The sequence below is a fragment of the Cupressus sempervirens genome, chromosome 9 (assembly GCF_028749045.1).
Source record: "Cupressus sempervirens isolate cs-2001-9-10 chromosome 9, ASM2874904v1, whole genome shotgun sequence".
NCBI lineage: Eukaryota > Viridiplantae > Streptophyta > Pinopsida > Cupressales > Cupressaceae > Cupressus > Cupressus sempervirens.
The window spans coordinates 806,073,735-806,217,913 of record NC_143126.1 but is presented as its reverse complement, the minus strand read 5'-3'; positions in this window follow the sequence as shown (position 1 = coordinate 806,217,913).

Below are 144,179 nucleotides of genomic sequence, written 5' to 3'. Positions count from 1 at the left end.
CCCAAGAGTAATAGCATTTAGAAGACTACCTCCAAAATAGAGCGTAATCTTCAAGGATCCAAATAGAACACCTAGATACTTGAGATTGAAAGCATTTAGAAGATTATCTCCAGAACAGAGCTTAACCTTCAAGGACCCAAATAGAACACCTAGATACCTAAGATTGATAAAAGATAACAAGGTCCAATCATGAGTCGTAGAATCATCCCCAGAACGAGGCTTGATCATCAGGAGTCAAGGTTTAGATTGTCCCAATACCTGTCCATCAAACTCTGAGAAGCACTGTTATAAGGCTGATCAATTGATGAAAAGATAAGATAGATAGCAAAGATGCCAGATAAAAGGAAACAAGATTCCCTGAGTGATGAGATGCCCCAAGTGATAAGGACATAAGATGGGAACCAGATGCCCCAAGCAATAGGTATTTAATGATGTTAATCATCCTACCCTCTTGAGAGTGAAATTGAAAGATGACACACCATAAATATGATTTGAAGCAGTATATCATGAGATATAGAAGAAATTTGAGATTCAACAAAATATAGAAGAGATTAGAATGATCGAAAGAAGATTCAGGGTTGATTTGAAATGATTGTGAAGTCACAAAGACCAAGTTTGACCAAAAGTTGATCAGATTCAGCCACGGTTGATTTGAGTTGACTATTTCAAAAATGATTTTTGAAAATATGGAGAATGTAGAGATGAAAGGATTCCAAGAATCACAAAGTATCAAAAAGATTTGGGCTGCACAAGCATTCGATCGCGTCAGTCTCCAAAATTTTAAAATGCATTTTTGAGGCTCTTAAGTGTGTCATATTTTGAATTTGATCTCAAAAATGGATTCAGAACGGTCAAATTAGCCAGGGGTGTGATTTTTGCGCAAATTTGAGCACTTTGAAAAATTTGGTCAACAACTATATAAGAGCTCAAGGGGTCATTTTCAATTCATTTGTGCTTTTTGTCTTCTATTGATTTGAGCTCTGAGAGAGACATGGTAGTTAGCATGAGACATCATCAATTTGATTTCTCTAGACATCACAATCGCCTAGTAGACTACGAACAACTGGTGAGTCATCGATTCCCTTCTTTCGTACTTTCACTTTCATGCTTTACGAGGTCATTTATTGCATTTTTAGCATGTGTTTAGGGTTGTTTAATCAGTATTCATGTGAGACCTATCTCTTTTCATGTGAAGATCTTCTTTCTTTGTGCGAAGAAACATGGTGCGCTATTTCTTCATGCGCGGCTAGAGAATCTTTGCGCGGGAGGCATTAGATCTCACACGAAGAATGAGATTCTTTGCGCGAGTTGATTCATTTTTCGTGCGTGAAGGTCTTTTCTCGCATGAGGACAAGATTTTTTGTGCGAGGCTGGAGATCTTCACAAGAGACTGGGAGAAATTTGTGTGAGATTTCCAGATCTTCGCACGAGATTTCAAGAAATTTTACGCGAAATCCTGTGACAGTTATGCTGAAAAGTTTCAATTTCATGCTCAAAAATTGCATTTTAGTTTGTTCTGATGCATCATTTCAACTTGATGCTGATTGTTTCTTTTGTTGTTTCTTGTTGTGCGTGAAAGAGGTCTTTGGTGATGTTTCATTCAGATCACACTATCTGCCATATGGAGAGTTATTGTGGAGTCTTGATGACACTGATCGGGCATACATTGCTCGATTGGGTTTGTCTTCTTTGTGCCGAATTCCAGCTGTGATGGTGAATCACGGCCTTCTCACTGCCTTGATAGAGTGTTTCTATTTGAAGATGAACACTTTCCATTTGCCGATGGGCGAGATGACCATCACTTCAGAGGACATATGGAGGATTTTGCAGATTCCTTTCCACGGCACCTAGGTTGTCTATGATACAGTGCCCCGAACAGGGATAGAGGCACTATCCATTGTATTTGGGAGGGAACTATCGAGAGGCAGGGCTATCAGCTTGGGATGAGCTGATGCACACTTATGGACCCACGCACAGGCTAGCATTGGTGTTGGCTATATTTTTGAGCTGCTTCCTATGTCCTGATAGAGGATAGCATGGTTTGGAGTGCGAGTGGGGAGTCATGCTCCGCAGGATGCTAGAGGCACCTGAGATTTTGGGGGGGGGGGGGGGGGGGTCAGTGCATGCTAGCTCACCTTTTCCATGAGATGCACAAGGTTGTCTTCCATGAGAAGAAGACCATGGCAGCTAGAGTTTATGTGTTGCAGATCTAGGCCTGGGAGCATCTTCCCATATGTAGGCTAATTTTTGAGGATGCTCGAGAGCCCATGGAGCCCTATATTTGTAGATATCAAGGGCATATTACCTAGGCCCACCTAGGTAAGACAAAGTAGTGGAGGATACGTCTTGATGACCTGGTGTCTATTTTATGGTGACCCTAGCAAGAGACAAAGGACTGGGATGATGCTCCGAGAGAGTTACCATGGATGTTTAGTTCTCGACCTCTGGGAGGCAGGACGACATCAATTATTGAGAGATTTATGATATCATGTGTGTGGCGGCAGTATGGTCAACCACAAGATATTTCTACTGAGTACTATGCCTATGACAGGTTACAGAAGGATGTCAAGTGGGGTTGGCCAACACAGATGGATCTAGGGCGATCCATGATAGACATTCTCAGCTTAGCTGTAGTTCAGTGGGACTACCTGCCAGAGGTAGCAAATGCTGAGATGATGCTTGCATATCAGCCATTTTTGATTAGCCATCCATTCTCACGTTTTACAGATTCAATGGGGATGGCAGGGCAGGCAGAGAGACAGACACCTCAAAAATAGTAGGCACAACCATAGCCGCTAGTTCAGACACAACAATAGTCATGAGTCCAGCACCGAGTTTAGCAGATGCAGATTCCCCCATGTCAAATGGGATTAGACCCAAATGTCGAGGGCAGTGGGACTGGACAGAGTCAATGTCATAGGTAGAGGATAGAGGAGGCCCCTTAGCAGGAGGCTCCACAATAGTAGGTGCCACCACAGCCGTAGGCACCTCCACAACAGCATGAACTAGAGATGGTAGATGAGGACATGCTAGATTAGCCAACAAGTGAGGTGCAGGACATGGTATGATGGTATTGAGAGTGAGTTTCTTAGGCCTCCCAATAGTTGGGAGAGTTACAAATTGCGGTGGCAGTCCAAGATGCACAGCTGGTGGAGTGACAGTGGGACACTGATCTTTGGAGAGAGCATGCTGAGACTACAGAGTGGAGATTAGAGATGGTGTAGGATGAGATCTGCTTCTAGTCAACTCGGGCGACATACTATTATGCGACATATACAAGTGCAGTACCTAATGAGACACTTCAGGTGCAACGATTTTCTCAGTATGCTCTAGAGTCTGGGGGTACACGACCTCCTATTAGGCTAGATATGCCACCACTGCCTCTGCCACCTACTACCCCTACTCCTCCTGGAGACGAGGGTTCAGGATAGAGTTAGATGCTCTATGCCTGATCTTTGATTTTGATCCCTAGCTATGTATCGATTGGTGTTCCAGCACCACATGCATCATTTTTGATCGATTGCGCTTGAGTAGCGCCCATTTTTTTATTGACCCATTCTTTTGATATATATATATATATATATATATATATATATATATATATATATATATATATATATATATATATATATATATATATATATATATATATATATACACACGAGATCTTGAGCTGAGTACTCCATTGTACATGTCATTTTCTGTTTTGTTTTACTTTGATGTACATGAGATGTAGGTTGTAATTAGATAGAATGCATATGTATGAACTGACATATCATGTAGTGTTGCATGTTTTTGCTTGACAGTCACAGGTATTCCATTAAGGAGCATGAATTGGCGAACCAAATGCTTGTACAGCTGTCAAAGAATCTGATGCATGTAGAGTATGAAGAGAATGACCATCGAATTGCATGCTTATGAAAATGAAGTATGTAATGCAAGACTATTAAATGCAACCCTAGGTCTGGTTACCAAGCCTCGATATTTAATCATCACTAGATATAAAATAAAGCTCATATGTTATACAATTCCCACTGACATTGCAATCATGGAAATATGAATAAAACATATGTTATTGGTTTGTCAGGATTAAATGTAAGCATTCGAGCCACAAGAAGCCAAAATGACCAGAATATTTGTCCCTTTTAATGTAGCAAGTTAACATAAGCATCAGAGCATAAACGCTAGGATGACCTGAATGTTGCTTGCATGGCAGGCACACCAAAAACATGGGAGATCCCTATTATGCTAAGTATTCAATATTTATTCTATCCACAACAACCCTTGCATTTGTAACCTAACAGAAGTGTGCTAGATATACTTGCAATGACTCGTACGTTCACTTAGCAGGACGAGTATCAGTATTTACTGTAGCATGAAGATTTTACTCCAACAAACAAGGAGAAGAACCTGTTGGTGTTTGAAAACATTACCCGTTTCCAATTATCCCCATGAGAATATGACACATCTAGGGGCAGCTAATTCCCATTATCAACATATCATTTTAGACACAGGGCCAACTATAAGGCATGACCCTTCTTCTTCTTCAGGCTCTGCAAAACCTAGGTGGGTGAACTTATAGATTCCTTATATGGTACCAGTTATCAAAGCATACACTGAATCTAATACAAAGTAGATAGAAACTCTTATTTCTCCTAATAACTTATGAAATAACATATATCTGCAGTAGCTAGATGCAAAGCAATGAAATTCATAAGTTGAGTGAGGGCATTCTGTTTATAGCTCTTCAACATGAAAGGGAAATTCATTTGATTAAAGATGTTGATTCAACAAAACCTCAAAAATGCAATAGTATAACTAGTGATCCTATAATTGATCATTGCCTAATCCATTCGGCAATTTCATGAATTCAAAACATACATCTGTGACATCAGGACGTATCTCATATACCTAGACATCAGATCTATCGAACCACCTTGTGATTCAGACATCAGTGTTCATTCAGGTCTCATTCTCACAAAATATCCTTCTCAAACAACCAATAACCTTGTTTAAACATATCGAGCATTTACTTGGCCCTTTGGTCCAACAAAAAAATACATCAAACATACAACCTGAAAGGGATGCAAATGGGTCTCAAATCTTTGTTCCAAAACCACATAAGACTTACAGATTGCTGAGACAGGAGACAAGAACTAGAAAAAAACTAATGAAATTGTTGTTCATATGTATTCATTTCCTTGAAACTATACATTCAGATGCATAAAATTGAAACATGAAACAACCTAATAACTCAGAACTATCTATATTATCTCTAAAATGCTGTTCGCATGAGAGTTCTGCTGAAGAAAAATGGTGTCACAGTCATGGAAACATATCAAAATACTGGAACCAATGGTCTCACAGTGCAAAAAATGGAATCCCTAATGGTATCACAGCAATGAACTTTTTCTTTCTAGAAACTAGAACCTCTACAAAGTATCAGAGAAAGAAATATATAGACAAGAAAGAAATCCTAGATCTGATCTTTACTTGAAAGTGTCCATTTGAAAATCAATCTTCTGGCAACTGAAAACTTCTTCCTTCCTTCTCTCATTCTGATCTGATCTTGTTTCATCATTTCTGTTATTGACTTGCACCATATCTCTGTTGAAATGATGAAACATTGCTGAGTCACCATAATATCTGATTTACCCATTGAAATGCTTGGCAAAACTGGGTTAAATTGAGTGAATGTGAGAAACGTGAACTCCAACTGCATTCTTACCAAGTTTTACTGATCCCCTAACTGGATTTTCAATTTTTTACCCATTCCATTGAGGAAGCCCCAAAATTCACGTTTCTAGCTATAGCTCAAACTAGGAAGCACCTGTGCAAAAATTGACTTCAAAAATGGAAAATTTAGATTCTGACGATTCCAACGGTATATGATAAGGCATATCTAGCCTCTGGGAAACGCCTGAAATCTTCATTTGAAAAACAGTCCCCTTCGCTAGAAACTCATGTCTACACATTTGATTTTGAATTTGATAAATTTAAAAAATCCTAAAACTTTAGAAAAAATATCTCTTGGATGACTGAACGTGCATGTTTTATAAAAATAATAATAAAATATTATTATTTTTTATTCTTTAATTTCACTGCCTTTTGAAATCGTGGTCAACTCTATGTTTGACCAGTGCCACGTGACGCTCCATGATTGGACACCTGATCTGCATCATCTGCCACGTGTCATCTCCTTGCTACTTCACCATGCTTAACCGGTGAGCAACTTCGGTTAGCGAGGTAACGTGAACTGTCAAATCTACCACGTGGTACAATCTGGTGCACTCTTGACAGTTGCTCAACACATCATAGTCCAATCACTCTGTCGCCGCCACTTGTCACCATTCGATTAGCTGTTGCCTCTAGGTGGGACCCACTTGGCATTCTAACTCTTGCTAGATTTTGGAAATTTTTTGGCGATCTCGCTATCTCACTAGCCAAAATTTTCAAGATTTTTCAACTAGTGAGGTAGCGACTGCAAGATTCTTGTGTTTTCCGACAACTTACCCTACTGACCTCATCCTCTTTGTGCACACATTCCGTCAAAATTTATGTGATTATGCACAGTTGACATCAATTTGCTCTCGGTCGGATTTGGGGGCCCATGGCATGCGGTTGCCTTGAAAAGGCAGTGTCTCTTAAGACACATTAACTTCGTAATGGGTTGTATTTAACAACTTAAAACAATTGCCACACAAGCAATATGGGATTAAGCCCGTTTCCCTGCGGCTGTTCCCTTAATCTCTTGACGTCTGCCTGAACATAGCTGCTTCTTCCAATAGCCTGCATGAGGAGCTTTTGATTTCTAATTGTGGTTTTGATTTTTTAAATGTGGAGCTTTCTTTAAAATGCATGTGGTCACTATTGTTTCATATTTCTTACCACATGGGCATTCCTTCCAACTGAGACGCCTCAGGTTCATAGCCAGCTGTAGATCTTTGTCTTCTTGTGATTGACTGTATTTTTAATGCGTGAATTCCTCCTCTAAGACGAATTTCCTTTTAATTGTTTTCCATTCTGGCTCAAAAAACGTGGGCTGCCTTCTTCTTAAAACAAATAAATCCGATCTTCTCCCTGCCAACATGCTTACTATTTTAATGCTTTCAAAGCGTGGGTTTCTTCTTGTTTGAGGCGTGGCTTAGACTATTGAGTGGCTGCGTTTTGGTTGCACAGGCTGCTTCCTCACTTGCGCTAGCTTCCACTAATGACGCCTCTCCTTCTGAATATGCAATGAGTGGCTCTTTTTAAAACTTTAGTGGGTTTCTTTGCTTGCATGGGCGTTTCTTGCCACTGAAACTACTTCCCTGCCTGCCGTGAGCTCTCCCCATTTTTAACAGAGCTGCTCCCTTAAAAGTGTGGACTTCCATGTTAACTCACGCAAGCTTTTACTTTCAACTGTCACCTCCTCTGCGTGGGCTTCTTGAACACCTTTGGCATCTCAGCCTTTGAAAGGCTTCCTTAGGATTGCGTGGACTTCCATTTCAAACATTGATTGTTTTAAACTTGTAGCTTCTCTTCCTGGCGTGGATTCCATTTACAATGTGCTAGTCTCTTAATTACTTATTCTCTTATTTTGTGGATGCGTCTCCTTTTTAAACTTGCAGGTTTCCTGTAGACATGGGATCTTCACATGCATGGGCGTGGATTTCCTTTTGACCTCCATGGCGTCTCCATCCACATTGCGTGGGTCCTTTTTACTTTTTCTTGCCTGGGTTTTTTGTTCATTCCCTCTGAAGTTGTTTAAATTCTGACTCACTGCTCAGAGGATTTTCATCAGGCTGTGAGTATCCACTTACTTGTACTTCACTGTCTTCTTCATCATACTCTTCGTTTGTAGAACTATCATTTATGCGGGAAAATAAGGTAAGGGCATTTCATAAACCATTCAAATGGGAAAAAATGTGAAGCAAACCCCTTTAAAGTATCTTTGGAATTAATTTTAAAAATGCCAATAAAATTTTTTTCACTAAAAGCTTGATTCTCAATGCTTCTCCTTATTTCCACATTAGTTTCATTTCCTAAGACTTTAATTTTCATCCAATTTTTATCAGTCCGATATAATCAGTCGGACCCCAAAGTGGGTCCGGCTAAAAAAAAATTTGTTTTCAAATGCCCGACTTCTCAAACTGGCCTACTGAACCTTTGACATTGACTCGATGCAAAATCGATCTATGCTCTGTCATTAAAGATTCATTTTATCATTCTCTTGCAACTTGTCGACTTTGTGTCAGGAGGTCATTTGACTGGCCTTAAAAACTGATCCAAACAGATAACTGGGCTCTAAAATCTAGCACACAGAATATTTGTTCCACAAACTTGCACCTTGTCAAATCTCATCCCATAACGAATTTGGGGTCAAAAGATATTCATTGTCAAAGTTGCCTGCTCAAAATCACCTGCAGATAAACAAGTCAGAAAACACTAAATTGGGTTTAGAAATGGCTCAAAAAATTGGGTAAATGAGCACATGGGAAGACGAAAAATGGGACATTCATTCTTTGTCATGAGGAAATTATGAATCTGTGATTTAGGCTCATGACGAATAACAGGGCGCAAATGGTGATCAGTCAAAGTGGGCTACTCAGAATTTTGCAACTAGACATGTTGACAGAAAGCAGTTTTTTTTTTGAGTTCAATGTTTCGGGATTGATGTCAAGTGTCAATGTCCAAAATACATTTGAAAGAAATCTCTTTAGTAGGGTGACAACAGTAGGCAGATGCAGTCAGAATGACTGGTGACTGAGGTCAAAGAGGAATCTTCATGATGAAGAACCTAAGAAGGACTGAGCAACAATAGACAGACATAGCCAAGACAATTGGTGACTGACGCAAAAGAGATCTTCCATAAAAGAATCTAGAGACATGAACTTAGCAACAGTAGGCAGACATAGTTGAAACAACTGGTGACTATTGCGGAAGAGATTCTATGAGAAGAATCTTGAAGAGAGTGTCCCTAGCAATAGTAGGCAGATGTAGTGAGGACCATTGGTGACTGTCACGAAGGAGATTCTATAAGGAGAATCTCAAAAATAGTGACACTAGTGACAGTAGGCAGATGTAGTGAGAACCACTAGTGACTGTCGCAAAGGAGAATTTATGAGGAGAATCTCAAAAATAGTGATACTAGCGATAGTAGGTAGACACAGTGAGAACCACTGGTGACTTTCATGAAGGAGATTCTATGAGGAGAATCTCAAAAATAGTGACACTAAAGGGGGAATGCCCCCAAGCTATGATAAGACTCAATCCATGGATACATGAGCAGAAAGTAGGCAAAGCAGGAAAGCAAAAGCATGAAAGTGACTATACAGAGTAGCTAGAAGATGTGTTGCAAGATGGAGCATTGGGAATAAGAGGCACCTATTTACCAAGTTTTTACCTTCTTGGAAAAATTCTCTTTTTTTGCTACCATGATGCCTATTTCTAGGTTTTCGCCAATGGCACTTTTTTTTGTTATTCAAATTTTTATTTTTTTATTTGGTGTTATGAAGGTGCCTATTTGCTAGGTTTTCACCAGGGTAACAGTTTTTTCAAGACTTTTTCTAATTTTTTAGATTTTTTTAGGACATATAGATATGTACAGAGAGCTTGCTGAGATTAAATCAACTGTAAAATCGCTTCAGGTGGAGAGTGTTGACAGGCTCTTTAAGCAGTTCTCCTTTGGTTGTGGAAAGCTAATAAGCGCCAGATCCATATACTGCAGTGATGATGTATGAAGCTAGCTAGTTTGGTTTGAACTTTCTCTTTTGCACTTACTGTTGTTGATTCTTAGGGTTCTCTCTCAGGACGAGGTCACCCAGCTAGAAGTCACGTGGCCTGATCCTCCGATTGTAGCTTTGTGCCATTCTTTGTTGATATGCTTATAGATGATCACATGCCACTTGTCATCATTCATCTAGTAACAGAAGCTCTTGAAGCCGAGCTATCATGTAGTCATCATCAATGATAAGGCCTTTCATAGAGATTCTCAAAGTAGGAATCTTGACCTCTATTGGAAGCACAACATCCGCCCCATACACCAACACAAAAGGAGTCGTGGCCATTGGAGTTCTAATGCTTGTCCTATATACCCACAGGGCTGGGTTGATCTGGAGATGCCAGTCTCTCCTTGACTTACTAACTGTGCGATGAAGAATTTTGAGGATCACCTTATTGGATGCTTCAGCTTGGCCATTACCCTGGGGGTAATAAATGGAAGACCAATGTTGTGTGATCTTGAATTTCTTGCACAGTTCCTTGAGGTCTTTATTATTGAACTGTCCTCCATTGTTAGTAATGATTGAGGACAGTACACCATATCTACAGATGATGTAGTTTGTGATGAAAAGAACTATAGTTTTGCCATCAGTAACTATGAGAGGGACTGCCTCTACCCATTTCATGAAATAATCTATAGCTGTGATGATGAACTTATGTCCATTAGAAGAGGTTGGGTGAATCTGCCCCACCAAGTCGAAGGCCCATTGTTGAAATGGCCATGTTGTAGTAGAGGGAATTAGCTCTCTGGCTGGAGCGTGAATGAGATTCCCATGTACCTGACACTGCTTGTAGGACCTAGCATACTTAATAGCTTCTTGCTCCATTTTAGGCCAGTAGTAACCAACACGAAGGAGTTTGCGAGCTAGTTTCAGGCCATTGGAATGAGATCCACAAATGCCTTCATGAACATCAATTAGTGCGCATTTGGACTTGTTGAGTTCTAAACACCTAAGGAGTGTTCCGTCAAGACCTCTCCTATATAGATCGTCTGCAATAATGACATAATGTGAAGCATTATGGATTAGGTAACATTTCTCATTTCGGGTCAGACCTTTCAGAATGGTTTGATTATGAAGGTAGGAATAGATGTGTTGGTAGCAAGATGATTCTTGTCTTATAATAGAATAGATCATCTTGGAATCAAATGTGTCATAGGCTGGGTAGTGTAATGCTTCCACCAAGAACTCATGTCGGAGATCATTTTTTGGCATTTGTAGCAGGGAGACCAGAGTGGCCATGGCATTAGCCACTTTATTATCTGTGCATGGAACTTGTTGGAAGGTGATGTGTGCAAAATACTTCGTCAAGTCATCAACCATGCATTTGTAAAGAATTAGTTTCTCATCCTTTATTTGATACACATCATTTACTTGGTTGATAACAAGCTGAGAGTCACCAAAGATATCCAACTGATCTACTCTCCATTCAGCTGCAATTTTCATACCATTGATCAAAGATTCATATTCAGCAATATTATTTGTACAAGGAAACATAATCTTGTATGCTTTGGGCAATGAGTATGTTAGTGGCATAATGAAGAGTAATCTAACACCTGATCCTTGTTGTGTGAAGGACCCATCAAAGAACATAACCCATGTATGGTGTGTGATTGTCAGAATTGACTCATCTGGGAAATCAATATTCATTGGTAGAAGACTTTGTATGGGTGTCTCGACCAATTGATCTACAATTGCCTGTCCCTTTATAGCTTTGTATTCAACATATTGGATGTCAAACTCACTTAGTATCATGACCCATTTAGCCAATCTTCTTGTAGGAGCTGCCTTACTGAGCGAGTACTTTAATGGATCTATTTTAGCCACAAGCCATGTAATGTGGGCAAGCATGTAGTGTCTCAAATTTTGAGAAGCAAAGACAACTGTCAAGCAAGCCTTCTCAATAATGCTGTAGTTTTTCTCATAAGAGACCAATGTTCGGCTCAAATAATAAATAGCTCTTTCTTTGTTGTCATTGTCTTCCTAAGCCAACAAGATTCCCAAAGATTTTTTAGTGGCTGAAATGTATAAAAGCAAAGGCTTCCCATGCATAGGAGGCATTAGGATTGGTGGATTGACAAGATAGTGTTTGTTCTGTGTTAAGCTTTGCTCACAATCCTGGCTCCAATTGAATTTTACACCCTTATGTAAGGTCTTTATGAAGGGTTGTGATCTATCCACCAATTGTGAAATAAACCTGCGAATAGATTGAAGCCTTCCCTATAGTCCTCTCATCTGAATGATGTTTTGAGGTGGTGGCATGTCCATTATTGCTTGTACTTTTTTTGGATCTACTTCAATTCCCTTTGCAAAAATAATATATCCCAACAATTTCCCCGATGTGACACCAAATGTGCATTTCTTAAGATTGAGCCGAAGACTGAATTTTTCCATATGATCTAGGATGGGACCCAAATCTTGTAGATGAGTATTTCATTTAGCACTTTTGACCAAGGTAACATCAACGTAGTCCTCCATGGTTCTATGCATCATGTCATGGAAAATTGTAGTAATAGCCTGTTTATATGTAGCACCAACATTCTTTAAACCAAATGGCATCACATTCCAACAAAAGGTTCCCCATGCACATGTGAAAGCCATTTTCTCCTAGTCTTCTGGCACAATTTTTATTTGATTGTATCCAGAAAAACAATCCATATGTGAGTACATCTCATAGTCAGCCGTCATGTCTACGATCATATCAATATTAGGGAGCGAAAAGTCATCTTTAGGACATGCCAAGTTAAGATCATGAAAGTCTGTACAAACTCTGATAGATTTATCATGCTTGGAAATAGAAACAATACTGGATATCCATTCAACATAATCAATTGCATGGATGAAACCAGCCTTTAAAAGTTTCTCCAATTCAGCTTTGACGAGCAATGCAATGTGAGGGTGCATTTTTTGAAGCTTCTATTTAACTGGTTTGATGCCTGGTGCTATGGACAAGTGATGCATGATAAGATTAGGATCCAATCCTAGCATGTCAGAATATGTCCAGGGAAAATTTATTTTCTTTTCCTTGAAAAAGGCAATGAATTGTTCCTTCTCTTTAGGTGACAATGACTGTGCCAGATGTATCACATGAGGATGTTGTTTTGTGCCCAGGTTAATTGGCTACGTCGATTCTATTAACATTAATAATCTCTCCTAAAAGTGACTGGGAAGGACATCAAATATCTCATCCATGAGTGCCTCAGAGAGGTTTTCACCCTTGGATGCATCTTTTGTTTTTACTTTTTTGGGATTCGACACTGCCACAATGTGGTTTTCACCATCAGACCTCTTGCATTTTTTCTTTTTAATTATGTGACTGAGATATTTGATGTCGGCCTCAGTCTTGTTAATACTCTACTCATTGGTGGAGGACGTTACAAGTTCGATAGCGTTTAGGTAATAGGAAAGAGCATAATCATTCTGGAACATGGGGACTTCGTTAGATGCATTGGGGTTCCAATTTATAAGCTTAGGATGTGTGAGTGAGAGAGGAGTGGCTGGTTCAATTGCATTCATATTATAGTTATTAAGTGTGTGGACCAGTAATTTGAGACCTACGGCAACCTCGTCCACAGTTGTGTTCAAAAGCCTCAAAATACTAATGTTAGGAATCGACGACTCTAGGACACTAGTTGGATCAGACCCCCATATCCTAACCCTAGACGTTTCACCCACTTCTATTCGATTTTCATAGACATGCACTTGGTCAATGTCTTTATTAGTAGTCACTTATGAAAGATTGTCAAACTCATATTCATGAGAGTCGGTGCTACATGGTGAGAGACTATAGAACTCCCCAACAGTGATAGGGACATACTCTCCTTCAACCTCTAGATTCTTACACAAATACTCAATACAGCATGACTGACTAGATTCTCCCTTTTCTGAATGATATTTGAGTTGCTCAGTATTGTCCTCAAAAGAATCACTAGTATCATCCATAGTGCTAACACGTGGCACAAAGTCATTTGGCTCAGCAAAGAATTTAGAAAGATCATAAGGAATAGGATGAGGGTAGGAATCCTCATCATCCAATTCTTCCTCTTAAGTATTTGACTCAGCTTGTGACTTATTTTCAGATGAACTTTCAAGTTTTGGGATGAATTGATTTGATCCCAAATGGAAAGGGACCTTCTTAAACCCTAGGCTAGTTGTATCACTATTGCTTTGAGCTTTTTCTTTGATAGGATCAGTTAGGCCATTGTTATTGCACCCAATAGGGCCAGTTCCCTTATAACCAAAATGCTTCATAAGCCTAAGACCAAGTCCATATTTCTTAGGAGTGATTTCTCGAGCTTGTTCTGTTAAGTCCACTGGAGCCTCTTCTTTGTAAAGTCGTGCAACAATGGCTCTATTTTCACTTTCATCTTCTAAGGGAACTGTAGCCTGAATGAAAGCACCATTATAATTGGTCTGAGGTGTTAGCATGAATGACTTCTTTACCTCTGAGGGTCTCCCAAAATGTCGAAGGGACTCTAGGAGAGATGTTAATGATAGCACTGGTTCAATGTGGTACTCTCCCATACTAGTTTCTTTCAATTTGAATGACTACTCAATTTGTTTTAGCTTATTGTCGTGACAATTGGTAGACTCACGGTTAGCAGGGACGAAAGTTTCAGCAGGTTTGAGCATATTGCAGGTGTAGCTAGTAGTGGCAGAAATAGTGAATTCAGAACCATGAAATGGGAATTTGATGCATTGGTGGTATGTGGAGGGCACGACACACATCTCATGTATCCATGGCCATCCCAACAGAATGTTGTAGGCCAAGGGAACATCAAGCACCTGGCAGGTGACATCCCTTTCGACAGGACCGATGCAAATTGGTAAAACCACAAGACCTAGTGACTTTTGTTCCACTTCATCATATGCTTTAATAGTGATCTTTCATTGAGGATCAAAAGATTCCTCAAAATAATCCAATTGTCTAAGCAGAGCAGCAGAGACAATATTTAGGCTAGCGTCATTGTCAATGAGTACCTGATGAACACGTGTTTGGTGGATCATAACCTCAATGTGTAGAGGTTGATTGTGTGGATGATTCAGTGAGTTATCATCCTCATCGGGGAAGGTCATAAGATAAGGTGACGTCAGGTGACCTACCATGGATTGAAATCACTCAAGATCAAGATCTTGAGGAACATTTGCCTCAGTGAGGGCTTTGTCCAAAATTTTCCTATGAGCAAGCGAGATTTTAAGCAGCTCAAAGATGGAAATCTGAGCATTAGTTCATTTCAACTAATCGAGAACACTATAACTGGTTGCAGTCAAGTTCATTGTGTGTTTTACACCTTTATCAGATGGACCAACAAGGGATTTGTCTTTGTGTTGTTCAAGATTTGAAGTAGGAGGTGCAGGGCCTTTGAGCACCAACTTCGCATGAGAGCGAGTAACAACATTAGCACAGTGTTGTGAAGATGCATTATCCATCTTATTGGAAGTAGGGCCTCTCAAGAAAAATGGTGTCTTGGGTTTGTCATTATCTTGCTTGCTCTTTATGGTAATAATGTCACAGTATTCAAAATCTACAGGTTCAACCATGTGAATGACATTGTCATCATTGGAATATGTATAGTTGACCTTATTGTAGGGTTCTGGTTTTGAAGTCTCTCCTTTTTCATAAGCTGGGAAAGACTCTTTGAATGCCTTGTGGTCTGAGTTTTTTTTATGTCCATCTACCATAAGATCACTAGCATCAATCATGTCCTGGACTTTATGAAGCAAGATTATATAGTTGCTAGTTTTGTGTCCCTTGTTTTGGTGATACTCAAAAAATGAGGTCTCATTCAACCATGGTGGATGTGGTTGTGGATCATAGGGACGAGGGTTATCCATTGGTGAGATAAGCTTTTGTTGTAGCAATGTTTTGTAAACCACATCCAAAGGTTCTCCCAAAGACATATACTCTCGCTTGGGTCGTGTTGTCCATGAGTTTTTCGGTTTGTTCCCAAATGTCTTATTGTTAGGGGGAGGCTTCTCAGCATTTTTGGCCGCTTTGAGGCAGTCTGTGAGATTAAATGCCATTTTAGCAAGTTTGGGTGTGACATTGTCAACAACCCCATCATGTACAATTTCTCTATTCTTGTTGACATGTTTGGTTTTATCCCTGTTGGAAGTGGAACCTTGTTTTGTGTCTCTTTGAAGAGTGAGCTCACCTTTCTTGACCATAAATTCTTTGATATGGATAGCCTGTGTAATCATTTCTTCAAAGGTACGTGGACCTTGTAGTTGGACTCTATACCTGAAATCAGGTAAGAGGTTATCAGTAAAAATGTCAAGCTTCTCCATTTCTGGGATTTTATGAGAATACTTAGTGTATAGTTGTCTCCACCGTTGGAGGAAAGTGAGAAAAGTCTCACCAACCTTCTATTTAAGGTTGCATAGATCTCGAATATTTACAAGATGTTGAATGTTATGAGAATATTGCTTAACAAATGAATTGGAAATTTTGTCAAACGTCTTGATACCAGGAGGTAAATGTGAGAACCACTCCAAAGCCTAACCACCTAGGCTTCTAGGGAATAAATGCATGAGGTATGTTTGATTGTGTATAAACTCCATAGATAGAGTACCAAATTCTCGCAAGTGATCTTGGGGATCAGTAGAACCAAAGTACTTGTCATATCTAGGTAGTTCTATGCCTCGTGGGAAAGGCGACATGTTTATAGTTTTGTCAAATGGAAATGAATAAAGAGCATCCAATGTGTATGTCTTTGTGGGTTTCTCTTTCTCTTGCATCATCTGAGCCAATAGGTCTTGCATAATTTTGAATTGTTTTGGAGTTTGGAAGTCTCAGTTTCTTCTTCAGTTTTCACAATGGTTTGTACATTGAAATGAGAAGGTAACTGTAGACACCTAAAATCCCTTACAAAATAAAGTATTTTTATTTTCTGAAAAAGTCCCTAATGACATCATCATTAATTAATTAATTAATTAATTTTTATGCCATTAAATTCCTTTATCTTAATTAAAAATATTTAATTAAGGAATCCCTTCCAAAAATGTTTAAATCTTATTTAAACATTATTTCCTTATTTATTAATTATTTAATTAATAAATTGACCAAAAAACCCAAAATAAATAAAAAATTTATTTTTTGTCCAAAACTTGGCCAATTTCCTTAAGACCACTAACCTCTTCCAAAATCTTCTAATCCTTCTTTAATTTTGATTAAAGGCTAATCCCATCGTTTCCTACCCCTAATCCCAACTCAAAATATTTAATTAAGATTAAATATTAATCCTCATGTTTATTAAAAAAGTTTTAATAAATATCTCCATAAATATCTCCTCGACCCAAACCCTTGAAATAAATAAAAAAATTATTTATTTCCTAAATATCTAATTTATCTTCATCCTAAGAAGTTCTAGACTCTTCTAAAAAGTCTTCATCCTCATCCTAGGAAGTTCTAGACTATTCTAGAAAGTCTTTATCCTCATCCAAAGTCTAGACTCTTCTAGAAGATGTCTTTAAACCTAATCCTAATCCCCTCCTAACCTTGTCACATTCCCTAAACATGGGTTAAGACTTACTAACCCAAGCTAAAGTTAACAAATATCTCCTCCTTCACCCATCCTCATTAAATGCCATCCACTTGCCTATCCCTAAGCTAATCCTAAACCATCCTAATCCATCCTCTAATTATTTTCACAATCCTAAGCAAGCTTAAAACCTTCCTAATCAAGCCCAAGTCAAAATTCCTCTCATCTCTCTCAAAATATCTCAACCATAAAATTTTATGAAGCACACTAGGCCATAAATGACTCTTCCAAGCCCTTTCATTGCTCTTACAAGCCATTATGAGGGTCTTTATGAAGATTTTATCCCTTGAGCTTCCTTTGTTGACTTATCCTTCCCCTTTCATCCATCCTCTCACCCTGTGACATGTGTCACTCTCTAATTGGCTGTAAGGAAGCACAATCCATGTGCTCTCCTCTCATGCAATTTGAACCCTCCATGAGCTTTTCCCAATCCTTGCATCTTAGCCTTCAATCCCTCAAGCATCTTGCCTATAAATTGGATCCTTCCCCTTTGCAAAACAACACAATCCATGAAGTAAAGTCATAATGCCATTTTAAGAAGCCATTTTACATCAAAACCATACACTCACACCCAAATTCCAACTTCATTTGAAGCCCTTTTTGAAGCATACGCTTGAGCATACCTCCTATCTATTTAGACAAAGCCACTCAACAAGAGAGCTTCTCATTGAGAGAGCCCATTAATGGCTCATATTCTCAATTGAGAGCTCATCTTAGTCTATCTTGAATTTTATGAATTTTGTTTAGTTTGTAGAAGCTTTATTTAAATTTGGTTTCTATTAGCATACTAACATTGCTCATATACAACTACCACGTCAAAAATGGCTATTACTACTCGAGGTTCCGTCAATGCAGTTTTCCCTATAGAGGGATTGTCTACTATGGTTAACCCTCTCTAAAGGTGACCGACTCACAATAGTGTACCACAAGGGGACTTAGCTTCTAGATTCAAGGTCTTGACACCTTTTCACTTTTAGCCCAATCAAAGCAGACAGATTAATTCGACACGCTAAACTAAGAGTATCTCTTAAAGATCTATGATATCAACTCCCAATGGTCTATCAACCTCTCTGAAGAAAGGATGCTTCAATCAACAAGTTGAAGATTCATCTATCTATGAGATGCTCAAAGTATCCTCCCCACCTACAAGGAATCCGTCTTAGAGAAGAGTTTCACTAGGAACCCACTCTCTCAAGTTTGTTTTTTTTATGAATGCATGATTAAAACAACAAATCCAATCTTGAATGCCATAGATCAAATAATCATCTTTTGGGGCATAAAAAGAATCTACATTGTAGAAACTTTCTAAATTATAAAAACCAAATAAAGATGCTTTAAGTGAGTTTGTAGTTGGACTCACCCTCTTTAATCACTCATCAATTTAACCATTGGTTGCAATCTTAGCGCTATCTATGGGGATGGGTCCACCTAAGAGGGTGTTAAGTGCTCCACAAAGATCAAACTTCACTTACTTGTGTTTTTATTAGTTTTTCTACCTTAGAAAATTCTTTGAATGCACATTAGGCTCGCTAACACTTCATTTGGGCATTAAAATTTGAACAAATCTTGACGTGGAGGGCCTTCGGGCACGCGCTTGAAATCAAATTTCACACATCTTTGTTTTGGGCTTAAAACAAAATCACACCAACTCTTGAATGCCTTAAAAGAAATTAATTGATACTTGACGTGGAGGGGCTCTGGGCGCACGGGTTTACTTTTTTGTTGACCCTAACTCTTCTTCTTGTATTCATTCTTCGATCGATTTTAATTTTTTCAAATGCTTCAGAGTTGGAATAAACATTGCATCCTAAACATGTGTGTTTTCAAAGTCTAGATCAGAAAACTTAAGCGTCAGTTGGAAAAAGAAAAAATGTGTTTTTTAGCCCAAGGTCATCCAAGTCTTCTCTCCCCTTGTCATCTTTTGAGGCCATCTTGGGTGCATAAGATTAGGATCCAAAACCTCGTTTTCCTTTTTAAGAGGCCTACTTGGGGATTTCATCACCCCTTAGACGACCTCAACTCTAGCATTTCGGTGGAGTTTAAAAATTGGGAGGTGAATCCAAAGACACCTCTCTTAAAATCAAAAATTTGTCACTCGAGCTAAGCCTCAAGGAACTTTATACCATTGAGAAGTGAAAGAGGAGAAGTGGGTTACCGCTCCTCTCAACTGTGTGACATCTTTTTGGTTTCATCTACGGACCTGGGCCTCTCATACCTTAGGTATATCGAGGACTCCCTAGCTAAACCAACTGTTAGCCTTGTAGACAACCATCTAGGGTGTTAATGTGTTTGAAGTGACTAATCGAAACATTTGTAAAACATACACACTCCTTGGTGCAAGTATCACATTCTAAGAATCAAAAAATTCTATCTAGTTGTTCCTATCTATTGCTTGATTTTTTATTTGTTGAATGAATGTTTTCCAAACTTGGTCAATCGTAGCTTAGGGCATACTTAGCATAGTCACTGCCTATTCTAGAAGTTGAACAAGTTGAAGCAAAACAACCAAGATCTCTCAAAGCCAAGCAAATTCAAGAATTTATGTCAGAACAACCCAAACCCAAACAGAAGTTTCACAAAGCCAAACTCAAGCCATCTCAAGCATACCAAGAACTTTCAGCCAAGAGAAAGGAAATAACACCAAGCTCTCAAATTGATAAACTCCACAAAGTAGAGGACAAAGATGCTAACAAATCCCTTCAAGATGCCTGGCTAGATCACACTATCCAACTTAACCAACATCTAGGAGTTAACCCTGCTTATGAATTACCAACTAGGCATGATTTCTATGATTAGACCCCCTTGTTTCTCCACATCTTCTTTCATAAGCTTCACTTTAGAGTCATCTTTGTAGGAAAGCCAACCATCTTTAGTCCTCCCCTTAAGCATTTTAGCTCATCCATCTCATTTAGAACCAAACAATCTAGTCAGTAATCCAAAAACTTCACATCCAAGCCTTCAAAATTGTTATCACCTTACCAAAAGTTTGCCATTCCTAACATCTTCCAAATCCACCAATCTCACCAAGTTTATCCCTTTGACAGAGCTTTGTCTAGGGTAATCTAGCTTTGTCACTTGTTATCCCTCATCACCTTGAGCTAAAGGTTGGGATCCACAAGTGGTCAATCTCGTGTTCTTCTTAAAGGATCATCAGTCTATCCTTAAGTTGACACAATCACCACCAAGCTTGCACATAGGAAAGTAAACCTTTCATGCTTTGGCAACATATCTTTGAAGTTAGAATTCCCAACCCAATCCTCCTTAGGTTTTGTCATATAGCTTTGCCTCAACCTAGGAAATCACTTGCATAGAAAAGCCTTCCCCTTTTGCATCCATCAACATTGTTGCATCTCATCCCTAGGAACATTTTACATTTTCATGCCACCCGTCACTTGCTTAGCCAAGAAGAAGAAGGAAACAATGGAGCCCTATCATTTGGATCAAATAGCTTCGCTCCCCTTGAGTACCCAACCATCCTTCAGCCCAAAGAAAGCTATACCATCACCTACTGACATTAAAGCTTTCATGAACCAACTAGGAAATGCAGTATTGGTGAATGCCATTATAGACAAGAACAAAGAAACAATCATGGCTAACTTTTGAAGGGACAACATCAGAGCCTTCGACTTTGGAAGACCTCCTACCTTATCAGATCCATCTCATCCCTTTTTTGAGCAACTCCCACCATCCATAGGCTCTTATGATTCAAATTATCCTCAATATGCACCAAAAGAAGAGCCTCAAGCCAATCCATATGATCCAACAGACCCAAACATACCATCCTCTACCCAAGTTGAAATCTCCATTCTGCAAGCTAATCCAGCCAACACCAGTCCACCATTGGTCCATACCACTCCATCCCAAACCCCCTTTTCCAAAAACACCTCACCATTCACTCCCTTCACTATTGCTTCTGCTGCTCTCCAACCCAGCCTTCCAAATCCACCCATCTCCCAAATTAGTGCTAGCATCTTTGGCCAACTGCAATAATATACAACTAGGATGCCACCCATGGGGCCAAGTAATCAACCTTTTATCACCCCCAGCCTGTTTACCTTAGCTCAGAACACAATTTTATCATTTCCACTAGGTCCTTGGAGCTCATTGCCATCAGCCACAAGTCCACAAGCTACTACTCTCATTCCACAAAGCTATCAACCCCAGAAGCTACTACCAATGTTCTACCAAGCTCTCAAGTGACCCAAGCTCCTGCCACCACTCTACCAAGCTTTCAAATCCAGCCACCAAGCTATCAAACCCCATCAGTTCCATTCCCAAGCTTTCAATTCCTACCACCTCCACCACCAACTAATCCATTACCTCCTATTACTAACTATTTTTCTATGCCACTTCTAGGAGGAAATCCACCACCACAAACCACCAATTACTTGGCCTCTTTTGCCATGCAGATACCTTCCCAAATGGGGGCATAGCCCACATATATTGGTCAAACTCCTCAAATCCAAAGTCAAGTTCCACAAGCTCCCTGATCCTTTCCCCAAGCTTCACACCCATCTTATACCTTACCTCCACAAAGTAATCCATTTATCCCACAACCAGCTTATGCTCCTCAATCCCAACCTCAAATCCAATATCAGCAGCAAGCCTCGCAACACATGCAACAATATGTGCCACCTCTACCTCAGCAACCCATCATCCACCATTCAGTTTCCCAAGCCATGTACAATCCTTACCAACCCATACCCCAAAGCCATCCATATTCCATTGCCCCATCTAGCACATACCTACCTCAGGGCACTCCTACATTGGGGGCACCCCAACCATCACCCATTAGTTCAGAATGGGAAGCCATGAAGATAGCTTTGAAGAACATCCAGGAGGAAAATGATCCAAAAACCTTCAAGTTTGAGAATGTGTGTCCTTACCCATTTGACAGAGCCATTACCATGACACCATTTCCCAAACACTTTGAGGTACCCAAGTTTGACAAATTTAGAGGAAAAGGAGACCCTGTCACACATATCAAAGAATTTTACATGCATTGCCAAGAAATGGCATACAATGATGTCTTCCTCTTGAGCCTTTTTCCCAAAATCTTGGCCGAACTAGCTCTTGAATGGTTTTATAGAATCCCATATGGCACAATTAGAAACTTTGCTGAATTGTGTGAGGCATTTGTAGCCCAATATGCCCATCTTGTTGAAACAGAGCTATCAATAGTTGATCTTGTCCACACTAAGCAAAAAGGTGGAGAAAGCCTTTTCGAATATCTACAAAGATGGAAAACCCTTACCACCCGCATATCTTGCACCTTGCCAGAGTGCCATTTGGTGAAAATGTTTATTGATAATGCTCATCCTAGCTTGGCTCACCACATGACCATGAACTGTTTGCAAACCTACAAAGATATCAAAGAGAAAGGAATGATCCTTGAGCAAGGACTCATTAAGGATGGTGTGGTCAAGATTTAAAAGCAAGCCAACCAAAATCAAACACATTAAAATGACAAGTCTAGGTATTGGAACAAAAATAAGCACGTTGCAACAGATGGCATTACTGACACCAGACATGTGAATATTGTTGGTCCTTCCCAAAATTAGTCCAACCCACCATATCAACCAAACAATCAGCAAGCTATCAACTACCAATAGTAGAATAACCAAAGCTATCAAAACCACAATCAAAGACCCAACTTCCAAGGATCTAGCAATCAAGATAATGCCATCAATATAGCTGTAGGGCAAAAGCCTAGATTCAAAACTGCACCTAGAAACTATACACCCCTTGGTGAGCCATTAGATGTCATTTTTGAAAAATTAGTCAAGAAAAACCTCATCAAATTTCCTCCTACCTAGCAAATTGACCCAAGCCAATCCAAAGTTGCATGGTACAAAGATAATGAGTACTGCAAATTTCATAGGGTAAAAGGTCACACTACCCTCAGATGCATGAAACTGAAAGATTATGTGCAGGACCTCATTGATCGGAAAGAAATCACCGTTGCTGCCCAAACCTCTCCCAATGCAGGCTTACAAATCAATCAAAATGCTTTTCCTCCTCACAACAACCAAAATTTTGGAAAAGAACCTATCCAAACCAACAACAACAACACAAACAACCACCAGCCAAACCAATAGCATGGGAAGAACAATGACCACACTTCATCCTATATAGACTATGGTAGCCTCATAGGTTGTATATCCGAGAAAGAGCCTTCTGTTAATGTTATCAATATCTAAGGACCAAACAATGAGTGTGCAGTCACCACTCGAAGAGCATGATTTAACATCGTAGGCCCACCCATTTCACTAGCACCATCAGCTCCATCAAAAAGCCAGTATAATATCTTGGAACACCTTGGGAACATGCCAACCCAAATCTCCATTTTAGACCTTCTCCGTACTAGTCCTGTGTACAAAAACATCCTTAACAATGCTCTCATAGAATCTTGTGTCCCTTCAGATATCAATGCTACTAATTTTTGTAATCTCGTTGGACACCTATCCTCCTCATGTGCTCTATCTTTCAACCCACTAACATACCCGTGGTCGAGCTAGATCACACCCTTTCTCTTTGCATAGCTGTTATGGTATCCAATTTTGCCGTAATAAGAGTAATGATAGATAATGGATCAACCTTGAATATTTGTACCCTAAAATTCATAAAAAAAGCTGGGTATACTAAGGCAGATATCATCAGTGAGGTTATCACCATCAAAGCTTATGAAAACTTGGAAAGAACCACAGAAGGAACTATTTTGCTGCCAATCAAGGTTGGGCCAGTCATCGAAGAAATTCTCTACCATGTTATTGATCTAAACCTAAAATTTAACATCCTTCTTGGTTGGCCATGGATTTATGCCATGAAATCCATTCCATCCACTTACCATTAGTGCGTCAAATTTTTGTATCAGGGCACTGAGGTAACCATCCATGCGAATCCAGAACCCTTTGCTTACTGCAATGCGGTTGAAGCTTCATATGCAAACCATTTCCCTAGAATTGATATCTACATAGCCATCGCCAGCTCATCCCACACTTGTAATGACCTAGAAACCATCCTCACCTCCATGCTATCTACCGTGAAGATCAATAACAAAGGCTGTAGAGATTATAGTCTGTCAGATGCATTTGCTGTCAGGGCACTCCCACTTGATCCACACGCCCATGGATGGCCAACATATCACAAAGCTAAGGAGATTCCACCTCCTTGATACAGACAGTTTGGCCCGACAAACTTTCTATCCTCGACAATCCCTCTTCATGAGGAGCTCACTCCAGATATCAACAATTGGTTACATAAGGATGCACCTTCAAGAAATACAACACACCTTGATCACTTCAGCCAGAAGTATACCCAAGAACATAAGCTCATCACTAAAAAATGGAACTATCAAGGTGGTGGTCTAGGACCAAAAGAAAGAGGCATGCAGTGCCCCATCGACGCACACAAGTGGGAATTAAAGTCAGGTCTTGCCTTTAGCATACCCAGAACACCAATGAGAATGGTCACGCTTTTTCAAACATTCACCGCGACCTTGTCAAAATTGAATACATTCCTGAGGAAGTTGAAAAGAGAGCCTACGATGATATCCCAGACCAAATCTCCCTGGGAGACTCTATTCTCCAAGAACTATCCATCCATTTTATTGACCTACCACTTGCCCATCCACAACTCATAGATTGGGACCAACCAAGTGTCATACACATTGATGAGTTCACATCAAAGGAAGTGCTTCTGAGATTCATGGGAGCCAAAACTCCTCACAAGAAAACAAAGCCAGATTCTACCTATATCTATAAGCTAGATCCCAAGGGGTATTTTGGAAAAAATCCCCAACCTAGTTCCGATACACCCAAAACTGGAACAAAGGTGAATCCGGGACTAGCTAAGGTAGTGAAGAGAGCCCCTCAGTAAGAAAATCTAGAGTCACAAGTAGAACATGAGGATTTAGCATTGCCTCCTCAAGATAATTAACCAGAGGTGTCTTCTATTCTAATTGAGGATACTAGAGAAGTCAACATGAGTTCTTCAGAGATCCCCAGACTTGTTCACATTGCTACATCCCTATCACAAGACCAAGCTGATCTCCTCTTTGAGGTCTTAAGAGAGAACATTGGATGATTTGCATGGTCATATCAGGACATGCCAGGGATGGATCCAAAGCTTGTAGTTCATCATCTTGTAGTTGATCCAAAGATCAAGCCCATCAGAAAAAAGCTTAGAAAAATGCACCCCAAGGTGGCTTTACTGGTCAAAGCTGAATTAGAAAGAATATTAGCTGTGAAGGTTTTCCGACCTATCGACTACTCAGAGTGGATCTCCAACATGGTCCCCATCATTAAACCTTCTGGTGACATCAAAATTTGCATTGATTTAGAGATCTTAACAAAGCTTGTCCAAAAGATGATTTTCCCTTGCCCAACATAGATATGATTGTAGATCTTATAGCCGGACATGAAATTTTGTCCCTCATGGATGGATTTTTTGGGTATAATCAAACCAAGATTGCAGAAGAGGATCAGCATAAGATGACATTCACTACCCCTTGGGGAACTTTTTGTTACAACATGATGCCTTTTGGCCTAAAGAATGTAGGGGCTACCTATCAAAGAGCTATGACAGCCATTTTCCATGATCTTATCCATAGCATTTTGGAGGATTATGTGGATGATATCTTGGTTAAATCTCACACCTTTATGGATCATCTTGCTAACCTGGAGAAAGTCTTTGATAGGTTAGCCAAATATCATCTCATGTTGAATCCCAAGAAGTGTGTCTTTGGGGTCACATCTGGCAAGCTTCTAGGCTTTATAGTTTCCAAACGAGGTATAGAGATCGACCCCAAGAAGGTCAAGGCTATCTTAGACATGCCTCCTCCCTAGACACTGCGATAGCTTCGCTCTCTTCAGGGAAAGCTCCAATATGTTTGGCACTTCATCTCCCAGCTTACAGACAAGTGTACACCATTTACACATTTACTGAAGAAGGATGAAAACTTCAAGTGGGATCCTTTACGTCAACGTGGCTTCGATCAGCTCAAGCAGTACCTCGCCAATTCCCCTATCTTGGTTCCACCAGTTCCTGTTCATCCCTTGATCTTGTACATATCAGCAATGCCTATTGCTCTAGGGGTACTTCTAGCATAGCTTGATGACTACGATACAGAAAGAGCCATCTACTACATCAGTAGAACCCTAGTTGGTTATGAACTCAATTACACTCCTACGGAAAAAGCTTGTTTGGTAGTTGTTTTCTCAACTCAAAAGCTTCGCCACTACATGCTAAGTCATACCATCCAACTAGTCTCCAAGATATACCCTCTCAAGTATATGCTCTCCAGAACAGCACTTACAGGCCATGTGGCCAAATGGGTTATGCTCCTTAGCGAATTTGACATCTAGCATGTGGACAGAAAGGCAATCAAAGGGCAAGCTATAGCAGATCACCTAGTTGATGCACCCCTAATAGATGCATATCCTTTGATCATAAAATTTCCAGATGAACATATCTGTCTAATTGAAGAACAACCCCAATGAAAAATTTATTTTGATGGCTGATATACATGTCATGGATCAGGGGCAAGAATATTGTTGGTCACACCTCAAGGAGATTACATTCCAAAAGCCTTCAAGCTACAATTCCCTAGCAACAAAAATATAGCTAAATGTGAGGCTCTCATAGCAGGATTAAAGATAGCTGTAAAATGGAATATCACTGACTTACAAATATTTGGCGATTCTCAGCTCATCATCAAGCAAGCCCTAAATGAATATCAAACCAAAGATGAAAAGCTATTACCCTACAAAGAGCTAGTTGATCAGCTAACCCAGCATTTTACAAAGCTTCAATTTACACAAGTGCATCGAATGCAGAACAAAGCAACAGATGCTATGGCTACTATCAGCTCACTCTTGGGAATTCCATAAGCGGTCACACAGTATGAGTTTTTAGTCGAGCAACTCCTCACACTTGCCTATGTGAATGATGACTCAAACCATGTTTGTATCTTGGTTGGTCCCCAATCTCCTTGGTACCATGAGATTCACACTTACCTTAAAGATGGTATCATCTCCCCTCACCTCACACGTACCCAATGCTAGAACCTTATCCAAAAATTATCCCACTATGTTATCATAGCCAATACCCTATATCGTCGGGGTTATCATGATACTCTCTCTTGATGTTTAGATGAAAATGAGGCCACGATGGCATTAAAAGAAGTACACTTTGGACTTTGCAGTGCCCACACGAGTGGTATTTTCCTAGCACGAAAAATCCTTAGAGAAGGCTACTATTGGCCTACCATCAAAGAAGACTCCTGTGACTTTTTTAGAAAGTGTCTCCCATGTCAGCAACACACAAATCTTGTGCACGCTCCAGCACAGGATCTACAGCCTATTGCACCACCTTGGCCTTTCACTTGTTGGGGCCTTGATCTAGCTAAAACTATCACACCTCTCTCATCTGATGGACATAAATAGATAATAATAGCTACAGACTATTTCACTAAGTGGGTGGAAGCAGTCCGCCTAGTCTTAGCTATAGGAGTTCAGGTCTCCAAGTTCATCTTGTACCACATTGTTTGCCGCTTTGGCATTCCATCCACCATCTTCACTGACCATGGAGGTAACTTTGAAAATCTCAACATGGAAGAATCATGCACTTCCCTCTGCATCCATAACTACTTTTTTAAACCATATTTCCCACAAGGTAACGGCTAGGTAGAGGCAACTAATAAAATCCTCCTCAAAATATTAAAGAAAGTTGTCAATGATTTTGGCTGTGATTGGCACCTACAGATTAATCCTACCCTATAGGCTTATCAAAATTCCTTTCACACATCCATAGGCACAACTCCATACTCCTTAGTCTATGGTGCTGAAGTAGTACTACCTATAGAGATTGAACTTCCCTCCTTGCACATATCTTTGCAAGGGCAAATATCAGATGAAGAATATAGAGTAGATAGACTCACCCAAGTAGATCTCTTAGACGAGAAGCGACAACAAGCCTATGATCATCTCACAGTCTATCAAACTCATCTTAAAAGGAATTTCAACAAGAAGGTACTTCCATGACACTTTCAGCCAGGCAACATGGTCCTCAAAGAAAATATGAAATTCCAAGAAAATCGAGAAAAGAAAGGCAAGTTTGAACCTACATGGCTTGATCCTTATATTGTCACTGCATCCTTTGGCTCTAGAGCATATCAGCTATCTACACCAAAAGGAGAACTCTTGAATGATCCTACTAACATCATTCATCTCAAGAAGCTCTATGCTTGAAGATCCTTAGTATACCTAGCCAAACAAAAAAAAAAAAAAAAAAGTAAAGAGAAATAAGTGTCCAATGGTGAAAACTTGGCAATTCAAGCGCTTTGGATAGGTACCTTGGTGAAAACCTGGTAATTTAGGTGCCTTGTGTACTAAGACTAATCCATTATCTATCACTATCCTATCCCTCATCCATCCGTCCACCATCTCGTAAAACACCTACTTGTTCCCTTGGTGTTCCAACCAAATATCCAAAATCTAATGGAGCTTGTAGATACCTCCTGTACGACTTGTAAATCTTGTACCTCAGCTTGTAAATCTTGTACCCCAGCTTGTAAATCTTGTATCATCCCTTGTATCATAGCTTGTATATCCAAATCTTGTCCAAAGCTTGTACCATATTCCAGCTTGTATTATATACCAAAGCTTGTATCCTAGTTGGTATCCTATCACATGCACACAAAGAACCCCATTTTCACTTAAGTTTTTTGCAAACCATCTACCTATTCACCTATCAACTATTGCAAACATCCCACCCTTCACAAACATTTCCATCTCACAAAACCCAAACATGAACAACCTTGTACATTTGTAACATATCTTGGTCTGTTAGCTTGTACATCCTCTTTAGCTTAGTACCATTGTATCTATCCAGCTTTTGTGTTAGTTCATCCTTGATCAACATCTTGCACACATCGCACAAATCTTGGTTAGCTATTCCAATGCATCTTTTAGCTAGATCTCCTGTCACCAAAGTGTTATCCTTCTTAGTTCAACTTGCTAGACACATAACTCATCCCGATCCATCAGCATCGGTGCTCTCTGATAGATCCTTGTAGGATATAGCTTTCCTCATGTCTGATCTTGGTCCGTTAGTACCTCGTCCTACCCATCTTGTTAGCAAATAGTTCTCTTTTGGATTTTCACTTTCTTTTGATTTGGAATCTTCCCTTTTGGGTCTTGAAGTATCTTTTCCAAGAATTTTTTTTGTTCCCTCCTCAAGGTTGCCACGATCTTCCATATCATGGTATGTTGCAAATGGGGCACTCTGAGTGTACGGTTTTGATTAAGTCTTTTGTTTGTTTCTTTTTTTTCTTGTGGGTTACCCAGTGTCGGTTCCATGCTGCTTCCTCCAGGACTCATGTGTGATGCTGGGGCAATCCTTGCATGTTTTTTTTGAGTCAGTTTGTCAGTCCTCTGGACGGTTAGTAAAAAGGCCTTGATGTTCTTGGTAACCTTGGCAATTAACCAACAGTCCTATAAAAAATCTAGTGCTCAACTACATGGTGGTACTTCTCTTTGAAGTATCCCCCACTTAATAAGCTTCAATGGATTTCCTTCATCTCCATTATCCCCCATACATATCCAACATCTGTCTTTCCTTACCCAGCTTGTGCATCAGTATCTCTCAGAATCAATCATCACTCTTAGCTTTAGGGATCCATAATCCTAGTCTTAGGGATCCACCAATCAAATCAATCCACCAAGCCTCATCTTTCGAGATCCACAATCCTAGTCCTAGGGATCTCTGAAACCCATCTTCTGCCAATCTGACTCTTTGAAATTCTATTGCATTAGCTTTATCATCCCATCATCCATCTCCCTATCTTGGATTCCTTTTTATAGTGCTCTGCTCCTTCATACTCTGCAATCCTTGAGATCTTAAGCTTGCTTCCTCTTGTGCCTCTGATTCTCCCTTTATCATTCTCCCGTAGTGAGAGTTTGAGCTAACTAAACCTCTTCTCTTAAGTGAATCTGAGTCTCCTTGCTCATCTCAAATTCTTGTAATTTTCAAGAAGCCACCGAGCCTCGCTTTCTCTCCCCGCTGCCTTCTTGAGGGGGCATCTCGCAGTCCATTCTCTCCTCTTCTGCTCTAGCCTTAGGCATCTTATTTTCTTATCTTTGATGCCATGCCACTTGCGGCATCACATCAAAGAGGGGCAAAATGTAGACACCTAAAATCCTTTAGAAAATAAAGTATTTTTATTTTCTGAAAAAGTCCCTAATGACATCATCATTTATCAATTAATTATTTAATTAATTAATTAATTAATTTTTATGCCATTAAATTCCTTTATCTTAATTAAAAATATTTAATTAAGGAATCGCTCCCAAAAATGTTTAAATCTTATTTAAACGTTATTTCCTTATTTATTAATTATTTAATTAATAAATTGACCAAAAAACCCAAAATAAATAATTTTTTTTTTGCCCAAAACTTGGCCAATTTCCTTAAGACCACTAACTTCTTCCAAAATCTTCTAATCCTTCTTTAATTTTGATTAAAGGCTAATCCCATCATTTCCTACCCCTAATCCCAACTCAAAATATTTAATTAAGATTAAATATTAATCCTCATGTTTATTAAAAAAGTTTTAATAAATATCTCTTCAACCCAAACCTTTGAAATAAATAAAAATTTATTTATTTCCTAAAAATCTACTTTATCCTCATCCTAAGAAGTTCTAGACTCTTCTAGAAAGTCTTCATCCTCATCTTAGGAAGTTCTAGACTATTCTAGAAAGTCTTTATCCTCATCCAAAGTCTAGACTCTTCTAGAAGATGTCTTTAAACCTAATCCTAATCCCCTCCTAACCATGTCACATTCCCTAAACATGGGTTAAGACTTACTAACCCAAGCCAAAGTTAAAAAATATCTCCTCCTTCACCCACCCTCATTAAATGCCATCCACTTGCTTATCCCTAAGCTAATCCTAAACCATCCTAATCCATCCTCTAATCATTTGCACAATCCTAAGCAAGCTTAAAACCTTCCTATCAAGCCCAAGTCAAAATTCCTCTCATCTCCCTCAAAATATCCCAACCATAAAACTTTATGAAGCCCACTAGGCCATAAATGACTCTTCCAAGCCCTTTCATTGCTCTTACAAGCCATTATGAGGGTCTTTATGAAGATTTTATCCCTTGAGCCTCCTTTGTTGACTCATCCTTCTCCTTTCCTCCATCCTCTCACCCTGTGACATGTGTCACTTTTTGATTGGCTGTAAGGAAGCACAATCCATGTGCTCTCCTCTCATGCAATTTGAGCCCTCCATGAGCTTTTCCCAATCCTTGCATCTTAGCGTTCAATCCCTCAAGCCACTTGCCTATAAATTGGATCCTTCCCCTTTGCAAAACAACACAATACATGAAGTAAAGTCATAATGCCATTTTACATCAAAACCATACACTCACACCCAAATTCCAACTCCATTTGAAGCCCTTTTTGAAGCATAAGCTTGAGCATACGTCTTATCTATTTAGACAAAGCCACTCAACAAGAGAGCTTCTCATTGAGAGAACCCATTAATGGCTCATATTTTCAATTGAGAGCTCATCTTAGTCTATTTTGAAGTTTATGAATTTTGTTTAGTTTGTAGAAGCTTTATTTAAATTTGGTTTCTATTAGCATACTGACATTGCTCATATACAACTACCACGTCAAAAATGGCTATTACCGCTCGAGGTTTCATCACCGCAGTTTGCCTTGTAGAAGAATTGTCTACTATGGTTAACTCTCTCTAAAGGTGACTGGCTCACAATAGTATACCACAAGGAGACTTAGCTTCCAGATTCAAGGTCTTACTTTTTCACTTTTAGCCCAATCAAAGCAGACAGATTAATCTGACACGCTAAACTAAGAGTATCTCTTAAAGATCTATGATATCAACTCTCAATGATCTATCAACCTCTCCGAAGAAAGGATGCCTCAATCAACAAGTTGAAGATTCATCTATCTGCGAGATACTCAAAGTATCCTCCCCACCTACAAGGAATTCGTCTTAGAGAGGATTTTCACTAGGAACCCACTCTCTCAAGATTCACGAATAGTGTTCATGAGGGTCTAATTACTATGTGTGTACAGATGTTAATTCCTGAAAGAAAATCTATCCAAAAGCAATAAAAGAGCACAAGGTGGTACACTTAATGCTTTAACTAATGAGAGGTGAGTCCAAAGATGTGAAACATTTAACCCCTCACACAAGCCAACATGAGTCCACAACTTAGAAACTAGTGAGTTCTAGAAAGCACAAAAGGGTTGCCTAGTGGAGCATTTAATGCTTCTTTCTTGTAGGCCCCTCCCCTTTAACGTGGTGCTAATCTTGCAACCACAGGGTGAAACGAGGGGCCGACGAATTAGCGAGTCCAATAACCCAAGATAGCTAATTAGATCTATCACTAGTAACTAAGCCTACTAGATGAAACTAATAGAGATTACAACCTAGTATCAAATTATGCATGTGTTGTAAAATGAGAACATGGAAGGAAACACACACAAGCTTGACACAAGAGATGTTCATTTTAGCTCCAAATGAAGGGTTATCAATCAAAGAGAACTACCTGGTAATCCTTGCAACGCACTTAGTAGATGTTTTACCTATTTTTAGCAACTTTATCATGCTTTTGTAGTTGTCTCGCAAAACTGTTGTTATGCTGTTCCAAAAAAATAAGAAAACACAAAAAAACTAGAAACAATGAGCAGTTAGCAGAAAAACTAGAATACACAAAAATCAATGCAAAAAATAGCTTTTGTCAGTAGAGTCTCACATGAAATTCCTATCAGTCCGCGTGAAGAAGTTTTATGACCTGCACAAAATTCTATTATGGCCCGTGCGAAGAAACAAGTGCCGCATGAAGTTTCGTGTGCTTAGGCACTTTCTCGCACGATCTGGAAAGAATCTTTACGCGACGATTCTGGATCCTTGCACGAAAATGAACAGTCTCGCGTGTAGATTCTTGAATCTGCACGGAACAGTATGGACAGAGAACAAAAAAATGATTAAAAAAATGCAGAAAGAGGCTGGAAAAAATTATTTTTCCTGCCCCACAGTGGGTGCCAGAAATGTATGCATGAATATACGACCTCTGCCAACACACACACTTCAACATGGTCTTTATTTGCGGATTCATCGCAAAATGAACATTGGATTATTCATCTAAAAATTAGCCGGCAAGGCAACCTGTTGCCTTCTATCTAAAGGGAATTGCTTGTTAGATATCCTCAGATTTGAGGTGTTTAAGAAACCAAACCCTCTAAGAATGAAGGATTTAAGAAATAAAATTAATCTATATGATTGTGCAGATTAATCTAGCATGAAAAATGCATTCTAATCTAAGAACAAGTAAAGGAAACTAGATTAATCATATGCATATTAAGCTAAATGAATTTAAACTAAGAATGCAAGATGTATGCAAAAATGTGAGCAAATGTGAGTATGAATTTCAACAGCAATTCAATGAAAATTCTAATTCATCCTCCCCAAAATGAAGAGATGAGGGTCTCTTAAATAGACTTTCCTGGAATCCATCAATGGTTGAGATTGATTTCAATCAACGGTCAGGATTGAAGATGAAGTTCGGTCATAAAGGAAGATTCCCAAATTAAAGGGAGTTAACTAATTTAATTTGAGTAGAATAAAGAGTTAACTGATTTAATTCCTTTTTGATCAATAGTGAACTGCAAATTTCCTTTTTTGAACTAAAGAGAGATTTTGGTGAGATATTGAATTTAATAAAATGAGATATGCTTTGATAATTACCTTTTCTATTTAATTAAATAATCCTTTAATTAATTAGAGACACTTTTCTTATTTAATTAAATAACATCATTTAATTAATTAGGAATGGCTTCCCATTTAATTAAATAACTTTGTTTAATTAATTAGAAGTACTCCATTTAATTAAATAATTTCATTTAATTAATTAAATTAGGCACATTTATTAAATTAAATAAATTTAATTCCATAGTACATTAGCCTTAGGATATAATTTAATTTAATTAAAGTATAAATACTTAGTAATTAAATTAAATATTAATCAATAGGTTTAATGTGACTAATATGAGTAAATACTATAGGAATTAAATAATAAGCATGATGAATGCAGATTAGGGTTTTCTGCATCTGACAATTAAGTCAAGTAGTGAGTAGCCGAATAAGAATTTACCTAATGGAATAGGACTTTAAGATTGATAAAAAATAGACCAGAATTGGTTGAGATGGAAATGAGCCAATTTTGGGGTATTACAAACCTCAAGGCATAGACCAACTCACCTACAAGTGGCAATGAAAATTTGGGAGAAAATTCAACTTCTTTACCCTAGGCCAGTAGAGTAGGTACTTGGCACGAAAGTCTTGTAAGGAAAACTTGCCTAGAACCCTTCTCCACTAGGAAGGGGAGTCAAACTTGTGACCTCAAGGAAGTAAACTTCAAGGCATAGACCCATTCACCTACAAGTGGCGACTAAGTTTTTTGGGAAAAGTCCAATCCTATACCCTAGGCCAATGAAGGAGGTACTTGGCATGAAAGTTCCATAAGGGAAACTAGCCCACAACCTTTCTCCACTAGGAAGGGGAGTCAAACCTGTGACCTCAAGGAAGTAAACCTCAAGGCATAGACCAAGTCACCTAGAAGTGGCATAAAAACTTTGGGAGAAAAGTCCAAGCCTATACCCCAGGCTAGCAAAGTAGGTACTTGGCATGAAAGTCTTGTAAGGAAAACTGGCCTACAACCCTTCTCCACTATGAAGTAGAGTCAAATCTATGACCTCAAGAAAGCAAACCTCAAGACATAGACCAACTCACCTACAAGTGGCAGCTAAACTTTGGCAAAAAAGTCTAGTCCTATACCCCAGGCCAGTATAGAAGATACTTGGCATGAAAGTCTCATAAGGAAAACTAGCCTACAACCCTTCTCCACTACGAAGGGGAGTCAAACCAATGACCTCAAGGAAGTAAAACTCAAGACATAGACAAACTCACCTACAAGTGGTGACATGCATTCTATATTTTTGTTATCATGTTTCAATGAGATATTTTAGACTCTTAATCTTATATGATATGATTCTCTTCTCTTATGTTTGTTAATTATAGAAAATTAATTGTAATTTCCCTCTGTCTTGAACCATATTTAGTTTTAGTTGGAAGTCACTTTAGGTTTGACCATGGTTTCTATTAATATAACATTAACTAAATATGGACTTACTTTATAATGAAATATTTACATAATTTCAAAAGTGTCATACAAACATTTTCTAATATCCTTATTACTCTATCAAGGAAGAGTTGGGAAGTTTTTATATTAAATAGATTGTTGATAGGATTGAATTTTAAAATTGACTATACACTTGAAATTTCTAATTATCAAGATTCTATTCATTTGGCCTAAATCAATACCCATTTAGAAAGGATTTTATACTTTCTTTTTGGTAGTACCTTATTCTCATAAAACTTATATTAGAATGGAGAATGGATTAAGTTAAGCTATAATAAGTTTTTTTAGGTCAACTCTGTTGGAAATTTGTTTAGAGCTCCCTTTGGGATTCATGACAAGGGCTTTACCACCTCCTATTTACTATAAGTTGAGTGGTTATATTGGGCATTGACAAACTAGTCTTTTGGTGCAACAAAAATCCCACTCTAAAAAGTGGTATCAAAGCTTGGTCAGAGGTTCAAATCCTCATATCCTTGGGCAACATTGAGGGGAGATTTTTTAAAATTTATTTAGTGCTCCTCACGAGATTTGTGACAAGGGCTTAACCACTTCATGTGTACTATAATTTGAGTGTTTGTATTGGGCATTGGCATATCAATCTTTTGGTGCAATGACAACCCCACTCTAACTCCAAACATTCTTTTTTAGGCTTTTACTCATTAGAATATATTATTTTTATTCAATTTGGTTCTTCTTTAGGCCATTGTTCTATCCAATTTGTTAATCTATTTCTATAATGTGACTACTTACATATTCTCTTAGAGCATCTTTTATTTTAGTTCTGCACACCTATAACCTTTCTTTTTAAAGTAAATTGACATCCCTCTCTCTCTCACACCTTTTTTCCTTTCACTCTTCTTATTGTCTTTAGCTTTCTTTAATTTCATGTTAAGTGGGTATTGTAGCTTTTATCATTTATGAAAAATAGTATAGATTTAAGGGTAACAATATTCCTTCAACATAAAATCAAAATTTTACTCATATTTGTCTCATTCTTCCTCTACTTTTGTTTTCTTCTTTGATTCCCTTGTGCTCTTGGATTTTTTTGAGTATGTTGTATCTTGGATAATCATTCTTATAAAGAAGATAGATTATCAAGATACAACATCCCCGATCCTAATTCCCTCCCCTTTGGTCTTCTTAGCTTGTTCACCACATTAGGTTTTTTCATGCCATTGTATTTCTTCAAGCTCTTTCCCCTTTCTTTCGTCTTGTTCTATTTGTTTTGTTGGACTCACTGTCTAATCTTCTCATGGTTCTCTTTAGTCTTGACTCCATCCTTATCCCTCTCACTATTATTCCTCTTTATCTTGTATTGTCCATTTTCCTTCTCTTCTCTATCTTCCTATCCTTTCCTTGTTCATGTTTCCTCTTGTTCTTTTTCTTCCTTAAGGACCCCCTATTAGTGTTATATAGTATTGTTTATTAAAACATGACTATAAAGAGATACCACTTCCATGTGAGATCCTTGCTTCTGGATTCTAATTTTTCTTTTTCTTTTTCTATGTTATGTTTATATTTTATCCTTTTTAGTTTATGAAGTATCTGGGCTCATGTGATCCTTCCTTTTCAATTTTTTTTTCTTTATAACTATTATATTGTAACCTACATAATCATGTATATTCAAATGACAAGATTACTAGGTTACAATATCATATGTATAAGTAATGATATTTTCAACTTTCAATGTATGTTTCTTTACAACCATTCTGGTTTTATGGCCATTTAATCTCAACATGATACTCTGATGTAAGGTACCTTCACTAATTATATTTTATATTGATTCAAAGGGAAGATTTTAGTTGTTAAATTATTAGTTTTTTAATTTTAAAATGTTATATATCAAATAAGTAATTACCACTACAATTCAACTATGAAGCAAATAGATGAAGGCTTAATGATTCTAGAATACTAAATAATGACTCTTTTATGTCTATAATTCAATTTTTAATTTTTATTGTACTAATGATGTAGGAACATCCAGTAGTGTAAGGGCATTCCTGTATCACCCAAAAAATGCTTAGTGTTAGTTTATGTTTAATGTAACTTTATTTTTGGATACCCATTTGGTTAAATAGAGATTCCAACTCTCATAGTTCCACTATTGGTTTACTAGGTTGGAGTTTTTTAGCACATTGGGATACGTGCTAATGTAGAAAATAGGTTATTTTGTAATTGAGCCATAATTAAGATGATTTAGAGGGTGTAAGTTGGAGGGATGATTACACTTATAATTTAAAGCACTCCAAAAAAAAATTAGGTCAAAAGGCTTTATGGTGTGAAAGTTATTATAGTTTTAAGTTGCTAGGAGACCCCCTAAGAGCACTTCAAAGTCAGATTTGAAGCACTAAATAGCCTCATACAGGACCAAGAAATGGGAGAGGAGAATAGCTCATCTATAAGGCTATAGAGAACTTGTTGAGCTTTCCAAAAATATAAACAGTTCATCAATCAGAGTCCTGGATCAAAAGTTATGCCTCCCAGAAGTTGGACTACCATTTTTGGATTCTTCTAATTTTACATGAACTTCTGATAGTTTTTCTAGAACCTTCTATTTTGGAGGTGGATGCCAAATGACATATTCGTACTGCGAGGAGGGTTTTTTTCTCCAAAATTAGACAACATTGTAAACCCCAGGGCATGTTATTGAGTCTATTTTCATTGTACTAAATGTAATAGCATATCACTTCTAATAATATTATTCCCCTTTTCCTGTTGTGTCCATTTTTTCTTGGGTTGTGCCCTCATCAAGTGGTATCAAAGTAGATTTTTTTGAGTGTGTAAATAAAGTGCTGACTATGAGGTAGTTTTTATCAAGATTGTGTGGTTGTGAGTTTTGTAATAGTGAGAAGATGCCTCCATAAAGAGAGTGTGGTGGAGGGGCTGAAATTGTTCTTCCTAAGGTTAGAGCCCTCCAAAGACAGGTTCAGTCATTGCAAGAAGAGATCCGTAGAGGGATGATTATTTTCATAGGCGATGAAAATGAGGAGGAAAATGAAGAAGGATATATTTTGTAGGAAGGGGAAGGAGATAGAGAAGTCCTAAACTTGGTGGAGGAGAAGCTTTTTAGGGCCATTTCCATGCTATGAAAAAGACCTAAAATTGATGTCGACATGTTTTTCGAGAAATTTAAACCCGAATGAGTTGATCGACTGGATCAATGAGCTAGAGGAATATTTTGAATATGAGGATATTGGAGACCCTAATAGGAAAGGTAAAATTTAAGAAAGATACCTCCAAGAAAGATATAAAATATTGGCAAATATTTCATTATTTTGAAAAATAAAATCATTCATATTGGAAAATCTCTCAATTTTTTATTCTAAATATGGTTAATATTGGCGAATATTTTTGAATCATAATTTTTTTGTATAAAATATTGACGAATCCCAATAATAATAGGAAGTTCAGTAATCACTCTGGAATATTACAAATCAAAATTGAACATTTTTTAACCTTGTGGAATATTATGAGGATCATTACATATACATTAAATCAATAGTGAAAACTAAATATTGGTGATATAATCCTAAAGTAAATAATAATTATGATAATTATTGGTCAGTTCAATTTAATTTCTCCAATAATATATTATATTTAGGTGACTCAAATCAAATCAGATAATGATTATTGTGATGAATATTTGAGTTTAGATTTTTTAATAAAATAAACTATTGAACGATTTTAAATATTCTAGAACTAATTTTTATAAAACTATAGCGATTTAGGCTATATTAAATCTTAAATTATTAGCCAAATTACTAGCCCAAAAATTCTAAAATTATCCAATTTGTGAATATTAGCCATTAAAAAATACTTTTCTAAAAGGGTTAAGTTTGAGAAGGCCAAAATGAAAGGCCATGCCAAAATCTAGTGGCAAGAGATTCAGTTGGAAAGAAATAGAATGTGAAAGGAGAAAATTATAGGATGGGATCGTATGGTGGACAAACTAAAGAATCAATTCATTCCTATTGATTATGAGCTTGATTTGTTCAAGAAGATGCAATGGTTAAAGAAAGCGAGAAAATCTATCCAAGAATACATAGAGGAGTTTTACCAAGTCCTTATTAGGGTTGGACATGTGGAAGCAAACAAGGAGAAGGTTGCTCATTACCTTAATGCGATAAGACCTAGGATTTAGGAGGAGTTAAGTCTAGTTAGAATGAATAACATTGAAGAGGCATACTAGTTTGCCTTGCAAGTTGAGGAGAAGCTAAAGAAAAAGTTTGATGGAAGTTAAACAGGGTGCAGTCAAGGAGGAAGGGGTAGTGGTAGGTCATTTGGAGGCCGAAATGAGAACTAGAAGAAAAATGAAGATGTGGGTACTAGCCAAAACTAGAGGAATAAGGGTTTCATTGCAACGAAGAATGTCATTGTGCCTTTGAATGCCCTCAATGCCAAGGAAGGACAAATAGGAGAGCTGATGGTCAAGCAAGGGTTGCTCATGTGGATGATGATGCATAATCATCACATTCAGAGGATATAAAAAGAGGAGAGGTTCTGGTTAATGAAAGGGTCTTGCTAAGCAGTGAGAGTGAACTTGGACAAAGGAGGAGCTTGTTTTATACTAGGTGCAAGTGTGAGGGTAAATTTTGTGATATAATTGTTAATGGTGAGAGCACTTACAACTTGGTATTAGAGGAGATGGTCTCAATTCTAAAGTTCAAGAAGGACAAACACCCCCATCCCTATTGGATTGCTTAGGTGTAGGTTGATCATAAGGTCCTAGTTAGTGAGAAATGTTTGGTAAAGTTCAAGATTGGAAGTTACCATGACGAGGCTCTCTGTGACATCATCCTAATGGATGTCTACCATTTATTGTTGGGAATGCCATGGAAGTTTGATAGACATGCTATACATGATGGTCATGTAAATACATACTCTCTAACAAAGGATGGAGTTTGCCACAAATTGAAGCCCTTGATAAAGGAAGGTGAAAATGTATGCAATAGTGCTAGGGTATGTCTTGTAGATGGAAGGAATTTTCTAGATGGCATGAAACATTAGCATATACGTTATGCTTTAATTCCTAGAAAGGATAAGGAATGTAGTTGTGAAGTTCCACTTGAATTTTTAGGTCTATTAAGTGAGTATGGAGATGTCATCTCTGATCATGTTCTAGAAGGGTTGTTGCCAATAAGGTAAATCAGTCATCAAATAGATTTAGTCCCTAGAGCTAGTTCACCTAACGAGGGTACTCACAGGATGAATGCTATTGAGTTTGGGGAGCTAAACATACAAGTTTAGGAGCTATTGAGGAAAGGTTTAGTTCGAGAGAGCCTAAGTCCATGTGCAGTACCTGCAGTGCTGGCACCAAAGAAGGATGGAGAGTGGAGAATGTGTACAAATTCTCAGGCTATAAATAAAATAACCATCACGTACTTTTTTCCTTTTCAAGGGATGGACGATCTTATGGACTGCTTGAGTGGAGCTTAATACTTCACTAAGATAGATCTCAAGAGTGGCTATCACCAGATATAGATATGAGAGGGAGATGAGTGGAAGACTAAATTCAAGACCAAGGAAGGTCTATATGAGTGGTTATTCATGCCCTTTGGAATGACCAATGCGCCAAGCACCTTCATGTAGCTTATGAATGAGGTACTAAATTTTTTTTTGGGATAATTTGTTATTGTCTATCTGGATGATATTTTGATTTTTAGTAAGTCTTTGGATGAACATTTTTTCCACATTCATAGTTTCCTTGAAAGGTTGAGGGAAGAATAATTGTTGATTAATTTGAAGAAGTGTAACTTTTTCAAAAAGGAGTTAGTCTAGTTGGGGTTTGTTGTATTATTTGAAGGTCACAAATAAACTCAGAGAAGGTGAAGGTCATTTTGGAATGACCTACTCCAATGTTTTCCACTAAGGTGAGGTCATTCCATGGTCTAGCTAGTTTTTACAGGAAGTTCATTAGGAATTTTAGTAGTATATATGCACCCCTAACTAAAAAAATGATGGGGGATAGAAAAGAGTTCAAGTGGACTACATGAGCTATAAGGAGTTTTAAATTGCTAAAGAAGAAGGTGAGATAGCAACCTATGTTGGTACTTCCTAATTTCAAAAAAGTGTTCCAAGTGGATTGTGATGCTAGTGGTAGTGCTATTGGGACTATGTTGAGCCAAGAAGGTAAGCCTGATGCCTATTTTAGTGAAAAAATGAATGATGCAAAGAAGAAGTATTCTATAAATCATTAGGAGTTCTATGTAATAGTTTAGGCCTTAAAAGAATGGAGGCATTATTTGTTGCCAAAAGAATTTGTCTTGTATACTAATCATCAAGAATTGTAGTACTTAAATAGCCAATGTAAATTGAATAAGTGACATTTGAAATGGGTAGAGTTTATGCAAAGCTATTTGTGCTGAAACATAGAAGCGAAAGGTCTAACAAGGTTGCAGATGCATTAAGTAGGAGATAGTTTTTGCTGACAGAAATGTGGATTGAAGTGGTTGGGTTTGATGAACTCAAGAATCTATACCCTAAGGATCCTGACTTTGCAAAGGCCTAGAAGACTTGTAAAGAATTGATTACTCTAGATAGGACTAGGTGGCTAGCTTAAATGATCCAAGATGGTATGCTATTTAAAAGAAGTCAATTGTGTATTCCAAGGAGTTCCATGAGGGAGAACATAATCAAGGAGAAACATAGTGGAGGGATGGCAGGACACTTTGGTCGAGATAAGACCATTTCCATTATCAGTGAACATTACTTTTGGCCTCAACTATTGTAGGATGTGAAGAAGTTTGTGTAGAATTGCGTAGTATGTCAAACAACCAAAGGATTTAGCCAAAATACTCAAATTTATCAGCCATTGCCTATTCCATTGAAGCCTTGGGAGGACATAAATATGGATTTTGTCCTTGGATTATTGAGGACACAAAAGGGTAATAACTTCGTATTTGTGGTGGTTTATAGGTTCTCTAAGATGGTACACTTCATTGCATGCCACAAGACTCATGATGCAGTGCATATTGCAGATTTATTTTTCAAAGAAGTCATGAGGCTACATGGTCTCCCAAAAAGTATTGTTTCTGATAGAGATACTAATTTTTTTGGGTATTTCTGCAAGACTTTGTGGAAGAAGTTGAAGACAGAATTGAAGTTCAATTATGCACATCATCTGCAGACTGATGGACAAACAAAAGTAGTGAATAGAAGTTTGGGCAATTTGCTAAGGTGTTTAGTAGGAGATAAGCCCAAAGAATGGGATTTGATTATACCACAAGCAAATTTTTCTTACAACAATTGTATGAATAGGAGTACTAGTAGATCTCCATTCTAAATTGTGTATGGGAGTAGTCTAAGGACTACACTAGAGTTGAGGAAGATGGAGCAAGGAGAGAGGACAAGTGCTGATGTAGAAGACTTTGTTGAACATGTCAAGAACCTACATGAGGAGGTATGTGCACATATTACCAAGATGGACCTGTAGTATAAGGGTAGAGTAGATGAAAAGAGGATACCTAAGGAGTTCCAAGTTGGGGATCTAGTTATGGTATACTTGAGGAAGGAATTATTTCTAGTGGGTATCTACTACAAGCTGCAGATGAAGAAATTTGGTCCCTACAAAATTTTGAAGAAACATGATTTAGGAAATGCATATGAGGTGGAGTTGCCAAATGGGATTCACATTTCTCTTGTTTTTAATATTGTATACTTAATAGAATATCATGATGATCGTGTAGAGTAGGAATTGATGCTGGAGCCATGCCTAATTCCTACTTCTGAGAAGGAAGAAATTTAGGATAGTTGTGTGGGCCAGAGTACTAGAAACAAGCAGTATGAAGAATACTTGATGAAGTGGAAATGATGACTAGTAGAAGATTCAACTTGGGTATCCACAATAGAGGTTGCCCATTTGGGTTTTCCCCTACTAGGTATAAAGTGACAAGGTCACCTTTCAATCTACCTTGGGTGTTTAATGCAGGAGCATCTAGTGGTGTAAGGGCAATCCTATATCACCCAAAAATATTCTTAGTTTTAGTTTCTATTTAATGTGTCTTTATTTTTGGATACCCATTTGGGTCAAATAAAGATTCTAACTCTCATAGTTCCACTATTGGTTTTCTAGGTCAGAGTTTTTGAGTACCTTGGGATATGTACCAATGTAAAAAATAAGTTATTTTTTAATCGAGCAATAATTATGATGAGTTAGAGGGTGTAAATTGGAGGGATGATTAAAATTGTAATTTAAAACACTCCAAAAAAAGTTAGGTCAAAAGGCTTTATAGTTTGAAAGTTATTACAGTTTTAAGTTTATAAGAGACCCCCTAAGAGCACTTCAAAGTCAAATTTGAGCTACTAAATGGCCTTATGTAGGCCCAATAAATGGGGGAGAAGAATAGCTTGTTCAAAGGGCTATAGAGCACTTGGAGTGCTTTTCAAAAATGTAAACAATTCATCAATCAGAGTCCTAGATCAAAAGTTATGCCTCCTGGGAGTTGGACTATCATTTCTAGATTCTTCTAATTTTACACTGACTTTTGATGTGTTTTCTAGAACCTTTTTTTTTGGTGGTGGATGCTAGATGACATATTCTAAAATTTATTCCTAACCCTAAACCTAATTTAGGTTACTTAAGGTCATTTCTAGCATTGTAAATGCAGTTTTGGTGGAGTTTGGGAGAAGGTACTGTGAGGAGGGTTTTTTCTCCAAATTTAGACAACATTGTAAGCCCTAGGGCATGTCATTGAGTCTATTTTCATTGTTCTAAATGTAATAGCATATCACTTTTGACAATAATATTCCCCTTTTCCTACTGTGTTCATTTTGTCTTGGGTTGTGCCCTCATCAACTAATAATATGATCTTAGCTAGTTGAGTAAGATTCAATTGTAGGAAAAGTCTTACTATTCTAAAGGCTTGGATACCAGTCAATGTAAATGTTGAACATAAAAGATACATTTTTTTTACTAAAGTAAAAGAAAGCATTTAGGACTCTTATAATATCAAGTAAATATCTTTAATGAAAAAAGGTTTTTATAAACAAATTGTAATCTCCCTATAAAATTCATGTATAATTGTATTATTTAGATAATATTTCAGCTTGTAAATTTGGTTAAATTTTTTAAAGCAACTAAAAACCCTGCTAAAATTCTTGCTAAATCATGGTGGACATTTATTGTAATTTTAGAAATAGGAATGGAAAAGTCTCAAACTATACTGAAGGTTTTCTTTCCCCATTCTTTTTTCTATAGTGCTCGCAATTGAACGAAGTGCAAAATGTAAAATGAAAATTTAAAAATTAATAAAATATTAAGATCTTGGCCATTAACTAAGCAAAAATAGTAATAATATATTTTTAATAATTTATTTTGCCTTCAATATATTATTTTAATTTTAATTTATTTTTACAATTTAATTATAATGTAGTTTTTTTATCATAAGATATTTATTTTAACTATGATATTGTAATAATCTAATTTATAAGTAATTCATCTTTTAGATCAAATATGTAATTATTTCATTTAGATATATATGACCCTACTTTTATATCTTGATTTTTTAATTGAAATATATTATTCTCAATATTATTGATGATTTTGTCATCAACAAAATATCTTATAGTATTCTCTACCTTTTCCTTATTAATTGATTGTTATCTTTAATTATATAGTATGCAAATAATCCATATTTAATGTTGTGGCAATGGAAAATAACTACTTAACCATGTGCATGAAGTCAAACTTATAAAATAACAAATAATAAATGTAGTATATCTATTTAATTTGCATTTGGAATGACCCAAAATGTCTTGCATATTACAACATACCTACATTAGAGAGAAATTAGAATTCATGTCATTAATTTTAAGCTAAAACATTTACAAACTGTGCTTAGTGAATATGTCAACAATTTTATCCTTTGTCATAGTTATATGAAAATGTTTTAGCACCTCAATATGCTTAATCCTGAAATGAAATGAAAATAAATATAATAGTAATTTTTCTCTTACAACATGGTAGGTTTGTAGTATTGCGATCTTACCAAGTATTCATCTTGTTTAAATGTCATGTAAATTTATTGTTAGAGTGTGTTGACTATTTAGTCTAAAGATTGATCTTTAAAATAGTGAATAACTTCAACCAATCACTACATTTTTTATAGCATAATTTTTTTTTTTTATAATTAACTATAGGTCATGACCCTTCGACTCTTTGTCTTTCTACAACTCCTACCATAAGGTAGCATGACCCTTTAACTTAGTCTGCACTAACCCAACTTTTTGTCAATTGTTAACACCTTGAAGCTCAAAGTAATAGTCTAATTCATTAATCTAATCTACCAATTCCTTCAGATGTAAAGAACTTGAAAAACATATATTAATTTCATGTCTCTTTACTCATTTGTGTCATAACCCTCAACAACCTTTCTTCTTCAATATGAATATCTATATATGTTATCTCTAGATATTTAGTAACTTCCTCAAAGTCATCTTCTATCTAAAAATTTCTCCTAGCTCCAACCAGAGAATTATGGATCTCAAAACTTATCACATTTATGAAATTCTCCATCACTTTGTCTAGTCTTCTAGGATTCATCTTTCTATGTGACATGTATACCAAGAATGCCAAATGTTCAACTCTATAGGTTTGATAATATGATCACAAGTGTTGATTTTCCAAGTCAAATTCAATAATCTACCAACATAGACAATATGCCTTTAATGGTTAATATGCATGGTAACCAAAAATTTATCAACTTCACCAACCAACCATTCCTTCTTTTACAACCTCAAAAATTGAACGTTAGGTCTGATCTTCTTCTACCCCACAACTAGGTTCACAACTATAATATTAAAATATCAACAGTCTAATCCATTCCATGTAACCTTGCACTAGCCTTTGGTTGATGCATATCATAATTTGTTCGGTCCACAACAACAAGAAATGCAATTCAAGCGACGAGATTCTAAGTACTTACATAATCCAAAACTATCAACCATAACCAACTATGATACCATTTAATGTATTCATGATTAGAGAACCCCCAAGGAGATGTCTTACCTTGCAAAAAGACTAAGAAAGAATAGAAATGCACAAAAAAATTAGGACACAATAAGGAAGATATCACTGTATTATCATCAAGTTGGCCTACAAATGTAGTTCATCACATCACCATTGTCAATACACAACTTTAACAAGTTCACAACTATCCATCTCTCAATTATCACACCTTCTTATAAAACCTAACCTTTCAATTACTTCTAGCCTAGCTTTGACAATATATCGCTTTTTCCACATTAGTGAATGCCACCTCTTTAATTTCCCAAGTTCCACCTTACACTTCTTAATCTAGAATCCATACCCTACTAACATTTGATGATGATGCTGATTTTGAGGTTAAGTTTTTTATTGATGTTAGAAAACTATACATGAAGCATAAGTTAGTCAAATAGATGAAGTGGAAAATACAATAGGTAAATAAGTAACATATTATCTACAAGAAATGAATTGTCAGAAAAAAGCTTAATAGCTTGAGATTAGATCTAGGAACATGGAAAGGTATATAAGAAAAATAGGTGAACATGTATAAGTAACGTTATTGAATAACTATATTGTTATTTTTACTAGAGATAAGTATGGATTCATGTTATGAATCCCTATGAAATACATGAAACCAATTAGAAAAGGGAATGAATTAGATGACAATAAGAATCAACCACATCCATTGATTTTAACCTAGCCCATCTCCACAAATTCCTGTTTAAGTAGGTAAAACCCTAAAGAGTTTATGTATGTGTAAGGAAAAAAATGCTAAGAGATTAGAGATAATTCATGGTGGCTATGTTGGCTATGATAGAGTTATGCAAAGAAGAACTAGTTTAGAAGAAGTTGAGACAAGCAGTAAGGGGTTTAGAAATGATAGATCTAATCAGAAGGATCACAAGACAATAAGCAGAGAGAAGATAAGACATCAAGCAAAAAGGTGCTAACCAAAGGATTAGGTTTTGAATCATTCTAATAGGTGATATAGAGTAAATTTATTAATAGAGTAGTCCTAATAGGCTATTGTAAATCTCTTAACCAAGTGCTTACTTAATTTTGAGTTTGAAATGATTTAGTTAAGGTGAGACCTAATAGTCTTATAAGCCTTTAACAGGGTAGACCCCTCGCATGGTAGATCATAGCTTATGATCAACACTTTGTAGCCATAATAGGCCACACTTTAGAAATATAGTAGTGAAAATTTGTGGGTGTCATCCCCACCCCACTTTTACCTTCTTCTTGGAGGGTTTTTGGGTAACCAAATTTATTGTGTTATGTGCTAATTTACTTTATGCTATGGATGTGATGTTTGTTAAGTTATTTCAATTTTATGTTAAGTTATGAGATGGATGATGGTGATATGTTTTAGAGGCAAAAGTTAAGTGCTGATTCATCCCCCCCTCTTAGAACTTACTTTCTCATTTTTATTTCCAACAATTGGCATCAAAGCTTTGTTCTCTTGAAAGAAAGCTTGACAACTTTGGAGGTAGGATCTTGAAGATGGAAGTCTACAAATTGGAAAAGACTATTGAAAACTAAAAGATTGAAATACAACTTTCCCTATATCAACTCAAGTAGGTAAGAGATGAACTGCAACATTCATTGAAGAGAAGGAAAGAGATAGCTATTCAAAAAGATGACACTCAATATCAAGAAGTAGACACTACTAGATTATTTGTAGGTGGAAACACATAAGAGTTTGATGTAGCAATTGCAGATCTAATGAAAAAGAATGGTACCCTAAATGAAGAAGTCAAGAAACTAAATATAGAACAAGAAACACAATCAATACTATTATGTGAGACAAGTGAACTAAAAAGAAAGCTGAAGAAGATAGAGCCATGATTGAAGAAAACAAAAGACTTTTGGGTAACAAACTTGAATAGAAGACACCAGATGTGAAAAAGCTTACAAACATGTAATTGGATATAATGAATCATCTGATGAGTGCAAATCAAGAATTGAATAGGAAAGACATTGCCATTACAACTTTGGAAACACCAAATATGCTACTATAGAGTGAGTTAAAAATTGAGAAAAAAAAAGGTCAACAAGCCTAGTAAAGCTATCAAGTACTTTGAGAAACTAACGAAATCACCAAGATCAAGCAATGACACTACTGGCTTATGCTATTCCACAACTGAAAAAGGAGAATCATCTAAAAATGGTGAATAAAGATATAATAAGGGAAAGAACATCAAACCAACCTATCATCACTATGGAAAATTGGGTCACACAATAAATATTTGTAGGAGCAATAATGGAAATTAGAACCCTAGGCAAAAATTCAAGGGACATTGTCACAACTGCAAGAAGTAAGGACATTAGGCACATTAATGTAGGACCAAGACCACCAACACTCAAGGATTTGAACTTTATTGCTACAACTGTCAAAAGTATGGACACAAGACATATGTGTCTAGATCCAAACCCAACTGGACATCAAACAAATAGACAAAGGTAAATCACTATAGAAATTTTTATGATTGGGATTATAACACAAGGTACAATTGTCACTATTGCCAAGAGTATGGTCACATTCCTGAAAATAGCATTATGAAACATTTCAGAGGTAACTACAAGAGATGGCTAAATGCGATTATATGTTTTAGTTATCTTAAGAATGATCATATCAGCAAATCACCTGTACCAAGTAATGAATTTAGTAGAGGTAAAAGAAATTTTGATGCTAAAAAGGTGAAGATACAGATGAACAAGACATGGCAAAAAAAGGAAGATTACAACACATCAAATGCATATGAGATCACTTCATCTAGTGGATCAGGTGATCACATCACCCCCAACTAGGCAATCAAAGGTATATGTGGAACTGATATTTGAAATGTAATATTATGTATCAGTTTCAAACATTTAAGATTTGAAAAGATTATATATGCATGAATCAAGATGCAAAGAAGTAGTTAGAAGTAAGATTTATTCTATAGATTAGTTGTTTTCTATATTTTTGTTAAGCATGGAAAGAATTATTGTTGTTGTTAAGCATGAAAGAAATTATAGTTATACTCAAGTGATGGAGATATGCTAGTATGAGTAGAGCTCGCTATGTTAGCCAAAAGTGCTAAAAATCCTGTGATAGCCAAGTTTACAACTATGTAAGCACTAAGAAATTAATTCCAAATTTGAAGGGTTATATAGGGGTAAAAGCACAAACATGTGTCACCCTTTTGTAAAGGAAAATGTTAACAAAAGTATATCTTTTCACCTTCAATGACATAAAATTGGTACTATTATTTTGAATTTGGAAATGAAGTAAACTAATGAAATGGGTAGAAATGGATGAAGTTTAGGATTATAATTTTTAATAATTATTTGGACTAAGAATTGATATATTTTTCTATTTTTTATAGATAATTTTTAAGTGCTGGAAAATGTTGAAAATTAAGGGTCTAGTTCCCACCACAAAACTATATTGAAATAAACTTATTTTCCTTTGATCTCAAACTATGTTATAGATAACATATATATATATATATATATATATATATATATATATATATATATATATATATATATATATATATATATATATATATATATATATATATATATATATATATATATATATATATATATATATATATATATATATATATATATATATAACAATAAAAAATAAAAATTGGCTTTAGACCTATATTTTCTCTTTTATAAGGATTGAAATCTCAACTCACCTAAAATTGATAGTTTTCATTTCCCACCACATTTTTCAAAATAAATCTATTCTAAGAAGGAGAAAAATTATACATTCCAGAAGAGGACTCTCTCCTCTAGAACATCATATAATTTTTAGATTTTTTTAAATGATCGATTTTTTTTTCTTTCTAAAAATTGACATCTTTTCGAGTGTTAAAATACATGGTTGAAGAAGTTTTTAATTACAATATACTATACCTAATTAAGACACTATAGACTCTATATGAAAATATTCTTGACTTTGAGCTCTATAAAATGGGTTTACATATTATTAAAAAAATATCATAAAAAATAGTAAGAGTTATTGAAATGCCACTTTTTTGAAATAATTTTATTTCTTTAGTAATTGGATACAAACTAGTATAAAACATGCATTTAATAGACATTTCCAATTGGAAAAGTGTGAGACCATATATAACATAGCTAGAATGAATTTATCTAGATCATATATTTAAAAAAAATAGTTTTTAGATAGAAATACTCAAATTTAGTCATTTTGATAAGTCATCTTGAAAGGTGACATAGCTTTGTACTTTTACCCATAGTCAATTTTTGACTCACTTACACTTACCAGAGTTTGAAGAGCATGAAGAGCACAAGGAAAATTGTAAAATGAGGTTCAAGTATTTGTGAAATAGATTCAACTACTACTTGACATCATTCATTAGATTTGAGAGGTATTTAGCTTGTGTTGAGTTACACTGTTTCATTTTTCAGAAACCCTAGTGAGTCAAATATGGCAGCTAGCTCTTCTACAATAGTTAGGAAAGAGGGAAAGGAAGTTTTCAATGTTCAATTAATTAGAAATGATTTACGACAACCATCCTTTTGTGCAATTTTTGATATTGCATACAAGGGAGATCTATCTAGTGTGTAATCTATGATACCACCAAAGGTTTTAATGGTTCAAGATGTGCATTGCTGTTATAATTTTAAGGTTGGAGAAGTTGGAGACATGGAGATTAGGGAAATCTACAATAAGTTATGTGAGAATGGAGTTTTGAAGGAGGAAAACACGATTTTTGAGTGAAAAGGGTTAACTCATGTCTTAGACTTTCCTTAAGTCTTTAAAACTGAATGGATAAAGATCTTTTTGAGCCAGATTCATGACAATCAAATTCGATTGAAGAGTGGACCAATCAAAATTTCAAAAAGGATTTTCATAGAGTATTAGGGTGCCATACCCTAGATAGACCAAATAGCATGCAGAGTGATGCAAAGGAGGTTACTGAGAAGAATATAGGTGTTGTATGGAACAAGTGAGGGATGTTAATTGACACAATTTTAGATCCCTTGGTAGCCTTTGTAGTCAGAGTTATAGCTCACAAATTCTTTCAGTCAAGTTGACTAAATAGTGTTTCCTATATAGTAGTTGATTTAGGTTATAAAATTGTAAAGAGAGACCATTATTATGACCTAGCTGAGTTGCAAATTCAAAAACTATCATAAAATATGGAAGCCATTAGGAAGGCCAAAAGTGTATCTTGTAAGTTTGGTTCTTTGATTGTTTGCATATTTCTATATGTATAAAATACATTCCCCATTTTTGGTAAAATAGTTTGGAAGAACAATAGGTTAGTTACACAATAGATAGAAAAGCTCATTGAGCAACTTGGAGACAATTTTGAGTCAGTAATGACTGGTCATTTTGAGGATTTCAAGAAATCCATGAAGCAAAGATTGAGGATTCCTATATCATTAGTGGAACAAAATTACAATAATGTGTGTTTCCTAGTTGATGCAGATTACACATATGTGCAAGCAAACATACCTAGGGCTAGATGGTTAAAACCCTTGCCATATGAAATTAACGTGGATGAAGCCTCAAAAGCTATCATAACTCTACTGTATGAGGAAATTGACAAGGATCCTACATCCTTTGGAAGCTATGATGAGGCTAAATCAAGAATAACAATAAATTTACAAACTACCTCAGTAATAAGAAAGAAGAACAAGATAATGAATAAGCTCAAAGAAAAGTTTAGTGAAGGTGGTGAAGAAGAAGAAGATAAAAAAGAAGAAGTAGAAGGCCAAGCACCACTGGGACTTACACAAGGCCTAGAAGAAGACAAAGATGATGATGTTGAAGGTGCCAAGAAAGAAGAAGCCAAGGATGAACCTATAGAAACTAAAAAGAAGAGGAAAGCCAAGAAACAAGTAATGGAGAAACCAAAGAAGACTATGAAGTAGCCACATCAAAAGCCAGTTGTACCTTTCACTAGGTCAAGAACTATTGCAGTCACTGCACAGGCTAAAGAAGCTACAAAGCTAAAAGGTAAAAGAGAAAGTGCAACTACAGAGCTGAGCTAGCTTGCAAAGAAGCCAAGGAAGAAGTATACACTTTAGGAAGATTTACATGAGGAGAAGAAAATTTTTGATGACTTGTGTCAATTCAAAGTGGTAAGAAACAATCCCTCTTCTAACATTGATAACTTGCGTGAGAATATTAAGAGCAATACAAATTTTTTAGGTTTCACACATGTTTATTTTGATAAGCTAGGGAGTGTTGATAAAAAAAAGGGAGAAGAGGCCATATATGATATGATGCCAACCTTTAAGACTACTTCACTAGATATTGTCAACTCATTACCAAAGATTTTATATGAAGACAAATAAGAGAGGCTACATTAGCCCAAGTTATGCCTTCTTTGAATAAGAAGATGATGGCTAAATCCATAGAAAAATATAAGGGGATATTTTCTCCCAATTATTGTGATCTAGGTGGATCTTGAAGACCTCAAAAATTTAACCCACTTAGAATCTCCCAAAATTAGCATCAATGCATAGAGCACAATGAAATGTTCCTAACACAATTTGAAGTGTGTCAAAAGGAGTCTGTTTGCTTGAGATATGCTTCGTCAAAGGTTTGGTCAAACAAGTTGACTAAAAAGGTGAAATTTAACCATCTCAAAAGTGGTCAAAAATGGGTCTTAAATTGAAGACTTCATCAAAAGCTTTCCAATGCATTTTGAATGGACAAAATTTGAGTCCATATACAAAAGTTATGGCCAAATAAAGTTTAACAATTAAAAAAGATAATCAAGTGGTTGTTGCTGACATCAACATGATGTCAACACCCTAGTCAACACCATCATTCAGTTTTGTCATTAATGAAGACCAATTAGTTAGTGGCATGTGTCACATTGTGGGCGAATAATATTATGGCATGTCACCTCATCCTCTAGTAGTAGATTTGGTGGTTTAAAAGTTTGTATAGGAGGTTCGAACATGCAACCTCCCAATGCATATTTGTCTATTTATCCTATCTTTATGTGACATATAAGACAAAAGAGCATCTTGGAGGTTTGAATCTCCAACTAACCCTTAACATATTAGCTAATTTTAAAGTGGAACTTCATATATCTACAATGAGATAATGAGGTGGGATTTTATTAAGTTCTAAGCCATTGTTTAAAAACAAACTAAAGGATAAGTTTGTTTTTACTCCTATTTTCATAAACAAAGGTGTATTTAGGGTTATTTTGTTATTTTAAAATAGAATATTGCTTATTTTTGGGGCTATATTATTATTATTTGGTTATTTGGTTTTGAACCAAATATGGAAAATAATTTGTATAAAAGGTGGATTGGTTTTCTATGTAGACAAGGACATTTGGGGATAATTTTATAGTTAAATTTTTCTGTGAAGAATTAGAGAGCTAAGTGGTCTCATCAATGAGATAAGAACTTAGTGAAATTCTCTTGAGAGGTTTTTTCATGACCTTACGTCATTATTTCAATGGCTTAAAGCCTATTGAATTCATGTACTCTTATTGAAAGAGGGAGATAGAGAGTTATAGTTTTATTGCTTAGAAGCATGTTGCTAGCAAGTTCCTATCATGGTAGTGTGGAAGTGAGTAGTAGATTGTAACTCCATGGAAGACCATGGTGATGTATGAGTTTTCCATCATAGTAATGGCATCGATCTTGCAAGTTTGTAGATTTGGAGATGTAGCTAGATTATGGTGAACTCCGAAATCAAATCCTTTGTCTCTTGTTCTTTCTAATGTATGTTTTGTTTACTTAGTTATTTTTTGCATTTCTAAGTATTATTTTCTTAGTTCAAAAGAAACATTAGTGATGATCTTCATTTTAAATCAATATCCTAGTGAATCATAAAATTGTAAGTGATTCATAACAAGGAGTTTACAGATCATATTGAGAATTTCATAACTTGAAGAAACAAGTAGAGGAGATGGTAACCTAGAGCACACTGATTTGGAAAGTCATTTATGGGTTATCCATAGAGGCTATGAAAGGAGAAGAAGAGGAGCATGAACTTGAAAAGGATGAGGAAGAGAAAGGTGAGAAAGGAAAAGAGAACCTAGTCAAGGAAGGTACTATGGAGGGAGTAGAAGGAATAATAGAGGAAGCCACAACTATAGAAGAGAAATAGGATGTATAAGTGTTAAGTGCTAGTCCCTCACATGGTGACCAAGAGAGTCAATAGGACTCAGTGAGCATCAAGGATGTTCCTAATACAATATCATAGAATGTAAATCTTTTGACTGAGGATGATATGAAGAAAATACTAAAAGACTCCACCAATGCAACAATTCTATGTAGTAATCCAATATTGGTGAGAATAGATGAGATACAAAAGGTAGAACTTGCATATATAGGGGAGAAGCAATGAGAAACATCAAATGTACCCATACAAACTACATAGTAAAGGAAAAGGATTAATAGGATCTACATACAAATCAAAGTGCAAACCATGAATAGAAAGATGTTCCAACAAAGACACCATCTGCAATGGCTACAGTTGTCATTCAAATGAAAGAGACAGAAGCACAACCTATAGGTATGTTAGTGGCAAGCCTAAATAGTTTAGGTTTACCAACTCTCATAATTGTTGACAAGGATGGAATACAAGTGAACAAGAGTAAGGAAGAAAGTCTTGTACCTATTCCACCATCCTAGGGTGAAGTTTAGAAAGAAGGTGAAAGACTGAAGAGGACAAGTTGACCACTGCATGTAAGGAGAAAATTGCCATATAAACATTAGTTACCTTGCCAATTTCTACATCTCCTCTCAGTAGTCAAGCCCTTAGAGGCTATGTACACATGAAACACCTCTCCAAATATCAAGGCCTAGTCCAAACACATCAAAAAGTGTTGTTGCTACATCATTTGAGGATGTAAGCTTAGATGAGGTGATTGAGCTACCAAAGTTTGTTTTGAATATAATCACTATTGAAGAAATGGAAATTCTTTAAGATGCCCTACAAAGGAAGAAAAGGTAAGAAATCTTAAGGAGGGAGCATAAGAAAAAGAAATTTTTTCATGAAATCAAAGACATATTCATTGATGCTTTTGGCCTCCCAAAAATAAATGAAGATACACCTATTAGAGAGCAACTTGTCACAATTGTGGACAAGATAAAGAATGAAGACCTAGAATCTAATGCTAAACTATTAGAATGATCTTAAAGGAAGTTTCATACCAAGGTCTTGGAAAATATATCTAGTGCTATTTCACTTAGACATGTTGATCTAGCAACTAAGATGTAAAACATAAAGAAGGTGTTAGAGAACATTTTCTCTCTATACACAAAGCTATGCAATGTTGAGATATTTACTAAGGAGACACAATAGGCTATTGACCAGATGGAAGGAGATTTGAAACTCTTAGGTACTACATTAAAATAATCTCCTAGTAATAGTCATTTAAATTTTCAACAGTTACTATCAACTCATCATAGGCTTGCCAAGTTACAAGCACAAGATGCACATATTATATCTACTCTGATCGGCATCCAATCCGTGTTGACACCTCACATGGAAGTATTGCACAAGTAGACTATGCATAAAATTTGATAAAGAAATATTCCCAACTTTCTACACATGAAGGCTTAGTTGACCTTGCTACCCAGCTAGAAATACAAGTTCAATCTATAGATGCAACAATAGATAACTAGGATGGAGCTTTGAAGATCACTTTGGAGCTTCATAAGCCATTTTTGGACAAACACACTATTAATGTACAACCCAAATGGCATAAGTGTCAAAAAAGAGGGATTATGAAATTTTGAAGAAAAATGTTTGTCAAGGAAAATATCTACTTAATAGGAGTAATAAAAGAAAAAAAATAAAATGAAGTATTTTCTCAAGGGGAGTAATAAGGTATGAAAGATAGACAATATAATTGATACAAATACAAATTTTGAAATTTTTTAATAGAAGCCAAACAAAAAATTTACATTTTCTAAATTATGCATAAAATAAGGATGTATATGCCATGAACAAGTTTTTTTTCCACTCATGTCAAAGGGGGAGATTGTTTATTTCATTTTGGTTTTGACAAGGCAGTGACAAAACACTTAATCATTGTTTAGCAAAGAATAGTGCAAGCTATGTGCATAGTGCATGTCGAGTGATAAGAGTGAGCTGAGAAATCAGTGTGAGCAAAACACTCAGTGTGAGTCGAGTGATCAAAGCATGTCAAGCACAAGTTTCTAGATAGTACATGCTAAGTAATAGGACTAATTAGTGCTGAGAATTAGTAGATGTCAAGAAAATAGTATGTGCCAAATCACTCTAGTACTAAGCAGTTTATACATACTAAGTGATTCAGATGCCAAGTCACAATAAGTGTCGAGTTCTATAGAAGCTGAGTTACAACATTTAGAGCATAGAGAAGGCTGAGCATTAGAGCCTTTGGATGTTGAGTGAACATATTCTAGCATAGTTGTTTGTTATGGCACAAACTCCTATACAAACCATTTTTTGCTAAAATAATCATGAATTTATGATTATAAGAGATAAGTATGGAGTCATGTTATGAATCCCTATGTAATGCATGAAACCCATCTGAAAAGGGAATGAATTAGGCAATAATAAGAATCAACCATAGCCATTGAATTTGACTTGGCCCACCTCCACCAATGCCTATTTAAGGATGTAAAACCCTAAAGAGTTTATGTATGTGTATGGAGATGAATGCTAAGAGGTTAGAGAGAATTCATGGTGGCTATGTTGGCTATGATAGAGTTATGCAAAGTAGAATTAGTCTAGAAGAAGCAGAGAGAAGCATTGAGAGGTTCAAAAGGACCAAAAGACAACCTATAAAGAGAAGATTTGACATCAAGTAGAAAGGTGCTAACTGAAGGATTAGGTGCTGAATCATTCTAACAGGTGATAGAGAGTAAATATCTTAATAGAGTAGTCCTAACAAGTTGTTGTAAATATCTTAACTAAGTGCTTACTTAATTGTGAGTTTGAAATCCTTTAGTTAAGGTGAGACCTAACAATTTTGTAAGCCTTTAACAAGGAAGACTCTGCATAGGTTAGATCATAGCTTATGATCAACACTTTGCAGCCATAATATGCCACACTTTACAACTTTAGTAGTGAAGATTTTTGGGTGTCATCCCCACCCCAATTTTACCTTCTCCTTGGAGGGTTTTTGGGTAACCAAATTTATTGTGTTATGTGTTAATTTACTTTATGCTATGGATGTGATGCATGTTAAGATATTTTAGTTGATATGATAAGTTATGAGATGGATGATGGTGATATGTTTTAGACACAAAATTTTTAAGTGCTAATTCACCCCCTCTCTCAGAACTTACTTTCCCATTGTTATTTCCAACATATTGAAGGATTGTCTAAAAGTAGTGAAAATCCTAATCAAGCTGATGCAATAGTTACAAAATTCACGGGAAGGAATATTTCCCTAGAATAGGAGCTAATTGAAGTTAAAAAAACAAATTGAGAGTCAAGCCCTAAGAATGATTGAAGTTCTTTAATGAATGCGAACAACTAGAGGTGCCAAATAAACAATTGAAATAGAAAAGAGAAACTTTGAAGGAACAATAAGAGACAAGGATGCTATCATAAAAAGGTTACAATATGAATAATTAATGAAGGGTGCTCCCCTTAATACCATAAAAACATAACAAAAACAAAGAAACAACAAAAATTGCAAGAAAAAAATATGGTCTTCTTATTATTGCTACAGATGCATAATTGCAAATTTTAGATTTATAATATGCTAGCCCACATGGGCACCTTCATTATAGTAATTTGCAAGACAAAGCTATGAACTATTACTTAGAGCTACTCTAGGCAATGTTCATGCCTTTCTTAAATAGGTAATTTTATGCCACCTGGGAAGGTTCTAGAAACTCAAACTTAATACCTAGGGTCGATAGACCCTAAAAATACTTATAGAGTCATCCAAATACACCTTTGAAATTTATTTTAGAAATTTTGGGTAACCCAACTTCAGAAGGCCATAACTCTCAAACCATTGCTTTGATTGGCTATTATAACCACTATACAAAAACCTCAACTCCTAATATGTAGAAAATCGATGTAAGTGCCCATCCTTGAAAAATGAGTTCAAATATTTTTCTCCAAAAATTTCCACCAAAAATTTGCAATGAATTCTCTGAGACAGAATCTCAAGTAATGGGATTTTTATGGTAGGCTTATAATTTTGAAATTAACCTTCATGTAGAAAATTAGAACATTCTGACCTTGTATGAAAAACTTACTAAAAATAGTAAGCTCCTAGAAATAGTAACCCCCCCTATCTACTAGTCCTAATTAAAATAGAAAAGGCTGAAAATAAAAATATTTATGGGTGATGCAAGATTCCCTCACACCCAGGATGCTCCTGCATCAGTAATACTTTGAATGAACAAGTGAAATAGGTGATGAGAACATGTAGATACTCATTGAGAATGAAAGATTTAGACAAGATGTTGAGAGGCTAAGGAATAATCTAGAAGTTGAAAATAAGTCAATGAAAGACTCACTAGGTTTGAGCTCAGCATTCAAAAATATTATGAGCAATTGAATAACCAAAGAAGACCTAGATATAGAAAAAGTCTAGGATATATAGGTGACAACAAACTTGCAGTTGGAGAATCATTGAAATTAGGAGTAGAGAACCTATTGAAAAAGCCCAAGGAACCTGTCAATACACAAGGTAAGAAAATCACCAAACCTACTTGTTATAACTATAGAAATCATTTTCATACATCAAATGTTTATAGAATTAGATTGGTTTATGTTCCAAGAGGTACACCATTTAAAGGCCATTGCTATAATTGCAATAAGTTTGGACATTAAGCTAAAGAATGCAAATCAAGATCTAAAAGTATATCATCTAGAGGAAATTTTGCAAGCTATAGTTATACATCCAATAAATATGGATATAAAGCTACACATTTTAGATCAAGAGTTTTACATACAAGGATACCAAACAAATCAATAAGAGTACAAAGAAGAGAAGGAAATATTCCTCCTATGCATAATTTTTGTGGATGCTTTGGACATATGACATTAAATTGTAGAATGAGAAATCCAAGAGTCAATTTTAGACCTTGGAGATCACTAGGCATGATATTTTTTTATCTATCATAAGTATGGAAATCAGCACAAAATTGCAAATACCAACAACCCTATAATGAAGATTAGAAAATAAAATGATGGTGAATCAAGAACAAGTGAGAAATGACATGAAGAGATTTTGGATTTAAAAGGAGGAAAGCAAGATCCACTAATAGTTAACCCTCCATCCTCTAGTTAGGGGGATTCATCATCAAACTAAGAAAGTAAGTTTTTCTTAGGGACCTAAAAGGAAATTTGTATATCTACATGTCCCTTAAAAAAGATGAGTTGGAAAATCTATCGGCATGATTAGATGAAATAGTAATAATAATTCATATATTTTGTGAAAATAAATAGATATTGGTTATTGTTGTTGTATCCTTTAGAAGTTGTTGGTGTTTTTACACTATTATGCAACAAAACACTTAATACCAAGATGTTGAAGAACATAATAATCTAAGGATTAGATAGTTCCTATAAACAATTATATGTTCTTCATATCTGGACCCAACTTCAACAAAATCATGAAAGATATTCTACTCTTTCGGCTCTGCAAAACCAAGGTGGGTGCACATGAGGGATGAAAGATTAACAACTTGATATTACATACATATTTCACTCATTCCATGAAATTTTATAACAATACACATCCCTTATAGTAGATTGATCACAATTCTTTTTAGATTTACAAATAATTCTGGGCAATAATAGCTAACCAAGACTCAAAATTAAATGCAAACAAGTGCTGACCAACTTTGACATTCTTCAAACATTATAGTAAAATTGATTTTATTTTAAGCTTGATGCATATTTTTTCTCCATATGTAGATTGAACTAGTTAATTAGTGCCTTATCCATTGAGATCTAGAGTCCATTCAATTTCTTGACTAGATTGATTGCATTACAATCAATATTTGTTGGAATTACAAGTGGGAAAGAACTAAACTTCTAAGAGGGGAGCGGGGGAGGGGGGAGGGGTGGGAAAATCAGGAGTTTGAGCTTGGACCCATAATTTTTTTTACCTCACATTCATTTTGTGTATTTTAATAGATAAATTGAAATAACATGTAAAGAAAATGCATCTAAAATATGTAAGCAATTAAACACACACACTTTGACACCAAATATGATTACCTAGAAACCCTCCAACTGAGAAGGTAAAAATGGGGTGGGATGAAACCCAAAAATCTTCACTACTATAGCAATAAAGTGTAGCCAATTAAGGTTACAATGGTTTGACCATGAATCATGGTTTGCCCTGTGAAAGGCCTGCCTTGTTAAAGGCTTACAAAGACTGTTAAGTCCCACCTTGTTAAATGATTTCAACAACCTATTAGAAGTGTGCTTGATTAAAGGACTTATGATCACTCACTTGGAATGTCACCCTATTAAAGGATTTAGTACAACCTGTTAGGACTACTCTACCTAGGAGATTTAACTAGAATAACCTTTAGGATGTTTCAACATAGATTTTGTGATTGGCTCTAGTTTCCTGATTAAAGATCAAATTCGTATAGTGTCCTTCTTGATCCTTTTTGATCTAATATAAAAATTGTTGTATCCTTCTATTCTTTGTTCTCCTCCAACTGATCTTGCAATTCACTCTCACTACTAAGCCACCACGATTGCTTTGCAAAATCTCTTTTTTGCTTCCTCAATTTGATTATTCACCCCTTCACTATGCTCTATCTCTCTCTCTCTAAACTTAGGGCTTCATCTTCCATATAAAGACTTTGGTGGCTTAGGGTTATGTATGAATCTATAGCTGAGATTCATCCTTTTTGTCGCTTAATCCTTCCTATTTTTTGATTGGCTACATGTAAATACATAGGGATTCTGCAAATAGATTCATTGTTATCTCCAAAGAGTCAAAATCTATCCTTAAGTTGGCTAGGAAATGGTTTACATAGTTCTTTGTGAAATTACAAACAAGTATGTCAAATCTATGTTACTTGGCACATATTGTAATTCTACTTCTAGCTCAACATCTAAACTGCTTGACATCTACTATTTACTCAATATTGGAATCACTCGACATGGTCTATCTACTTGGCACTTGAGTGACTCAACACATGAGTGACTCAACACTCATTGCAACTCGACATGGTCTAACATTTACATACTTGATATGCATTACTAGTTTGACATAAACTGAGTAAATGTCTTAAGTGTGTTGACACTCAATTGTCAAAACCAATCTAAGATCAATAGTCTCCCCCTTTGACATGAGTGTCAAAAATACTTAACTATACATAATTAATGTAATCTTCTCAAGTGCAATGTAACCATGACATAGCTTATATACAAAACTTCAAAATTTCAAAATTTTGCAATAACCTATATACCTCAAAATTTATAACTCCTGCTAAGTTAATGTGTCTGTTATGTATCAAAAATCTGTTCTTCATTCTGAGTAGATTTGTCTCTGTAATTGATACTTTTTTCCTTCAATGCACTTGTAACTAATACTCTTTCATCTAATATGCTCTGTTCTGAGCTTTTTACTCCTTTTTTTATTTTATTTTCTCCCCCTTTCATTGTTCTCTCGCTTTCTCAGCTCCTTTTAGTATCTCCTCCTTTCTTTCTATCTTACTCTCCCCTTTTGGTTTTGTTTTTATCTCCCCTTCTTTGTTTATCTCCCCCTTTTTGATACTTATGTCAAAGGGTTTATATACTTATAGTGTATTTTTTCAAAAAGGACTTATGGACTTCCATGATTATTTTTAGAGCTACATCCCAATTGTCACATGCAACATCTAATGACTTCACTTGGATGGCAAGCTCAACTGCTAGGTGAACTAGTCCATCTAATGTAGAAAGGTTGGGATCTTTCTTCAACAAAGTTTCTACATAGCCTAATTCTTTGTGGAGGATTTCCATGTGTGGGGTGAGAGAGGCCTGAATTTGTGTCAATTTGGCTCTTATATTAGCCTCTTCTATAGTTAAAATAGCTAATTGAATTTGTGATTGAAGCAATGCATTAAAATACTTCTCACTCTAAGCTAGGTTCTTAGGTAGCTACATACCTAATATACTTAAGTTCCTCTCCAAGCTTAGTATTCTATGTCTGGTGTCTTGTGTGAAGAGTGTAGGATCACATAGTTTGGTGTACAATGAGAAAATATTCTCAAGTACCTTCTTCACATCCTCAACCTTATTTGTCAAAGCAACTTGTGACAATACTATATCACTAGATATCTTTTCATTCACTTTTCCTTGAAACTTTCTTTTAGACCATTCCAAAAGTTTTGCATTTGTATCTACATCTTCATTATTAACCTTCTCCATAATATCTGACAACTATTACAATAGTGACTTGGTTTATTTTAGAGTAGGCAAGCTAAATGCATCTAAAAAGATGTCTTCAATTTCTTGTAATGCTTGCTTTTGCCTAAATTCCTTTCTAAGCACTTCTTGGTGCTTCTTCCTTTCCAAAACTTGTTGTAATATTTCTATTTCTTCTATAGTCATAGTAGCATAATCAAACTTAGGTATCACTATTTCTTCATCTAAAGTTACATCTCCATAGTGAATTACCTTGTCATCTGTTGTAGAGCTTGAGCTCAGTGCTAAAATTTGTAGGGGTACAACTTCTGTGCTTATCTTTTGAAGGATTTTTTTAGGAGTGCCAAATTTTGGTAAGGTTACCAATGCTTGTATGTCTTCTTGCTCATTTTCCTTTGGTGCATCCTTTCTTTCTTTAGATCTTCTTTGGTCAATCACAATGATTTGAGTTGCTCCTTGTTCTTGTAATTTTTTTTTTAGGTACAAATGCATCTGTTTGTCCTATATGCTCTTCTATTATCTCCTTTTCTTGTGCTTTTCTTTGTTCAAGTGAATCAATTGTAACATTTGTGTCAACCTTAGTAGATGTGTCTGCTGACGTTTGAATTAAAGGATGAGCACTAGTAGCTAAAGGGATGACAAAAGGTGGTTATTGTGTATTCACCTTATCTCTTGAGATCTTAGCTACTATCTTCTAAAGTTCATCTACACTGACCAATATTGGGTTTTCACATAATCTTTCTTGAAGTGTAGATTGGTCTAATATATTTTTTAGATCTTTTATAGTTAAAGGATTGATGTTTTGAGTAAAGGCATCAAGGATATATTTAATAGTTATAGTTTTTGTAGGTATACTGGTGTCATGTGGAGGGTTGAAACTTGACATTTGTGTCTCTTACACATTTTATTCTTCTTGCTACTCTTTAGCTATTTCCATGTCTTCATCTTTCTTTTGTTCTTCCTCTTCATCATTAGTTTACTTTTCCTTATCATCCTCCTCATCAATATTTTTATCACCATTATTACTTCCTTCAAAGGGATCTTTCTCTCCTTGTTTGATAGTTGTTAATCCATAAATCAATTTCCACATTTAGGTTGATTTCTTCACAACATCTTCAATGTTTTTTTGAAGAATGTTGAATGCCCTGTATTTTGGTACAAACCTTCCACCATATTTCTTGTTGGCCTTGATAATCTACCCTTTTTTCAATTCTGGCATAACTTGTGCTAATGTAGATTCTCTAATTTGTTTCTCCAAGTTTAAACAATAATGCCATTTATTTTCAATAATAATATATAATTCCTTTGGCATAGTGTTATCTAATTCAAGTGGAGTGTTCTTGAATTTTGACATCATTTCATATATTTATTCTTAATCAAATTTTTCTCTTCTCTACCAAGTTTTTCAAAATTGATACTTATCAAAATTGTCAAATTTGCATTATTTCTAATATTTTCATAGATATTTTCAAGATTATATTTTGGTTTGTGACTTACTACTCTAAATTGGCTTGTATCCTCTGATTCTGTTCTCTTATCATCAATTTTTGGTTGTGCAATATTTTTCATTCTTTGTTTCTTCTGCACTAGCCCTTTTTGTTATGTAGCCTTTGTCTTTTCTTTAGCTTTCTCCTTGGCCTTTTGTGTGGTGGGTCATGTGCTTGCCCTAGTTTTTGGTGTTGTTGGCTTAGCAATCTTCTTTGCCTTTGTTTTTGCCATAGGTTGTGCCTTGGCCTTTCTCTTATTTGGTTCTACTTGTATTGGTGCTTCCTTGGTTTCTTCTTCATTGCAACCTTGTACCTCTTCTTCATCCTTATCATCTCCCAATCCTTGGGTTATTGCAAGAGGTCCTTGGACTTGTTCCTATTCTTCCTCTTCATCCTCTTCATCATCATCATCATCTTCTTCAACTGTACCTTCACCAAATTTGGCCTTAATCTTCTTTATTAGTTTGTCCTTATTCTTTAATGTGGAGGCAGTTGACAATTCCATCTCAATTTTAGACTTCATAACATCATAATTTCCAAATGTTTTGGCTATTTTATCAAATTCTTTAGCAAGAAGTGTAGTGATAGCAGCCGAGGCTTCATCAAAATTGATCTCATAGCCTAAGGGTCTTAACCATCTTACCCTTGGTGTAGCAGCCTATAGATAAGTGTAATCAATATCGATAAGAAAGCATATATCATTGTAGTATTGTTCAACCAATGAAATTGGTATTCTCATCCTTTGTTTCATAGACTTCTTGAAGTCTTCAAAATAGCCAGTCATGACAGTTTCAAAATTATCTCCCATTTGCTCAATATATTCGTTGACTTGAACTGCAACTAATTTGTCTGTCTTCCAACTCACTTTACAAAAGGATGGAAATGTGTTTCGAACATAGAAAAATATGCAAACAAGTATTGATCCAAACTTACACTCTGCACTCTTGGTTTCTTTGACTACTCCAAGATTTTCCATCAATTGTTGTAATTGAAGCTTGACAAGATCATAAGTATGATCCTTCTTTACAATTTTATAGCCCATATCAATTGTAATGTAGGGTACATTTTTAACTTGCTAGATTGATAAAATATATGAGAAATTACCCTTATGGAAAATTCCAATAGAGGGTCTGTAATGATATCAATTGTCATTCCATGTTTGTTCCATTTGGATCCTATGTTTCTCTCTATAACCTCCTTTGAGTCACTTCATAGAGTCTTCGACCAATCTAGGGTTGGGTATCCAATTACCCTATGAACTATTCTCTTTGAAATTTTGATAGGACCATCTTCCAGCCATAAACATCCATCGTGTATTCTGCTCAATACTATCTTGATCCATTCTATTTTGAACACCATGGGAAAGTCTAAGGCATAGGTCAAACCCTTCCTTTCAATGATTTTAAACTCTTCTTTCAAGACACCATTATCATATGCTTCCCTCATCTCCATATCACCAATTCCTCCTATCTTGTAGTTGTAGAATTTTATGACATCTTGGAACATTATGAATTTTGAGGGAATCATGGAAAGAGCACCTAATGAGTCTTGTTTATAAGAAACATCTGAAATTGCTTTGAAATTTTGCTTCTTTACCTTGTTACTTACTAGTTGAACATCTAAAACCTCTTTCTCTTTTAGATTCTTTGAACTAGATGCCATTTGATAATCTATGGTTTTTACAAATTTCAATCTGTGTAGCTCAACTTATGAAGAATACCTTGGAAATTCAAAAAATAGTTGTGAGATCATTACTGAGATCTATGCAATCACTTCAAACAAACTTCTGAATCACCTTTTCACTTGGCTTGCTCTTGTTTCAAATTTGAAATGATGAATTAGGAGTGAAAACCAAACATATACCCTTCAAAACCTAGCATTTAATGCTTAATGCTTGTACGACTATAAAATTAGCATCAACATGATTTTTGTTCCAATTAGTAGCTATTGATATTATCCTTACTTGGCAATTACTACAAACTTGGCAATACTTTGAGTATCAGCCCCACATACCTCTTATTTTCTTAGTTTGATGAGGTGTGACCACTTGACCCATTGGGTGAAGTGATCCCTTCTCCATTTGATGTATTGCAATCATCTTTCTTCTTCTATGTCTTATTCATCTCATTCCTGATGTGTCCAACATCTTCCTTGCCTTTGCCTTTATCAAATTCATAGCTTTGTTCCTTTGACATAGTTGGACAATGTTTGGTAATATGACTAGTTTTCAAATAGCTAAAGCATGTGGTTTGACTCAACCACCTTTTGTAGTTACCACTGAAGTGAGTCCTAATGCAATTCTCAGGTACATGTCCGTATTCCTAACAATAGTGATAGCTATTTCTTGCATTGTAATCCCAATTATAAGAGTTTCCATAGCTTCTTACCTTTGCTAGTTTGTTTGATGATCATGTGGACTTGAATCTACATTCAAAAGCTCTATGTCCATACTTTTGACAGTTGTAGCAATATCCTTCAAATTTTGGTGCATGCATGGTTCTAGATCTACATTCATGTGCTTGATGACCTTGTTTGTTGCAATTATGATAGTGGACCATGCTCTTAGGCTTAACATTTTGATTTATATTCTTGCTCCTGCACACATTATAAGTATGTCCTTTCTTTCCATAATTGTGACAAGTGGGTTTGGAGTTCTTACCTTTGTTGTTCCTTTTCTCAGTAGCTTTGGATGATTCTCCTTCTTCAGTGCTTGTGTAGCCCAATCCTAATGTATCTTTGTTAGATCTATAGGGGATTTCAATAATTTCTCAAAGTACTTGATGGCTTCATTTGGCTTGTTGAAACTTTAAAAGAATTCCTTTTCTCTTTTTAGGTCATTCTATAGTTGTTCGTTTTGCAACTTCAATGTGGTTATTTCAATGTTCTTGACATCCAACTCATGATGGGCATTCATCATTTGACTCAAGGTATCCAATTGCATGTTTGAGATCCTAGATAGCTCTATTGAATTCTCCTCCAATCTAATGTTCAAGATTATTTTATCTTCTTCAATCATGGTCTTGTCTTCAATGGCTTTCTTCTTTTTCTTAGTCACCTCACATAGCAATATAGCTTGTGATTCTTGCTCCAACTTGAAATTTTTGATGTCTTTAGCTTGTGCTCTATTCTTCTTTATTAGATTTGCAACTACTACATCAAATTCACTGGATTTACCATCTACAAATAGCTTTGTGGTGTCGGTCTCTTTGTATTGTGTGTCATTTTCTACTATGGCAATTTCTTTCCTTCTTTTCAATGAACTCTTCAAGGAAATTCTAGCTTCATTTAGCTAATGTAGTATGAGATGTATTTCAATCTCTTGGTTCTCAATAGTCTTTTCCAGTTTGTAGACTTCCATTTCAAGATCTTTCCTCTAAGTTGCAAAGCTTCTCCTTCTAAGAACTTAGCTCTGATACCAATTGTGTTGGAAGTATAAGTGGGAAAGAAGTAAACTTCTAGGGGGGGTAAATCAGGAGTTTTTAGATATTAAATCGGGGAGGGTTTGAGATTTATAAAAAAGGAAATTTTTTAATTAAGAATTTGAATGTTCAACTTATTTTTCCTATTAGACTAGTTTTGTAAATGATATATATATATATATATATATATATATATATATATATATATATATATATATATATATATATATATATATATATATATATATATATATATATATATATATGTTTTAATGTGAAAATTGGAAATTGCTTTAAATTAATTTTAATTAATAAAATTTACTGAAATAAATTTAGTTAAAAGAAATGATTTATAAAATATATTATAAATATTAAAAAAAATAAAAATAAATTAATTGGGGGCAAGGGCCACCACATCCCCACCCCCTTCCTTTCCTCCTACGGCTTGCTGCCTGTAGTGTAGTCTGTACTACTGCCACATCAGTAGTATTAAATACTGCTACGTGCAGCAACAACCAGACTATCACCACACGCAACTATATTATTAGTATGGCCGCCAGACCATTAAAAAACACTCCTTTTTTATATATTTTAAATTAAACTTCGATTTTATATATAATTTAATTTTATTAAATTTGTTTATAAATTTTAAAATATATATATGTATTTAATAATTTTATTAAATTGAGTTTTTAATTGTTAAAAGATATATCATTATTTAGTAATGATATTACTTAATAAGATATATATGATAATATAGTTTGTTTAATAATTATTCATTAATTTAATTGAATATAGTGTTAAATTAAGTTGAATTAATAATACATATTTTCTAAATTTACTTAATTATTAATATTTTTATTTGATTTTTAAATAATATGGAAATTAATTTTGAATCAGCAATTAATATTTTAATAATTTTATAAACAATTACTTTTAAGGTATTTAGAATGTGTAAATTTGATAAGGGTAATTCAACTCTTATTCTAATTTAAGATTGGGGTAAAATTGTAAAGGTTAAATGATAAATCATAGGTGATCAAAAAATTAATTTTAATAATTATTTATCCTTTGATTATTTTCACAAAAATTGACTTAATATAGATGGAGTAATTTTATATTCTATTTGAAGAGACGAATGGGTTAACGTGTAGGGTAAAGTGTGGAACTTATTTACTAGAAAACATATGTCAAACTAGAAGCGAAAAACCTTACTTTTAACTCCACATTATGTTTTCAAATCAAACCGAATTGTGAGACTATGATGTTTTCTATGCACTATCTATGCTTTGCGGTTTTGGGGGTTGTTATAGCTTTGACTAGTCTTAGATTGTGACTAGAGGCTCGGGGGTTATGTGTTTGTGATGGCATGCTGTTGTTGATCTCGATCCTTTTATACCCAACCATGGTAATGTGATGTATGCTCTATGTTATGGTTGTATTTACTGTTGTTATTGCTTTCCAGTCTTGTGTGAACTTGAGGTGTATGTATATGAGATACCCGACTTAAAATTTTTTTTTAGTCATCAATCAATTATATTTGATTTGCTTTCTAGTCATTTTGAGAGGGTTGAGGTGTTTTGATTGGTTGTTCTTGATGATTTCATGTTGTGATATGTTTGACTTGACCATTTTGGAGTCTTCGATCAGTATTATTTTGGAATACTTTCTAGTTGCTTGTTGAGAATCGATGGGTATTGTGATCTATTTTGGAATACTTTTTGGTTGCTCATTCAGAACCAATGGATATTGTGATTTATCATTTGATGCTTTTCAATTGCTCATTGAGAATTGATGTGATTATTATGTATTATCGTGATGCTTTCCAGTCGCTTGTATAGGACTAAGGTGATATATTATGATTCTTGATTTGTGATATCATGAGCTTAGGGTAGGTTATCTATATGTAGTATCGGGAAGTGGCTTACAATGGGGGATAGGGGCTCTAAGTGGCCTTGGGGATAACTTATTGTAAGTTGGATTAATAAGTGAAAATTGTACACCAAATGGGGATTAAAATGAACCTAACAAGATAATTATATGTTCTCTCCCATGTCTTGAGTGCTAGTACATACTAGGGTGGGAGTTGGGAGAATGCTTGATTATGACCTTGCATTCCGTAGTATGCCTTGTCAGTACAAGATGATACTAGTGGTCATATAGGGATTACTAGGATCCTTGGAGTTCTAAGCTAACTACCAGGGTAACTCCTGCATGATTCGTGCGATGACACTTTCTCACTTACCTAGTAGGTTTCCTATGTGTCTTTATGTGCCTCTAGGTCTAGATGTCGATCTATGTGTTGGAACCTTTGAGTTAGAATAATTTTAGGATTTCTTGGACTTAGAGAGTATTTGTGTTATGTGATTTGATATCCTATTTGAGACTTGAGACTATCGCCTCATCTCGATGGGAGTGGGCCATTTAGGTTCCATGCAGTCGGGTGGTAGTGTTTTTTTTACTCTTACCATCGAGATCCGTCTGTAGTCATTGTTGTTGGAGCTTCTTGGGATGCTATTTATCATGTTTAGGTGATGTCATTTATTGATGCATTTCTTCATATTGATGATTAGCATGTTAAATTTTTTTATTTATATGTTGTAGCATGTTTTAGTAGTGACGTTCCTATTACTATAGTACTAACGATTTTATTGGGGACTTGGGATGTTACGTACGAGGGATGGCTAGGACCCATGATGGTCTTATGATGCTATTGATGGTTGGGAGGAATCCTGCACTTAGTTAGCTATGTTTTATGATGGATAGTTGTATTTCATGTTGGATGTTTATATCTTTTATGGTGGATGGATGTATCATGTATGATAGATGGTTTCATTTATTTTATTGTCCTTCATATCATGCATTTGAGGAGGATGATATATCTTTATTACTATCTTTACATATGTATATTCTTTTAGCCTTTCATACTCTATGACATGTACAATGGATGATTTAGTATTTCAAATTAATTTTCCAAGAGGTATTCAGAACAAATGTATATTATGGACTTTGGACTTTTCATTATTCTTTCATGTGGATGTGGTAGTTGTTAGACTTAGTATTAGATTAGATTTAAATGTAATCCAACATTATGGGATCTGTTGGTGCTTGAAAATGTTACCCGTTTCCAATTACCCTGATGAGAACAAGACACATCTAGGGGCAGCTAACTCCCATTTTCAACATACCTATTCAAAAACTAGGCCAACTATAAGGCATGACCCTTCTTCTTCTTTAGGCTTTGCAAAACCTAGGCAGGTAGACCTATAGATTCTTTATATGGTACCAGTTGTCAAAGCATACACTGAATCTAATATGAAGCAGATAAGACCCTTATTTCTCCTGATAACTCATGAAATAACATCAATCTATAGTAGCTAAATGCAGATCTAGGAATCTCACAAGTTGAGTGAGGGCATTCTATTATAGCTCTTCAACATGAAAGGAAAAAATGTTGATTATTGATGTTGATGTTCAACAAATCCTCAAACATGCAGCAAAACCTAATGATCCTATCTCTGATTAGTGCCTAATCCATTAGGCAATTCCATGAATTGAAAACATACATCTGTGACATCTATCATATTCTGTATACCCAGACATCAGATCTATCTAATCACCTTGTGATTCAGACATCAATGTTCATTCAGATCTCATTCTCACAAAATATCCTTCTCAAAATAACCAGTAACCCTGTCAAACACATTAACCATTTACTTGGCATTTTGTTCCAACAGAAAAATATATCAAACATACAACCTTAAGGGGAATCAAATTGATCTCAGCTCTTTGTTCTAGGACCACATAATACTACAGATTACTGAGATAGGAGATAAGAACCAGAATGAAACTAATGAAATGCTTGCTCATATGTATTCATTTCCTTGAAACAATACAATCAAATGCATGAAATTAAAACATGAAACAACCTAACATATCAAAACTATCTGTATTATCTGCACTACTACTGTTCACATGAGAGAAAAATGCTAAAGAATGAAGGTGGAATCACCGATCTAGATCCAACAAAGTGGTCTCACAAAATGAATGCAAATTTCCTACCAACAATGGTCTCACAGTAACAAAAATTGGAACTTCTCAAAAGGAAGAAAGAAAGAATAATATAGCAAGGAGATGAATTCCCGGATTGAAACTGAAGATGACAAGTGTCCATTTGGAATCCCATCTTGTGCAACTGAAAACCTCTTTCATCCCTTAACCCATCTAATTTGATTTTTTGTTTCATCATTACATTGTAACTGATTGGAAAATATCTCTGTTCAAATGATGAAAGCCTTTTATGCATCTAAAATATCTGAAACCTTATGCAATTCTAGTGAAATTGTGATTTTTTACTGATTTTAATGTAACCAATTCAACCCCAACTGCATTTTTACCATATTTTATCTATATTTAGCTCATTACCATGCCAGAAATCAAAATTGAATATTGACACCTGAAATCGGTTGCAATATGGAAACCTGGGACAAAACCCCCTGTAGAAGGAACACATTGCTACCTGTGCAAAAATTGACTTCAAAATCGGAAAGTTCATCTTCTCTCGATTTCGGTGATATATTACATTGCCTATCTGGCCTTTAGAAAAGCCCTGGAATCTCATTTTGATAAATGCCTCCCCTGACTAAAAATGAAACATAGGTCTGCACATCTTTGTTTTTTAAATTTGAAAAAATTAAAAAACTCTAAAGTCAAAACTTTAGAAAAAATACCTCTTGGATATAAAATGACTGAACGTGCATTAAAAAAAAACATTTTATTTAAAAATCTTTATTTTTAGCACCCTTGAATTTCGGGGTCAAACCCTTGTTGGCCGAGCCTTTCTACCACGTGGTGACCTTTGATTGGACGACCACTGCTCATCTGATGCCAGACTACCATGTCAGCATCGATTGGGACCTATGCCACATGTCAAAAATCCACATTCTCACATTTTCAAACCACCCTGCATCTTTGCAGAAATGTGCACGCCATTGGATTGTGACACATGTCACGATCCTATGCGCCTGCCTGAACTACTCCTGATCTGTGCCACCTCATCACCCACTAGGACCCATCGCCACATGGCGACAACCCACTTTCCTACAATATTTATCTCGTGCGCATCTTATTAATGCAGGGAAGTGGGCGTTGTTCGATCCGACACATGGCATCATCTCCTACGATCTCCAATTTGGGCACCAACTCATCATGTCCACATCTTTGCATAAAATTAATACATTACAATTTGCTGACATCATCATCCATGAGGACCCACCTGGGCATGAGCTTTGCCTTCCAAAGGCACTTTTCATTTGACATCTTATGTGTTGTTAAGAGTTGCATTTAAAGATGTAAAAGTCTTTACCCGCTGAGCATGTGGGATAATCGTTTTTACACATCTTTTATTTTTCATTGCGCAATGGGACTCTGTTTCAACGTGTTTACCCTACTGTCATGCGAATGGCCTCTTGGATGGGTGATCTGCTCATGATGTCTCTGAGACTTGTCCCCAATTTGAAAAATCGTGGACTCCATTTGAAAATGTTTGCTGCTCACTTTATTCAGCTATTTGCTTTGACTTGGTATGAGCTTTGAACTTGGTATGGAAATTTTTCTTATACTGGCAGCTTTCTTTGTGCTTAGCTACTTGGACTTTTTAATGGTGTTGACTACCCTTTCATGGGTGCCCTTCCTTGCATGTTTTTTGCCTGCTACAAGCTCTCCACAATTTACGTGGGTTTCCATTGAAAAGGCACCTATCTTCTTTCTAATCTGGAGTTCACTTTGCTTTAACTGTGAGTCTTTTTAATTGTCAAAGCTCTACTTTTTCTTTTCTTACTCCCTTCACCATCTCAAAATCATTTTTCAAGGCATTCCAATCAAAAGGCTTCCTCTGTTCACTAGTGATTCCTGTTCCCTTGCATGGCTCTTTTCTAACTGGCGTGGCATCTTTTTCTTGGTGCCTTGCCTACTGGGAGCTTCCTTTTCTTATATGTTATGACTATCCCTTTAAAATGCATGATCTTTATTGTTTTTTATGTGTGAGGACTGCCTGTACATTGCTATTGCATTTTCTTGGCTTTCTTACATGTTACAGGCTACGGTTTTGAGCTTTCTATTAAAACAATTTCATTTTTCTCTTAGTCTACTGCCACCTTCAGCGTGGGATGTGAGCATTGCATGTGCAGCTACCTTTAAACATGCTACAGTCTTTCCTTGCAGCAGATTTTGATTTTTATCTGCATGGTTGCACTGATTGGAGCTCTCCTTTTAACAAGCCTGCGGTCTCTGTTAAATGTGTGGAGATCTCTGTGGTGAGCGTGGGTTGCTTAGAAGATGTCTCCTACCTTTTCTACTTGACTGCCGACTGCTTCATTTTCATTGAGAGAAAACTGTGATCCCTCTAGATTTATGAGTTTCACTTTGAATCAGCTCCAGACATGTATTCAACTTTCTCTATTGATGCTGACTCCCACTTCCATTTATAAATACTTCAATGCGATTCAATGCAAGACCAATATGAGGGGAGTCTAGCATGAAAAGTTCTTCACAATTTTCAGCAACAATGTTCGCATCCAAAAGGAATTAGAATTATTATTTTTTGTCTTAGGCAAAAGACTTGACAATTATACCGAATATCATTCCTAATATATCTTTTAATATAGATATAATGTCACTTGAAAAAAGTTTCATTATATTGTCATGTGACCATTATATATCTCTTTTATTTTATCACCTGCGGGTATTATGCATAATGTATCTTGGTTGATAAAACTAATCTTGAGGTGAAAAACTTAATAAGTTTACTATTTGGAACATTAGAAATCTTGGATCCAGTGATATAACTCGGCCCCAATTTGTAAACTCTCCTGTGGATTTTCAACCTTCAATGCATTTTATGAACATGATCACCCATTTTTAGCATAAGCTCTCTTGTACTCAATATCACTACCAATTCTCGCCTTTTTAATCAATTCTGACAATTGTAAATTTGTGCCTGGAGGCCTGCCAGCTGGGCTTAAAAATTGACTCAATCAAGTAACCAGACCATGAAAATTGGCACAAGTGTTCAATCCTACATAATCTATCATACTAAAAATTCTTAGCCCATGACGAACTTCCAGTCCAAATATTTTAATTGCCGAACATCCATACTTCAAATATCCTGCAGGCAAATAGTGTCAAAAAACATAAACTGGGCTCAGGTTCGGCATTATAAAATTGAGTTACTGATCACTTGGGGTTTTGAAAAATAGGATATAAGTTCTTTGCCATGAAGAGAATATAATTTCATGTTTTGGGCTCATGACGAATCACAGGGCACATTTGGAAAATTTTCAAAAATAGGTACTTGGAAATTTTAACTGGGAAATGTGTCAAAAAGTAATTTTTGGAAAATGTACGGACATGAAAATATGCAAATGGATTCGTCATGAATTGGGAACTGGCATACTTCAAGGATTTTTAAGAGACAACACAATGATATAATCCATTTAGGCTCACCAATCACAAGATCAAAGTTATAATGTGCCGAGCAGGGGTACGGATCAATCTAAATACCTTAGCCATAACAAAACAATGTAAACTGGGTTTTTAATCATGTTAGTAGACTGATCAAATGGATTCGTCATGATCTCAAAATTGGAACATATGAAGTGTCTGACCCCTAGAATATGATGCAAAAGGAATTTTCTTACTCGAGTCAACTAGTCAAAAGTTATAATCAGTCGAGTAGGGCTTCCCAAAATTGTGAACAACTACACAAATGTACAAAATAGTAAATGAACAACTTTTAGGGGTTCAAAACCTAGTCAAATAGATTCAAAATGACTTGAAAATTGGAACATAGGTTCTCTATTATGGACACTAAACACTCCCAAAGTATCTAGTCATGACACATTCCTGGGTAAAAGATATTGAAATGCAAATTGGGCCTCTGGTCGCTATTTGACACTTGGGGCAGAATTGCAAATTTTGACACTAGCTCAAAATGGGACTTCGTAGAATGGTTTGAAATGTCAATTTAACTTCATAGAACACATAGACACACTAAATGAAAGGTGTTAAAAACATTAAACACCTCTTAGGCCTCAGATTGACAACCAAGTACAATCTCATTTAAAAGCATTTAAGGGCTTGCTTTTTTTCAAAGGTTCTCAAAATTGACCATGCAATTTTTTAGTCCCAACAGGATCCTTAAGAAATGTAATCCTATTATGTATGCTTTAGTTGATTGTATGTTATTCCTTCCGCTACTATGTGTTTGATGTGCATGTTATTCTTTCTTTTAAAAAAAAAATGTTTGGAAAACTTAGTAAAACTTTAGGTTAATTCTTTTGGGTCCCTTGGTGGGGCGTTACACCCCTTCACTATGCTCTCTCTTAAAACTTAGGGTTTCATCTTCCATATAAAGACTTTGGTGGCTTAGGGTTAGGTATGAATCCACGGTTGAGATTCATCCTTTTTGTTGCTTAATCCTTCCTATTTTCTAATTGGCTGCATGCAAATACATAGGGATTTTGAAAATAGATTCATCCTTATCTCTAAAGAATTAAAATCTATCCTTAAGTTCGCTAGGAAATGGTTTACATAGTTGTTTGTGCAATTACAAACAAGTATGTAAAATCTATGTTACTTGGCACTTGAAGTTACTGATGCTTGACACATACTATAATTCTATTTTTGACTCGACATCTAAACTACTTGTCATCTACTATTTACTCAGCACTAGAATCACTCAGCATGGTCTATCCACTTGGCACTTGTGACTCGACACTCATTGCAACTTGACATGGTCTAACATTTACATATTATACTTAGCATGCATTACTAATTTGACATGAACTAAGTAAATGTCTTAAGTGTGTTGACACTCAATTGTTAAAATCAATCTAAGATCAATAATATTATCAACACTCCTTAACTAAAAACTCATTCTTACACATATCCTCCCTACTACCATGGAGATCCTATCATATTCACTAAAGAAATAGTGAAAATGATACACATCTTAGCCTAATTGCATTCAATTGAACAAGCTTTGCTCATTCAATTTCAAGATAACCAAGTAATAAAAATGGAGACAAGATTTAGGAAGAAAAGATATGGGGACAATTCATCTTTGCATTAATTTCCTTTGAAATTTGTATAGCAATTGTAAAATAACTCAAAATAACTCAAGATAAGACATCGTGATCCTATAACATCAATTTATTCTCACGTACTTGCAGAGAAATACATCATAGACTTTGCATCAATAACTAGACTAAACAAAACTTAGTTAAACCAAAATTATGGAATGACTCGGACCCTTTCTCTAGCCTTGGGATGTCACTTATATAGTGTGAGATGCAACAAGCTTCAAGCATAGAGAAATTGACAGCTATCCTCAAGAAAAAAATATTTACATTTCTATTGTCACGAAAAACAAAAATTGGTGCAATAGAATGTCTTTCATCATGAATATTCTCTTGTATGGACCACTTTTGTTTGACCTTTTTTTGCATATCTTTCTTGATGAAAAGTTGATGATTGGCTTTATTTCTATTGTAGCTCCTCAGAAGATGTAGCCAATGGAATTGATTATGATGGACCTGGCTTTGATTTTTTTAATTTCACTTCAACTTTAGGCTCTCCATCCACATCACCCTGAATTGATAAGACAACTATTATATTTGATTCTTCCTCTGCCAAGTCACTAGTTTGGATTTCTGTGCTTGCAACTACAATTGGTTGCTCACCTTTATCCTCTTCTCCCTTTACTGATGTGTTAATAATTTGTACTTCATCCTACTCCATATCTTTGCCATCAATTTCAACATATTCTAACTACTTTGCATGAACAATTTTTTCCATCCACTTGTCAAACAATGTGTCATTTGGCCAATAAGAATTTAGAATATCATTCTACTTCCTCATCACATATTCTCCCAACTTATCAATCTCAATAAAATCTTGCCTTAAAGAATTAGAGAATAACTAAACTTTTACAATTTCCTCAATAGTGGCTGCCCACCAAGCATTTTCTTTTTCATTTATGATCTTATTCATCCTAAGAAACAATAGGTCATCTAGTTCTTGGGCCCATTCCTCCTTATTTTTCAATTTATCCTTTTTATCTATAGCAGGTGGGAACAATTCAAAGTTAACACTCTTATACTTGTCCAAATAACTTATGATTCTTCTCTGCAATGCAATTCTCTTATCATCAAATTCTGATATATCATTGATCAAGTCATAAGTTTTCTCAATATACTCATAGGATAAGCTAATAATAGAAAAGTACAGAAGAGTAACATCCTTATTCCTTCTACTCCACTTGTTGACAACTGGCTTAAGGGCATCATCACTTGCTTTCAGCTCCACCCATGTATTTATTACCTTTGTCAACTATTCATAGAATTCTAGCCAATTAATTTTATCAACTAGATACATAATGACTTTTCTTAATCTTTCCTCATATTGCACATCTAGTTCCACATGCAATGCCCATAATTTGCTCTTTTCTTCTTCAAAATATTCTGCAGTGTAATACTATGGTCTTTGTGATGTGTCTAGCATTTCAATGAGAGGAGTGGATTTAAAAGGTTCCACTAGTGGGCAAGGATAGGTGATTCTTGGCCTAGTGGATTGTCCCATCAATTTATTCTTCAATTCAATCCTCTTTTGAACTTCTTTATTGTATGCATCCAAAACCTTCTCATACTTGTCTTGAAATTCCAACCTTTCCCTTTTGTCTCTTTGAGTTGTGGCTAAGGTGAAGTTGGCAGATCCAACACCTAGCTCAATGGCCTCTTCAGTGGTAGTTTCTTCAAATCTTTTTACAATTAGGCTACCTATCAAGCCAGTATCATTAGGATGGGAAGGGCTAGTCCTGGATCTTTTCTCATTGACCATATGACCAATGCAACATGATCCTCACTAAACTTAACACCTTTCAAATCTTTCTTCTCTTTCTCCTTTGTACTCAATTTCTTTATGACAGAGTTATAAATCATTGCATCTACAATATCCCAATCGGGTAGCAATAAAACAACAGATGCTTTTATCATTTGTCTCCCTTCTTTAGGGGTAGAGATCTCGAATTCTTGCATCATCTCTTCCTTTATTTGATTTTTCACATCTACCTCTTCCATTTCTAGATGCTCTATTTTCAATTTACTACATCTTTCTTCAACCATTCCAATATTTGTTCTCCAAGCAATTGGTAAAAAGCTCTGGAATTAACAAAATTGTCATCATAAATAAATTCGTGGTAGGCCTATTCCATCACAGGGTCTAACTTTTTTCCTCTATAATCTGTAATAGTCAACTCAAGGCTAGGTGTAGGAGGTTCTTGAGGATTTCCTTCCTCCAATTCTACTATAGTAATGAAAACTCCCCCCTAGGATCCCAATTGTTCCACCTGCTCCCTAGTGAGTTGTTCATCTTCTATGTGCAATGGGGATTGGGTTGGTGAATACTCCTCTATTTGAGTTGTTCCTTTTCTATCCTCTACCTCTTGGGCATGGACTCATTAGGTCTCTCCTCCAGCACAACGCTAGTTGACCCCAGTATTTGTTTTCCTTTGTCTAATGTAGCCCTTTTCTTTTAAATTATACTATAGCTCGGCCTTTTTTGCACAACTACTTGCCCTGATCCTATCGCAGGGGTAAATGATAATCTCCTCATGACCTTTTTGGGTTTTTCTGGAAAAGAATTAATAAAGGATAGTTTCTTTTCTTTCATGACCTCCATGATTTTAGGAGAAGTGGTCATTACTTTATTCAACTTGTCTGCCTCTATTTTTGCATCCTTTAGAGGCTTATAATTATTATCAAAATAATTAATGAGTTCCCAAATTTTGGAGTAAATTCTCAACTTTTCCTTTTTGATTTCTTGCTCTTGCAAAGAGAATTCATTCCTTATTATATCTTCAAGGAAATAAAATTGATGCTCTTTTGAACCAACTTTAGCTCTTCACTTAAATATATCAAAAAATCTTTCAGTATCACAAAAAAAAAGATGAGACGCATCCATTTTGTACTAGTCCAAGAATTTATACAAGAATACCAAACCAACCTTTGTGATTATGAAATGGTGAGCCATAGTAAAAGTGGGGAAAATTGAGCCTTTGGATCTTCCAACCAATTGTGTCTCCTTCAATCCCCCTATTTGCCACAACATTTCTGCTATCCCTACCTTTAAAGGCACTTGGTAGGGTAGTACATGGGGAGTCCCTTGGAAACCATAAAAAATGTTGAAATAGGGTATGGTATGATATCTTCCTAGTTGTGGGAAAATTTCAACCTAGAAGGATTGTCCATGGGCCTAATGAGATCCAACAATGCCTTGGGGATTTTGGGATTGTCCCTTAATACAAGGCTTCTTAACCTAGATTCAAAATACCTATCAAATCTAACAAATCTGGCCTCCTCTGCATCCCAGGTCATGTCTAGACTCCACAATTAGACTAGTAGAGCCTCTTCTTCATACACTTAGTTCAAACCCATCTCCTTTTCAAAATATGTCACCCCTTTAAATAAGAACATGTGCATTAATAATGAATAATGGCCAAAGGTCTTTTCCACCTTTCTCTTTGTAGTTCCAACTAATGCTATATGGATCTCTTTAGCTATATAAGATGCAAAATCAAAATTAATGTCCACACCAAAAGAAGAGATCCATGTCATCATATACATGAATTTTATTGGCATAAAATTCTATTCATCTTCACCAAAAACCCTACACAGAGTCATGTATATTTCTAAGCCCTAGAAGTGAAGAATTTCTTCTTAAAAGGCTCTTTGGTAGATGTTGTAACTAATGTCAAATTTCCAATTGAGCCCAACTGTCCCCTCAGTGCACCTTGCCTGACCTTATCCTTCTTAGAAATGTATTATTTTTCTAGTCCTGGTAGGTCAATGGTCTCATGATAATCTGAGAATGGCTCCAAACCATATACTTCTCAAAATTCCTCTGCATTTATCCCTATTAGGCATTACCCATCTACTCTCCTCACTATCATGGTTGCTAGGTCATAACTTTGGGCAATGGCAATGAGTAGGTCAGAATCCATGAAAACACCAGGGACCACTAGTTTTCCCAAATCAAAATTCTAGATATTTTCATGGGGAGAGAACAATTTTTTTTTGAAAACCACTTCCTAAAAAGATGGAACCCTATTTTAGATCTAATAGCATCCTTAACCCAATTTCCTTTATCATTGAAGCCATTTGCAATCTTAAGCCTAGGGTTCATATGAACTAGCTTTTTCATTTGGGTAGATTCATTTGTGGATTCAATTAATTGTTCGAGGAAATCATCATGTATATTTCTACTTGTATAATCTACCTTCCCCAAAAAAACCTTCTTTGGAGGCATGCTTAATGATAATACAAAATACCGAAATTCTTTGTTGTTCAATGGATTGGGATACTTACTTGGCTATTCATTACTCTTTCACTAAAATTCTACAACACATGGTGGATATTGGAAATGCTTTTGCACTTTAATCACCTAAGAAAAGCTTTAAATAAGATCTTAGTTCTCTAAAAATTTGAGATTTGTTTTCATAGAGAAGAACTAGTGAAAATCTTTGCAATATATGCCTGGTTCTACTTCACACAAGGAGCCTTAATTTTCATAAATGGGTTGTAAGGAACACATGGTGGAATCACCTTCTAAATTTGAAAATAAGCCATCAATTTTAAAAACACAGATGATCTCGAAATAAAATTGCTAGTTACTCAATTTCAATCAGCTAGGTTGTCAGTCGACCCAATCAAATTTATCCACATAAGCCTTTCCTTCCACTTCTAGCAAGTTATTCTAGACATGCTGGCACTTTTGGATACATGTCATGCTCTCGCTATGTCACTATGCATAAACATCGAGCTATTCCTCATAGTGACATAGTGATTGTCATTGATGTAACCTTGATCAGATGATGATCATTTCATCATTAATTCATTGTAACTATGGTGGGTCCTTCTTACTTTCCTTTGGTTTCCATGTTGCATAGCTTAAAGAATGAGCAAGTTTCTATAGCAATATGGTGACCACCATCGATTAGGGAGAGATTTGATGGCACCAATCACCCAACATCCTTTTCTGAGTGCAAATCCATGGTGGTAGATGGCATCATACTAACCTTACATGTTGGTAGGGCTCTTTATGACGAGTAGTCTTTATGGAACTATTTTTTGAAATTAGGTCCCACTGCATTCTCAATTCACGAGGGATCACCATCTCATGATCGACAAAGTTCTCACAATTTTTGGTGGTTACATAGAAACCATTGTAGGCTCAACAAAAATTTGGCATCATGAAATAACAACATGTTCTTGCCATTGTACATCTTTTACTACACCTAACCCTTATGACATTCCATTATGTTGATGAAGCTCATTAATGAAAAGCCATAATTATGACACCTGTCTTTTAATTTGGTCCCACCATGTTTGTCTTTTGTAGGAGGTCGCCATGTCACAACTAGTAAAAACCTTGCAATTTCCAATGGTGACATAATGACCACCATTAATCTCAAAAGATTTGATGGCATGGACAAAGCACTTTAAAACCATGCTTACATTAATTGTGTCATAGGTGTAGTACTTGCTTGGTCACCATGTCGCATGCAATAAAATAAATGCAAATTTCTATAGCAACAAGGTGACTACCATGGATCTTAAAAGATTTGATGGTAAAGATTATTTCAGGAGATTATGAAACAAAAATAAAAAGTATTTCAAAGGATCCTAAAATATATACTTTTCCAAAAATGATTTTCCCACTTGACTTATAAGGTAAAAGCATACGACCTAACGAGATTACTTAGGGCACAAAATGGAAGATACTAGTTAGTTTTTTTCTTAGAGTTAAAATTTTTAAGAGTAACCAAACCCTAATTTTCTCATAAAAACCAAGAACATTCATAGAATGACATATTCAAAAAAAATGAGGTAAAAACATGACCAACAAAAGTTATAAAGTTATTGGTTAAAAGGAACATCTATCGGTACTAAGGATGTAATTAATAAAGAATATTTTTATCATATAAATATTTTTATTGGCAAAGGTATTATCTCTAAGAGAATTTATTGCAAAAGTATCCATTGGTACAGTTTTTGGTAGATAAACACATGTTAAACCTTTTCATTATTACCTTACATTTTCTAAAGAGTGGTCATATGAGTTGATATTGAGTGTTTAGTGCTATCTTTTCTGCGAATTTGTGTTGATGAGAAATTGTTATAAGAGAAAATTGAAAACATTGTGAACCCTAGGTGAATGGAGTGAGATGAGTAGAAGAAAATCTTGAAGATCAACTAGAATTTAAAGAAAAAGAAAATATTTCTAAGTTATATGGAAGGAAAGATCAATACCCCTATTGTGATTGATATCAAGGAGGAACCAACACCTAAATTTAAGTTGTTTCCACTTAAGGTAGTGAAGTCAGACAAAACTAGAGCCCTATCATCATTACATCCATGAGTGATGCTAATTGAAGATATTCAAAAATTTATCCACTATAAGTTAATTAAACTAGGTGATGCTAACATAAATAAATTGTATGGAGACTTATGTTTTGATGAAAAGTTAAAGGATGAACACAAACACTTAGAGATTAAGGGTTACCCTTTGGTGTTCTTGTTGACAATTGGCTAATGAAGATATGTAATTATTTTCATTTATGAAAACACATGATGTACATGCTTATAGGAATTTTTAGAAATAAAGATACTTAGCTTTGGTACTCAGAAAATTGTCCAAGTAAGAATTTGGTTTACAACAGTGTATTATTTTGTATGTAACCTATTACTGAAATCATATTCTGACTAGCAAAGTTAGATAGAGATAGTATACATATTGTTGATGACATGTATAACCTCAAAAGTTAGTACGAACTGTATGAAAAAGAGATATTCATGTTTTATCAGTGAAACAAGACAAAAAAAATTAAAGGAAATGAATTATTTTATTTACAAAATAATTACTTGACTAATTAGGGTGGACATCCTAGATGTTTACTCTAAGTTGAAAATTATACTATAGTCTTAGCTAACCTAGAAGAAATTTGTGAAAATGCATGGTATTTATGCAAAGGATATTTTGTGAATAGAAGTGTGCAAGTAAGTGATATATTGTGATATGCAAATTTTTGTAAAGATATTTTTGTGATTTGAGATCAAGCAAGAAGATAAGGGATTAGCCAAGAAAAAAGTTAAAGTACCTACATTCTAGAAGTCTAATTACTTGTTTGGGCAGTGAGCTCTTCTTGTAATTGGAAGTGCATATTTGGGCAGTGGGCTCATCTTTCATCTATTGTACTACAACTCCTAATAAGGACTTTCTATACTGAATTTTCTATTTAACTCTTAATAGGGTCCATCCTCTAATAAGGAACATATACATCAATATATTATCTTGTGGGTATCATCCCCACTGGGCTTTTCCCTTAGCTAGGGTTTCCCTAGTTAACAAAATATGGTGTCATGAGTTATTTTTGTGCATGGTTACTGTTACTATTTAACATTACTTGTTTACTTTCTTATGTATGGTTCAAAGTAATTAATAATATCAAGTTGGTGACTAAAGTTTGTAAATTATTGATTTACCCCCCTCTCAGTAATTCCTATTTCTAACAATTGGTATTAGAGCATAGTAATTCAAAAGAAGCTTAACAACTTGAGTAAGATCCCTATGGATATGGAATAGTTGATGAAGAACCTTGAAGAATCACTTGAACAAATTAATCTCCTTAATAAAGAAAGAGATAATCTAAAGGATAGATATGAAGACTCCAAAGTATGCATTGGACAATTGAAGGAAAAGATTGAACATCTCAAATCCAAGCCCAAATCTACTAAATCTAAAATTAGTAATGACGATTATTCAAAGCTAAAGAAATAGTACAAGATCTTGAAGCATGAATTGAAGATTACCAATCTGAAGTTGACTTTGAAGAATGATCCTAGCAAAGTTGAATATGATTTGAAGATAGAGAATAAAGATCTTATAGCAAGTCTAGCGAAGAAGACATCTAAATTTGAAACATTGAAAGAAGATCATGAAGAACTTCATAAGTACAACACTATTGTGAAAGGTGAACTAACTCAATGCAAGCAACAAATTAGGAAGCTTTATTCTAGTAGAGAAAAGCTTGATGATTCTATCTCAATATAGAGACCTACCTATGATAATATTGGTCTTGGTTATGTATTTAACATGTCTACAAAGAAACATGAGATTAGATTAGATCCAAAAGAAAAAGCCAAATATAATGACAAGATTGAATCTAGTCAATCTTCTGATAAACCTAAAGAAGTTGGACAAGACAAGGAAGTTGAGATATTGGATGAACCAAAGCAAGTGGAATATCCTAAAGAAAACATGTATGAATTTAGAGGTAAGTGTTTTTCATGTAATGAAATAGGTCATATGAAAAGAGATTGTAAAAATAAGTCATTTAATCATGTTAAAAATTTTTATTGTCATAAATGTCATGGTATGGGTCATAGAGAAAATGATTGTAGGAAACTTAAATATGATAATGATAGAAGGAATAGTAGAATGTTTAGAAATACTAACTATATAGATAGAAGAAAATATAATAAAAGGACATCGAGAGAAGGAAGACCTTATGAAGAAAGAAGATAGATCGAGTGTTATAAGTGTAATAACTTTGGACACATAGCTTAGAATTGTCATGCACTTGATGATCAACAAAATCCTAGAAGAAGAACTCCAATAGGTCAATTATGCAACAAATTTGGACATACAAAAAAGTATTGTAGAATGCAGAGACACTTTGAAGATAGAAGGAACAATGGAAGAAACTTCAAAAATAGAAGAAATGATGGAAGAAACACTAGAAATGATAGAAGGAATCATGAAAGGAACTCTAAAATTAACAAAGACAATGAGGAACAAAGAAATATAGTCAGTGAACTTTGAGAAGAACTCAATGAGGCATTTGTAAAAGGATTAGACATCTCAAAAGATAAGTTAGATTATGATGAGACATGAAGATTGAAGTCAGTAATTAAGTTTGATTCAATTAAATTGAATTAAGCTTGTTCACTGCATCAAAATTTGAAACTTCACTCAAAGATCGAGTTATGGGTAGTGAAGTTGGGAAAATGCGTATCGAGATAAGTTTGGACTATATCTAAGCTCGCTTGAAATTTGGAGCTTATCTAAACTAGTTATGAAGGAATTAAGAGTTACTATTATTACCGAGAAAGTTAATTCTATAGTAGAAGATGAAAACTATGTTCTTATTGAAAATTTTGTGAAGCAAAGTTTTGTGGAGCATTTTCATGATGGAAGGAAGCTATAGTAAACCTCAAGTAGCATCTAAAGATTAGATAAAATATCTTGAGTAGATATTTGATTTCAAAATGTAATTGATAGCTTTTTCATGTTTGAAAAGTATGCAATTAATGCAAATTTAAGTTGAAGGAATAAATGGAGTACATACTTGATTGCCACTTCATTGTGATCACATCAGAAGCATAAAGCACTCAAAAGAGACTTGACAAGCTGATTTTGAAGCAAACCCTATTTTTAGAAAGAGGTATTTTATCATTTATCCAAAAAAAATATTTGATAAAATTATATATTTGATAGAATCATGGATATATCAGTAGTTCATAATGTTGAGAATGGGGATAGATCAAAATTGATGGTTGTTTCTATGAAAGCCATAGAAGGAAACCCTAATTCAACATTATCCATTACTCCAAACAATGTAGTATATTTTGAAGATGTAGGAAGTTATCTTAACAGAAAGTTTGAATATGTTAGGATTAAACCATAGACATAAGTAACAATTACATGCAAATATAACCAATAACAAGAAAAATAATAGATCACACATAAAAGAACACAAGGCACCAAGATTTAACGTGGTTCACCCAAACCTTGGGCTACGTCCACCAAACAACAAGTCTAATATTTTTATGATCCAATGATTACAACCTGATTACAATTCGTAATCCCTTACAACTCAATACCACTGCAAGAACCAATTTTTCATCACACTTATGAAAAAATCCCTAACCCTAAGCCCTTTTATACAAGTATTTTAACCACTTTAGGTTTATAATTAATAATTACATGTCAGCCCAAAATACCAATAAAATAGGGCCAAATTTTTTTTTGGGGACAATGCCTCGAACCCTAAAGAACTTATGAAGTATGTACAATAATTTTTTGATTAGTCACCATAATCTAACAATCTCCCATTTGGTGACTGATCATGCTCCACACTAAACAAAAATCTCCCACTTGGAGACTAATCTTGTAGCTATGCCACTACTCCATGAGGCTCCCATTAGATCAAACCACCTTGGACTCTACTGTTCTTGTATTCATGTTCAGTCTAGAAGACCAACCAAAGCTGAAGAGGAGTGCAACTTCTCCCTTGTTACTACCTTTGTTAACATATATACTAGATTGTCATTTATATGTATCTTTTCCATCTTTAATTGTCCATCCTCCAAAACTGATCGAATGAAATGGTACCACAACTATGTGTTTGGTCTTTGAATGTAGAGCTAAATTCTTTGCAAGATAAATGATACTGTGGCTATCTGTGAATAAATAATTATCCTTTTGAGAATGTCCCAGTTCTTGCAAGAAGAATTGAAGCCATATCATCTCCTTGGTTTCCTCTGTAGTAGCTACATATTCTACCTCTATAGTGGATAAAGCATTAACCTTTTGTAACCTAGAAACCCAGCTCATGCCTGCTCCACCAACAATAAAGATGTAACCTATAATACTCTTCCTGGTATCAATATCCCCTACCAAATCTAAGTCAAAATAACCCTATAAATCAATAGTAGAGCCCTCAAAGTGTAGACACTTATTAGATGTTCCTTGAAAATATCTAAGAATTCATTTGACTGCATTCCAATGTTGAATTCTTGGATGACTCATACACTTGCTAACAACTCCCACTGCATGTGCAATATCTGGCCTACTACATACTATAGTAGACATCAAGCTTCCTATAGCTAAAGTATAGGGTACCTTGGACATCTTATCCTCCTCTTCTTGTGTCTTGGGACACATCTCCTTAGTCTACTTTAAATGACTAGGTAAACCTTCTCCACATATTCAGCCTAAGATAGCATCAATGTTCTGTTCTTCCTTTCTCTGCAAATCTTCATACCAAGAATTTTTTTTTCTGCCCCCAAATCCTTCATAGAAAATGCATCTGCTAGTTGGCATTTTTGCCCCTTAATGTGATCCATGTTAGACCCAACTACAATCATATCATCAACATATAAACATAGAATAATGTAGTTGTCATCATCCAATCTCTTAAAATAAAGACAATGATCTGAATAACACCTACTATAACCATGCTCATGCATAAAACTATCAAATTTCAGATACCATTGTTGAGGTGCTTGCTTCAAGCTATATAAACTTTTCTTCAATTTGCACACTATATTCTCCTTAACTTTGACTACGAATCCTTGTGGCTAAACCATATATATCTTCATCCAAATCACCATGAAGGAAGGTTCTTTTAACATCAAGCTGCTCTAAATGCAAATCTTTAGTAGCCACAAGACTTAAAATAGTATAGATAGAAGTCATCTTAGCAATAGGAGAAAATATCTCATTAAAACCAATTCCCTTTTTTTGTGCCAATCCTTCTACAACTAACCTTGATTTAAATATTTTTTTACCTCCTTCCTCTTCTTTTAATCTATAAACCCACTTATTCTATAAAGGCCTTTTAGCTGTAGGCAACTTGTACAAATCCCATGTCTTATTCTTCAGCAAAGAGTCCATTTCATCTTTCATTGCAGACTCCTACTGAATCTTAGTATCCACCTACATAGCTTCATCATAACTTTCAAGTTCACCAAAATTAGTAAGTAAAATAGAATACAAAGAGGAAGAATATCTTTTTGGTGGTCTAATTTGTCTTGTGGACTATCTAACATTCACTGGTGTGTGTGGTATTTGTTGTTGTAGTTGTTGCACATCATGAGGAATGACTAGAACATCAGCTTTTGGAGTATCATCCAACACTACATAATCATCTTCTTTCTTCTCATGTTGCTATAACAAATCTCTATACAACACTTTCTCATTGAATATAACATCCCTACTTCTTACAATTTTATGATTTTACAAATCCGAAAGCCTATAACCAAACTCATTAATGCCATATCCAACAAATACACATTTCTTTGACTTAGCTTCTAGTTTGGTTCTATTTTCAAAGTTTATATGAGAAAAAGCTTCACAACCAAAGGTTTTGAGAAAAGAATAAGTCATCTTCTTACCAGTCCATGCTTCCTCTAGAATACCACAACCCAAAGGAATAGAGGGATCTCTATTAATCAAATATATAACAGTATTGATAACCTCTGCCCACATGTGTAAGGGCAACCCAACATGCAACCTAATGCTCCTTGCATGCTCCATTATAGTCCTATTCATGCATTCAACCACTCCATTTTCTCGTTGAGCCCTTGGAATAGTTTTCTACTTACTAATACCATTAGTGGAGCAATAATCTTCAAATTCATGACTGCAATGCTCACCACCATTGTTAGATCTGAGACATTTTAATTTTTTACCAATCTCATTTTCAACCAAAAATTTCCATTTCTTAAAAGTTTGAAATACATTAGATTTCTATCTAAGAAAATAAACCCATAGTTTTCTAGTTGTGTCATCAATAAATGTAACATAGTAATGAGAGCCACCAAGGGAAGATACCTAAGCCAGTCCCCATACATCATCATGTACAAGCTCTAATTTCTCCCTTTTATTTTCCTTCCCAATCTTTACAAAACTCACTCTCTTTTTTTTTCATATACACAACTTTCACAGAAATTCATATTAACACATTTCAGACCTGGTAAAACTTTCTTTGAATGAAGTACTTTCATACCTTTCTCACTGATGTGCCCAAGTATATTGTGCCATAGCGTTGTATCATAATCTGTAGTAGCTATTTGTTCTCCCTACGCAACTGCAACAATTGTTCCTAAAAATTTATTTTTCTCTGAAAAAATTAAAGTAGAAGGAACAATATGACCTATACAAAGAAATTAGGTGCCTACTTTCACACCTTTTTCTACTACAAGGGAACCTTTTGAAACCTTCCAATTTTTATCATCAAAAGTAACTACACAATCCTCATCATCAAGTTTCCCTACTGAAATTAAATTCCTACTCAGCCTTGGAACATGTCTTACCTCATGTTGTAGCCAATGATTCCCATTCTGTAGCTTAATCTTAATTTTTCCCTTTCCAACAATTTGACAGGGTTCATTATCCCCCAAATAAACAAGCCCAAAATCCCCTTGGACATAATCAATGAAATAACCTCTATGAGGTGTAACATGAAATAAAGCACCAAAATCTACAACCTAGGAATCATCAACACTTTCTAAAGATAGAAGCTAAGCATTCTTTTCAGATTTGTTACTTACCACATTTGCCTCCTTTTCTCTATCTAATTTATCTCCTTCATTTTTCTTTTGATTCCAAAAATCTTCCTTATTGTGCCTTTGTTTCCCACGATACCAATAGTTGTTCAATCCTCTCAATTGAGACCTCCTCCTCTTTGACTTTCCTCTTGATTTCTCATGATTTCCAAAATTACTTCCTCTCTTAATTGTTTTTCCCTTGCTTTGTACATTCAAAGCACTTCCTGATGTAGATCCACCTGAGGTTTTCCTACGAGTTTCCTCACTCAAAATAACACTGATCACATCATCATATTTTAAGGTACTAGATCTAGGAAAAAATTACTCACAACCATTACCAAGCCATTCCGACTTTTAGGCAAAGAACACAAAATCAAGAGAGCCCTAATTTCTTCTTCAAAATTGATACCCACAGAAGATAACTGACTAGTAATAGTATTAAACTCATTTAAATGATTTGTAATAGATACACCTTCTACCATTTTCATATTAAATAAATGCTTCACGAGAAATACATTATTTGAAGTGGAGGGCTTTTCATACAATGTTGCTAGGGTTTTCATCAATTCTTCTATCATCTTTGCTTTTGTAATATTAAATGCCACTGATGGTGCCAAGTATAATTGAATTCTTCCAACTACCTTTCTATCTAAAATTTTCCATTCATCATTTGACATAGATCCCTAATTCTTGGCTTTGCCTTATGAAATCTGCCTGTTCTATCGAGAATGCCCTGGGAATCACAAATTGGCTTATAGCGCAAACCAATGAGCACTTGTACAAAAATTGACCTCAAAAATAGAAAATTTAGATGGTCTTAATTCTGATGGTATATTGGAGCACCCATTTTGGATAAAAATTGCCCCAGTTATGCCCCTCTCAAGTTTAGGCCTCTATTCATGGCTTTCAAAGCAATATATTGCTAAAATTTATCCTTTTTCTATAGTTTAAACTGTATGATAATCTCTAGCTTTATTTAAAAATTGACCTGCATGTGATTTTAGGGAAGATATTTAAAAATAACATTTAGAAATCATTTTTTTTGCCCTTATCTTCCATTTTGGGTCAACTCTGTTTGATCAAGGTGTGATGTGTTGTCATGTGATTGGCTCTTTTTTGCACAATTGTCGAACCCCTCCAACTAGGTGCCATGGTGTCAACTTTCTATTTTATCGCTATGTTGCTATGCTATTTGTCGAGAAACTTCATCTTCGTGACATAGCGACTACCCTCAGATCTACTACATGGGATGATCTAGTGCATCTGTGAGATCTACCCACCACATCACATCCTTCCTTGAAGTTTGTGCCATGTGGCACCTTGTGGTTGGTCTGATCATTATTGAGTCATTGCACACCTTGTTCTCTACTGTGACTTGTCCATCAATTATTCATTAATGCCACCATATCACCACCACACAAGACCCATGACTGTCTTGCCAGATTTTGAAGTTTTTCGGTAGGTGACTATGTTGCTACCAGAAAACCTTGCAATTTTCTAGTGGAGACATAATGCCTTGCCAAATTTTCAAGTTTCCCAGCGAGTTTCAATGTGCTGACATCATCAACTTTAGTTGCATTGTTAGTCAAATTTTTTCCTATTTTCTACACTAGTCAACCATCCATGGCAGGTCCCTCTATACACTTCATTGCCTTTCAAAAGGCCATGGCTCAAGACATTTAAAAAGTTGAACATTTATTAATATAAAATGTTTAATCAATTACCAACTGGTCGACGTAGGACAAATTTTTTTTACACATCTTTTATTTTCCATGGCATAGTGGGACTCTATTCTTGGCATGATCTTCCTTAATGTTTGCTGCTGATAATCGGGTCTAGTCTCCTAGCTACATCCACAAGATCATGCCAATAGGTCTTTAGAGCCTAGTAATTTGTATCATCAAAGGTAGTTTCCAACCTCTTAACTTTAGATCTAACCCTCAAGGCACTCATGCCCGCATCCTTAAAGATGTCTACAATTTGTATATCCTCTAGTAATCCAAGACTAGAACTTCATTTCAATCCCACTCCCAAGCACATCTGACTAAAAATAAAAACTAAAAATAAAAAAACTTCACAAGATTTCTCACTAACAAACCAGGTGGAATCAGACTGAAAGCAAAACTTGTCTCAACTATTCCAAATCCTCCTTTTCTATCGAGTCATGGGCTCCCCTATATACAATCTTTAGCTGGTGCTGACTTCAAATAAATTCCTTGAATACCATGGGTCCTTAATCTCTTTGTCTTTAGCGTGATTTTTTTAATGCCATGACACATCCTTTATGCTTTGCATGGGGCTTGTTCTTGTTTCGTTTAGACACTGGCATCTCTTTCTTGATGTGTTTTCCTACCTCATTTGAATGTGCTTTCTTTCTTGTCTAGCACAAAATATTCCTTAAAACTAAGGTGTGGGTTCTTTTTTCATGTGTGGATCTTTGCTTCCATGACTGGTAGCTTGGAGTGTTCATCAGCTACATGGTCTTGCATTCGGTTCCCCCTACTATTGAAATCTTTGTTTTCTACTTGTCCAATTGCCTTGACAAAGAATCTCCAGTTTCTTTTAATTGTGTTGATAAATACGACTATTGATTTATCTTCTAAGTCATTTGATAGCCTCTAAAGTCTTCCCTATTCCTCAATGATTGTCGGCTACTCTTTTTGCTTCAAGATCTACAGATTTTTACTTCTAATTTGTATTTACTCTATATGCTTCATACCTAACTCTTTGATTACACTTTAATAAGCTTAAAAAGCACATAAGCCTACACAATTTTGAGCACTAACAAGTGGTTAATCTAATTAGTTTGTACTTATGTTTCCAATAATCAAAATATCATTATTTGTTGGTAATATGTAGTTATTTTGATTTCTTGCATTCCATATCTTAGCTACTTAAATTATTTTATCTCTTACTCCTCTTGATCTCCTAGCTCACTAGAGTGCTAGTTGAAGTGAGGTGACATGAGTAGTTTATCCCTTGAGACTTCAACAAGTCTTGAGGTTGGTAAGACTTCCCTTCTCTACTTCTCATGTAGAAGTGCATCTTGATCAAATTGCCCATTGAAACTAAAGTTTTATGTGCAATTGGAAAGAACATCTTTCTAAGTCTTCAAAACCATTTCCTTGTGTTGAAATTCTTGAATGATCTCACTATACCCTCTTTTAGTGCTCTCCCTTAAACCTATGATGTGTTTCACATTTGTGATGGGAACAGATGCCATAAATGTTTCTTGACCAGATAATGTTGCGACTCTCTTCCCAAGGACCTTTTCTAAGTCCTTACATTGATTTGCATGAAGTAACTCGCTAACTAATTCTTCATCTCAGTGGCTTAGAGAGAAACCAAGAAGCTCTTTGCACGAATGGAAATCCATTTTGTTGATGTAAAGTCCTCTTCCTAAAGCAGCACATAAGTCCCAAATTGGCCCATGGTCTTTCCTTACCAAAGTAAGACAAAGTTCCACAGCTAATTGAAGATCCCCTATTGCTCCAGCTTCTCATGCAATTGTTGCTTCTACTACTGCAATATCATCTAGGGAAGTCAAGCCTAAAAGTCTTATGACATCAATGAGATCTTCAACTTTGAGATAGGCCCCTTTTTGTCTTACAATAGCCATTTTAACTATCTTCATTGGGCCTCTAATTTGCCTAAATTGCATGGGAAATAGAGTTACACCTAAGTTCAGAAGTCTAACACTGATAGCATCCATCATATTAGCTTCAACCTTGACTTGTTTATTATTTGGTAAAAGATCTAAATACTCTTTAGCCTTCTAGATCTCAAGGCAATTCAATGTTGAAGCTGAGTAAAAATATTCATGTGTTGCTTGAAATGAAAAGTTTCTCTACTTTTTCCACTACTAAATGTGTATTTGGTATCCCCTTCAAAATATTTGAGTTGCACACATTTTATCAACTCTGATGGAAAAAGTCGAACACCAGAGTGGGTCCGACTAAAAAAAATTTCATTTTTGAACCACTGATATTGCAAATCAATCCATCAATCATCTGATTATGATCCAAATCAGAATTCATCACTAAACTGTCAATTAAAACTCATTTTATCACTTTCTTGCAAACTATCAATTTTACATCAGGAGGTCCTTTGACTGGCTTTAAGAACTGGCAAAAACACTTGATCGAGCTCCAAAAACTAGCACATTGATTCTTTGTTCTGCATACTCCTACCCTATCAAATCTTGTCTCATGATGAATTCTCAGTCAATAGATATTGACTATTCAAGTTGCCCTCTTAGAATTTCTTAAAATCACTTGCACATAAAGATGTCAGAAAACACTAAATTGCATTCGGATTTGGCTTCAAAAACTAGGCAAACTGACACTTGGGAAAATGAAAACTAAGAAATTGGTTCACTATCATGAGGACAACATAAATCTATGATTTGGGCTCATGATGAATAACTAGGTTCAAATGGAAAATGGTCAAAGTAGGCTACTTAGAATTTGTAGATTGAAACAATGGTAGAAAAATAATTTTTGCAAATAGAATTGACCTAGAATAGTGTGCAGACGGATTCGTCAAGACTTGAAAATTGGCATGCTTGAAGCATTTTCAAAGTAAAAAATAGTGGTACAATCCATTTGATCTCACTTATCATGGATCTCAAGTTATAACATCCCAAAAAAGGGTCCCAAAAAATCTACTCCTTTTGACACTAGTAAAAAGTTAGAAATTGCAAATGGAATCGCATTTGAAAATTAATCAAATGGATTTGTCATAAGCTCAAATTTGAAATGTAGCAATTTTCTAACCCCTAGAATGTAACACAAAAGGAATTTTGGCATTTTGGTCAACTATTTAAAATTTATAACTCGTCAAATAGGGCCTTTCAAAATTTGACACTAAGTGCATCAGCATGATAACATTAAATGACCAACTTTGAGGGACTCAAAACATAGACAAGATGACTCAAAATGACTTGAAATCTGAAACATAGGTTCTCAGGTATGGAAAATAAATACTCCCAAAGTGATGGGTCATGAAACAATACCAGGTGCAAGATATTCACTTGTAAACATGGCCTCCTGTCACTGTTTGACACTTAGGTGAAAATGCAGAATCGACAATTGTTTAAAATAGGACTTCACAAAATGGCTCAGAATGGCAATTTATCTTCATGAAACACATGGATATGCTAAATGGAAAGTGTTAGAAAAATTAAACACCTTACGAGCTTCAAATGGATAGTCGGGTACATATGCATTAAAGAACACTTATAGGACTTGATTTCTTCAATGGTACTCAAAATCAAGGCTTCAATTTTGAGTACCAATAGAGGGCATCCTTTTAGTTCATTCAACATTAAAGGGAAAGATATTTGATTAATGATGTTGATTTTAGTAAAATCCCAAACATGCAATAGTATGAACAAGTTGATTTTGTAGCTGATCAGTACCTTATCTATTGGGCAATTCCACAAATTAAATACATACATCTAAGATACCAATGACACATTCCATACATCACAATATCAGATCTATATTATCACCTTGTGAATTAGACATCGATGTTCATAGAGACCTCATTCTCATGAGATATCCTTCTAAAAATAACCAACAACCCTATCAAATGCATCAAGCATTTACTTGGCCCTTTGTTCCAACAAAAAAATGTATCAGACATACAACCTTAAGGAGATGCAAATGGGTCTCAATTCTTTGTCCTTAAACCACATAAGATTGCAGATTGTAGAGATAGGAGATGAGAATCATAATGAAACTAAAGATATTCTTTCTCATTTGTATTCATTTCTTTGAAACTATACATTCAAATGCATGTAAAACAACTCACAAAACCACTAAATAGATCAAAACTAGTTATATTATCTTCACTACTATTGTTTATACAAGAGAAATATGCTAAAGAATGTAGTGGAATCATAGTTTTGGATCTAACAATGTGGTCTCACAAACAAACTGGAACCAACAATGTGATCTCACACAGAAAACTACCAACCCTTACCATGGATGAGAAAGAGAAAGATATAGAAGAAGAATGGAATCTCAAATATGATCTAGAAGTGACATGTGTCCACTTGAATCTCCATTCTTTGTTGTTGTAAAACATCTCTCTTCTTTCTACCCCTAAAATCTAATTTAGTTTTCATCATTAATCTGTAACCAACTTGGAAATATCTCTTATGAATGATGAAAACTCTTGTATCACTCAAATATCTAAAATGCATCATGGAATACTGATAAAATCTAGATTTAACTGACTTGAAGGTGACCAAACTTGACCCTAACTACATTTTTATATCTTTTACACACATTCATCTCATCACCCTACTAGAAAACACATTTGAACTTCAATACTTGAATGCGGTTACAATTTGAGAATCTGGGACAAAACCTTGAATATCCTAAGAAGATGGCTTCCTATGCAAAAGTGAACTCCAAAAATGGAAAGTTAATTCTCTCCTAGTTCTAGCGATATATAATATTGCTATATTTTCCCATTAGAAACACCTAAAAACTCATTTTGAAAAATATTCCCATGCTAGAGTATCTAATCTGCAAATCTATTATTCAAAAATTAAAAATTTTCTAAAGCTTGAAACTTAAGAATATATCCTTTTTGAACTTAAAATCATTGTACATGAGCATTTTTTGAAAAACAATTAAAAATCAATTTTTAAATCATTTTTATTTTTGCCCTACCCATGCATTTTAGGTCAACTAAGTTTGACCACCTTTCACCACATGGCAGCACACTATTGTTTGATGTCTACCATGTCACCATCCACTCCAACTAGCTAACACATCACTACCACATGTTAGCTTCTTATTTGCTCTCCGTATTACCCTATCATTGCCACATTACCTACTGATTAGACTACCATGTCATTGTTAACCAGGGCCGACTGCCACATGTTAGCTAGGCACTTCCCTACATTATAGTCAGCAGGTTGTTGACTGTACATGCGGGGAAGTGCCTTCATGACATGTGTCCCCCATGCCATGTTAGTACACTAGAACCTACATCAGGTTGAAGCACATTTCACCACTTGTCATTATAGGGTTCGCCTGTAGGTTGCCATGTGTCAACTTTTGATTGGTTGTACATCCACATCATTTGATGATGTCAGCATGTTCAAAATTTTGGAATGATCACCACTAGCTAGCTGAACCCACCACATGAGCTCTACCTTTTGAAAGGTAGCATCTTCAAGACAATACATAATTTGGGCCTTATGGTATTTAAACTATTAAAAAAGTCACTGTATCCCCAATGCGGGACTAAAAGCTTCTCACTGTTTTCCTATGCTTCACACATTCCATTCTAAAAAATCCTTGTATTGCTCTTCAAGTAGCTTTATATGATTCTCAAAATGTTTTACTGGGACATAGTATATATGGGGCTCTGTTGTGGTCCTTAAAATTTGCAAAGTTTGTAATAGTGTTTAGTACATTGTAGGAAAAGTAGTTCCAGTTTCTTCTCTTCTACTTTTGTAGCAACCCTTGCACAAAGAGCCAAATCCCAGCTGAAGAGTTTCCTGAAATCATTTTCATTTTAATTGTTTTCATTATATAGGTAGCCGAAATAGAGGAGGCCTCTGGTGATTGGTTGGCAAAATGGGGAAAACTTAAATTTTAGACAAACAGAGGAAGTTTGACTTTGGCATCTTCAAGTCTTGGACTTAAAATTATGGTGACTTGAGGACCTAAATTATATAAATTTATTAAATCATCAAAAGATCTATTCTAGCTTCACTAGTTTGATGGTGGGCAGAGAAATCTTCAGTCCCTAACTTCTTTGAAATATTTGAGGGTTTTAGAACTCTATGAGGGGTTGGGAAATCACCATTTATGAGAAATTTGGACAAAAAAGTGCGATGTAAGTATCAAAGATCCCAACTATTTTAAGCAAGCTACTCATTCTCTTGTTGGCAAAGCTTCTCACCTTCCTCATGTGCCCTTTGCTCGTGGTGCAGAGGCACCTAAATCTCAAGAAGACAAAGATATAAAAGCTAGAGAAGCCATTTGTAATAAGTTGTTAAAGGAGGTCTTAATATGATAAATAATGTAAAAATATTTATTTAATTGGTGAATGGATCTATTGACATCCATCTAAATTCATTTGAGTCATAATGTTGGTCTAGGTTGGGTTTGTATGAAAGTTGTAATGTAAAAAAATGCATAAAATGCATAAAACGTTGTCAAGAATGCAAAGGGGTCAAAAGAATGTGAAGGGTTAGTTTAAAGGGTGGTTTGGAAGTTATAACCAACCAAAAAATCTATAAAACTGTATGTAGGGTCGAACCAAAGCATTAAGGAAAGGAAGAGATACATTTTGAAATTTTTTTAGTAATATCCTAAGTTGTTATTTTGATTGGTTTTCTATTTTAGTGTTGGTTCTAGGTCTTGTAAGACCATGTACAGCCTGGAAACCATGTAAATTTTGTATATTTGGATGGATAAGTGAATAAAATTTCTTTTGGCTTTGGTTTGGATTTGTTTCATTTAGAAATGAAGAAGTTATGCAGGTTTTGGCAAAGCTTGTAAATTGCAGATTTGAGAATGCCCAACTACAGTCAGATTGAAACGTTTGGTACAGGAATATTTTGGAAAATAAAGACCTCTAAAAATATTAATTGGAAAGATACATAAATTAAATTTCATTTCCTTTTGGTTTGGGTTGTTTTTATATAGATTTGTGAAAGTTATGAAGATTTGAGTGAAAACTGGTTTTTAAATGCCTTCAATGGTGTTGCAGGAAAATATTTGTGCTTATACATTGATTTATGTATTGGATAAATTAATGGCTTACATATTTGGAAACTAGACTCAAGAATGGATAATATGGAATTGGTTTGGTTTAATTTAGATTTATTTTGAGGAAGATATCTAATGCCTAGGCAGGGTTACCAGTTTTGTTTCTGGTTTATAACAGAAAATATGGGTCTTGGTTCAGAGTACACAATTTATAATCTTCTTATTTTATTGGTCTCATATTTGGATATGTTTTACAATTACTAATTTAGAACAATTCCTCTAAAGGGTTTTTCAAGAAGATATTTAGAACTAGAGTTATGAACAATGCAATCAGACATAGCAATCTGATTGTGTGAGTGAAGATGTTGTCTTTATCGGTGTATAATGTCAGGGTTCTTTGTTGTAATCTTTGAGATGTTCTTGGTTCCTTGAGGGTGTACCAAACTATTTTGAATCCCTTGAGTTGAACTAAGATTCCTTGAAGATAAATACAGAGGGCTCTGCATCAGCTCGTTACAATGACACATAATGAAATTGGGGGCAACATCACACATAAGACTTTTCTGTACTCATAACATGAAGAAGACATCACTCCCAACACCCACCTGAATCCATGAATGAAAAAGGTGGTATTAAAAATGGAAGAATCTCCTTCCTCTTCACATGCTACCTCCAAATCTATTACCACTACCGTGACATTCTTTTGGAAGATGCCACATGGAGAAGAAAATAAAGAAAAACGTTGGGGGAGCTACACATAGAAAACAAGTTGATGCTTCATTCTACTCTAAAAGATATAATGTCATTGCTTTCATTTAGAATCTAATACTATATTGACAACATCTCCCTCCTTTTGTCAGGTGTCCCTCATCCTTGCGCGAGAAAGCTTGCCTCTGCCTACTTATGCCATGCTCTGCTCCAACACCTCTCAATTGTGGCTAACTTTGACGGTGTAGTGTATACACCATTCTTGCAAGAACATCACTTGGAGTTAGTGGTAGAGAAAATATAGACAAGCATAAAATACTCATTTTCAGCACCAAAGTCATCATGCTTTTGTTAATTGACCACAACACTGAAGTCTTAAGGCATTGATCTCCTTCTATTCACTCCTTCTACTACCCGCTATTTGTCTCTATCTAGTACAATCTTGAAAGACAATGGTGGAGAGACAACATCTACCACTTCTGATAAAGGCTCAACTCTTACACAACCCTTGAAGACTTCATTTGCATTGTATTTCAATATGAAACTTTTCTAGTAGGAAGGAAGGAGTTTATACATATAGGGGCTATCAACATGCATCCTATTTCAAAAAATTAACCTTGGCAATAGGGTCCCCTCTAATTAAATTATCACCAAGTTAAGAGAATGATTCAAAGATGATCTTTTTTATTTGTGGCATCTTTGGCATAAAACAATATGAATTAATACCCAATCTTTGAAATCCTTTCCACTGATTGACACACCAAAACATCTTTCCTAAAGTTGGTCAAGCCCCATCTCTATAATATGCTTGAGCAAGAAATGAATAATTAATGGAAATTATTGAAAAGGTGTATTGAATCCTTGACCAATAAATCATAACTAAGCACTTTTTTTTCTCATTGAAACATTAGAACTGATCCTTCATGGATTTTGAAATGTTGCATTACTCTAACTCAACCTTATCGTGTATATAGCCTTGATTAAGAAACAAATACCTCATTAATGGTTCAATCCACTTATTGAGAGTTATTCTCATGCTACTAGTGATACATTTTTAAATCAATGATTTCATTAGAAGATGAAGAGATGGAACAATCTCAACATGTATGATGCAGATTATTTGGGTCCAAAAGTTGACTAATTTTTTTTTCGAACTGCAACACTGATTCCTCAATCTAACCCTATTGGACTCATTGCAATGATTGAAAAAAAAATTAATCATTGATTGAACATTCTTAAAACTCATTTTAATTTTTTCTACAAATTTTAACTTCATGCCAGGAGGTCATTTGACTGGCTTTAAAAATAGACAACAACACACAAAAACACCTGACTAGGCCCTGAAATCAAACCTACTGATTATTTTTTCTACATTCTCACACCCCATTGAATCTCATCTCATGAAAAATTCTTAGTCAAAAGATATTTAATGTCAAAGTTTCCCTCTTAGAACTACCTACAAGCAAACATGTCAAAAAACCACAAAATGTGTTTGACTTTGGCTTTGAAAACAGGGCAAACTAACACTTGGGGAAACAAAAATTGGGGAACTTGTTCACTATCACGAGGATAAAATAAATCTCAAATTTGGGCTCATGATGAATAATTGGGTGAATTTGGTGAACATTCAAAGTGGGCTACTCAGATTTGGAGAACTAGGAACAATGAAAAAAAAGTGATTTTTACAAATGAAATGGACCTAGGAAAGTGTGCAGACAGATATGTCATGATTTGCAAACTGGCACTCTTAAAGAATTTTCAAAGTAGAACACATTGGTACAATCCATTTGGTTTAGGAACTCATAGAATTAGAGATATGACATCATGAATAGGGGTATCGAGCAATCTGCATTTACTGACTCCAGTAAAACATTATAAATTGCATTTGGAATTGCGTTCAAAAATTGATCAAACAAATTCGTCATAAGCTCAAAATTGAAACATAAAAATTCTTTGAGTTATATAATGCAATGCAAAAGTAATTATCTCATTTTGGTCAACTGGTCAAAGTTATAACAAGTCGAACAAGGCCTCCCTAAATTTAGAATAAATTGCATTAGCATGACAAGAATAAATGACCAACTTTGAGGGATTCAGAACTTAGTCAAAACATATCAAAATGAATTGAAATCTAAAACATAGGTTCTTTAGTATGGATACTAAACACTCCTAAAGTGATGAGTCATGAAACATAACTAGGTGTGAGATATTCAATTGCAAACTAGGGCTCATGTCATTGTTTGACACTTGGGAAAAAATACAGATTTGGACATTGCTCAAAATGAAACTTCACAGAATGGCTTGGAATGGAAATTTATCTTCATGGGATGAGTGGATATACTAAATGCAAGGTGTTAGAAACATTAAACACCTCTTAGGCCTCAAAAGGACAGCCATGTACACATGCATTAAAAAGTGCTTAAGGGCTTGATTTTTTGAATGGTACTCAAAATTAGGGTTTCAATTTTGAGTCCCAATAGAGACCAAGCCACTAATAGAAAAATTGACAGACATAGTGGAGAAGGTAAAAAATGAAGACCTTGATACAAATACAAAATTTTTACAATGGTCAGAAAAGAAGTTTCAAAATAAGGTGAATGAGAAAATATCTGGTGAGATAACACTAACTCAAGTTGTATTAGAAAAAAAGGTTGAGGATGTGAAGAAGGTACTTGAGAATATATTATCATTGTACACAAAGCTATGTAATCCTACACTCTTCACTCAAGAGACCATAAGTCACATTATGAGTTTGGAATATAGAATTACTACATCAGGTGCAAGCCTACCAACAAATCCAACTTAGAGTTAGAAGCATTTTAGGATATTGCTTCAATCACAGAGTCAGTTAGTTGTACTGACAACAGATGAGGCTAACATAAGATCCAAATTGACAAGCATAAATGCATCCCTCACCCCACATATGGAGATAATACACAAGGAGCTAGGCTATTATGAAACTCTACTGAAGAAAGACCCCAATCTTTCTACATTAGATGGTTTGGTACACCTTGTTGCCAAGCTTGCAATCCAAGTTGTCTTTGGATGTTGCATGTGATAACTAGGATGTAGCCCTCAAGATCATAATGGATGTCCATAAATCTTTTCTGGACAAAAAACTATAAGTGTATGGCCCATTTGACATAAGTGTCAAAAAGGGGGAGATAGAGAATATGGGGGAGAAATATTGCTAGGGAGATATAATAAATTTTTTGGGGAGATAAAGAAAGGAGGAGATATATGAAAAGGGGAGATACATCATTGAAAAAAACAACTTTTTTGAGAAGAAAAAGAGTTAAATCAAGAGATATTAGCTAAGGGAGAGCATGAAAGGTTATCAATGCATTCAAGTCAAAGTGTATCAGAAGAGACACATTTACTCAAAAAGGAGCAAAATTTTTGGATACAAAATAGACATATTAACTTAGGGGGAGTTGTCAAATTTTGAGGTATATAATTTATTGCAAATTTTGAAATTTTTTATCTAAGCCGAGTCATGGATATGTTATGCTCGAGTGATTAAGGTTGATAATGTATAGTCAAGTGTTTTTGACACTCATGTCAAAGGGGGAGATTGTTGATCTCAGATTGGTTTTGACAAGTGAGTGTCAACACACTTAAGCCATTTACTTAGTTCATGCCAAACAAGTAATACATGCTAAGCACAACATGTAAATATTAGACCATGTTGAGTTACTTAAGTGTCGAGCAGATAGACCATGTCGAGTAATTCAGGTGCCAAGTAAACAGTGGATGCCGAGTGTTATAGATGCTGAGTCACAATATAAAGAACATTGTGTACCGAGCATCAGAGACTTCATATGTCGAGTGATAGAGTTTAAACATATTTTTTTGTAATGGCACAAACAACTATGTAAACAATTTTTGAGCTGACTTAAGATTAGATTTTGATATTTTTGAGACAAGGACAAATCTCTATTTGGATTCCCTATGCAATTACATGCAACCAATCAGAAAATGGGAAGGTTGAAGTGACAAAATGGATGAATCTTAGCCATAGATTCATACCTAACCCTAAGTCACCTAGTCTTCTTAAGGAGGATGAAACCCTAAACTATCTATGAGTGTGTAATGAGTATTGAAGGAGAAAAAATGATAGTTTGCAAAGCATTCATAGTGACTTAGAATTTATGAAGAAAGAGTGAATTGCAAAATCAATTAGAGAAGAACATAGGATAGAGAAAAGCATACAACATTGAGACATCTGATTGAGAAGGATCAAGAAGACATTATTTAGAAGTGATTTGTTATCAAGCAAGCAAGTGCCAATAACAAGATCTATGCTAAGACATTCTAACAAGTGATTTTAGTCAAATCTCTTAACAGAGTAGGCCTAACAGGCTATATGGAATCCTTTAATAGGGTGCTTACTTAGTTGTAAGTTGAAGTCCTCTAACAAGGCACACTTCTAATAGGGTGTTGAAATCCTCTAACAAGGTGAGACCTAACAGTCTTTGTAAGCCTTTAACAAGGAAAACCTTTCATAGGGTAGATCAAATTTCATGGTAAAAACATTGTAACCTTAATTAGATACACTTTACAACTACAATAGTGAAGATTTGTGGGTGTCATCGCCACCCCACTTTTACCTTCTTGCTTGGAGGGTTTTTTGGTAATCATCTCTAGTGTTATGTGTGTGATTGCTTACACGCTTACATGATTTAGATGTATATGCTTTACATGTTATTTTAGTTTATCTATTGAATACATATGATGGATGCGTGGTGAAAATTTTATGGGTTCAAGTTTGAACTACTGATTCACCCCCCCACCCCCTCTCACAAGTTTACCTTTCCTATTGTAGTTCAAACACAAAATACTTCCAAATTCTTAAATTCATCACCAATAACAAGATTCCAAACATGCATAAATTTTTAAACACATTAGTGGGCTTCAAAACATCAATTCTCACAAACTCTTCCTATGTGGACTCTCCCTTACAACTCTAGCTTGGGATTAGGGTAATAAATCCAACTCTACCAAAACTAAAGGTAGATTGAAATACCCATTACTAAAACTAACTTAATTCCAAAATTGTAGATTTCCAAAAATCAAATAAGGTATATAACCCAAAGGCCCTATTTTAGTTAATAGGCCTAAAACTCATACTCATGTTACAAACTCTTAAAACTCTCAAATAACACTATCAATGAACTTGAAGTTATCATTACCTTATTAATAACCTTCAAACTATTGATTCTTGGGATTCTTTTCTTTGAGTAGATGATTAAACTTTCAAACCCATCCTTGGTGAGGGTTTCATTGTTGAGTGTAATTGCTAACTCCAAACTTCAATATCTCAGCTATTCCATACTTTTAAAAAAAAATTCTTAACATCCCATGGATGCCTACTAACCTTCCAATACTATGCAACTCTCATAAAATTTTTGTCACGGTTTCTTTAGGATGTCGATTCACTACTTTTATTTACAACAACATTTACTTTCTCATTTCGAGTTCATAACTTTATGGGGAATTGAGTTATGGTGTAGAATCCAACTAGTACCATCTTAACAACACAAAAACCTTTCACCATCTTCTCTACTTCCATTAAACAAAAAAAACATGCATTCACTATCACACCATATTCTGAAAATATAAAAAATTTATTGTCCAAACAACAACTAATGCATACTCGGTAATAATATAATGATAATAGAAAAATGTTCAATCAACCATATAAGTACTATCACTAATACATTAGTGGTCAATTTGCGACATCAATTTGTGACGGCAAGCAAATGTAATGTGTTTTTGGCTTTTTTTTTTCAATTTTAGCCCGATGTCGTCGCAATTGCGACGCTATCTCCAATACATATCGAGTGGAATTGCGACGACAGAAAATGTTATGTGATTTTTGGCCCTTTTTTCAACTATAACTCAAAAATGTTGCAATTACGACGCTAACGAGATATAAGAGAAAAAAAAAACCAAAAATTATCATTTGAAATTGAGACAAGGACCAAAACAGGTATCTTGGATTCTTTGGAAAGGAAAGGTGAGAGACTTTGGCAGTGACTAGACATTCATTATATCTACGTCCAAACTTCTTGTTCTACCCTGCATCTATCTCCCTCAACTTGAGGCATTGAGAGGGGCAGAGACCCACATCTACTAATTGCTTGCTTGCCCTACTATTCTATGGTGATCTCTGCAGCGAAAGGGCCAAGGGCAACATTCAGTTGAGGATGATGGCAAGGTGCAAAAAAAACAAACCCAGTTATTAGTATCAATAAGGAAATGCTAGTATCAAAGTATATGTGTATGTATAGTTATCAAAAATCTTGGTTAACAGAGAAGTGTATGATCGATGTAATTAGAAGCTTATGAGAGAATTTTTATTTTGGATGTTAATAGTAGGATGAAAGAATGAGATTAAACCTAAGATCTATGGCCATTACTGCATGTAGGGTTAGAAAGAAGTATGAGATAATAAAAGGGATTGAGATACAAAGATGGATCATATTTTGTATCTTGTTCTTGATGGATCCTTCACTCAACATAGCTTAGGTGTAGGAGTCCTCTTCATAAAACTAGAAGGATACACCATTCCCAAAGCATACAAGCTCTTGTCTTCATGTACCAACAACATTGTTCGATATGAATATTTCATGAATGGATGAAAATGAAAATTAATTGGAAGATGGTAGAATTGTATATCTATGGAGACTCCCACCTTATTATTAATAAAACCAATGATGAATATCAAACTTGAGATGAGAATATCATTCTTCATAAGAGAATGATGGATGATGTAAAAAGGTACTTTGTCTTCTTCACCTTCCAACTAATACCAAGAGAAGAAAACAAGGAAGTTAATGCAGTAGAAACTTTGATATCTATCTTGCAGATATAGGAGCATGGATTCCATTATGAGCTCCTAGTGGAAGAGTTACTCTATCTTGAATATAATTCACCTAAATCCTAGATAGTTAATTCTATCATTGGATGTGACTCATCTCAATATACCTATGTATTTTCTTACCTATAGGATCAAGTTATCCTTGACAATTTAAACAAAAACAAGAAAAACCACATTATTTGAAATGTTTCACAAATTTTTTCTTCACTAATGACTTGTATAAGAGAGGATCATATGGTACTTTTCATAGGTGCTTAGACTTAGAGGAATATAAGTGTGTGTTAAGTGAAGACAATGAGGATGTATGTGGATCTCATTTCAACTATCCCACGTTAGCCTGAAAACTACTAAGATTTGACTACTATTGGCTATATATAGAAAAATATAGCGTCAAATTTACTAAATCCTACAAACAATGCCAAATTCATGATCACTTGATACATACTCCAAACAAGGAGCTTATTCTATTTGTAACCATTATCCCTTCCAACAGTGGGCATTTGACCTTGTGGGTTAAATCTATCCCAACTTATCTAATAGACACAAATACATTACCATGAGAATAAAGTACTTCATAAGTGGTCAAAGTAGTTCCACTACTCAAGGAAACTGGGAAATAGGTCTCTATGTTCATTCTCAATGATTTCATTTGTGAATAGGGGACACCCTCACCTTAATTGTAATAGAATGTGTAGTAATTTTTTATGAATAGATATGGATGAGTTGCATGCTAAATTCAAGATCTACCAACACTATTCCTTAATCTACTATTCCTACAATAATGGTACAAGACATTTGAATATAGAATTGAGAATCCTGGAATATGAATTCAGAAGTATATGATTCTATATTGGGTGTGGTCTAAGATGAATCTTTATTGGAAAGTATTTCCTTTGATAGAGTCAAAGTGTCTAGTCAAATATTATGATAATATCTACAATGAAAATCAGACAATCATTTTACATTTAAACCATAACCATATTAATGCAAACAACTATAGTTCATATGTTTCAACATATTCAATCTGGTAAATAAGGGAAATAAATAACAACAATTTCACCAAAATCTCGATGCACCAAATATTGGAGATAAATAGACACAAATTTGAGTAGCCAAAAATGGACACTGAGTTGTTATGTTGTCAGATGGAGCAATGAGGTCCCAAGTTGAAGGCGAGCATGAAGGTGCTTCCATGAAAATTAGGCATCCATATGGCTTACTCCTACAAACTAAGCTTGCCACATTGTTCACATGTATTTCTATTCTTATTAACTTTAAGCTTGGTCATGCTACCCTCCAGTAAACACAAACATCCATACCTATTTTTGAGCAAATTTTGTTTACTAAACATCTCTATTTTATTCATAAATAAACAAATGTTGTAATTTGGTATACTAGTTAATAAGAGGAAATAGTTAGTTCAATTCAATCCCCCATTAAATTTGAAACTAAAGGCATAATTATTTAAATCTAGATTGAATTTTACAAAATAAAACTAAAACTAAAATAAACAAGATTTGAACTATAATAATATACTAATTTGTGACATTCTAGAGTTACTCCCACACATGACATGTAAGCTTTGTGATGAACGATTATACTAGAGCTAAAAAAAACATGGGTCATCCACCACTCTCTTCCAATTCCACTGGTACCACTGCACACTCCTGATTCACTCTCTAGAAGAAATTGATATTAAAAAAAACTTTTTATGACATCCAGGGAAAGCATTGCGATGGATGTCGGCATCGCTGATATAGCAACCCCGTCGCCAGCTGTCGTCGTGATCGTCGTCGCAATGTTTGGGGAGAACGTCGTAATTGCGACGTATGTCGCAAGCATTGCAATGGGGTTCATGCCATCATAAATAAGTTTCATAGTGATGGATAGGCATTGCAATTGCGATGGTAGAGGGTAGACATCGTAATTTGTGACTAAAAAATGACGACGTCTAATACTGTCGCAGTTGCAACACATTGTGGTCGTAATTGCGACACTTAACCGTCGCAAATCGATGCCAAATGTATTAGTGTATGCTCTTAACCATGAATAGGAAGCTTTAAATCATTAGAACCATGAATTCCAAAATAAGATAGAAGGACTATAAATTAAATTCCAATATAACAACAATATTACACCAAAATGCTAATTTCTATTTCACAAACATATACAAAACACTTTGTTCATCTTCTCCACACATTCTCCCCCTATATTCTATATGATGATGTAATGTTTTATAACCAATAAAAAGACCTTTCACCTCCTATAAGAGGTCATTCAAGTGGATGATTGTTAACCTTCTAACACTTGCCATTTTGCACAAATTGTTGATTGCAATTTTTGACAATTTTACACTTTTTTTTGTATATGTTGCATTTTATGATTTCTCATACTTCCTAGACACACTAAATAGGTTTAAAATATTATTTCCTTTTAATACTACTTTATATCCCATTCATGCCCTTGCATGGAATTTTCCTACTTTTGACTCACTATGACCCATAATGCTTAAAACAAGAAATTGGTCAACATGACCTTAATTTGAACATTATATGAAATAACTAAATCCCTAAACTAACATGACATAATAACCTACTAATCATGACCCAAAATTTCATTGAGATGTTTAGGGTTCCTTGCACCAAGTTGTCTCTAATATTACAATATTTATATGCTTCAATGGTGATGCCCTCTTTGGCTGATCCTTGTATGCTTGCACCAATAGTTTCCAAAGGCAATATGCTCTAATGAAGAGGACCACTATAAGAAGGGTAGGTATTCTTATTTCACTACTATGGTCATTATTATTATTATTTATAGTGGTAATGATGGAAGTGAAACTTAAATTTCTATCTTGTATGCAACAAGCTGCCTTTTCTGGACCAGTTTTGGTCCAACAGTTGAAGTGGTTGTTCAATTTTAGGGACAAAGAATTTGTGGATGTGGTGATGGAATTTATTGGAGGGGACTTTTTTGATGCCAAACATAGGTATAGGTCAAATATATATGTAATTTCCATGGTTTTGGCATGGGTTCTGGAATTGGCCTAAAGTGTGGAGGTGATCAAGTGGGCTATGCAATCAATTATGTAGGTAGAAATGATGAGGTAGATACAATTAGCATTATGCGATAAATATTACAAGAGTTTCATTTCCAAATAGGATATTAATTATTATTAAGACTCTCACACACATCCTTGAACCATTAGTTTCACTCATTCAATCACCCTCTGCAAGTTTTGCTTCTCTATTATATGACTGCTCCTAGTCAGGTTACCATTCAACTTGCCTAGAGCATAGTCTTAAAATTCATTGCTTAAAGAAAATTAAAATACATTGCCTCCTCTACAAAACTTCCAAAGGCCATTATGAACCAACAATGGAGATATCTGGTCATATTACCATTTCCAACCTCTAACATATTTGGATCTGATGGGTGTGGTATATAATTTGGTGGTAAGAGAAATGAAATAGATAGCAAATAATTGTTACTCATTCTTTCAGCTGAATGAAGTTTGATCCATTATAAATGTTGTAAGTACATGATCAAATGATAGTATTGAAAAAAAATAAAATTGGTGAATATGATTAAAAATATTTACAAATAGGAAACATAAACAACAACTTAAGTGGAACAATATTGTGGTAAATAACAACTTAAATTCCAACCTAAATGAAATTCTTGACATCTATAGAAAATTACAAAAAATTTCATGGCACAAGATGAAATTTTTTTGTTGGGATCATTGGGGTGGCTATTTCAATAGCCATGTTTGCTACTCCCTTGTGTATAATGGTGATAAATGATGATTCATTCTTTCATTCTTTTGTTCTTTTTTTATGATTCCTTCATTTTCATGTTTTCTCCTAGATATGGAAATATGTTCCATGCATGTGATTAAATGAGTGTATCATGTTGTATGTATGGTTGAATGATGCAATTAATATCCTAATGAACCAAAACATAGGTACAGTGGTGTAATTTGCTATATTAGTTTACTATTATATGTCTAATGTGGTTTTGGGAATACAATGTGGGATTGACACATGGGTTTTGTTTTGCTCAAATTTCTCTATTTGTGTATTGCAATTAGTATTTGCCTCAACACGTGCACTTGTAGATTGTTCATGCACTTTTTTTGTGGGCTTATTTTAGATGGCCTATACACTCCTATTGCTTGGCCTAATTGTAGAAATTTATTGCCCTAGATATTGAACATTACTTAGCAAAGATATTTAGTATTTATCATATCCCTTATGGAATACATGGTTCAAATTAAATTTGATCATGACGAGTATATTATGGCAAACTTAAATTTCCATCCGAGTACCCATATAAGCCTCTAGGCATTAGGTATCTTTCTTATCTTCTCCTAGGAAATGTGACATACTTGTACATGAGATTTAGTTGTTGAAAAATGTAATTTAATAATAGTTGATTCCTTTTTTAAAGTTCTTTGAATTTAAAATATTTCACAATAAATTGATGTATTAATTACATTTCTATTCACCTCCCTTGCAACATTATTACACCAAGTGGGCACTTTGCAATTTGAAAGTGGATATGCATGTCTATGAGTGATTGTAAGTTTTTATAATGGTTTTATGAATGATCTAATTTGTTACAAACTTTTCTTATTCTTATGCTTTCTGGAATGTTACTAATTTATTTGGAAATTTTATTATTGCCTTTACTTGTTTATTATCTAGTTCATCCAGAAATGTGGAATCCCATGTGGTTTGTCTCAAGGTATATATTAATTTTGTTTCAATATTATTAAATGATTATGTTCACATGCATTTTGTATGTGTTTGATTTGGGGAATCAAGTACAGTTCATTTATGTGCCAATATTGTGATTAAATTATTATTGTTTACTGTGAACACATGGGTGCATCATGCTGAAAAGACTTATTTCCTTCATGGTAAGTTTAAACTTGGTTTTTTAATTTGCATGGTATTTATGCTCTTACTTTGGAGTTCGTAGACATGTGCTTAAATGTTGTGAATCCTTAATATTGTCATGAGTGTATTGAGAAAATATAATCTTCTAAAAATGGATGTATTTTTCTGTTTATTATCATGTGGTTGTATCTTGCTATAAAGCTCAAAGATTTTTTTCTTTTTATGTTTGAACTGAAATATTGATCAAGATTATTCTATCCTAATTGAAATATTATTTTACTTCCTCTTAATAGGGAAAGCTTGGAAGTGATTAGCATATTGATTTGGAGGACAATGAATCTCCATGTGATAGGGAAGTATTGTAGGATATCTTTAGTCTACAAGATGGCAAGATCACACAATTATACCACTAAAAGATCCCTTGCCAAATTTGGCCTCAAAATTAGAGACTCAAGGAACTTCATTAAATACATTGCAAAAAATCTTTGTACATGTTGTTTCAATGTTTTAGTCTATTAATGATTGCTTGAAATAATATCAAATGTGTTTTAAATGCTCACAACTTGTTTTTTTTTTTTTTTCTTTTTGGTGAAAAGTGGCATGCAACTAAAATTATATATATTAATATAAAGTTGGTTCAATGGCTCGTGAAGGGAAGAACATAATAAGAAAACCTTCAATTGTTACCAATTACAACCTAGAATGTAATATACTTACACAACTTTACAAAGACAAACACTAAGTTTAGAGGACTTAGAAACCTTATTCGCATGTGTTAATAATTTACACTACTCAACTACAATACAATCTCATAGTCTTAGAATATTTTTGTTACCTTACAACTCAAAAATTCATACTTTAATCTAGACCCGTACTTGTTACCAAAAAATCACAAGCTTAGGCCAAAAAACTTGTTATTGTTACCATTCTCAAAATCAGTAGACTCCACACCCTAATTACTTGTATATGTCTTTAACCACATCAAACTCTCGATATATACTGACTACTACCCATGGTAAAAGCACTAACTAAAGTCTAGCTTGAAAAACCATATTGCTCATCTTATACAAAATTCACAAGCAGACAAGGGCTTAACACGTCTATGTAAAGAACCATAATGAAGATGCAATTATTTTTGACATTTGAATGCATATAGATGATCCACACTATGTAAATATGCAAGTAGACATTAATACAGATAGTTTTCATGCAAACTAAATTTGAGAGAGATAATTTTTGACATTTAAACTCCTTGTGACTACAATAATGTTAGAATGCAATAGAATTGCTTACATAGTGAAATGATGTGAAAAATGTCAACTTTTGGTTTAGAATGATGTATCTGATGCAATTACCAAACTCTATAAATTCCTATCAAAATGATCAACATTGAATCAAACTGTGCCAAACATACAATACTTTATTCAATTCCATCTGTTAATATGCTACAACTTCATTCAAATAGTTGAAGTATTAACTGTTTGCTTCTTAAACTCTGCGTCCTACTAGAAAGGCCTTCTAGTAGGTGATGGATTTGTATGACTAGGTATAAGCCTATAAGTCTTCCATACTCACCCAAAAATCTTTCTACTACAAATCTGAAGCAGATATTCTTGACCAAATATCATGCAAGCATAATTCTTGAATGAATGTTATTAGAATTCTTGAACAAATGCACAAGGAAATGCAAAAGCCATCAGCTTGATCATTTACCACCATAATTTATGGGTATGCAAAGTCTGGAGATATGAATATGGCTTTAAAAATAGTTAAATAGATGAGGGGGTGTGGCTACATTCATGTTGTACAAATGTTTAATGTTCTCCTATATGGTCTATTTCAAAAGAAGCAGGTAAGTTCCCATTCACATTTGATTATTTGGGACATATTGGTGTTAGAGTGTAATATAGTCAACCCTCAATTCAAGGTTATAGCAAAAAAGTACCATATATTTACATCATTGAGTATTGATATCTTCTCTTGTAATGCAAGAGACAAACGATTCATCTTATATTTAGGATTGCTAGTTTTGTTTCAAATAGGCAAGTAATTAAATTGCCTTTGATAGATCATTGAAATTCTATTCAAAGTAGATGGATAATGCTCTCAATATTATTGACAACATGTCATTGGCTGGGGTATCCCCAAATGAGTGTACATATACCACTATAATGCAAGGTTATGCATCTATTGGTGAGATTGGTAGAGCTTTTGAGTATTTTACAAAGATGAAGAGTGAGGGTTTGAAGCTTGATGAAATATCATATGGAACCTTTCTTAAGGCATGCTACAAGGTAGAAAGGATGCAAAGTGCTCTAATAGTCACAAAGGAAGTGAATGTGGTTGGAATCAAGAAATATGCCTATATTTACAACATTATGATTGATGGGTACTTAATCTTTACTCGTTGTAGTCCTTATTATTCTAAATTTGAGTTTGTTAGGTTACTAGAAAGACAATGACACATTCAATTCACATTGTTCTAGATAATACTTTACAAACTTCTTAGAATATGGTCAAATTTCATTATATATAATTTTGTGAGGAGGATATTTTAATATTAGCTGGGACTCATTCTTTTGAAGAAGTTCTTCTTGGTGAAAAAGAATTTGGACTATGGCAGTATGGGAAAATAATAGATGTTGATAGTATTATTATTTTTTTATTGCATTTTTTGGATTTCATTGGTAGCATTCACCTAATATTAGTTGGACATATCTGGTTTAGGAAAGATTCATTTAGTCTTGTTCCAAGTTCTATTGATGTGATTTCATATCAGTTGTTTCCATGTTTCTCCTTTAGGAAAGAGTTAAGGTTCTTTTAGGGCCATTTGTAGTGCCTTAGGAAAATAATTAGGAAGCATCTATGAATAGGAAGAAAATGCTTTATTTTAAATCCTTTTAATGAACTTTTAAATGTTAGAATGATAAATTATTACCATTACAATGCACCTTTGTCAACAAGATGAGCTCTCATTGTAATCAAGGGAAATCCTATAACCTATGAGCACAATAGTCCCATGAAGACACATGTCTTGCAAATACACCAGCCCAATGAAGGCACATGACCTATGGATGTAGTAATCCAATTAGAGTTTGAATTTTAGTGATTGTTACAACAATGATTCTATTTATGTTGAAACCTTTCTATCATGGAAGATCTTCATGTGCATCCTTGTGGTGGTTGATTCTTTAAGGGCCTCCCCGAGAATATCAAACTTGACACCCCTAATGGTTTATGGATTCAGACTTTGCTCTTAATTATTCATCTATGGTTGTTGATGGTTCCAATAGCTTTGTTCTATCTAACCAGGCTTGCACAATACAAGCCCCCCTAATCACTTGCACAAACATCTGAAGTGCTATATGCAAGCTCCACCCTTAGCATCACTTTCTAGATCACCGCAATGACACACTAGAACAACAACCACTATCAAACTAGACTCTCAAATTTGTGCCAATGGAGTGAGAAAGAAAAACATCTTTAGGGAGTCATGCATACCAAATGGGATGCTGCTTCATTCCACTCTTATAGATTTAATGTCATTAATTTCACTTGGAATTTGGTTGTGCATTCATCATTATCTCACACAAGAAATGGCTCCATTCAATGCCCATGAGGAGCTTCCAATAACAAAAACTCCCTTGTCACTTATGATAAGTAGCCCAACTACTAGATGATGGCTCGCCCTTCAGATCACTTTCTAGGAAACCATAATGACATGTTGGAATGACAACCACTACCAAACCATTTTGCAAATTATGGCAATGAAGTTGCATAGAGAGAACTTTGGGGGGCCCTCATGTAGCAATTGGGGTACTTCACAACCCTCCAATAGAAAGGACGCTAATGCTAATATTCAAAATCTAGAAAATGTTTCCTTCTTGAACACCAACACTGATTCTATTGGAGGGTTGTTGGGAGCTTTCATTATCAAATCTTCCATTAGCCACGATAGGTTCATAACAAATTTCTAAAGCACCAAGCAACCACCTAATGCTAGACGAGGGCTCACCATTAAATCAACTTCAAAATTGCTAAACAAATGCACTATAGAATGACAACCACTACCAAGATTCTTTTGAAATTGCATTGGTTGAGTGATCAAAGAAGATGATCTAAGAGAGAGTCCACAGGTAGGCATTCATTGGGGGATTCATGCACATAGAAAATTTCTATAATAGCTACATAGCATATTGATGGTAATCAATATCATTGCAACTTGCTATATTTTTTTTAAAACAAATTAGTTTGGTCAAAATTTTGACCAACTCTTCAAGATTTTCCACCAATAATTGGTTAGAATTTTGACCAACTCTTTGGTCATGACCATGGCATCTTGGTCGCGGTATGGACCAAATTTGGTCAAAATTTTGACCAATTCTTGAAAGTTTTCCACCAAGATTTGGTTGAAATTTTGACCAACCCTTTGGTCATGACCATGGCATCCTAGTTGTGGAATGGACCATAATTGAACAAAATTTTGACCAACCCTTTGGTTGTAACCATGGCATCCTAGTCATGGAATGGACCAAAATTGGTCAAAATTTTGACAATTCTTGAAAATTTTCCAAAAAGATTTGGTCAAAATTTTGACCAATAATGACAAATTGGGCTTAGAAGAAATATAATTTTTTTGACCAAAGTGTTGGTCAAAATTTTGACCAATTTGAGGTTTGGTCAAAATTTCAACGAGAAAAATTATGATGTATTGATTGGTCAAACTTTTGAACAACATGGGTCAGAATTCAACCAAAATTCATTGAAAATTGGGTCCAAATTTACTAGTGAGTTGGTAGAGAAATTACAATGTATGTAAGAAGAGCTCAATTCCCTAACATGCAATTTATACAATTTAGTTCTTCACATGAATAGATATACATACAATACTTTTCTCATTGTTGTACTTCACACTATTTCTGATCATACATCAAAATTTGCATACATAAGGCTCCCAGATAGTTCTCACAATATTTTGTATGTCAAATCTAATCCACACAACTTCCCAATAACTGTGCAAGATAAGATCTGTACTTATACCTTGCACATTTACAAAACTCTACATTGTTGACCTCCATGTCTTCACACACTTGACATAATATAAAATAACTTATGGAATATTATCCACATAATCAGCTCATCATAACTTAGTAATTATTTTGTAACAAAAAAATTCCTAAGGCCATAGAATCAAATTCTCTACTATGCTCTGTTATAAATTGTTAAATACCCACACTAGTATTTTAATCATAACTTATGCCATGCTATCCATACACATCTTCGCACTAGTACATGCCATCATGATGCTGTCACAAAGCTACCCTCAATTGCACATGAGTTAACTCTCAATGATTTATCCACACTCTTAACATTTTTACTATGTGTTGCTGCAAATTGTCTAACACTTAAACAATTTTGTATCCCTAAATGCATAAATGAAATATTGAATATGTATTGCCATAAATGAAAACCATCAAGATATCTATCTAAACATATTTCCAATAGTCTCCCCCTTTAGCATTGACAACAACATTTGGGAAAATTGGCTAAGTCCCAAAATAATGTCATACATAACAAAAACAAAATAAAAGTAACTACAAAAATTGCCTTCAAAACATAACCATTTTATTCATGTTTTTATGGATCACTACATTCCTTATCACTCCTTTACATTGATACTTAAGTACGCTCCCCCTTACATATACATTATTACTCCCCCTTTGTATACAACCCTTCTTAGTACTTATAGACATACAATTTCCTTACTACAATTTTTCTTACATATTACCCCCCCCCTTTGACATCAATGGCAAAGGTTCCAAAAATTGTATACAAAAATTTTGAGTGTTCTGTTGCTAATCAACTTGTTAATCTAGAAAAACAATCTACATAAACAACCTTTAGTCATTCTATCTCTTTCTCCTACTTCTCCTTTACTATCTTTGATATACTAATTAGTGTGCAAAGTGCATAGGACATACTTCAATTGCACTTAAGTCAGTATAAGAAAACTTGTCATAGGAAGCCTTAGCTATAAGACAATCCTCAAGTCCCCTTTGCAAAATGCTAACTTTTGACAACAAAATTTCTTTAAGACTAGAGAATCTTCTTGTTGTTTTCTCTTTATCAAATTATAAGTCTCTAATCATACCATGTATCTTCTCCACTTTTGCTCCATAGTATTCAATATTGGATTCTAGGAGTTGTAACTTGACCATGAGTGTTTCAAGTTCACTCATCTTAACTTTTATTTGACTCTCAAAGTCTTTAATTTACTTGTATGACTGTGCATATTGTCCATACAATCATTTCCTTTCATCAATATGGTTTCTTAGTCCCTTGATGTTTCCATCAAGTTCCTTCAAATCATTATGCACATTGGTGCACACTATATTAAATAGTGTTGCATAGTAACTTGAGCTTGCGCTGAAGCTACTTCTACTAAAGTTGTGAATTCCTTATAAAAGGTTTTCACCAACTCCATGGCCTTAAAATGCAAGTCTTTAATGACTACAATTTTAGTAACTATATTTTGTATTTTGTCCATGAATTTAGCAAGAGTCTTCTCCAAAAACTTTAGAGATTTGTTCTTTTGAAATAACTTTCTTAAGGAGCTCATCATACCTTTTTGATCTTCATCATCAGATGGAATAGATACTCCTATTGATGTTCCAGCTACTATTGCCACTAAAGCTATGGTAGGAATAAGTGTAATTTCCTTTTTCCTCTCTTCCTCTACTTTCTTCTTTTCCTCAGCATCCTTCTTTACATCCTCTTCAAATTTCATCCTCTTCTTTCTTCTTCTATTTTGCCTCTTCTTTCTTCTTCTTCTCTTCTTCTCTCTTCTTGTTCTCCTCTTCTTCTTTCTTCTTTTCCTCTTCTTCTCTTCTTTTCTTTTCTTATATCTCTTTTCTTTTCTCTTCTTCTTCCTTTTTCTTCTTTTTTTGTTCTTGTTTCTTCTTTTCTTCTTCCTTATCATCATCTAAGCTAGAATATGTAGTGATATTACTGATATTACCAATAATATTTTCTCTATAGCTTGCAAAAGGATTTTCCTCTACATCCATATTGGAAGCATAAATGTTGATGATATTCCTATGGGGGAGTATTTTAGATATGTTACTATGATGATATGTTACATTCATGATTGAGTTTGTCATTGATGTCAACATAGCAATTTTCTGTGGTATGTAACAGAAGAACAATGGAAATATCAAGTTGGTATGAATAGCTAGTTGAGTATTATCACTATCTAAGGTTATGGGAGATATTTTTGAGTATTTAGTATATTTAGTTAATGTCAGGTAAAGTAATATCAATTCTAGAAAAAGTTATGTAAGTTTTAGTGATGTCTCATTTGAGATAGAGTTTACAGAGGAGTAAACTTGTTATATCTCTTGCTAGAATTTTTATTCTAAGAATTGAGTTTGAGAATGTGAAGAAGATATGTTGATGATGACATGACTAAGTTTGATCATCATAATGTTATGTGTACGAAATGATATTCAAGTTACAAGGTGGAAGATTAATGTTATCACTAAGTGTAACATGTTCTTAATGTGGTCCTATAATAATTAATTGAGAAGGTCTAATAGTCAACTTAGAGAATTGTTTTATGGACTTGGTATAAAGGAAGGACATTTTAATTTATTAAGCATGACATGGTAAAGTAATTTTTAAGAAGCATAAGAGTGGAATGCAAAGTTGAGTAGAATAGAGCGAAAGTGAAGGAAACTTCATTATCAATGGATCTGAGGTTTGTGACTTGGTCTAAAAGGTGTGATAGTGATTGGTTCAATTGATAGAATAGAAGAAAGAGGAACTTAATAATAAATTACTTGTTTGGGTAGTGAGCTCTTCTTGCATACATTATACTATAACTCCTAATAGGGTTGGAATCTCCTAATAAAGATTCAAAGTCTCCTAACAAGGACTCATATGTACTAAATGTTGTAATAGACTACTAAAAGGGTCCATCCTCTAACAAGGAATATTTATATTAGTACATCATCTTGTGGGCATCATTTCCACTGAATTTTTCCCTTTGATCAAGGGTTTCCCTAGTTAACATATTTGGTGTAATTGTCTATGTGTTTATTGTTATGGTTGCAATTTATTTTGGTTGAATGATTAAGTTTATTTAAATAAGATAATTGTTTTAATTATTGGATAACTAATTCACCTCCCCCTCTCAATTATCTTGCTGGACTATTGTTTCTAACAATTGGTATCAGGGCATTAGGTCCTTGAAGATAAAGTTTAACAACTTTGGGAGATCCATTGTGAGCATGTTCAAAAAAGATAGTCCAATTTTTGATGGAACAAATTATGACAACTAGAAGGAAAAGATGAAGACACATCTATTATGTATGGGTTTGAGATATTCAATCTTGAAAAAACCATTAAAGACAATCATTACTAAGAAAGATTTGGAAACTTGTACTGAGGAAGAAAGAGATCTTTTATGTGCAACATGAGAGCTAGAGAAGCCCTATTTCTTGTACATCCTGAATTTGAATACAATCAAGTAAAGTCACTTTCTACTTCACATTTGATTTGGAAAGCTTTGGAAACTAGTTTTGAAGGCGATGGACATTCTAAGAAATTGAGGCTACACAGTTGGATTTGTGCATTTCAAGATGCTAAAATGGTGGCAGATGAATCTATAAGATCATATGTAGGTAGAATATTAGAAATTACTTTAGGTATTAGATCTCAAGGAGGAACTGAAGAAGATGATAAGGTGATATGGAAAATATTGAAGAGCTTAACACCACCATTAAAGTTAGCAATTTAAATGATATAGTTTTTGATATCTTGTACCAAAGATTTCACAAATGAGGCATTTCTTGGTAGACTTGAAGAAGTTGAGAATGAGCTTAGACAATTTGAAGAATTGATCAAAATTGAAACAACTTTGAGTGCCTCAAATATTCAACCTATTCTATCAAGAAGCACAAGTGCTAGATGAGATTATGCTAGTAGTAGCAAATTAGATGAGGACAAAAAAATTGAAGGAGTAGCCCTTTTGGTAAGAAGAGAAAAGGTGATTCTAATGAACAAGCAATAAGTGCTAGTGATGATGAAATTAGATTTGTAGCTATTAAAGAAGAAAGTCTAGAGAAAATGGCCTTGGTATCATAGGTTGAAAAGAAATCTGATTGGATAATTGATAGTGTTTGTTCACATCATATGACTAGTGATATAAAGAAGTTTTTTAACTTTAAAAGTTATGGTGGAGGCATTTTTAGAGTTGGAAACAATGCAACATGTCAAGTTAAAGATATTGGATCTATAACTCTTGATGGTAAGACTAACATTAAGGATTGTATATTTTGTTGATGGTTTGAAGCACAATCCTTTGAGTGTTGGAAAACTGGTGGAAAAAGGTTATATGTTGCAGTTCATAGAGAAGACATGCATAATTAGAGACAAAGATGGAAAGATAATTGGAACAAGAACCAGATCAAGAGGTAATGTATTTAAGTTGAATCCTACTAAAATGACATGTTTGGTTGCTAAGGTAGATGACAGTTGGCTATGGCATATTTTTGATATAAACTTTGACAGCATTGTGAAGACCAGTAGTATATTTGTAGTTAGAGATTTCCCTAAGATTGTAAAGCCTACTAACATAATTTGCAAGGAGTGTGTTTTGGAAAAGCATGAAAGAACTTCTTTTCCCAACAAGAAGTTTACTACTATAGAAAAATTGAAGATTGTACCCATAGATATTAGTGGTCCTATGAAGACTAAAGGATTCTATGGTGAAAGGTATTTCATGATTTTGGTTGAGGATTTTTTTAGAATGATGTGGGTTGCATTTCTTAAAGAGAAATCTGAGTCAATTGATAAGTTCAAGATATTCAAGAGTAGAGTTGAGAATGAATAAAGCATGAAGACTAAGTGTTTAAGATCAAATAGAGGAGGATAAATTACTTCAAATGAGTTTAACATGTTTTTCGAAGCTAATGAAATCAAATGACAATAACAACTCTGAGAACCCCTAAACAGAATGGTATAGCAGAGAGAAGAAATATGCTAGTTACAAAAAAAACAAGAGTTGTGTTAGCCGAGAATGATGTATCCAAGATTTTTTGGAGAGAAGCTATGAATATAATATTCTACACTATGAATTGAGTATAGTTTAGGAAAGACACAAACAAGACTCCTAATGAACTATGGTTTGGTCACTCACCTATAGTTAAGTATTTTAGAATTTTTGGCAGTAAGTTTTATATGAAAAGAGCTGATGATATTGGTTACTTTGATGCTAGAAGTGATGAAGGTATTTTTATTGGTTATTCATTTAAAAGCAAGGCTTATATATGTTATAATTTGAAAACTAAGAAAATTATGAAAAGTGCAAATGTGAAAATTGATGAGAAATTCAAGATACAAGAGAGAATGATTGATTACAATCTAGATGATGATGTTGTTATTAACCCAAAGAATGATGAAATATTTCTTGAGACTAATAATTATTTATAAAATGAAGGAGATCCAAGATAGGAACAAAGCTTGGAACCTTCACCAGAGCCAAGAGTTGAGATAAAAAATCCTACTTTGGGAAAGAATATGACAAAGAACCATCCATTCAAGAAGATCATTGAAAGCAAAGATAAAGGAGTAATGATAAGAAGCATAGTCAATACAAAACTATGTTTTATATCCTATGTTGAACATAAGAATTCAGATGAAGCATGTAAAGATGATTATTAGAAACAAGCTATGAAAGAGGAATTGGATCAGATAGTAAAGAATGAGACATGGGAATTGGTCCCCAAAATAATAGACATGAATGTGATAGGAACTAAATGGGTATTCATAAACAAGATGAATGGGAAAGGAAGAGTTGTAAGGAACAAGGAAAGATTGGTATGTAAAGGTTACTCACAACAAGAAGGAATAGACTATGATGAGACCTATGCTCCTATGGCTAGAATAGAAGTAGTAAGGTTATTCCTAGCATATGCAGTATATAAGAAATTCAAAGTGTATTAGATGGATGTCAAGTTAGCATTTCTAAATGGAGAATTTGAAGAAGAAGTGTACATAGAGAAGCTTGAAGGTTGTGTTTTAACAGATGACAAGGACATAGTATGCAGACTAAAGAAAGCACATGGCTTAAAAAAAGCACCCATAACCTGGTATGCAAGGTTGGAAAAGCATTTGAAAAAGCTTGGATATAGAAAATGTATGGTAGATAACAATCTTTATTGGAAATAAATTGATGATAGATTAATGATTTTGGTAATATTTGTTGATGATATCATATTTGGAGGAAATGAAGATGAAAGTGACAAGTTTGTAGAAGAAATGAAGAAAGAATTTGAAATAAGTATGATAGGAGAAATGAAATATTTTCTAAGATTATAGATTGTATAGGATAAATACTGAATCTTTATTTCTTAGACAAAGTACTTGAAGGATTTACTAAAAAGGTTTGGTTTGGAAACATGTAAACCTATTTGAACACCTATGGTAACTTGACATAACTTATCTACAAAGGATAAGATACCTACTATTGAGCAGAAGAAATACAGATATATGATTAGAGGATTGCAATATCTGATTCACACAAGGTTAGATATAGCAAATGTAGTTGAAATTGTTGCAAGATTCTAAGTTGATCCTAGAGAAACACATTATGGAGTAGTCAAAAGGATATTTAGATACCTGAGAGGAACACCAAAGTTTGGATTTTGGTATGACAGATCTAATAATTTTACTCTAAGTGCTTATACTGATGTTTATTGGATAAGAAATATGGATGATAGAAAGAGCACCAGTGGTGGAGCCTTTTTTCTTGGAGGAAGATTGATTTCTTGGCTAAAAAAGAAGCAAGATTGTACCTCACAACATATAGTAGAAGAAGAATATGTTGTAGAAACTAAAGGATATAAGGATAGAATTTAGTGAACTTGTAGTCATATATTGTGACAACACAAGCACAATAAATATGTATAAGAATCTAGTATTGCATTCTAAGACCAAGCACATTTCTATCAAGTATTACATGTTGAGAGAGAAAGTTGTAGAAAAGGAAATTAGATTGAGTATGTGAGCACTAAAGAGAAGATTGTAGATATATTCACTAAGCCTCTTCCCAAAGAGATTTTTGAGTATTTGCAAGGTATGCTAGGGATTATGCCCCTTCCTACATCTAAGTAGAAGATGCAATAGTGCATCAGCCAAGTGTAACAGAGCACCATTGTTTGTCTAGATTCAATGCTGATGATTCCTATGTGGGGGAGTATCTATGATGGACAAAGTCATCTAGGAGTCTTGTTGGATGTTTTTTTGAATAGTGTCTTTGGACACTTGACCTAGTAAGAATCAGTTGTTGTAGATTTTGTTGATTGTTGAAATATTTGACATTGATGTCAATGGGGGAGAAGTACTACATGAAAAACATCATGAGGAAAAAACATCATGGGGAAAAATTAGCATGAAGAATAATTACAACATGTTCAAAAGAAGTACAACATAGAATGACAGTTTGATGGAAAGCACATTGAGACATATTAAATGGGGGAGAATTTGATGAAGAGGATTTGAAAAGAAAGGTTAACAATCTTATGTAGTTGGTATTCTTGGAACTAGATGTTTTTCATCTATGTTTCCATCAATGCCAAAGGGGGAGATTTTTGAAAGTGTGAATTTTGATGATATTCCTATGGGGGAGTATTGTAGATATGTTTCTATGATGACATGTTACATTCATGACTGAGTTTGTCATTGATGTCAACATAGTAGTTTTCTGTGGTATCTGAAAGAAGAATAGTGGAAAGATTGAGTTGGTACATATGGCTATTTGAGTATTATCATCATTTAAGGTTATGGGAGATACTTCTGAGTATCGAGTATATGGAGTTAACATCAAGTGAAGAAATTTTAAGTTTGGAAGAATTTATGTAAGTTCTGGTGATGTCTATTCTAAGATAGAGTTTACAGAGGCATGTTCTAGTAAACTTGTTATATCTCTTAGCAGAATTATTATTTTGAGAATCAAGGTTAAAGATGTGAAGAAGATATGTTGATGATGGTGTGACTAAGATTGATAGTCATAATATTATGTGTATGGAAAGATATTTAAGTTGCAAGGTAGAAGATTAATGTTATCACTAAGTGTAACATGTTCTTAATGTAGTCTTATAATAATTAATTGAAAAGGTCTAACAGCCAACTCAAGGAATTGTTTTATGGACTCGGTATAAAGGAAGGATATTTTTCTTTATCAAGCATGACATGGTAAAGTAATTTGTAAGTCAAAAAAGAGCGGAATGTGAATTTGAGTAGAGTAGAGTGAAAGTGAAGGAAACTTCATTGTCGAGGTTTTATTATGTGATCCAAGGTTTGATTTTTGGATCTAAGGTTTATTACCTAGTCTACAAGGTCTAACAGTGATTGGTTTGGTTGAAAGAACATAGGAAAGAGGAACTTAATAGTAAATTACTTGTTTGGGTAGTGAGCTCTTCTTGTAATTGAAATTGCATGTTTGGGCAGTGAGATCTTCTTGCATTCATTGTACTACAACTCCTAACAAGGTTGGAATGACTCCTAATAGGGTTGGAATCTCCTAATAGGGATTTAAAGTCTCCTATTAGGGACTCATATGTACTAAATGTGTAATAAACACCTAACAGGGTCCATCCTCTAACAAGGAATATTTATATTAGTACATCATTTTATGGGCGTCGTTCCCACCAGGGTTTTCCCTCTAATCAATGGTTTCCCTAGTTAACATATCTAGTGTAATTGTCTATGTGCATATTTTTATGGTTTCTATTTACTTTGGTTGAATGGTTAAGTTTATTTAAAGAATATAAAAGTTTTAATTATTGGATAACTGATCCCCCCCTTCTTAGTTATCTTGGTGGACTATTGTTTCGAACACTATCCACTTGCATGGATTCAGTACCCATAACAATGTGAGGTGGTGAAAGTGTTGTTGTGTCTACCCTACTTCTTCCTCTTCCTTGGAATGTGTATGGACTTGCACAAACATTGGACTATTATCTTTGGTCTATGCACTCACCTTAGGTATTGAGGACATATATTTCACTATTATCTCCTCTCTTTCTTTTCTAAATTTCTCTTAATTTCCTCCCATTAGAAGAATTTCTCTTCTTTTATTTCTTAGCAAGGTCTCAATTCCCTTCAAAAATCTTTTTGATACCTGTTTAGATCCAAAAACACATAGTTTATTTATTGTTGAGATCCTCATATTCATATCTTCCTCTCATATTCTTCTTTTCCTATTTATGAGTATATTATATAGATCCTTTGGCATCTTATTCTATATATTCTCAAACCTTTTTTTCCTCAAAATCATGTTTCTTATAACAACATTCTCTAAATACCTTCTATCCATACTACTATACATACTGTAATATTTATTCAACTATAGAAAATTATCATCATTTATTATTTGCATATTTAGATTCTCTACCTTGGGTTTCCAAGCTTTCTTTCTTGTTGTTGTTCTTGCTTCCTGTCCATCTTGTTCAATGGGTTTATCTCTAGCTCCATCTTTAGAACTTTCTAAACTACTTATCTACATTGTTTTGCTACACTTTCGTGGTTCATTGGTGATCTTCTTGACCCTTTTCTTGGCTTGTGGTGTAGGTACTTTCTTAACCTTTACCAATCCTCAAACTTCCTCTATGCAATAGATGCTTCCACCTCTGACTACCTCCTAGTCTATTCATATCTTTCTCTCATTGGTTTCACTTGTGCAACTCTTGTATAAGCTACAATAGGAGCTTGTGCACAATTTTTTGCTGCTATTAGTCCTTCTGAAGGTCCTACCACAACAATGAGAGTTGCCACCAATGCTTCAATTTGGCCATTGGCCTTCATCTCTAGCATAATTCCTTTTATCTCATTGAACTCTTTTTTAGTCATACCAGATTCCTTAAGGATAGAATCTATCTCTTTTTCAACATTTTTCTTACTTTCTTTAATATGTAGTTTAGAATGAACTATCCTTGATCTTTCATCAAATGTTCCCCATCCAGGGTACTTAGTGTCCTACTCAAATTCAAGTATAATCTACGCATAACCCTCTATGAGCTCTACACTCATCTCATAACCTATAGGGTCAATGAATTTGACTCTAGGAACTACTTCTTCCATGTAGGTGTTGTTTGTCTCCACCTTGAAATATAAATCTTTCTTGTACTTCTCTACCATAGAGGGAGGTATTATATACCTTTGTCTCATCTTAGATTGAGAATTCTTCATCATTCTATCAATGTCATTGTATAGTTTCATAATAGATGAAGATAATCACATCATTGTCTCTCTCAAGGATACTATACCTATTCTAAAAGCTTCTTATTCCATAATGAAATGCACTTGAATTGTCAACCCAAGGGCATAGGACTTGAAATGGGTCAGCACAATATGTGTACTAAGTTCCTTTAAGAGTCTTAACATCTATGCTGTAGGAAAGTAAAATGTATGAAAAGAATCTATACTACTATTAAAAAATAGTAAACACACTTGGGTTAACAACAGATAACTATAGAAAGCTTTGGAAAATGAACCTAAACTAGTTAACAACTCAAAACATCCACCTTGATCATTTTCTGCAAGTGCTACAAGAACTTTCACAGTAACAATGTTGTAGGAGAAAATAGGAAATTGAAAATAATGGATTTTATCTACCTAAATCTATTCCACCTTCTAAGTGGGACCCCTTAATTGGTTTCAAATAACTATGAACACAACAAGTATTCCAAAATCACTCTTTTATTAAAAGCCTTCTTTGATTACATCAACTGAATAACTCACGAAGAACTAGAAACAAAGTAACTTCTAAATCTTTAACTAGCATTGTCTATTTTCTCGTTATTCACATACTAAGACAATCCAAATCCATTATATAGAGGATTGGATACTTATTAAAAAATGACATAAAATTCTTGAACAAACATCGCTAGAAAAGAAGGTGGAAGATCAACCATGACATAGCACATTTTTTACTAAGCAATAGAATAACAACTTGCAAGAAATGTAGCAAGTCATGTCTCTTAGATTTTCTAGAATGGTAACTCCTTTATAGGTGCAACTTATCCATAGGAACTGAACTTAGCTTTCCCTGCCATGATTGGTCCCCATCATCCTCTTCCTTTAATGCAATAATCACCACCCTTTGCATTGCTCTTCATTTATTGAAAGTTATAAAAACATTCCTACTCTTATTTAGATATTAGAACATAGTTTAAGATATTTATATGAAATACTGAATTCTATGTATAATATTAAACAAAGTATGTCATATACACTACCCATAGGTTTAGTAAGTTCTAGCTATTTATGGCATAAGTTCACAAGATATTTACACAAATGTTTTAGAAATGTTTTTGACAATGCACAAAGAGTAAGTCCAAACTATGAAAACTATATCAAAATTAAGATATTAATATGCCTCATCAGTCATCATCTCTGACATTATCTAGCTTGGATCTATAGCATTGAATCATCAATTTCATTGTGCACTCACTACTATCCCAATTTATCAATCTAGAAAACTTCTTTGTAACATAAAAGAATAAGTGTGTCAATAGGGACTCAAATTTGAAAATTGAAAGCTTAGTTTTCTTGATCTTTGCAATGTTGTCCAATAGTTGCACTTTGATAATTTCATATAAAGTAACCTTTCTCCCTTCAACTTCCATCACATATGTTGCATGAAAAAATCTAGTTGGTATTGAGTTAACCCTTGATCAATGGTTCAACTTGTACCCTAATATCGTGGTTAACAATTTCACTTCTTTATCTTGAATGAGATCAACTTTCACGTTCCTTCTATCAAACTTGTTTTTAGATTCACCTTAACCATTTTCCTAACATTCTTCTCATTAATAGGATTATAACCCTCATTTCTCAATCTTGTGACCTTGTGAATTGGGTCATTTTCAACAACAATATTTTCATCTCCTAACCAAAACATATACTTTACTAGATTCTATCCTTCTAGGTGTGCATACTCAAAATTCAAGAACAAGTCATTATTGCACATCTTTCCTAAATCCTAATGAATCTCTTCATCACCTATGCTTTCAACCTTATAGTGAATGTAACTTTTTATATCCTTGACATGCAACACATTTTCTAGAACTTGCAAAAATGCACCTACTAGATTATCTAATAAAGAAACAAATGGACGTTTCTTGAACTCATATCTTAGTTTATCACTTACATCATACACAATCTTGCTAGCCATTTCCCTATAAATATAAATACTATGATTAATTGGATTTAATACTTTGTAAAATACTTTGAAATCATGATTTGGGACTTCTGTAAGTTTCAGCTTCTCAAAATTCACTTTGCACTTGAATTAGCTATCAAATCATTCCTTAATTCCATCAAGACACTTCACATGAACAAATGGTACACATAATCTTTCTTGTGATCCTTAAATCATTTCAAATCACACTATGCATTAAATGCATATCTACCACAAATTCAAAAAACTATCTTTGTTTACCAATGACCTTGTTTTCATAATTCTTGCTTACTGCGATCACATCTCAACTATTTCACTTGACCATAGCTTCCTCTCTATGTTTATTATCTTTTGTTAACTACATAATCTCCAACTTTCTCTCTAACATCAATTCTGACCAACTGATACTTTGCTACTACTAAAATATCTTAATTCAGATAGGTTGAGCCATAAACAATTTGTGAATTCAACTTCCTATTAGGTGCATCAAAATACTGCTCTTACAAAACTATATGAGAATTCTCTAGATTACAATCTTTCAAAATGCTTCCTTGAACTCATCAACATGTTCCTTAACTACTTCCTTCTAACTATTATCACTTCCATTTTCATTCCTTCTATCATTTCTATTGCTGTTCCTTCTATGATTAGGATTCCTATTAAAGTTCCTTCTATCCATTCTATCGAATCTTGTTGTGTCTAAAGTTATTGCATAAATGAAATATAGGTGTATTTCTTCTTTGATTAGTTCCATTTTGACTTTTAGGTGCTCGACAATTCCTTGCAATGTGTCTAGGGTTGTTACACTTGTAACAAACAAACTACTTTCTCTCACCATTAGGTCTCTCTTCATCATTAGATCTACTTTGGGATCTACTTCTTCATTACCTATAGGTTTAGTATTCCTAAACATTCTACTATTCCCATTATTATCATCAAATTTAGGTTTCTTACATTCTATTGCTTTAAGTCAATAACCATGACAATTACAACAACAGTAATTAGTAATAGGTTTAAAATAATTATCTATGCAATATCTCTTCATGTGTCCAACTTCATTGCAAATGAAACATCTACCTCAGAATTTATGTCTAACTTGTTTGGATGAATCATCTTTCTTAGGTTCATTTTTTCTCTCTTATTCTAAGTTCATCAATTTTCTTTGACAAATCAATTTTCTTGACCTCATCAGACCACTTGATCTTTTCCTTAGGGATTTCTACAATAGGATCTAGTTCTTTCCTAATCTCATCTTTCTTTGCTGAGTTTTCTCCAATAAGGTATCCAAGGCCTATCTTATCATAAGAAGGTCTATGATGAAATATTTGTTCATCAATTTTCTCAAAACTTGTGTAAAGTTTCTCTAACTATTGTTTTGATTGTGTCAACTCTCATTTCATAATAATGTTATACTCTTCCAACTCAGCATGTTCTAACTTAATAGAATCTAATTTAGATGTCACTTTTCTAAATTGGGATCTAAGGTGTGCATTCTTAGATTTTAGATCAGGTTCATTCTTACTAGCACTAGTCTTAAGACTCAACTTCAATTCAAAAAATTTCAACTCATGTTTCATGATCATATTCTCTTTCTTGAGTTTTTCTATATAATCATTATCACTAGTCTACTTTAATGGTTCTTTTCCAAATTTTAGATCATCAATCTCATCTTTTGATTTGCCATTGTACACTTTTGAATCTTTGTATTTGTCTTTCAAGTTGTCTCTTTCTTCTGTAAGAAGATCAATCTTCTCAAGAGCTTCTTCAAGATTCTTCTTCAACTATTCTATATTCACAGGGATCTTACTTAAGTTTTCAAGCCTCTTCAAAGTAACTATGTTCTGATACCAAACGTTAGAAATAGGTAATACTAAGAGGAGGGAGGGGTGAATCAGTATTCTACAAACCTTTTCCCACAACTAAATATTATTAATTACTTTATAACTTGCATATGAAAGTAAACCAACAATGCTAAAAAATAAATATAACCATGTATATAAATAAATCATAACATCATTATTTGTTAACCAGCGAAACCCTAGCCAAGAGAAAACTCTAATGGGGATGATACCCACTAGATGATTCACTAAACAATAGGATCCTATTAAGGATATTGACCCTATTAGGAGTCCATGAAATACATATAGTATCTTGAGTCCTTGTTATAGGACTAGACCTTTTTAGAGGCCTCAAGTCTATTAGGAGTTGCTTCAAGCCTGTTAGGAGTTGGTAGAACAATTACAATGTATGCAAGAAGAACCCTTTTCCCTAACATGCAATTTATACAATCTAGTTCTTCACATGAATAGATATACATATAATATTTTTCTCACTACTATACTTCATATTATTTCTAATCATATATCAAAATTTACATCATATAAGGCTCACAAATAGTTCTCACAATAGTTTTCATGTCACATCTAATCCACACGACTTCCCAATAACTACATAAGATAAGATCTTTACTTATACCTTGCACATTTACAAAACTCTACACTGTTGGCCTTTGTGTTTTCACGTGCTTGAAATAATTTAAAATAACTTATGAATAACATCCACATAGTTAGCTCATCAAAAATTAGTAATTATTTGGTAACAAAAATAATTCCTTAGGTTGTGCAGTCAAATTCTTGCTATGCTCCATTTTGCACTATTGAATACCAACATTGGTATTTTAATCATAACTTATGTCATACTGTCTATAGATATTTGTGCACCAGTACATGTCATCATGATGCTATCATGAAGCTACCCTCAACTATGCATGAGCTAAATTTGAATGAGTCATATGTACTCTTAACATCTGTACTCTATGTTAATTCAAAATTTTTAACACTTAGACAATTTCTTATGTTTAAATGCATAAATGAAATGTTGAATATAAGTTTCCATTAATGACAACCATCAAGACATCTATCTAACCATATTTCCAAGAAGAACATGTCCTTAGCTACGCATCACCAGACAATCAAACCATTGTCCATACTAGTAAGATCTTTGACTGCTACTCTGCTAGTCTTTATAGAAATAATACTATCTTGACATCAATGACAAACACAATCTTGCATTCGACATGTCAATACTTTCCAATGGTTAGGATAATCCCCCAATGTAGTATCATCAGCATTCATGCTAACAATATCCCCTTTGGAATTGATGGAAACATAGATGGAAAACCATCTAACTTCCAAGAATTTCAAATAGTACTCTATTGCTACTACTGTTCTCTAGATTCTAAGAATGACATTAACTATCCACATGCTAAAGAGTCTTAACACAACAGGTGCATATTCATCTTCTAGATTGACAATAATTATTCACTTCACACTCAACAATTCACAATAGATTGGGTGCATATTATTTCTTCCTTACATAAATCATTCTAAATATCCATAAATAGATATCTCTCCCTCATTCATATTTAGGAGTTCTTCTCTCCCATTTCTTAGGAGATTTTTTTCATGTGTATTCTCTCCCCCATTGAAATCAATGTCAAAGGCCTCAATATGAAAAAATATCAATTGTTATTACACTTTCTCCAACTTTTCAACCAACTCAAGTGTCCAAAGACACCATTCAATACCAAATATGAAGAGTCCTCAATGACTTAGTACTCAACAAATACTCACGCATATAGGAAGCATCAACATTTAGTCTAGTCTAACAATAGTACTCTGTACTATTGGACTGATGCACTCTCTACATCATTTACTTAGAAGCAGGTATGGGCACGACCCCAAGCATACCTCTTAGGTACTCTTTGTCACAAAAGCTTGCACCCTTGTCCATATTATTTACCTAAGGATGACCTTGTGAAACATGGAAACAACTTCAAAGCTATGGGACCTGAACTATGAGGTTGAGTATATAGAGAAGGCTAACTTCCTTTGCTATTAGGATGCACCTAACTACTCTTGAGAGGAAAAGAGGAAGTAGGTAGTACATAAAACATTAACCTAATCTATCCTAAAGAGGTGATGCACCAAATAGAGTGTTCAAATTGATCCCTGCCCATACATGCACTTTTAAATTATCATGACAATCAAGAATATATGCAAATCCATACTTTTTTCCATCAAACAACCACATGTAGATCAAAAAACTAGGTAAATGACACAAGGAAAGAGATATTTTCACTTATATATCATTCATAGGTCAAAATAGATACAATCATGCAAATTTAGATGTTCACAATACACTAAGGAGAGGCAAGATAAATCTTGCACAATCCATCAATGACTAATAATGATAAAACAAAGTGCCATACAATTTAGAGGCAAAGAGAATTTATAGTAGCATGCCAAAGCAATTCTAGAGAAATAGAAAGGGTTTGACCTTTACAAAAATTTAAAAAATCTTCCTTTATAGCTCATACATAACTAAGATATCTTGCCTTGGAAGCCAAACTCAACCACTAGAATCCATCATTATTGTAAATCCAAAAAATATTTGATCATGGTACACACCTAGGCACATGAAAATCATCAAACCCTAGCTAGAAAAACCCTTGGAAATGATAGAAATGCTGCCAATCAATGCTAAAATTCCAAAAATTGATGATCAGATAGTGGGGAAGTGCCCCTACATTTTTTATAGCCCAGCATTACCTTCGGAGTAGTTGGGATAGATCAAAGAGATTAGATCGCACAAGAAAACCTAGTTTTCCCCTCATTTCTAGCTCATGAATCAAAAAATTTAGTAGAGGTCAACTGAGTCCTACAACCAAAAACTACCATGTGGACCAACCATGTTATTTCTTTCAACTAGCTTACAAAGTCTTCATGTGTTTGACCACTTAAACAAACTAGTTGTGCCACCTTTTCTTTATATTCATCGTGGCCAAATTATATTAACTATTGTTGCTAGCATTTCATTCTAATTGATTATGGTTAACTCTTTATGAAATATGGGCCATATATACACATGGTGACCTATCATTATGTTGCATAAAGTAAATACCTTGCATCTCTACAAAGAGACATAGCAACAACCATGGATCTCATCATATTTGATGGCCTTGAAGATACACCTGACTTGTCAGCATAATGACTAAAAGAAACATGGCCCCATGCCAAATCACTTGAAATTTAATCCACCTCACCTATGGCCCACAAAAGGAAAAGGATGCACCTTCCACATGTCATAATTTCACTATGTCGCTATGACAAAAGAACATACATTTCTACATAGTGAGATACTGAAAACTATTGATGATCCAAGATGTGATGGCAAACTAAAAGGCTGAGAAACATTGGCCCAGAAAGAACAAAATGAATTAGAGACTACTAGTTGAGCCCATGTTAGAAGACTCATTAGCTGCAAGAAGAAAGAAGGTCCACTAGGTACACATGTTCTCTTGTCATTTTTTCACACAAGGTAAAGAATGAGCACTTCTTCATGGTGACAAAGTGATGGTCATAGATCACAAAAGATCAGACGATCTAGAAGTTGACCCACATGATGACTATGATGACCAAGGAAAAGTGCCCATGGAGTTACATGGGAGTTCATCACTTTTTCACTATGACAAAAGGTTTTACAAATTTTGATAGTGACAAAGTGACAACCCTCAAGTCTTCTTGATCAGATGGTAGATAAAACACAGGCCCACAAAGAAATATAAAATGTAAAAACACTTAGGAAAAGATATAACCTAAGGTTTTAAAAGAATTATTTTAACCTAAGGTTTTAAAAGAATTATTTTACATGCCCTAATTTAAATATTTATAAATATGAACATTATACTATTTGAATTCAAATATCTCCATTTTGGAAGGAAAAATTAGCTACTAGTACTCAAATGTATCTTTAGGTAAAGGCTTTGTAAAGATATCTATAATCTGATCTTTAGTACTCACATACTCCAATCTAATCTCCTTTTATGATACCTTTTCTCTCAAGACATGATACTTAATAGATATATCCTTCATCTTAGAATGTAATACAAGATTCTTAGACACACTCACTGTACTTGTGTTATAATTGTAAATGGTAATAGGTTTTGTAAACTCAATCCCAATATTTTTTAACATCTGCTTCATCCACATGATTGTAACTATATTTTGCTGCAACATACTATGCAAAGTACAATCTCATTTCTTGCTTAGCCAAGAAACCAATCTTTCTCCAAGAAAGAATGCTCCACATTGGTGCTCTTTCTGTCACCCATATTGTGTTCCCAATCCACATCAGTATATGCACATAAAGTGAAATTACTTGATCTGTCATACCAAATTCCATAATCAGATATTCCTTTCAAATATATGAATGTCCTCTTTACTATTGCATAGTGACACTCCTTAGGATCAACTTGAAATCTAGCTACAATCCCAATGACATTTTCTATATTTGGTCTAGTGTGAGTCAGACATTGCAATCCTCTAATCATAGATCTATACTTCTTCTACTCAACTATAGGTGTCTCATCCTTGCTAGATAATTTGTGACCAATTATCATAGGTGTACCAATAGGTTTACAATTCTCTAATCAAAATCTCTTCAACAAGTCTTTCAAGTACTTAGCTTGTGAAATGAAAATACTATCATTTTTTTGCACAATCTATAATCCTAGGAAAAACTTCATTTCTCCTATCATACTCATTTCAAACTCATTTTTCATCTCTATAGAAAACTTATCACTTTATTCATCATTACCTCCAAATATTATGTCATTAACAAATATTACAATGATAAATAAACCATTATCAACTTCTCTCAAATAAAAATTACCATCTGCCATACTGTTAACAAATCCAAGTTTTTTCAAATACTTATCCAACCTTTCATACCAGGTTCTAGGTGCTTGCTTCAAACCGTATAGTGCTTTCTTTAGTTTGCATACCACCTCTTTGTCTTCTATCAAAGGGAATCCATCATGCTACTCAATGTAGACTTCTTCCTCAAGTTCTCTATTTAGAAAAGTTTACTTCACATCCATCTGATATACTTTGAGCTTCTTACTCACTGCATAAGCCAAGAACATTCTTACTACTTTCATTCTAGCTATAGGGGAATACGTCTCCTCATAATCTATGCCTTTTTGTCATGAGTAACCTTTGCAAACAAGTCTGGCCTTGTTTCTCACAACTTCTCCTTGTCCATTCATCTTGTTTTTGAATACCTATTTAGTTCCTATCACATTCTTGTCTTTAGGTATAGGAACTTACTCCCATGTCTCATTCTTCACAATCTGATCCAATCATTAGAAATAGATAATACTGAAAGGAGGGGGAGGGTGAATCAGTATACTATAAACTTTTTCCCACAAGTGACTATTGTTAATTACTTTATAACTTGCATACGAAAGTAAACCAATAATGCTAAGTAATAAATATAACCATGCACATAGAGAATTCATAACACCATTATTTTTTAACTAAAGAAACCCCAGTAGTGGGGATAATACCCACTAGATGATTCACTAAACAACAGGATCTGGTTAAGGATATTGACCCTATTAGGAGTCTATGAAGTACATATAGTGTCTCGAGTCCTTGTTAGAGGACTAGGTATTGTTAGAAGCCTCAACCCTATTAGGAGTTTCTACAACCTTTTTAGGAGTTGATAGATCGATTAAAATGTATGTAAGAAGAGCCCAATACCCTAACATGAAATTATGCAATTTAATTCCTTCACAAGATAACTATACATACAATACTTGCTTTTTTTTTGTAACTCATACTTCCTCTATTCTTACATAAGATTTTGCATCACATAAGGCTCATAGATAGTTCTCACAATAGTTCTCATGTTACATCTAATCACACAACTTCCCCAATATCTAAACAAGATAAGGTCTTTACTTATACCTTGCACATTCTCAAAACTCTACACTATCGGCCTTCATGTCTTCACATGCTTGACATAATATGAAATAAAATATGATATAATATACACATATTCAGCTCAACATAACATAGTAATTATTTTGTAACCAAAATAGCTCCTTAAGTCATACAACTCTATTTACTACTATGCTTTGTTCTGCATTGTTAAATACCTCCACTTTTAATCTTAGTATAACATGCATCATACTATCCATACACACATGGACACTAGTACATGTCATCATGAAAATGTCAAAAAAAAAATTTCAACTGTGCATAAGCTAACTTTTTGTGCAACATCTATACTCTTAAGATTTGTACTGTGTGCTACTATAAATTGTCTAAGACTTAGACAATTTTCTATCTCTAAATGCATAAATAAAATGCTAAATGTATGTTTCCATAAATGAAAACCATCAAGACATCTAACTGACCATATTTCCAACACCAATTCTTCCTTCATTTCTTGAATCCAATGATCATCCTTACATGCTTCATCTACACTCTTAGGCTCAACTTGAGAAATTAGACATAATTCCTCATTCACTTTGTTCCTTGTCATCACACCTTTATCTTTACTTCTAATTATCTTCTCTCAAGGGTTATTCTTTGTCAGATTCTTACTAGGGGTAGGTGTTGACATCTCAATTGTTATCTCATCTTTAGGTTTAGATATCTGTTCTCTTCTATGTTCAATAGATAACACATCATTCTGCTATCATTGTTAGTCTCAAAGAAAGCTTCAACAGTTTTTCTAACAATTACAGAATTCTCTTCCTCTTGATCTGAATTATAATCTACCATCTTTCCTTTAGTTCCAAACTTTTTATCAATTCTTACATTTGTGTGTTCAACTATAGTCTTAGTTCTATAGTTAAAACAAATGTATACCTTTCTTTTTTAATGAATAACTAAGAAACATACCTTCATCACTTCTTGGAGCAAACTTACCAATGTCATCATCTCTCTTAATGTAACATTTTCTAATGTAGGAGCATCTTGGGTGTAAGAGCAATCTTGCATCACCCAAAAATATTTTTATTTTAGTCTTTTCAATTTTAATAAGGAATAGTATACAGGGGGGTTTCTATTTCTAGGAGATTTCTATTTTTAGTAAGCTTATCATACGAGCTCAGAATGTTATCATTTTCTACAAGAAGGTCCATTTTAGAGTTGTAATCCTACCATAAAAATATCATTGCTCAAGCATAAGTATCAGAGAAGTTATTGTAGATTTTCAATGGAAAAAATTGTAGAAAAATCTCCAAGCTCACCGTTGGAGGCCTTAGAGTGCTCGAATGAGGTCCAAAAACTCGATGGAAGGATGTCATTTTGAGCCTTTAGATCAAGAGCTGGCATTTCCAAAAATTTGTTATAATAGCCCATCAAAGCAACGGTTCATGAGTTATAGTCTTTCAAAGTTGGGCTACCTAAAATATCTAAAATAATTGTCAAAGATGTATTTGGGTGACTCTATATGTATTGTTAGGGTCTATCGGCCCTAGCTATTAAGTTTCAATGTGTAGAAACTTCTCTGGTGGCATAAAATTTCCTATTTAAGAAAGGCCCAAACATTTTCTAAGAGAGCTCTGGGTGTAATTTGTAGCATTGTCTTGCATATTACTATAATGAAGGCACCCATGTGGGTTAGCATATTATACTTGTGAATTCTGTAATTCTGCATTTACGGTGCAATAAGTTCATATTTTATTCTCCTTTTTTTTTTGTTTATTTTTCTCTATTATGAGTTTATGATATTAAGGGGAACAACCTTCATCATTTTCTCCTAAATATTCTAAAATACTTAACTGATGGTGAATGACCAAACCATAATTCATAAGGTGTCTTGCTTATACATTTTTTGATTTATACTCTCTTTAGAGTGTACATTGTTGTATTAACTTCTTCTATCCAAAATGTCTTAGAAACATCATTATCAAACAACATCTCTGTAGCTTCCTCTACTACTAATTTATTTCTTTTTTCAACAATCCTAATTTGCTCAGGTATTCTAAGTGAGGATAGCTGTCTTTTGATTCCATTTTCTTCACAAAATATGTTAAACTATCTAGAGGTGAACTCTTGTCCTCTATCTGATCTCAAACACTTTATCTTAACCCTAGATTCATTCTCAACTCTACTCTTAGATATCTTAGACTTCTCAAAAGCTTCGAAATTCTCTTTAAGAAATGCTACCCACATAATTCTAGTGAAATCATTAATAAAAATCATAAAATACCTTTCACCATAGAATCCTCTTGTTCTTGAAGGACCACTCAGGTCTGTGTGAATGATCTCCAACTTCTCTATGGTAGTGAACTTCTTGCTAGGAAAAGATACTTTCTTCTTCTTAGCCGAAATACATTCTTTGCAAACAACGTTAGTAGGCTTTGTTATCTTAGAAAAGTCTCTAACTGCAAATGTACTACTAACTTTCACAATATTATTAAAGTTTATATGACAAAACCTCCTATTTCATAGCCAAATTTGATTAACTTTCACAACTAAACATGTCATTTTAGTAGAATTCAACTGAAATACATTACCTTTGGATCTAGTTCCAATTCCAATCATTTTAGCATCCTTATCCTTGATAATGAAAGTCTTCTCTATGAATTAAAATTGATAACCCTTGTCCACCAACTGTCCAACATTCAACAAATTATGTTTTAATCCATAAAGAAAATAGACATTATGAGTGTTAGTCTTGCCATCTAAAGTAATGGATGCAATCCTTGTAATATGAAAAGTTGTATTGTTACCAACCCTAACAATACCTCCATCATAGTTCCTGAACTTAAAAAACTTATTTATATCACTAGTCATGTCATGTGAACAACCACTATTAATTATCCAATTAGATTTCTTTTCAACTTGGGAAATTAGAGCTCTTTTTTCTCTAATTTTTTTATCAAGATTATATTCCTTGATAGCCACAAATCCTAATACATCATCACATTCACTTTGAATTTTCTTATCAGATTCTTCATCTTCATTAGAATACAAAAAATTTCTATCTCTTCTAGGATTGAACTTTCCATTATTCATCTCTCTTTTAGGACATTTAGATGCATTATGACCAAATTCATCACAAGCCCAAAATTTAAATATTTTCTTACCATCTTTTTCTCTTCTCACAAGAAGGGGTATACCTTCCTCAATCTTCTTGTCTCATGTGATCTTCTACTACTAGCAAAATCTCTTCATGTGCTTGCACTCCTTGTCAAACTTGTCCAAATATGTGTGTATGTGTGAAAATGTGGCCTATGCTAACACACACACTTCAACATGGTCTTTGTATGCGGATTTATCCCAGGATGAACATTGGATTGTTCATCCAAAAATCAGTAGCAAGGCAACCTGTTGCCTTCTATCTAAAGGAAATTGCTTGTTAGATATCCTTAGATTTGAGGTGTTTAAGCAACCAGACCCTCTATGAATGAAGGATTTGAAAGAAAATGCGACTAATCTATATGAGAATGCAAATTAATCTAGAATGGAGTATGCACATTTAATCTAAAAACATGTAAAAGAAAGCTATGCTAAAATGTATGCATATTATGCTAAATGAGATTAAGCTAAAAAATGAATATCTTATGAAAGTAAGGAGCTCAAATGAATGCACAATCCAACAACAATTTGATGCAAATTCTCATTCAACCTCCCTCAAAATGAATAGATGAGGGTCTCTTAAATAGACTTTCCTGAAATCCATCAATAGTTGAGATCAATTTCAATCAACGGTCAGGATTAAAGATGAAGTTTAGTCATAAAGGAAGATTCCCAAATTAAAGGGAGTTAACTGATTTAATTTGAGTAAAATAAGGAGTTAAGTGATTCAATTTGAGTAGAATAAGGAGTTTATTGATTTAATTCCTTTTTGATCAATAGTGAACTGAAAATTTCCCTTTTTGAACTGAAGAGAGATTTTGGTGAGATATTTAATTTAATAAAATGAGATATACTCTCATAATTACCTTTTCTATTTAATTAAATAATCCTTTAATTAATTAGAGACACTTTTCTTATTTAATTAAATAACTTCATTTAATTAATTAGGAATGGCTTCCCATTTAATTAAATAACTTTTTTTAATTAATTAGAAGTAAGTACTCCATTTAATTAAATAATTTTGTTTAATTAATTAAAATAGGCATATTTATTAAATTAAATAAATTTAATTCCATAGTACATTAGCCTTAAGATATAATTTAATTTAATTAAAGTATAAATACTTAGTAATTAAATTAAATATTAATCAATAGGTTTAATGTGACTAATATGAGTAAATACTATAGGAATTAAATAATAAGCATGATGAATGCAGATTAGGGTTTTCTGCATTTGACAATTAAGTCAAGTAGCGAGTAGCCGAATAAGAATTTGCCTAATGGAATAGGACTTTAGGATTGGTTAGAAATAGACTAGAATTGGTATCATGGCAATGAGCCAATTTTTGGGCATTACATTTTTCCCCTCTTTGAATGAATGTGCGAGCAACATGTTCACTTCAAAGAAAATTAGAAAGCATGATGTGAAGATGAGATTGGTTTCGAAGTTGATGACACAGAGACCAATTGATAAGCTTTTAAGGACCATCTCTAGAATAGAGCTTAATCCTAAGGGATCCAAGTAGAGCACTTAGATACCTAAGATTGGTAGCATTTAAAAGACTATCTCCAGAATGGAGCGTAATCTTTAAGGATCCAGACAGAACATCTAGATACCTGAAATTGATAGCATTTAGAAGATTATATCTAGAACAAAATTTGATCTTCAAAGATCCAGATAGAAAACTTAGATACCTAAGATTGAAATCATTCAGAAGAATATCTCTAGAATGGAGCTTAACCTTCAAGGATCCAGATAGAACACCTAGATACCCGAGATTGAAAGCATCTAGAAGACTATCTCCAGAACGGAGCTTAACCTTCAAGGATCTAGATAGAACACCTAGATACCTAAGATTGATAAAAGATAACAAGGTCCAATCATGAGTCATAGAATCATCCCCAGAACGAGGCTTGATCCTTAGGAGTCAAGTTTTAGACTATCCCAATACCTGTCCATTGAACTCTGAGAAGAGCTATTATAAGGTTGATCAATTGATAAAAAGATAAGATAGATAGCAAAGATGCCAGATAGAAGGGAACAAGATGCCCCGAGTGATGAGATGCCCCAAGTGATGAGGACATGAGATAGGAATGAGATGTCCCAAGCAATAATTATTTAATGATGTAATCATCCTACCCCCTTGGGAGTGAAATCGAAAGATGACACACCAGAAATAGATGTGAAATAGTATATCATAAGATATAGGAAAAATTTGAGATTCAACAGAATATAGAAGAGACCAAAATGATCGAAAGAAGATTCAGGGTTGATTTGAAATGATTGCAAAGTCGCAAAGACCAAGTTTGACCAAATGTTGACCAAATTTAGCCACAGTTAACTATTTTCAAAATGAATTTTGAAAATATGGAGAATGTAAAGTTGAAAGGATCCCAAGAATCACAAAGTATCAGAAAGATTTAGGCTGCACAAGAGTTCGATCATGTCAGTCCCTAAAATTTTAAAATGCTTTTTTGAGGCTCTTAGGTGTGTCAAATTTTGAATTTGATCCCTAAAATAGATCCAGAATAGTCTAATTAGCTAGGGGTGTGATTTTTGCACAAATTTGAGCACTTTGAAAAGTTTGGGTCAACAGCTATATAAGGGCTTGAAGGGTCATTTTCAATTCATTTGTACTTTTTGTCTTTTGTTGATTTGAGCTCTGAGAAAGACATGGCAGTTAGCGTGAGACATCATCGATTCGAGCACTCCAAACATCACAGTCGCCCAGCAGACTACAAACCACCGATGAGTCAGCAAGTCCCTTCCTTTGTACTTTTGTTTTCACATATTTTGAGGTCATTTATTGCACATTTTACCATGTTTTAGGATTGTCAATTCGGTCTTTGTGCGAGGCCTATCTCTTCTCATGCGAAGATCTTCTTTCTTTGCGCGAAGAAACAGGGTGCATTATTTCTTCGCGCGCGGTCAGAGGATCTTCATGCAGGACACAATAGGTTTCGCACAAAGATTTAGATTCTTCACGCAAGGCAATTTGTTTCTCATGCAAGAATCTCTTTTTTTGCGTGAGCACATCTTTTTTTGCGCGAGCATCTCTTTTTTCACGTGATGACAAGATTCTTCACGCGAAGAAAGAATGATTTCACACGAACCTAGAGAGCTTCACGCAAGATTTCACAAATCTCGCGTGAAATTCCATGATATTTTTGTTTAAAAATTTGATTTTCGTACTCAAAATTTTCATTTTAATTAGTTTTGGTGTATCATTTTGACTTGATACTGATCGTTTCATTTGTTGTTTGTTGTTTGTGCATATAGAAGGTCTTTGGTAATGTTTCATTTAGATCACACTATCTGCCATATGGAGAGTTATTGCGAAGTCTTGATGATGCAGATCAGGCTCACATTGCCCGATTGGGTTTGTCCTCTCTATGCCAGATTCTAGCCATGATGGTGAATCACGGCTTACTCGCAGCTTTGGTGGAGCATTTCCATTTAGAGACGAACACCTTCCACTTGCTGATGGGTGAGATGACCATCACTCTAGAGGATGTCTGGAGGATTTCAAGGATTCCTTTTCACGGCGCCCGAGTCATCTATGACATAGTGCCCCGAGCAGGGATAGAGGCATTATCTATTGTGTTTGGGAGAGGGATACCAAGGGGTAGAGCCATCAGTTGGGATGAGTTGATGCATACCTATGGACCGACACACAGGCGGGTATCTGTGCTAGGTATTTTTTTGAGCTGCTTCTTATGTCCTCATAGAGGACAACATGGGTTGGAGTGTAGATGGGGTGCCATGCTTCATAGGATTCTGGAGGCACCAGAGATCTTTGGGTGGGGTCAGTGCATGTTGGCCCACCTTTTCCATGAGATGCACGAGGTCGTCTTCCACGAGAAGAAGACCATGGCAGCTAGAGTCTATGTATTATAGATCTGGGCCTAGGAGCATCTTCCCGTATGTTAGCCAATTTTTGAGGATGCCAAAGAGCCCATGGAGCCATACATATGCAAATATCTAGGGCATATTACCTAGGCCCACCTAGGTAAGACTGAGCATTAGCGGATGCATCTTGATGACCTGGTGTCCATTATATGGTGACCTTGGAGAGAGATAGAGGACTGGGATAATGCTCCTAGAGAGTTACCATGGATTTTTAGTTCTTGACCTCTAGCAGGCAAGATGACATCAATTATAGAGAGATTTGCTATCTCATGAGTGTGGTGGCAGTATGGTCATCCCCAAGACATTTTACATGAGTACTATGCCTATGCTAGGGTGCAGAAGGATATTGAGCAAGGATGGCCACCACGGATGGATCCAGGGTGATCCATGATAGATATCTATAGTCTAGCTGCAATTCAGTGGGACTATCTACCAGAGGTAGTAGATGCAAGGATGATGCCTACATATCAGGCATTTTTTATCAGCCATCCATTCTCATGCTTCACAGATCCACCAGGGATGGCAGGGCAGGTACAAAGACAAGTGCCCCAACAGTAGGAGGCACAACCACAGCTGCTAGGTTAGCCACAAATTCTGTCACAGGTCTAGCACTAGGTACAAAAGATGCCTATTCCCCCTCGTT